The 144,179-nt window shown below is 39.2% G+C and overlaps 3 protein-coding genes across 6 annotated transcripts in view; 2 read left to right on the top strand and 1 right to left on the bottom strand.

Moving 5' to 3' along the window:
* Positions 1-5,560: 5,560 nt before the first annotated feature.
* On the bottom strand, positions 5,561-17,317 carry pitpnc1b (phosphatidylinositol transfer protein cytoplasmic 1b). The gene is made up of 10 exons (XM_058399297.1): positions 16,738-17,317; positions 14,832-14,980; positions 13,264-13,352; positions 12,382-12,389; positions 12,187-12,258; positions 10,756-10,848; positions 8,489-8,644; positions 8,326-8,389; positions 7,800-7,886; positions 5,561-7,000 (listed from the first exon to the last, which is right to left on the bottom strand). Exons 1-10 carry the CDS (start codon positions 16,783-16,785, stop codon positions 6,837-6,839), a joined length of 930 nt encoding a protein of 309 aa, XP_058255280.1. The 5' UTR covers positions 16,786-17,317; the 3' UTR covers positions 5,561-6,836.
* A 17,600-nt stretch (positions 17,318-34,917) lies between these two features.
* On the top strand, positions 34,918-102,845 carry LOC131355189 (glutamate receptor ionotropic, NMDA 2D). Of its 2 annotated transcripts, none has more exons than XM_058393595.1 (15): positions 34,918-34,983; positions 50,399-50,745; positions 51,145-51,351; positions 52,392-52,658; positions 56,523-56,851; positions 59,137-59,251; positions 69,801-70,006; positions 73,027-73,195; positions 83,187-83,340; positions 83,704-83,829; positions 84,333-84,562; positions 90,283-90,443; positions 93,773-93,960; positions 96,928-97,169; positions 97,522-102,845. In XM_058393595.1, the coding sequence occupies exons 2-15, from the start codon at positions 50,458-50,460 to the stop codon at positions 100,681-100,683; spliced, it is 5,844 nt and encodes a 1,947-aa protein (XP_058249578.1). In that variant the 5' UTR covers positions 34,918-34,983; positions 50,399-50,457; the 3' UTR covers positions 100,684-102,845. The 2 variants fall into 2 exon arrangements, with proteins under 2 accessions (XP_058249578.1, XP_058249490.1); XM_058393507.1 differs by lacking the exon at positions 34,918-34,983 and adding an exon at positions 35,139-35,370.
* An 18,204-nt stretch (positions 102,846-121,049) lies between these two features.
* The window catches only part of prkcg (protein kinase C, gamma), a 24,597-nt gene continuing 1,467 nt past the window's right edge, over positions 121,050-144,179 (top strand). Inside the window, exons 1-18 of one of the 3 annotated variants that reach the window (XM_058404033.1) lie at positions 121,216-121,320; positions 121,555-121,616; positions 122,139-122,574; positions 124,934-124,965; positions 125,091-125,173; positions 126,352-126,463; positions 127,924-128,052; positions 130,945-131,101; positions 131,305-131,506; positions 131,880-132,062; positions 134,054-134,227; positions 134,908-134,999; positions 135,084-135,146; positions 135,271-135,409; positions 139,085-139,165; positions 142,408-142,515; positions 142,892-143,032; positions 143,710-144,179. The exon at positions 143,710-144,179 is cut by the window's right edge and continues 1,467 nt beyond it. In XM_058404033.1, coding sequence (XP_058260016.1) covers positions 122,345-122,574; positions 124,934-124,965; positions 125,091-125,173; positions 126,352-126,463; positions 127,924-128,052; positions 130,945-131,101; positions 131,305-131,506; positions 131,880-132,062; positions 134,054-134,227; positions 134,908-134,999; positions 135,084-135,146; positions 135,271-135,409; positions 139,085-139,165; positions 142,408-142,515; positions 142,892-143,032; positions 143,710-143,871 — 2,088 coding nt within the window. In that variant the 5' untranslated portion in view covers positions 121,216-121,320; positions 121,555-121,616; positions 122,139-122,344 and the 3' untranslated portion in view covers positions 143,872-144,179. Of the gene's footprint in view, positions 121,321-121,554; positions 121,617-122,138; positions 122,575-124,933; positions 124,966-125,090; positions 125,174-126,351; positions 126,464-127,923; positions 128,053-130,944; positions 131,102-131,304; positions 131,507-131,879; positions 132,063-134,053; positions 134,228-134,907; positions 135,000-135,083; positions 135,147-135,270; positions 135,410-139,084; positions 139,166-142,407; positions 142,516-142,891; positions 143,033-143,709 lie in introns of all 3 variants that reach the window. The other 2 variants (XM_058404199.1, XM_058404116.1) reach the window with 2 other exon arrangements.

Below are 144,179 nucleotides of genomic sequence, written 5' to 3'. Positions count from 1 at the left end.
TTTCTCTTTCTCTCTCAGATTTTAATCAACTCTGCTATGGATCATACCACAAGGGCATTAACACAGAGTCAGAGGCTTGTTTACCCGTGGTCATTCTGTGCCTCAATGCTGAGAGCAGGCCCTCATTAATATGTATGATGTGGGAGTGCAACATGATGTGCATCTGTTAGTATGTGTGCATGCGCCACTCGCATAGGTTACGCATTTGGCTACTTTCCTGAAAGCATAATTCATTCTAATAATAGCGCAAGAGTTCAGCACTAGGTACGGCCTGTGGCAGATTAGGAAACTGATCTTCATCTAGCGCAACCAATTTGCGAATTCATCTAAACCGAGGGAGATATAACGAGAAAGGATGTGAGATGAAACCAGATCTGATGAAAAAGAATTCTCTCTGCACTTCAGAAGGCAAATACTGGAGCTGGGAGGTGTGAATCTGAATGCGAGAGCTAAGTGTAGGTGATGAAAGGGAAACTGTAAAGGAAATAAAATACAGGACAAAAAAGAAGTGAGAAAAAGATTCTGAAGCAGCTAGCTGATGTCGTTACAGAAGTGCAGGGAGAAAAAAAAACGGAGGGATGCATGATTGAGTCTTTACAGACAGAACAGTATGGCATGGGGAAGATTGCATGGGCTGGACGTTTCTTTTCTCTGGCACTCATTACTATTCCTCTCATGTGTGGGGAGGAGAGGCTTTTTGGCTGTTTGTCATAGGGTGAAGTCTCTGTAATGATGCATAATGACCCTCGTGTGGGATGCTGTATGTGTGTATCTGTGTGTGTGTGTGTTGTGCTTATTTTGTACGTGTGTACAGCAGCATGTGTGTTGCTTCTGTCGGTTGCACACCCATGACCCTACACGCCCATGTGGAGGCATTTAGGTTGTAATGTGCGTCTTTGCAGCATTGTTGCCTAGCTAGGAGAGACTGTAATTCCGGCTTTGTGGATCAATAAAATGTGTCCTATTAGGAAGCATTGGGATTCATTAGGGAGCATATGTTGCTCTGCAGTGCAGCACTAACTGTGGAATTAATGCCCTGGGTGGGCCAATTAAATTTGGATCCTTTATGGTTGCACTGATTGCCATATTTAGGATCTGAATTTCAATGAATGCCTTCCAAACATCCCGTCTCTCAGAGGAGTGTGTGAGCTAGTGCTGGTGTGTGTGTGTGTGTGTGGGGAGCTAGCTTTGCTTACATGTAGAAGTGTGTAAATATGTGGATTTATGCATGATTGAAGAGAGGAGTTCAGTAATCTAATGTTAGTTCATAATTGACCTTTGCAAATGAGCCCACCTGGACCTTTAGAAGAATAACAGCGATGTTTTTGAAAGACGTCTGGTCCTTAATCATCCCCTCTGCTTTTCACTATTTGAACTCGTAAGTAGCACAACTAGGGCTGTCACTATTGATTGTAGTTGTTAGTGAGTAAATTACGCTGTGCCAGTCAAAAGTTTTTGAGCACCTGGAACTATGGAATTTATTAACCGGTCACTCATAGATGCTAATGGGACTCTAAATAAAAAAAAAAGAAGCATAGATGTAGAAAAGATTGTGCTAATATTAACTGTAAAATATGTAGTCTTGCTATGGGTGCATATTTATAGTGATCTCTGTAAAGTAAATGTATTAATCCCTAATCCCTGAGGGGATCAGGGATTATCATAAATACATTTAAATATACGTTTAATATTAACCTTGAACTTTTTGCCTAATATTAATCTTGAACTTTTGTACTATATTTCTTATGGTCTCTACAGCTACATTGAGACAATGTCCATGGTTAAAAGCACTATACAAATAAAATTGAATTGGATAAATGTGCAAAATTGAAATGACTCACTTTGAGGAACCAATCAAAATAAAGTCTACACTTGAAAGCAGTCAGTAGCATCAATGTCTGAGACAGTGCAGACAGATTAGCATCCCCGGTGTAGTTTTAAATGCTTCAAATGAAACAGCATGATAGTGATCTGCAAATCCTGCTGGGATATCAACATTTCACATCTCAACATCCAAGCTGCAGAAACATGCACAGGTAAGCTGATAGCTATCTGAGTGAGCTAGACTAGCTAGCCTGATTGTTTGATAGTTTGCCGTAAGAAAACCTAAAATGTCACTTTAAATGCTCAATAGCAATTGCCTATTTTATTACATACGTATATAGATTAAGTGCTTTTGCTAGTCATCTAACTATGTGGCTAGATAACTGCATGAATTAACATGAGCTAGCTAGCAAACTAATGAACGTAGCAAGCTATTAAACCCTGACAGCATTTAGCTAGCTAGCTAAAGTTGATTTCGTATACACCTTTATTTGTATACAGTTATATATAATTAAAGTGCTGTTTACCTCAGCTTAGGTCATATGGTTATTTAGAACGGTAGAAAATAAAAAGTAGAAATTATTAATAATATTAATAAGCATCATTACTTTTGTCAATTGTCACAATATGAATAAATGAAAGTAAAGAAATGACTCTAGGTAGTTTTTCACTAAATGGTCAGATTTCCTCTAAATCGACTAATTCCCTTGACGACTACTTTTACCTTTGCTCAAATGAATTATTACTAGAGTAGCACTACATTTGCACAAGTCGGTAAGCTTTCTTCTCTTTCCAATACTGATATCTTAGAAAGCAGAGCAAATCCAACCCTGCTGCAGACTTCAAAATGCACTGAATTAGACCACCTGCTTGTTAGCAAACCTTATCCGCAAACCGCTGGTGATGCTGAACGTCTGAAGTGACAAATGATGCCATTTTATTCAGGAATAACATCAATTGAACTCATTAGGGTTGTTTGGTCATTTGGGGTTCTGGCAATATTGGCTTACGGGCATAGCAGAAGTATTTAATACCCTCCCAACAGCCTTTTTCACCTTAATTTAGTTTGCAGACAGGTGATCCAGCAATTGCCGTGAACGTGTGCTGGTAAGACGGCAAGTCAATGTGGCAGTGTTTACGCGAATCGCTTTAATTAATCTCATTTATAAACCTGCTGTGAAAGCCTTTTGCACTGGGGCATCCTTCCTTGGCGGAAGAAGGAAAATAACGGAAAGAAAAAAGAGAAGCAAGTAGCACAAACATAGGAATACATTTTTAAACATCAGAACACACTAATCAGCTAATAAAGTAGATAAAGTCCATGCTAAACCTTCCCTTCTAACCTAGTAAATCACACTTTCTGTCTGCATGTGGTATCATTTCTCAGGAATAGCGGCTTTTAGAGAGATTAGTCTCCTCTCAATGAATTTCATGTAGTGCTGGGTATATTTTGCTGTAAGGAAATAGAGGAAGCAGAGAAAGAATAGATGTCTAAAGTGAGATGAGATGATACAGATACAGAAGCTGGAAAAAAAAAACCCCACCCTGAGATAAAAGAGACAGCTGTAACTGAACTGCATAGACATGTCTCTATTTCAAGTCTGAGGTTTTAAATGACAGTGGTGAAACAAACTTACATCAGTTGTCCGTTTCCCTTCGATTTGACCTCAGGTTACAGTACACCCGTAACACATTATTGTACTAAATTAAAAAAGAGTACATCTTTGGTAAACATGCTATTCAGTAATATACACAGTCTAACATTTCTCCTCAAAGCCGGTAGGTTTTTGACGCTTTTTAACAGTACACTGTCGCTCCATATAATACATTTTCAATCAGTATAAACAAATGAATGATTTGATCTGCTGTTGCAAATCTGCTGTAAAATGAGTCAGGACTCTGTTGGCTTTCAGTGAGAGATGTTTTTATCTCTGTTGGATAATCTTCCACAGAATTTTAGAACCGTAAGGTCAAGAACTTGGGGCATCTCAAAGAACTGAAATGGAATTGAGATATAAAGATTTGTGTGAAACTTATCTATGAATATATTTTCCTTAGTAAGCTAGATAAAAACAGAAATACTTATGAAAAACTATATGTTTTATATGTAAACATATGTTTTTCTTTTTAAATTGGGGTAAAATATATGCCAGTTATTGTACGTCTTTAGTTAAGTAGGATTTTTATTTTTTTTACTTTATTATTATTATTATTATTATTATTATTATTGTTGTTGTTGTATACTCTTACATTATCAAATCAGCAAGAAAGCAATCATACTTTTTATTTAAAGCTTCAAAATACTCAGTCTCTTCTTCTCTCATCTTGCCAGTGACTGTGTGCTGTATATCAGTTGAACGGGATTCTGCGCATTGTATTTCCATTTCAGTTTAAAGCATCAATCAAGTTCATCAGTGTAGAAAAAACAATCAAGAATCTTGTCCATTTGTCGTCTGAGGAAACCTGCTCATGCTTACAATGTAGTTAGCGCTTTAGCTCTCCGTGTGTGAGAAGATGGATAAGTCACTGGACTGCTGTGTTCAAATTGTGGCTCTACCTCAGTAAAATATTTCAGAATGCTGGAATATTATAAGGAAAGGAAAACCTTTTATAAAATGCATCTTCTTTGCCTCTCTGGAAACCATAAACACCATCTAATTTGAAAAAGCATATTAAAGTAATTTCACTGATTTGCTGAAATTTGCTGACTATATTTAGCAGTGTTAGCTTGAGAATTTAATTTGCAAATGCCAGGCTTGACTAGCATGGATTAAAAAAAGCCGGTAACTTGCTAGGCAACAAGTCAAATATTAATTTATAGTATACACCGACCAACCATAACATGGCCACCTGCCTAATATTGTGTTGGTGCCCGTTTTGCTGCCAAAACAGCCCTGACCCATCATGCACTGTGTATTCTGTCACCTTTCTATCAGAACCAGCATTATCTTTTTCAGCAATTTGAGAAACAGTGGCTCGTCTGTTGGATCGGATCACACGGGCCAGCCGCACTCCCCACATCCATCAATGAGCCTTGGACGCCCATGACCTTGTTGCTGGTTCACCACTGTTCCTTCCTTGGACCACTTTTGATAGATACTGACCACTGCAGACCGGGAACACCCCACAAGAGCTGCAGTTTTGGAGATGCTCTGATCCAGTCGTCTAGCCATCACAATTTGCCCTTGTTAAATCCTTACACTTGCCCATTTTTCCTGCTTCTAACACATCAACTTTGAGGACAAAATGTTCACTTGCTGCCTAATATATCCCACCCACTAACAGGTGCCATGATGAGGAGGATATTTACAGGATGTTTGTTTTTACTTATGTATATGTCAAGCAAATACAAAGAATGAATTATGATTTTAGACTAAACAGTCTAACGGGTTTTTACGTGAAATTTCCACAGTTTTAATCATTTAGTTCATCATTTATGTGTCACTTTTTAATACTTATGGTCATATAAAAGCAACAATTTATTTTAAGTTCACTTGAGTAAATTTGTGGCTGGATATCCATTTATTCGTCTTCAGGTACCATGTCAGATAATGCAGGTCGCACTGGGCTCGAGGTGCGAGACTTTAATTTGAGTAAGATTTTAACACATTAGCTATATATTCACTTATAAATAAATTCTCATCACTCCTGTTTGAAAAAATCAGCTTGACATAAAGAGAAATAAAAAAAGACAAACACAAGTGTTATCCCTGAGTCTCATTTTGTTTTTTTATTCACATTACAATTCCTTTTTAGATACACATAGCCCTGCCTCATCTATATACACTAATCTTTCATATTTGTTTATTTTAGTATAAATCATTCACCGGGGCCATTAGGCAAGCAGATTGTCTAATGCAAGAGTCTCTGTGATGTTTGGCCATTTGACTAAAGTTTATATACATATTACAGTTTTTAAATCTCAGGACCAGAACGCAAGGCTCAACACTGTAATTCTTTCCAGGCAGGAACAGCTGGCCAGAGCGCACCTACATACACATTTGATCTATCACTGTAATAATGGAGCTCATACATATGTCAAAAACTAGGGTGTATTTTTAAAGAACGAATATATTAGCCTAGCATTTCCCACTCGACCTAAACAATCAATATATATATTTACAATAATGGTGCGATATTCCTACACAGCGATTCAGGGGAACAGACAGAACACATAAGGCAAAGTGCTTAATATGATTGTCACCTATCTGACTGACACATTATTGTGCATTCTTTGTGCAAGTTCAGGTATTATTATGCAGATTAGTTCAAGTAGAATAGACCTTGTGCATTTGTACAACAATTAAACAACAGCTAATCATAGGTACAGGGAGGAGGGGGGGTCCTCTCTTCAAAAGACTTGCACAGGTTAACTGAGCTTAAAGCAAAGTGTGTAGGAAGCTGACTGGTGTCACCTTCAAATCTGATCTAAAACAGACCTTGCTGGTGCATTGATGAGTCTGCAATTCTGTAAGATCAGCTAGGTGCACATACATGCAGAAGGTGTATGACACAAAGTGTCAATCTAGGTCAATAGAGAGTCACATGGGAAGGTGTGTAAACAGGATAGAGTGCTAGCAGGGTTTAGTGTTTAGAACATGTGTTTGTCTAAGGTTTTGTCTTACTGACAATGTCATAGTCATTCATAATTGGGAGTCTTAAAGAGACAGAATAGCTAATGTAGCTAGGAAGCCATTATATCCGTATGTCTAGTTTCATGTAGCAGCAGTTCATGTAAATGTTGTTGCTTCATGTGTGTTTGAGGAAGGTGGTTCACCCTCACCTTCTATGATAAAAAATAACCCTCTATGATAACTATCATACAATAGGAGAGAACTAGGAACTCGCTAGTAGGCATGCTTTGGCAACAATTAAAAAATAAAAAAGACGAAAAGGTCCCCTCACCCACATCTGTGCATAGTGTATATTTCCAAAACATACTGCTAATGAATAGCTTTGAAAAGTAACAGTATTTGGCTGGTTATTTCATTTTAACAGGCAGGAGTGTGCGGTTAGTCTGATGATGAATTCAATCTCATAGGGCTCATGAACGTGGAGGAACATGATGATGAAGGGTCTGTAATATCCACAGTGTTCACCCCCATCTTCTTCAGTGACGACGCATCCGTGACCGAGACAGAGCGGGAGAAGGGGGGACGCACGCGAGCGACTGAGCCTGCGAAGGAGGTGGAGGAGGGAGGAACAAGGGTGTGGAGAAAAAAATGACAAAAAAGAGAGGTTTTTTACAGAGATACTCAAACATTTGCTGACAAAATGAAGGCAAAATGTTCTCATTAACCCTTCTAATAACGTTCTGCTGCAGCAATTCTGCTTTTTTTAAGATGTGATGAAAAATGCAGGTGCTGCTGTTACACATGGTAGAATGTGTGAGCAAAAATGGAGTGAAGGGGATTTCTCAGTGGTATGGTTTGAAAAAGTTGTAATGGCCCTGCTTGACCTAAAGGGGCAGTAGAGGCACAGGCTGCCTTCAGTGCTGTGTGCTGGTGGATGAGAGCATGATGGTTTTTCATCATGAGCTCAAAGTCAGGGGATATCACCCACTGGACTGTAATTACTGTCAGGATTATCATTAGCACTGCACGCTGTTGCACTTTTGCCAACAGAAGGCAGTGGGAGGCTTTGAATGACCCTACACACACACACACACACACACACACTGTCATTAGTGTAGCATAGCATGAGTTAGATGATTTATGTAACTTGCATAAAGACAGGGTGAGTTCAGGAGCACACTCTTTAGGATCATCACTGCTAAACAAATCCCTCTCCATCATCACTAGTGCTCCGTCCTCCGGTGTCGGCCCTTCCCTCCATCTTGCACACATTCTCCTCTCTCCACCTATTTTCTCCGAATCTTCTCCCTTATCCTCAGGCACTCTCCTCATTTCTCTATCACTGTCACTCTTAATCACTCCCCCTCCCCAAATCCTTTTTCTCTTGCTTTGAGATGCTACCTGAGCCACTCATGTCGTTCTTCATCTTCTGGTTCGTCTCCTGCTGCAGCTGCTTCTCGAACTCCCTCACTTCCTCCAGGCTCATCCCTGCCACAATACAAACGTGGATCCATGTTAGCCAGACACACACCAATCCACACCAGCACTTTATATGCAGGCTACGCAGTGTATGTATAATGCCTGAATAAGCTGAACCGAAGTGATTTAGAATGCTCATATTAGAGAAAGCTTGTCTTGGTAATTGACCCATGGGTCAAAATGACCCATTAAATTTTTTTTACTTGAAGTACAGTAATAAAAAGCATTTTTTTTCTAAATCAAAATGAAAAACCATTTTGAAAGATAATATTTATATTACTGAGATACAGGTAATACTTAGGTCATTTTGACCTGTGAATAAGAAAGAGAAATGAAAGTGGAGATATTAGGTAATACATTTTATAAATCGAAAGAGACAGCCAGTGTGAATGGGATATCCTGAGCATAAGGGTTAATAACAGAAAGCATTATAAGGCTTTATCCTCACCGTGCCACTCATCTATCCATGCCACTGCCTGTCTGTGTCCTACTAGCAGGACGTCGCGTATATTCTATGGGGAACAAGGAAACATCGTTACACACTGTCTTCGCTTATGATATAACCGTACCATGTAGACGAATCATTAGAAGTATCTCAGGTTAGCTCCCACCCTGTGGATGAACTCCTCTGTCCGGCCCTGAAACCCATAGACCTCAAAGCTGCACTGAACTCTCTTGTAGGAACACATGATGGGCATGGTGTTCTGTCTCCAGCCATCCACCAGGGGGCCACGCCCTGTCCTGTCTGACACCCAGTTGCTCAGGTCCTGCATGGGTTAGTCAGTCACATTCATGTTACACACATACACACGTGCACAGGCTATTAGTGTGTCTTTGTCAGATTCCAGTACAAGGATACATTTCTTGTCTAATCTAATAAGAAGTTCTGCCCCATGGCCTCATGGTAATTATGCAGACCACCTATGATGCAGTGCCTCCCTTTTATAATTAGCTGAATGAGCACACCTAGTGTGGGGTTTCTTGCACTGTCCTAACTGACCCCTAACTGACAAATGATTTGCAAGTTAGATTTATGGCAGTTAAGCTCAACAATAAACCAGAAAGTCTGGTATCACAACACTGTTTGCTGATTTATTACTCCACAAGAGCTTGTCCTCGCAATCTGTACGGTGTGTATGTGTGTAAGTATGTATTTAGCACTTTACGGAGACCAAATGTCCCTGTAATAATAGGGTTACATGACAGATTTGACCTTGGCTAGACTTTTTCGCTGGTCAGCATAAAGAAAAATGCCTTCTTTTATAAATTAGGCTTAGGGGTAGGCATATATTTTTTTTAAGCTACAGTACTTCGAAAATCAATTAAAATAAATCACAAAGATAGTAATATAAAAGTGTGTGTGTGTGTGTGTGTGTGTGTGTGTAGGCAGGCTAATATTGACTTTAGTGTCTGGCTTTTAGATCTCTCTCACAGCTCAACAGATTGAAGCAGGTTGAACTGCTATGTTTTTGTTCGTGTGTGAGTTTGTGTAGGGGCAATCGGGGCTCAGACCTAATGTCTCCACAAGGATGGGAAAAACTCACTGTTTATTACAAACATTTGTACACCTACTCATTTGCAATTACATAAACAGCCAATCATGTATCAGCAGTGCAAGGCATAAAGTCATACGGATATGGATCAGCAGCTGCAGGTACTGTTCACATCAACCATCAGATTAAGAAAAATATGATCTCAGAGATTTTGACTGTGGCGTGATTGCTGGTGGCAGATACACTGGTTTGAGCAATTCTATAACTGATCATCTCATGGGATATTTCACATAACAGCCCATAGAGTTTAGAATGGTGCAATAAATATAAAAAACCCCTCCAGTGAGCAGTTCTGAGGACAGAAATGCCTTGTTGATGAGAGAGATTAATGGAGAAAGGCCAACTGGTTTGAGCTGACGGATAAACAACAGTATCTCAGATAATCACTGTGCAGTTGTGGTGAGCAGAAAAGCATCTCTTCACACATCATCACAACACTTAGAACCTTGATGCAGATGAGCTAAAAAGTAGAAGGTTACATCATGTTCCACTTTTTTTGCCAAGAACAGAAAGCTGGGGCTGCAGTGGACACAGACGCACCAAAAACTGGACAGCTGAATTCAGCACCAGAATTTGGCACCAACAGCATGATTCCATTGTGTCAACAGTCCAGGCTGGTGGAGGTGGGGTAATGGTGTGCGGAATGTTTTCTTGGCACACTTTGGGCTGTTAATACCAGTCAATCATTACTTGAATGCCACAGACTATTCGAGTATTGTTGCTGATTATACGCATCACTTCATGTTCACAATTTACCATCTTCTAATGGCTAATTCCAGCATCATAATGCACCATGTCACAAAGCAAAAGTCTCTCAAACTGGTTTCATAAACATGACAAGGAGTTCAGTGTTCATGGGATCTGAATCCTGTAGATCACCTCTGGGATGTTGAACGGATATTCACAGCATGAAAGTGCTCCTGAAAAATCTGTATTGACTGCATGATGCAATCATATCAACACGGACCAAACTCTCAAAGGATTGATTCCAACATCTGGACTCCATGTCACAAAGCACTAGAGGCTGTTTTTAGAGCAGAGGGAGCCCCTACTTAGTATTAGTACAGTGTTCCTAATAAACTGCACAATGAGTATATGCGACTGTTTTTACTGTGTGGGAAATTTTGGCTGGTCATAACGATGAAAACGCAGCTTTTATGTAAAAAACATAAAGGCATTTTTTAATAATGTTTCCATCTGGTTACTGAGGATAAGGTTTGAGTTAGACGTAGGTATAGGCATGATGCATTAATAATTTTGTTACTGGAAGGTCCCTATCAAGGATAGAAAGACAGATGTGTATGTGTTTGTGTGTGTGTGTATACCTCATCTTTTTTGTAGTATTTGTCAGGAATCGGGTCACTCAGTATATCCAAGAAGCAGACACTGTCTATAGGTGTGGGTTTGTCTTCAAACACCTGTACAGGTGACATTAGAAAACGTGGGCACATGGTCTTTGAAATGGCACAAGCGGCAGCACAGCATGACAGGGGTGAGAATGAAAGTCACACTCATTTAACATCCACACAAGGGGCTGGGAACTGAAACCCAGCAGCCAAATGTGCTGAAGCCTGGGAAGCATTTGTTTTTACTGGGTCATGCCAAATTGCAAAGCAAAATGCAAACATGGACAAATTGCGAGTTAGATGAAACAGAAGAATGATGTGACATGCAGAACCACACCAAAATAACTTGGAACGGAATGATTCGTAATCCATGCGTAACACCTAAGCCAAAATATCAACTGTAACACTGTTCTCTCACACACCCTTGGCATGACACTGTGTGAAAAACATACGATGACGAAAGGCAGCCTGCTGCAGTCAAAGCCGGTGATTTATGCAAACTACTGCAGGCGAAGGGATCTTTGCCCAAGTCTGCTCACCTCGCAATTGAGAGCGAGCCACAGAGGGAGCAGAGGCAGAGCGGCCTCGGCTCTGCGGCGCAGCAGGTGCCTTTTACAGCAGCCAGGATGAAAGCGAGGAGAGCTGGACAGGATAAAAACAAGCAGCGTGGGATTCTGTCATCAGTGACTACTGCAATATCAGTCCCTGTGTACAAGTCTCTGACCTCCTACTCCTCTTTTTATTTATTTTTTATTCAGCCTTCTGCCTAGATTCTCTCTCTCTCTCTCTCTCTCTGTCTCTGACTGTCTCACTGTGTGTGTCTCTCTCAAGCTGGAGTGTTGCTTCAGTGTTTGCTCTTGCTCTTGTCGGCTGTGTTGACACTTTTCATGTGTTTTGTTTCCCATTATCCCATCGCAAGCATTTGTGAACTTGTGTGTTTGACTGCTGGAACGGTTTTCATGAGCGGGCTGAGGGAAAGTCTGGGTGTGTCTATTTGTGGGAAGATCTGGAGCGATGGCATGGTAGCAGGCTGGGACTTGTACAGCCCTAATTTACATGGCTTAATAAGAGCGGGCACTTTGAGGCTGAGCCAACTTCTTGTCAGTCACTGACTGCATCCAGACAGACATCAACACTATCCAAACCTGCTTTACTCTCCTACCACACACATGGGCTGCCTTATAGTCTTAACAGCACCCCTGCTCTTTTAAGGGGAAATGGCTCTCCTACTGATACTTTCCAATTTCACTTGTTCTAGCTTCTTCATGATGAAGGGCAGAAGCAGAAATGCTCTTACAAGGACAGCGAGGGCACAGCGTGGGGTTGAATAGGTAGCTGTGCTTTAAAAAGATTAGTGACACACACACCCTCACACACACACATAATGTGTATTGTCACCACTGTACTTACATTATCATTGCTTCCATTGTTGTTCTCGAAGTGCGTCTCGATTTTGATGCTCAGCTTGGGAAGAAAGGAGCACTGGGCACAGATATAAAGAGAGAGAGAGAGAGAGACAGGGAGTGTTGGTTATAGTGTATGTTCAGATGGTCAGCGAGTGCATCAGGACCGCATCAGTGTTAAAGGCAGTATGAGGCTACTTACTGTGTACTCTGCAGTAAAACCGCCAACAGATGCCGGTGGAATAGAAACGAGTGAGGGGAAAAAAAGGGACAGAGCGTTATGGTCAAGGATTTCTCTGGTGCAGGATACACACTCTCTACACTCTGATTCACTGACTCATGCATTTCTTAGCAGCTTATATACAGTGTTTACAGATAAAAATACATATACTATACTATTATGAATTCCTTAGCCTTGTAAGACAGAGTCTCATCATAGACTTAAAACTATTAGACATATACACACACAGGAATCCATTCGTTAAAAGACAAACAGGCAACACCCTTCATAATTAATTTTTGGCAAGTATTTTATATCATGCTCTTTCCCTGTGCTTTCCCAAATAGTCAGCATGGTAAACAGAAAAGCTTTGTTTGCCATTAACTCATTAACTAAACCTTTCATTCAAACTACACACTTGTCTCTTCATCGACAGTTGAACATTTACTGGATATTAATTGCTGCTGTCTTATGGGCATGGGGAAGAGGGAATAAATAAATTAGCCCCAGTGCACACAAAGTTTACACACTATGTAAACACTTGACATGATTCTCAGTGAAAATTTACAGTATGAGCAAGGAAGAAGTCAGCCACAGCCTCGACTGCATACTACTGTGTAGATTTTTTCCACTCTTGGTTTTGTTGTTTTTACATAATCAATAAAATGATCCATGTTAAGCTGTTTGTTTAGTGCAAACATCATCATGTGTCTGCCAAACATGAGATAACAATTTCTGGCCATATATATATATATATATATATATATATATATATATATATATATATTTATATATGTATATATGTGTATCAAAGGCTATTTATATATGCACATGTATATATTGGTTTACTTTATTGTTACTAACCTGTAATAGTATATGGGTAGAAATTCCAGGCCTTTTCAGTGACATAGAAGATCATAGGGACAAACTTCTTCATCCAGGAGGGCAACTTACTAAAATTTTAGTGTTAAAAAGGTTACTTGAATATCATTATTGTCAGGCACTTTTATCAGTATTTTCATGTTCAATTGGTGTGGAGTACATTAAAGCTGTTAAATGCTGACAGACCTCTGACACATAAAACTTTGTAGGCTATAAAAAGGAACCTTTCACAAAGACAGAAACCAACCTGGAGAGAGAGAGAGAGAGAGAGAGAGAGAGCTATAGTCTAATAAATGACAGCAGGACAGATTTGTAACCGCAGGAACAGAGTGATAGATTTAGGGACAGATGTAGGGTAGGGTGCATAGCACAAAGAAGAGATATGAGGAAAAAGTTATACATGTGGACTGTCATATCCAAAGCGTTCTTCTCTCTCTTGCACCCTTTTCTTTGTCTCTCTCATTCTTAAGGGACACACCACCACAACATTTTATAAAGCCTGAACCGTTCATATATCCTAATTATTTCTGCATTACTACTGAAATAAACATAAGAACATTTGTTCGCTCATTAAGAACATAATGCTTCTGCCTTTTCTAGCACACTGATGGTTTGAAAAATGTATTCTACTTCTGCCAGTAAAATCATTTATGTTTTATACTCTCAGCCCCTCAGGATTATGTGCATGCAGGTTGTGTTTTGTGTGTGTGTGTGTAGCTGATGTGCAACAGTAGTAAGTTACACTCAGTGTAAGATTACTGTTATATCCGGTAGTCCGGATAAGGGTAGAGTAAAAAATTCTCAAACTAATCGAGCTAAAGTACTTTGCTACACAAATACGTGGCTCTGCAATTATTCACTCATTCTTCACTTACTCCTGATTCAGCATGCATAATCTAAATGCTAATGCCCCAGAAAATGCAACACTGATTCAATTAGATTTGAAGCCTGAAAAAAAAAAGCCCCATCATCATCATCATCATCATCATCATACGTACAACTTTAAAAACTGCCGGAATTCAGAGCGATGTTCATTACATGGAGCTGAACACAGTTTACAGTTGTATTTAAAATGGAATTTCATTCAACTGGTACTCAAGCATCCCTGATGAATGATGTTAGAAAAAGAAAAAAAAAATCAAATAAAGTACAAACACTACTGCAGCAGCTTCCTCCGGCTTTAAGCGCGAGAGGAAATGAGAGTACAAGCAAAGGTTCGGCTTTTAAGACAGCTGCAGATCGCATACCAATTAAATGTTTTAAAGCTGAATAATTAAGGTTGTGTGCATGGTAAGAACAGGAAAGACACTACCTTCAGCCTTTATGCTACCTGACAGACCTGATTAAGGCAAGGAAGGAAGGGATAGAAGAAAGAGCTTTAGCCAGGAAATTTTAAGTGCTGTTAGACCGACACCTCCTCATCTAAATCCTAGAGGCTTGTTTGTTCTTCTACACAGTGAATGACATTTTTTACTTGAGGATCGAGAAAAAAGATCAGACAGGAATGAGGTGATGGTTATAGTGTGACCGAACAAAGTGCGTCGTCTTACCTGCTGAGGTAAATACGCTTCTCAGTGACTTGACCAGATCCGTATTTAGGGTGTGTGTCAAGCTCGTTCCGGATGACCTCCACACCATCCCCTCCCTCGCTCTGCTCATGGCTGTGCTTATTGATCATGTACAGCTGACCAATTCTATACTGTATTACAGAGACACAATATATATCATTTCATTTAACACTAATATAGAATTTCATTTTTTCTTCTCTTTCCTCTTTTCCTTCTTTAGCATTTCTTCTTCGTGCTAGTTATTGTTAGTATTTTCTTTCCCACACAATACACACACTTTACACACGTCTTTTCAATACAAATTATACAGCTGACCAATTCTCCAGTCCTGTACTGTATTACGGAGAGAGAATATAATTTCTCCCCTACACCTTCTTCTTCTTCTTCTTCTTCTTCTTCTTCATGCTTGTTATGGTCGGTATTTTCTTTCTCACACAATACTCACACATTACATAAGAATAATACATGTGACAAATTCTATACTGTATTACAGAGAAAGAATATCCATTAATTTTTGTGTCATCTAACTTTCCTTTTTCTCCCCTATAGTGCCTTCTTCTTCTTCTTCTTCTTCCTGCTAGTTATCATTAGTATTGTCTTTCTCACAAAATACTTACACATTATATAACACGTCTTTGCAATAGAAATTATACAGCTGACCAATTTGATACTGTATTACAGAGAGAGAATATAATTATATTTTGTGTCATTTTCCGTTATCTGTCTCCCCTACTTCTTCTTCTTCTTCTTCTTCTTCATCTTTGTGCCACTTATCTTTAGTAGTTTCTTTCTAACACAGTACTCACACATTATATAACACAAGTCTTGGCAACTTAAATGTGCTGTTATTTGTTATGCTAATAAACTTGAATGGAGCTGAATTTAATTAAGAGACAGTGAGAAAGATTTAATACACCTCGTTGGTCTCAAACAAATAATATCAACTTTGATTGTTTACATGCTTTCATGTGATTAAAAAAGTGAGTTATTTTTGTGTCATGGTTACAGGAAATGTCCTGACGTTTCTGCATTCCATTAAGAGAAATTCTTTGCTAACATTGTGAAAACCAGTCAGTTTGGCATGATAACACTTTCTTTTTCTTTCACGTCTGCGTTTCTACATAGTTGGTGCATTACTGAAATACATGGTGCAGGTTTCACACTTCAATACTTTCAGTTTGATTTCAGCCTTTACACGTTCATCCCAAAGGAGGAGGGAATCCCCTCTGATTTATTACTTGACTATTTGTTCTGAATTCTTCTGTTAAAAAGCACTCATTTATCATCCTTCCTTCATCAGTCAGCCTCAGTGATGACTACAACAATGCATCAGTGAAGCTATCTTTCTATTTATCTGATCCGTTGGAACCAAAACCCACCAAACCATATCTAAAAGCTGCTCTGGATGCCACAGTTGTGTTTAAGTGTGAGCGTGAAGCTGGCAGACTTGTTCATCTGGGTAGATGTTCCTATAAAAAGCCTGATAGTATCACATAGTGTCTTTTGTGTTTTGTGGGATTCCAGCTTATAGCCTGTAGTGTTAAACATTTTAACCTGTCTAACTTGTTTAATGAAAGGGAAAACATCCAAACACACACACACACACACACACACACACACACACAGAAAGCAAAGTAAGTTGGGTCTGGTCTTATTTCAGATACAACCTGCCTGGTTTAAAGTTTTACATGTTTATGGTCAAAGGCTAAACTTGTTCACTCAGGTCATGTTACTAGCGCTGAGTTCATCCTGAGTGAGCAACGAGCACAAAAAACATCATGAACGTTTCTGTGAGTTCACCATGTAAACAAACAAAGAATTTCGAACAGCGGCACTCAGTCACACACATACGTTTACAGTCACGCTCACAACACACTCACACACTTACCTCCTCCACAGTAAGAGGCATGCATATCCTGTACTCTTTCATCAACATGGTGGCGTTACGTTACGTCTGCGCTCGCTGCTGTCTGTCTCTCTCTCGTACTGTTCTGTGCCTGTTTTACCTGCAAACTTTTGTTCGCAGTTACATCTCAAACAACCACGCTGTGTACTATAGCCTTCTGTTCAACTCAGTTCTCGCTTCTTCTGTTTCACTTTGTCACTTTATCCACTTTCTGACATTAATCCTCCCACTCCCTCAGTCAGCTAGCAGCTCTGTACTTCCTTCTTCTGTGCTTCTCATTCAGCAGACTCTGAATGAGAATTAAACGTCACAAGACTGTAACTTAACCCCTTTTCACCTTTTATCCTTATCTCCCCTGCTCTCCTTTTTTCACATGCGCCTTTTCAGTTTCTCTCTTCTACCTGCGGGATTGTGTTTTGATTTACAACCGTGCTCTGTTCTTTGCTCCACCCATTGCCTCCAAAGTGCTTTCAATGCCCTCTGAATTCCTTTCTTCTTTACTTACTCTACTTCTGAGCTTCCCCTTCTTAACTCTTCTACACCCCTCCCCATTCCTCCACCTCCTCATTTACCTTACTCTTTCACCTGAGGCACAGCATTTTCATATTAACCCTCTGACTCGTTCTAATCTCAGCCACACACACACACACACACACACACACACACACACACACACACACACACACACACACACACTCCTCAGCTTCTCTCGGGTATTTAATCTCTCTTTGTCAGCCTAGATTTTCTATTACTTCCTGAGATCACTCAAACAGTTTGTAAGATGTAACAATTAGTTCTGGTCTCTAAATCTACGTTTCTCTGCTGCACTTACCAAATGAATAGACATAATCGAGGTCTACTTCTTAACTGCACTTGTGTGAATGAACTTACCCAGCAGCAGAATGTTACTAGCTGGTGTAAAGTCCAGGGCACTAGGGAGATTAACAGTTCTGGTGCAAAAAAAAAAAAGGGTGGTGGTGGTGGTGGTAGTGGGGTGTGATGGTATCTGCTGCATAATGCAGAGTATCCTGCTTTTCCAGAGCAAACCCATGTGCATACGCTGACTCTGTTTTGCACTGACAATCAAATGGGGTTTAGGGAAATATTCAGTCCCCTGAGTCCATGCTAGTAACCCCCATATAAAACTGCAACCCCTTGTGTTATGCAATATATTAATATTGCTATTTGAATTCCATCTATGTCTGAGGTTTACACCAAGATGCTGCGGAGAGTTTTTTTTTTTTCTTTTCTGTTCTTTTTAATGTCACACGGACAAGTACGAGTTTGGGCAAAGCGCTTACAGACCTGCTGAGATGGTTATGTAAAATGCACTTTTTCATCAGTACTTCAGAGTGTTTAATGGCGCTGTGCTACAGTTTTAACCTTCAAAAAAAAAGGCAAAGCAATCTATGGACTATTTTAAAGACAAAAGAACAGAAAGAAAGGAAAAAAAAAACAACATAGCAACTGCAAGCAGAGGTGGAACTTACATGAAACTGCATGTAGTTTTATTCCAGCAATTCAGTACATGATTCACTTTAACAATAAGTATTTTAGTATAAGGAAATAATACTTCTTTTACTTTTATGTGAGTGAAACAGAATGATTACAGTCTGCCATTAAAAATTGCCAAAAGCGTTTCAAAGCTCGACATTTAACCTACAGAACGATGCACATGCAAGAAATTAGCTAGCTAATGACCCGGATTGATCTATTAATGATACTTCGATGTTTGGCAGCTATTGTCTGATGCGCTCAAGATATCTAAGTGCTGCTACAAACTATAGGTAATCCTTAGGATAATATGAAAGTGGGATCTTTGCTAGGCTGCTAATCATGTCCTTAGATGTACATATCCGAACGAACACGACCTAGTTAGCTGATGATCCTAGCTAGCTACTGAAACCCAGCCGTATTTGATTGTTCATTGCATTCCTCACAAATTAGTTGTAGTCTTGGAATGTAATTACTCAAGTAATTTTTCACCAGTCAGCTTATCTTATTTGTGGAATTTTCCTGGTGACTCTGTTTACTTTTACTTAAGTAAACTATTATCACACTAGCAGCGCTCACAGGAGTTTCTTTTGTTTGCTTTCCATCAGCATTTCCAGGTAATCTGAGTTTATATATATTCTCCACTACTGGTATTGATCGAATATCTAATTACACTGTGCGATAAAATTTAACACTGATAACCCTGTTAGGCCCACTCTATATACAGTAGCCTGGTTACCTAATTTCATTTCAATCGATTATAGCCTTTCTAAATGCTTAAGTAATTGTTAGCCCTGGAGCACAGGAAGAGGTTTTCCATTGCAGTTATACCTGAATTTTATTTACAAGATATGTCATAAAAACAATACGAGTGTGCCACACTTGCCAGCTTCACGCCTACTTCTATTCTGATATGCACTTGTTTTCATACTGTTTCAATAGAATCTTCCGGAGTAAGTAGAATGAATAGTGACAAAGAACGTCACATGGGACATTGCTTTGCTGCTTTGCCGTCAGTATTATAAACCTATTCTAAGAAACTTCCATCGGGGCCCAGCATGCTCTCCTCAAGGGTTCCAGTTTAGGGAGCCAAGTTACAGTACACGTATACACACACACACACACACACATATATATATGCACGCAAGGATGCACACACACTGTGTAGTCGCAATGCAGATGAAAAAAAATAGCATAAGCCACTGAGGGAAAGTGATTTGAGCAATGTATGATTTCATTGGAAATCTTGCCGCCAATATTCCGACTCCTCTGCAGTTGATATTCTACTTTGTTTCCACCTGTTCAAAGCTGTAGCTCTTAGTGGAGAGACAGCCAGAGGAGACTCGATTTCAGTTCGGACATTTGATCAAGCCTGAGAAAACGACTGATGAAACAACAAGTAAAATATATCGAAAACAGCAAATAATTTTGCAGCTGCATACGAGCATGCAGCTAGCTTCTAAAACAATTAAGGTCCTCATCAAATATTCATCTGACAGTGCAATCCTTGGCATGGCTTAATGAGTTGTTCATCCTTCACTGGAAATATGTTTACATTTACAGCATTTGGCAGATGGCTTCATCCAGAGCGGCTTACATACATTTCATGTTTTTTTATGTTATGGTTTTCTGCATCGATTTGCTTTGTTTTATATGGGTGGAGAAACAAGGAGACATTTGAAACTTGAAGGTGTTTTTGCTTAGAATGGCATTCAAATACATATTCAAATGGAAGCTATGCAGATCATGTTGTGTGGGTACACCTGTGCAGGAAGTCCACAGAGGCAAAAGAGGTAGCACTGTAGTACTGAAACAGCTTGTTGACTATGTTTTTTTCTCTATATTCCAAACTAACATGATGTACAAAACTAAAAGCAAGTAATTGTGATTTTTTTTTGTGTGTGTGTGTTATTTGAAGGCATAACACAGATAGGTGTTGTTAAGCTGTAACCACACACTCGGCAAATTTGACCTTAAAAAATAGATCAGAGAAGTATCCAAACTTGCTTTATCTAAATTGATGAATGCTTCATGAACTCCTTCAGTGCCAAGGTGCCATTAGCGATGGTAATTTTACACTAATGAGTTTCCTGTGTATTTGATCGTTAGCTGTCATCAAGACGAGTCAGCAATCAAGGCGCAATAGCTGAACAGAGTGAAGACTTGCAAAGTTTGAAGGGCACGACTCTGGTGCGTCCACTGGACTTCTTTAACTTTCGAACAAACAAGACAACGGTGCAGACATAGCAGCCCTTTAATATCCAATGACAAATCCCTTGAAAAAAGCTACCGAGTTCAGACGAAAGAAGATTGAAAGAAGATGCTTCCAACACGCATTTACAATATTCATAAATTCTAGCTGTATTTCATTCCATTTGCACAACACCCCCGGTTCCCATGATGATAATAGCTTTCTGTTTCTGTCGAGCATATTTCACACTGATCAAATCAATCCTCTTATCATTTTAAATACAGTTATGTTATTGACATAACAAGGCTCCAGCAAGCATTTATTGTATGATCCAAAGTTTAACACAGTCGAACAACCTTTAATGTAATTGTTAAAGTGGCAGCCAGTGGCAATGCTGCTGTATGTGGAATGTAATTTTGTGGCACCTCACAGCTGATCTGATTATTCCGTGTAATTTATCTCTCTGCAGTGCTCCATCCTCCCCTTGTCCCATTCTTGATTAAGGGCTACTTCTAGGCTCCATTTTTCCAACACAAGTCCTTCTACATCAGGCCACAGAATGAGGCACACTTCTCCTGTGACTAATATAAAGTATCTCACAGAGACAAGGAAATGTTCTTTGCAGCTAAATATTCTGTAGGTTACAGGCACCTAATGAAGTTTCTATGAGCTAACTGACTTTTAGTACATGACAACCACGGAGAGATTAATTACTCATTCCCTCACATTAGCCGTTGACCAAGACTTGCCTCGGCCATTACTCCTAGGATAGCTAATTTAACTTCGCAAGCACCAGATGTCCTAATATCCTACTTAATCCACAAAATGTGTTTAAACTTTAAAAAGCCACTCAAGTCACACGTGTGCTGTTAACAACTCTCAATCAGCCAGATGGCATACAATTTAGTTCTATCTACAATATGTTAAATCACTTAAAACAGGTTAGATAGCAAAAACTATGAACTGACTGAAGAAAAACAAATTAAACAACAAGGAATATGACATGCCTTCCCTTGCATAAAAGATTCCCAGTTCTGGATGCATACTGAGCCTTTAAAAAAAGGAAAACAGTACACTTGTATACTGCATACTGAAATTGCACCTATATAGAGTGGACAGTGCAGGTTGTTCCTCATAGCAGTATGTCAAAAGTAGGAAATAAAACATGACAGAGCCTGCTGTTGTAAGAATAATGAATATTGAATTGTTTGTGTTGGCAAATAAAACACTTCTGGAACTGCAGTTTGGGATGCAGCCTTGAATCATTTGTGCCTTATCATCTAGAGGATATCTATTTGATAATGTATAAAAGAGAAGGAGACACATAAATCATATTATGACATGAAAACACAAACGACCAATTTCTACAACCTACAGCTTTAAAACTGTCCCATTGGTGAACTGGTTAAGTGTGTCTACATTTAGAGTGTGATGTCAAATATCTGCAAACATAACACAGATTTGGTAACCTCATAAACATTTTTCACACTGTCATATGTGATTGCAATGGCAATGTTAGCTCAGTCTAACACGGTGCAGGTCAGTCTGATCAGCTGGGCCAATGGCTTACCAGGGCTGGTGGCTTAGTGGCTTAACTTTAAGCACCTGCCTCGGTAGCCTTGGTAATAGCCCCATCAGACTGTCTCGTTATAATTGTTTCTGACTCCATTGAATACATTTTCCAACAGAGCTCATCTCCAGACTGTGCCTGGCACATGATGGTTCAGTGCTGCCATTTGGCTCTCTTTCCTTTCTGTCTTCATTTTTTTTTTTTATCTCTATCTGATCCATTGATCTCAGGCTTCACTACACTGTTGACCCTCGTTGATGATGCTCTCACTCTGGTCTCTTGGGCATTTAGCATTTCATCTCTGGTCTTTGCTGACCCTGTCCCTCGTGTAATCACGAAAAAGGTGAGACCAGCTTTCCCAGGAAAAAGCTACAGACCCTACAGCTCACTTAATGATCTGAAGACTGCTACATTTTGGGCTCAAAGACTTATGACAGGTTCTTTATTCTTCTATCCACTGGTTGGTATACAGTAAGGGTAGTCCCCTCTTCTCCCGTCTCCAGTCTAGGTGTGTTGAACAGCCTTCTCTGTAATTGCTGCTAGCACATCTATACCCAATTTTCTTTGAGGTTTCCATGCAGGTTTCTTAATTGGCTTGTACTTCTGTCTGGTTCTTCAGGTTTTCTCCTATTGGTGGTTATACTGTACTGATCCATTATGTTCTGCATAAGTGTATTCACATAGTAGTGCTAGGTCTTTGTATTTGTTAAACAAGGGTTCTATAATGTTTTGTTGTTGTTGCTATTGCCTTAGGGTTACAAATTCTGCATATTTAATACCATGCTGCAAGTACCTAAAATTCTCTCTACATAAGCACCAGGATTATTCTACAGTTTGCTTCTTGCAACTTTGACTTATTTATTTTAAATGAAAACTTGATTAACAAATATGTTTATTTGTGGGCACTTGACCTTTACACCTATATGTGGCTCTTCTCCAAAATGCTGCCACAAAGTTCAGAGTAAAAAATTGTATAGAATTTCTTCTGAAATATTACAGTTTTCCTTCACTGGAACTAAGAGGTCCAAACCTGTTCCAGCATGACAAAAAGCAAGGTCCATGAAGTCATGGTTTGTCAAGGTTGAAGTGGAAGAACTCAAATGGCCTGCACAGAGCCCTGACCTCAACCCCACAGAACACCACTGGGATAAATAGGAATGCTGACTAGCTCCAGACCTCCTCGTCTGACATCAGTGCTCGACCTCACTTATGCTCTTCTGGCTGAATGCACAAATCCCCACAGGCACACTCCAATATCTAGTGGAAAACCTTCCCAGAAGAGTGGAAGTTATTATAACTGGGAAGTTATTATAAAAGAGAACTAAATCTGGACTGAGATGTTCAACAAGCATATATGGCTGTAATGGCCAAGTGCTCCTCCGGTTATTTATGTTTATAGCCACCAACAGTATTTTCTTATAAACTTATTCATTCAGCTTCATTGTGGTCAGGGTCGTGTTGGATCCAGACATGGCAAAGAGTGGGAATATATTCTGGATGGGACACCTACCCATTGCACACATGCATTCATCGTGTTTCAATTTACAGTAAACAATCCAAGTACTGGCATGTTTTAGTAGGTGGAAGGAAACCAGAGGTGATTCATTTAAACACAGGGAAAACATGCAAAACACAGATAGTAACCTGAGCTCAGGATCAAATCAGCAACCTTGGAGCTGTGAGGTGGAAATACTACCTGCTGTTGTGTCATGTTGGCCTTCAGTGACCCTGTTTACATCCTTATCCTAAATACAATCAAGTAAATAATCGAAATTGATTTACTCATCTTTTAAACAGAAGTGTCTAGATAGTTTTTTGTGCTGGATTCATGACTATGTTTCTGTAAATAGGAAATTGCATCATAACAATAACACTGTTATTTGATGATACAAGACCTTTAATGGTGTTATACTGAAAGTGATGATTCTGTTTTAATGTAAAAGTCAAGTGTTGTCAAACAATACGTTTTGTAAAATCATTTTGTATTTTAACAAAAACTAAACATTTTATAGTAATTGCTTTTATACAGAATTGAAAAAAAAACAACAACTTTTAACTGAACATATAAAACACTGCATTTTAAAACAACATGGTTCGTGATTATTGTAGGGCAAGCATATATGTAAATATTAAAGCAATGAAAATGGACAGATGGAAAAATGTACACATGACAGATGGCTTATATTTCAATCCAGAATATTCTTTATCAGATCCAAATGACATCTTTTCTTGTGAGTCATTCTGTTTGTTTTAAAGAGACAGAAACTCTTACAGTAACACACCTAAAATTAAATCCCAAGCTGAATGACTTAACAGTATGTTAGAAAATTTCAATTTATTGTTATATTTTAATCAGGAAACAAGTAAACGTTTATCTTGGGATAAATGTTATTTGATTTAAGCCCACTTTATCAAAGTTATAGTAAATAACAAATGCCTTCTGTTTAAGCCCACAACATAGCCTATAACATTCTGGCACTATAAATTTTTATATAGATTTTTTTTTTTTATTATATATTATATTATAATATAGATTATTTATTATTATTTATTTATTATTATTATTATTATTATTATATAAAATGATCTTTTTTTTAATATGTAAAATTGATGGCATAAATTACATGACAAGTTTTTTAGACTTACATTAAGCAACTAAAAGTAGACCTGAGCTAGAAAACACTAGAATGTGTATATTATTAAAGAAAATTAATTCAAATACATTTTAATAGTACAGTTTATTCTGTCAGCCTTACAATGCATGCATTTTACTGACTTTTCCTTTAGCTACTTATAGTAAGGATGGAAGCATTGTTGCATTTTCTTGACATTCAGAAGATGCAGCTGAATATAGTTGCTTGTTTTTCCTCGAATTTATTTTTCAAATGTTTGGAATTTTTAAGTCCTTCTGGGAATAATTTTTATGATGCTGACATAGCTTTACACACGTTACAGAAAGAATTTATTAGCATAGGATCTTTCAGCATACATATGAATCTTAATCATTGGATTTTATTCCAAATATCCCTGTCCTCATTGTCATAAACTACAGTACTATTTTTGTTTACCAGAATGCGGTCTAAACTTTATGTGATCCATAACAGCAGCAACAACAACAACAACAACAACAACAACAACAACAAAACATGGGTATGCATGTGCAGTACTATATATTCAGATGTTTACAGATGCCCTGTCTAATCAGTTTGGCATTTAAAGAACTCCCATTGTTGGTGTAGATACCAAGAGGGTGTGCAAAAAGTAAACATTAGCAGTATAGGAGCATCTGTTGGAGACTTTCGATATGGCATGAACATGGTATTGGCTTTCTGAAAAGTTTCTATCAAGTTTCTCTTTTGCCATAGCTCATCTGTAGTAATCTGCTACAGCACGGGACAGCATATTGCTCAAGTGCATAGTGTGTAAAAATAATCCGGCTTCAGGCTGGATTTATTGCTATCATGTTGCAGACTGCCTCTGGAGGCAATGCTAGCACAAGAATTTCATGGGTTTTCCAGAAGCAGCTGCACTTGTGCCCCATCCAAAATTCTAAACCATGGCTAGATTAGTGTAAAGCTCACCACCACTGGACTCTAACCCATTTTAGTGGACCAGGTTTGGTGGATGCCTGGACATTACTTCTCCACATGGGCAATCTAACACTTAAATGTCATGAATGAGGAATGGTTGAATGCACCAGTGCCCACTGCATCACATTGTAGACAATTCCACTTTCCTATTTTGTGGCAACTTTGGGGAAGACACAAGTTTTAGTTTTGCCCCGAAAAAGGATGTGTTCCCTTTTGAGACTGGTTTCTCTCAAGGTTTCTTCCTTCTGCTGTTTCAGGGAGTTTTTTTCTCGCCACTGTTGCCTCTGGCTTTCTCATTAGGGATCTGGATGCAGACCTGGATTGCTATACAATTAAAATTTAATGTAATTGAATGGAACTAGTTTGAGAACGGCATACTTTCCGTGAATGACGCAAAGTCTTTATACTTTAAATGCTTTGTTAATGGAGGCATGGAAGAACTTGAATAGCTTGTAGCCTAGTCTTCAATCCCAAGTAATGAATGCTTTGGGGTAAATTTGGGTTCCTTAGATAGACTGACATACCTACCATACTATGCAGTGTTTCCAGGATGGGAGGATCTGGAGTTACCACAATCCTGACCTGAATATAGCAGATCCTGAAGATAAATTAATTAATGAATGAAACTTGTTTGAGAACAACATAATTTCAGTGAATGATGCAAAGCCTTTATACTTTAATTGCTTTGTTAATGGAGGAGTGGAAGAACTTGAAAAGCTTGCAGCCTAACTCCATGTAATGCCTTGAGTAAACTTGTGCCTCTAAGACAGACTGACCACTATCATGACCTGCATGAAGCAGTTTTTGAATGAAAGAACAAAACAATGAATGAATGAATGAATGAATGAATGAATGACATGTTTTCAAGTCAGACTTAATTTCCCAACATCAGTGCATGAGCTCATGCATGCTCTTAAGGAACAGTCTCAAATTCAGTCAGCACTGAAATTTAATATTATTACATTAAACTGTATATTGTTTTTGAACTTTGCTTTATAGGACCACTTACAGAGGAATACTAAAACTATTATGTCAAGGGACAAAGCTGGACTCTCCCGAATCCTCTGTAAATCCACAAACTTTTCTTTTATTTCCTTCCCTTATATCATATCCAGTGAGACAGAATTCCCCCCTGTCTTTAAAAAGAATAATATATGCAAGTATCCTAGTTTCATGAATATGAATAATTATTAGTCTGATATATGCATTCATTATATTGTCTTACTTAAGAGATACATTATAAATGTAATTTTGCCATGGTGATGCACTTTTGTTGCTCGTTTGTGAATCATCAGGGATAATGCCAACTTCTTTATATGCCTGTGAAGGATCCAAATGAGGCTTGCTTTTAGCACTCCTTGTTCATTTAGTAGAAACACTGGGGTTGAAGAGAAGAGGTTCATCGTCAGCGCTCTAAGGGACATAAAGTTCATGATCCGGGGTGAGGGAAAAAGGGTTTGTAAAATTTAATTTATTCGAGACAGGAAATAAAGAAGTTATAGCTGAAACTATGAAGATATATGGGAAGGGCACCATAATAGATTAGCTACATTCTGAGCTGAGGCCTTCTTTATTTCTTTCTCTAACTGCAATGGAATAAATTTCATTGACACGGAGTCTACGTGTGAGACGGGAGCCTATGTGGTGGCAGCCTACTGAATAGGACTCACTCTCTCTCCGTCTTCCTGTTGTCTCTCCCTTACTTCCTTATTAGCCTCTCTCTGTGTTCGCCAAGATCCTGTCACTTTATCCGACACTAATGCCAGATGCTATATCCTGGTCCGCATAGCTAATCATCCAAAGGTCTGTACTTTTAAAACAATTCCACTGAGAGAATGTGTCCACTGAAAGAAAATCCAGTTTGGAATTTTCCCTGTTTGATTATAATGGCAAGGGATTGTGGGACAATGAAGTATCACATAATCCCTTTAACAGCCTGGGAGTGTATAACATACATCCAGAGTCTCCGACTGTAAAGTGTCACCGTTACAACAGGAAATATTTTTCCATTGGTTTCAACCAGGGAAATAGCATCAGCATGCACCTCTTTCAGATTGAGCATTACATATGTCACACTTGCAGCATCGGGGGAAAGATTTATCACTCAGGATGCACTTGCTCTTGGCAGAAAAAACATGGTAGCTCACTCTAAAGTATGGAAGTTACATCAGCTGTTGTACCCTGACTGGCTACTTTCATAGAGGTCTATACCCATGCTCATTAACTCAATTATCCAATCATCCAATGTAGTGGCAGCACTAGTCAAGAGCTTCAGTTAATGTTCACGTCACACATCAGAATGGGGAAAGGAAATGTCATTTCAGTCAACCTGTGGCATGGTTGTTGGTGCCAGACGGGCTGCTTCTCCTGGGATTTTCAAACCCACCATTCTCAAGAGTTTACAGAGAATGGTGAGAGGAAAAAATAAACACCATCCAGTGAGTGGCAGTTCTTCAAAGGGAAATGTCTTGTTGATGAGAGAGGCCAAGGCGGAATGGCAAGACTGGTTTGAGTTTACTAAAAGGCTATGGTCACTCAGATAACCTTTCCTTGCAACTGTAGTAAGCAGAAATAGAGGCTTTGCCCACCATTGTTCCTGCTAACATTGTGCTAATTTTCTATTCGGTTGTTTAGATAATACTGTATCATCTACACTATATTGCCAAAAGTATTCGCTCACCTGCCTTGACTCGCATATGAACTTAAGTGACATCCCATTCCTAATCCATAGGGTGCAATATGACGTTGGTCCACCCTTTGCAGCTATAACAGCTTCAACTCTTCTGGGAAGGCTGTCCACAAGGTTTAGGAGTGTGTTTATGGGAATTTTTGACCATTCTTCCAGAAGCGCATTTGTGAGGTCACACACTGATGTTGGACGAGAAGGCCTGGCTCTCAGTCTCCGCTCTAATTCATCCCAAAGGTGTTCTATCGGGTTGAGGTCAGGACTCTGTGCAGGCCAGTCAAGTTCATCCACACCAGACTCTGTCATCCATGTCTTTATGGACCTTGCTTTGTGCACTGGTACACAGTCATGTTGGAAGAGGAAGGGGCCAGCTCCAAACTGTTCCCACAAAGTTGGGAGCATGGAATTGTCCAAAATGTCTTGGTATGCTGAAGCATTCAGAGTTCCTTTCACTGGAACTAAGGGGCCAAGCCCAGCTCCTGAAAAACAACCCCACACCATAATCCCCCCTCCACCAAACTTTACACTTGGCACAATGCAGTCAGACAAGTACCGTTCTCCTGGCAACCGCCAAACCAGTCCATCAGATTGCCAGATGGAGAAGCGCGATTCGTCACTCCAGAGAACGTGTCTCCACTGCTCTAGAGTCCAGTGGCGGCGTGCTTTACACCACTGCATCCGACGCTTTGCATTGCACTTGGTGATGTATGGCTTGGATGCAGCTGCTCGGCCATGGAAACCCATTCCATGAAGCTCTCTGCGCACTGTTCTTGAGCTAATCTGAAGGCCACATGAAGTTTGGAGGTCTGTAGCGATTGACTCTGCAGAAAGTTGGCGACCTCTTCGCACTATGCGCCTCAGCATCCGCTGACCCCGCTCCGTCAGTTTACGTGGCCTACCACTTCGTGGCTGAGTTGCTGTCGTTCCCAAACACTTCCACGTTCTTATAATACAGCTGACAGTTGACTGTGGAATATTTAGGAGTGAGGAAATTTCACGACTGGATTTGTTGCACAGGTGGCATCCTATCACAGTTCCACGCTGGAATTCACTGAGCTCCTGAGAGCGACCCATTCTTTCACAAATGTTTGTAAAAACAGTCTGCATGCCTAGGTGCTTGATTTTATACACCTGTGGCCATGGGAGTGATTGGAACACCTGATTCTGATTATTTGGATGGGTGAGCGAATACTTTTGGCAATATAGTGTATGTGATGCATTTACAGAATATTTAGTAGCTGCCTGGTCAAGATTTGAATTAAAGTGTAAATTAGACTATTGGGAAATAGAATCAGCTTTAAAAGTCGTAGAAAATATTGTGACAATAATAGAATACACACACAGGATTAAGAAAAAACAGAATAAAACATAATTTCTAGCAGAGACAGGTTGACTAAGAAAATTTTCAGACCATACTGACTGTGATGGCATTTCATCCTCTTGAATTTTCTTTCTCAGTGGCATATTTGTAGGGTAGTATTTCTGGTTTCTGGTTAAAACACTTCTGCTTGAGACCACATCCACTTCAGGACTAATTTATACACAGCTACACATATGGATATTTGGAGCATGTAACACATACAGATAACATACAGGTACAGTTAACGATAGTTTAATTGCAATACATTAACAGGGCATTTATGAGATTTTTTGGCACAATGAGAATATTTTGAATTCATCATCTAATGACACAGAAAAAAAAACAACAACAGTTGCCAGGTCATAATAGCCGAATAATGCACATCTGCAGATGTCTCTTGTTACTCTCTGTGCTTAAATTTCAATATGCAATATTTCTGCATCCTTGCAAGTCCTAATCTTAACCAAAAACATATAGTCAAGGATATTTATAGCATGAATTCTAAGCAGAGCATTTAAAATGCAGGAAGCTGTGTTTACGAAGTTTCAGTGAGTACTTGCCTATGAAGTGAATTGATTTTTTTATTACATGATTTCATAATTGACAGGTTCGTTTGCATACACGCTGTAGGGGTGCGGAGATAGAGCTTCATACTGTGTGCAGTGTAACCTTAGGATGAATGTGAAAATGGCTATGCTCCAATAATCCCCAGTTGTGTCTCAGTTCAGCCATTCTGTATTAAATAGGGTACATTTAATTTCGTGAGATTAATTCAATCTTTCTTTGTTTCTTGCTCTCTTTTACTTCCTAGGCAGGCCTTGCTGTGTATCTGTATATGCTCCCAAAGCAAAATGGATCTTTTGCTATCAGTATTGACTCATCTGTTGTGCTTTGAGCACTTCCTCAAACAGCAGAACACACACACACACACACACTGGCACTGGTGCACTATTGAAATGCGTATTAACATGTGCTTTGCCTAATAAAAGCAGTGCATTATCAAAATCTGCACTGTGAATTTCTTTGTGGTCTGTAGAACATGGGATCAGTGTCCGTGAGATGTGAGCAGATGGGAGTGTCAGGGTGGGGTGGGTGTGGATGTTTGAGGTCCTTTGGATAATTGGGAGGGTTTAGTGTGATGAATTCATGAATGAAGAGCCTGTAAAAGAACAATCTGGTGAAAAACCATTGAGCGAAGAATTCTCTAACTGAATAACTAAATATCAGCTAAGCTTGTATGAGTATCACTATCTGCACTAATGATAATGGATCAGAAGTGTCTTCTCGTGTCATGCTGCCCACCTGTCAGAGGTAGACTGGGGACTGTGGGAAAGCAAATTTTGGGTGAAGGGAAGGTGAACACAACAATTAAACGGTACCGTGGCTGTTGATTGCTCATCCTTCTATTCTCTCTTTCTTCCTCTCTCTTTCTCACTCTATCTCTCTCTCCCCCACATACACTAGTGATGTCTAATGGATTTGTTCAGTGAAAGAGACAGGGAAAATGTAAAAGTCCATTATGCGACAGGCTTGGCCGAATTTCGTCAGCTGGGCTGCATCACAGAGCATGTGCAATAGCTCAGTAACAGAAGACCTTCTGAAAAACATTGATTGGCCATGTTGATAGGAATCTGTGATCTGGAATACAGTGTCAGGGGCTCCAGATTTGTTGTTCTTTAATTATTGATTTTTAGATCCCACATTGTGCCTATAAAAACCAAAAGAAAATGAAAATCCTATGTACTTTTAAAAAGGGAGGGATTTTTATGAGGTCCTATTAAATAAAACTGTGCTTTATTGACATGCATAGTGTTTTCAGTTGTAAACAAGCACTGCAGGAATTCATCAGCATATTCACGCTCAGTCTTCATTTATTTCTAGATTTCATTTGATTATTTTTTTGTGTAAAGGCTATAGCTTTTTTTTTTCACAACACAGAGCCTCACGCACAGAACAGCTACATCCTGGTCCTGTAACCCCCCCCCCCCCTTGAAGAAGCATAAAAGATACGGCACCACAGGCAATGTTTCCAGATTGGGTGGTTTGCTTTACAATAAGGACTATTTTATTAATTGTATTGTGCTTCTGATTGCATAGCCTGTTAAGCTTTGATTTCTGTAGTTTTACGGTTTATTATTAATTAGGCATCTAAAGTTTTAAACTAGGCTACAAAACAACACCACCCTTCCCCCATTAAAAAAAAAAATCATATAATATTTTTCTGGAAAAAGAATTATGGAAATGAAACGTAGTGAAGGACATTTCACCACTTTTATGAGACAAAATGCTCACTTGAGGTAGAAAACCTATTTTGTTAATAACAAGAACTGCATTTTGATGACTACATAAAGCATCTGTAATAAAAAAATGAATAGTTACTGCTATGGATGATTGGCCATATCTAGCCATACTATTTTTTTTTTATTTTCCAGCGAAATGGGAAAAATGAAAGTGCCCATTTTAACACCTTACACTCCCACACAGTATCACTTACATGTTTGACACTGGACTATTCATTAAGTCCAAAATTTTGTGTTTAGTGCATTTCTGAATATATTTCCAGTTGGTTCCTAGTACTGTTGTCTAGTGCACCAGTAGCTGGTCTTCCAATGCCTCCACTGTCCCAATCCCTAAGCAAAGTCTTGGGCTGGTCCTGATCCAATCAAACAGTAAAATCCAACATGCCTCTTTGTTCCTATTGTATGACATCAACTTTTTATCAGTAAAGTGCATTCTACTCATCCCAAGCTAGCCTTGGCCCATGCTTCTGCTCCTGACATGGCCTTACTTCTTATCTGCAGAGATAATGGTATTCAGTAGTATTTTTGGCCTTGCTGGTCCAGTGTTTCAACTTGCTCTTTTACCTACGTCTTCCCTTCTCCTGCTCCCTTTGGTTGCATGCTATGCCACGACAAGGGTTGCATAAAACTCAGTTTCATCACATTACTGGCACATAGCCTGACAGCTCACTTCTATATTACCTGCCTGTATGTTTAGTTCCATTTCTGAATGCTCTGTACTGTCTGTCCCAGAGTTCACCACCAGTTCACCACCTGGAGTCCTGGACTGATCTGTGGGGGTGCTGCTTACTGTGATCACAAGCCTACTCAACTGGCCTGTGGCACTTCAGTCTTCCAAGCCTCCACTGCTAGTATAATCTACTAGCCTTGCAGGAATTTTGCCCAAGGCCTAGCATAACTTTGTCATCTTCTGGCACCTCCAAGTTAGGGGGTTCATTTCCTACCTCTGCCCTATCTGTGTCCACAGACATTTGTTGTAGGCTGATTGGCATCTCCAAATTATCTGTGGCGTGTGAGAATGTGTTCATGGGGTTGACACCCTATCCAACATATCTCAAGTCTCCTGGGATAGGCTCTAGGCTCCCTACGGCCCTATGTAGGATAAGTGGCTAAGAAAATGGATGGATGGATCTACAGTAACCACTTTATCCTGGTCAAGTTGCCACAGTGGATAAGAGGCTGCAACACATAATGCACACACATTGCAACACTCATTCACACCTAATTTCAATTTAGAGTAACCAGTCCCCCTAGTGGCATGTTTTTTAGAGAGAGAGAGATGGGAGGAAACCAAAGAGCCCAGAGGAAATCCTCACAGATACTTGAAAGTCTGCTCATACATATTGTCCAGGAGAATATAAATTCGTCTTAGATGGGTCTGAGAGAAGTGCATCAACCTGCCAGGTAGCTAAGAAGTCTTTCTTGATTGGTTAAGTGCGTGTGTGTTCTGAGCTGCTGTGTGAGCAAACATCTGGAATGCCCACACTCTGAGAAATAAATCTACTAAACTTGATGTTGTGGTTCCATCAAGTGTACATTAATTGTATGCATCTTTTTACCTGGAAATGTGTAGGTAGTGTACCTTTAAAAATAATTCATGATTAGTAATTGCATCTTCAAGACCACTGATAAAACCTTTAAAATGTTTCTCTAAGAGCCAATTAAAGGCACACCCCATGCAGTTTCCCATGTAATAGATACATGCTGCAGGAACAAAACCTGTCCCCTTGATAGTATCAGATTTGTCACAAGGGAAAGTTCAGTCTGGTATCTATATTTTTGAAAGTGTAGAATTCCCCAATTACTGTTTGGATTTTATTAGATAACTTTAAATTAAAACACATAGGCAAATATTATAACATCATTATAGCCTAAATACGCTTTATGGTTTGTTCAGTCTGTAACCCTGGCACTTTTTTCAACAAAGTGGTATAATCACAGATATTTAAACTCAACAATCATCCACTTTAATAGGAACATCTGTTCACCTACTTATTTATGCAGGTATCCAATCAGCCAATCAAGTGGCAGCAGCACAGTATATAAGAGCTACAGTTAATATTCACATCAAACATTAGAATGGAGGAAAATATGATCTCTGTGACTTTAACCATGGCATGATAGTTGGTGCCAGATGGGCTGCTTTTAGTATTTAAGAAACTGTTGATCTCCTGGGATTTTCACACACAACAGTCTCTAGAGTCTTCACAGAATGTGTGAAAAGCAAACAAACAAACAAACAAAAAACATCCTGTGAGCAGAGCATCTGCACTCTGAAGCATCTTGCACAAATGTCTTGGTGAGCTTTTTCCCTTGACCACCTCAGATTCCTGACTCTGGAACCTGATGCAGTCTTCTTCAATGAAGCGTGATTACATGAGTTGTTATATCCTTCCTGGCATCTTGAACCGATTCCTTTGACCTCTCTAATCAACAAGGCATTTTCACCCATTGAACTGTCACTCACTCCATGTTTTTTGTTTTTCTCACCTTTCTGTGTAAACTCTAGAAACTGTTGTGTGTGTGTGTGTGTGTGTGTGTGTAAATCCCAGACGATCATTAGTTTAGGAAATAATCAAACCAGCACACCTGGCAGCAACAACCATGCCTGGATCAAAGTCACAGAGATCACACTTTTCCCTCATTATGTTGATTGATGTGACATTACCTGAAGCTCTTGACCTGTATCTGCATTTTTTTTTTTGCATTTTGCTACTGCTCCATGATTGGTTGACTCGATAACTGATTAATTAAGAAGGTGTACAGGTGGTCCTATGAAAATGGACGATAAGTGTATATGTACTTCCGAAACAATTAACGTCTAATTCGCAAAAATGGTCGGTCGATTCAATCTGGCAACCCTGCAGGAGAGTCTCTGCGCGGAGGGGACGAGACGGGTGGGGGGTGATGGGGGAAGGCTGAGCGTTTCTAGTAAATATTTATATTGGTTTATGATACACGAAGGCGAACGGTGATGGTGAAGCAGTGAGCGAGGGAGAAGGAGAGCAAGAAAGGGGGAAAGAAAGCGAGCCAACCGGTTAGTATTATTACTGCACGCCGCTAAGTTTAGCATTCAACACGTGTCGCTTGTGATGGAGAGAGAGAGAGAGAGAGAGAGAGGTTGACGGTTGCTAGGTGACCGGGTGCATATACTGAATTTTAACAAAAGAGCTGGGAAAGAGAGAGAGAGAGAGAGAGAGAGAGGGGAAGGGGAGAGAGGAAAGGATAGGGGGAGCGAAAGAGAGGGAGAGAGTAAGTGAGCTCGCGAAAATTGAATCCATGTAGAATCTCTATGTAGGTGCATTTGCCGGGGGAGAACACGCCAAAAGGGATATAGCCCGAGGAAGATGATGTGAAGAGAGCGGAGGGCCGAGAGGAGAGAGAGAGAGAGAGAGAGAGGGGGGACAGGCGCGTGAAAACCGCAGTAAGTAGCCTACATCTGTAACAAACATAACGTCGCGTTGCGGGCTGAGGTGTTTTTTTAAGCTTCTTTGCGCGGGCTGGAAACGGGCGCACGGAGCGTCTTTGACGGAACACTGTTGCGGTATTTGATGGGGATGCGCGTGCGGGTGCGGGAACACGTATGTCTGAAAGAGACGTGAGAGATTGACTGGTGCGGGATGGAGTGGTGGAAGAGAGCCGGCGCGCGTGGGGCTTTGACCCTTCTGTCATTGCCGTGCGCTCGCTCATAGGCCATAAGAACTATGACTTTTCTTACACGTACTATAGATCTCTCGTAACGCACACATGGGCATGCACATGCACACGCGCGCGCATGTTTGCAGCATGTTTGCAGGAGACAGCAGAGGCGCTCAGTCTGTGAGCTGAGTTAATGAATTCATAAAAGAAAACAGCATCTGTGTATCAATGGCCATGGAATATTGAAGTGTGTTTAAAATTCCGCCTCTCTGGCCGCTTGAACATTAGCAGCAAGAGCAAGAGCAACAGCAGCAAGCAGTCTTTGGTCGTAGTGCGCTGTCAGCCCGCTTCTCTCCAGTCGCGTAAACTGCGGCTTTATCAATTTCACGGAGCGCAGCTGTCGATAAAGCTCTCACTGTGCACTGCACACAGCAGGCTCTCTAACACCATCAAGAAGAATTTTATATACTTACACCTGACCATAAATAATACAAATCCGGGCTGTTCAAGTGCATAAAAATGTGATCATGTCCAGTGTCCATGGCTGCATGATTTGGATTTGTACAGCAGAACACTGAGCCAGGTTCATTAGGCGATATGTCGATGCTGATTAGTTGATAGGCCAACGCGCTTTCTTCTTGTCACGTGATTTGAGAAGACCGCAGCAAGTGGATTAACTAAAATCATTGGAGTAAGGCCTTCATCGTTCTATCATCCCCAGTAACTTTGCATCTCTCCACTCCGAGCTTGGGTCTTACAAGATGAAAATATTGATTTTGTTAAGGGCATTTTTAATCAAAAGAAAACGAATGCCCAGTCACTCTCTGCAGGCTTGACATACAACAGGTCTGTACTGTACTCACTCACTTGTACTGTGGAGCCCTTGCAGTGGCTTCCTTTAGGAGATCAGTGTTACTGCAGAGTTCAATCATACCATAATCCTAACCACTTGATCAACCGGATCAGATGTTAGATCTAGTTTGGACTCCACAGGTAGGTAGACATCCAGGAGGAGATTTGGTTTTCATCAGCATATTTCATGTCTATACAAAGATTTAAAATTTGTATGCTGGTTATAATGTCTCAAAGCATGGCAATATAATTAGCTTATATGGCATTTGTTTAGATTAAATCATCTGAAATCTCATTTGTCGAAGGGAATCTATGTACTATTCTGCAAGCAAACAAATCACTATTTTTTGTTAGATCTCCCTCAAATACACCAGAAATAAATCTGTATTTATTGTTTGAAAACAAATCTTTTAAATAAAAGTAAGCAATACGCACACACAGGCACTGCTGCATCACTATAATGCAGATATTGCCGCTCATGTGTTGCCATCCGTGTCAATACAGCTTCTCGCCATCAGTCTCTCAGCTGTTTTTCCAGGAGCAAGAGCAGAGTCAGAGAGAAAAAGGAGATGATGAGTGTGGTGTAGTGATGGTCTAGAATAGAAAAATGTAAAAATTGAATACACATATAATGAGGGAGATGTGGCAGTAGTGTAGTGAGGTTTGGATGGAGTGTTATGGCTGGGGGAAGGGGAGAAGAGTGGGATGGAGTAAATGGCAGGAGGGAGAACAGTGTGAAAGAAATCAACAGTGGAGAAACAGAAAGAATGGGGAGAGGAGTAAGCGAGAGGAAGATGAGGGAAAATGGGAAGTGGGGGGAAGAGGGGACAGCTGGAATTGAGTGTCTGAGGCCAAACATGGTTGGAGGGCTCAGATTGTGAGATGAGAGAAACTGGATTCACTGTTTCTGTTTGTCTTTGCCTTCCTATCTTCTTCTTCTTTTTTTTTTAAATATTGTCTGGCTTTTTTCCTTACTAATGCTTATCCTGAAGTCATCCTCTGTTATATCTATCTCCTTTATCCCCTCTTCTGCTGTTCTTACAGCACCTCACTGCCTGTGTCTTTCAATTCCTAACATCTATTTATCGATCATTCTATCTATCTATCTATCTATCTATCTATCTATCTATCTATCTATCTATCTATCTATCTATCTATCTATCTATCTATCTATCTATCTATCTATCTATCTGTCTGTCTGTCTGTCTGTCTGTCTGTCTGTCTGTCTGTCTGCTCATGTCTGTGCACACTTTGATCGAATAACACAGCTAATATTTCCAGCCCACCCCAAACTGCCTTGGCTTTCTTGTTTCCCTCCTTCTGTATCCCCTGTTCACTTAAATGTGACTAATTAAGGTAAAGCTCGTTAACACTGTACATCAATTAGTCTTTAACGAGATCAGAGACCAGTGTTCGAAGGAGATTACAGTGCTCCCTTCTCTGCCGGGTCCTGTGTGGTTTTGGTCAGGGCCGCAATGATAAACACGGTGTTAATTCACATTAGCCCACGGACACAGCTCAAACACACGCACACACAAAAGCACCTAAGCACATTTTGCACACTGACACTGTTTTTGGCAGTGCATAGTATTCTTAGAGAGAAAGGCAGTGAGAAGAAAGGAGGAAATTGTGAGAGGAAATGTATAGTGTCTCTTGATGATGAATAGGTTCTGAAAACGGAAACATAAAGTGTTAATTTAAAAATGAGCCACAAATGTTTGCTTTGGGAGAGAGTGACACTTGACGGCATCCTGCTCTCCTCAGCCACGAGTTTCTACAGGAAGCCGTCTCTCACCCATCTCCACGGTTACCGTAACCACGGATATTTCTGTCCACTTACAACTACGGTCATGTACAGTTACCAGGGAAAACCCTTTTAGAGTCCCATTGCTTCTAAAAACACTATGTGATTGAATCGGAGGGGATTTGATTAAAAATGAGCCCACCATTTCCTTACATTCGACCGAAGCCTACAGCTGCAGGCTCTTTACACACGCCAATAACCACAGTGTGATTTAAATTGTATGAGTACACCTCTGTCTAATTAGATTAGATGTCATGAGTGCATATATTTGTTTTTATGCAGATACATGATGTATGTTTGATGAACAATTCACTGCTGCCTAAAGGGGTGTTTTTAATTTCGTATTTATGGGTTTCATTCCGCTGACAGTTTTAATGGCTAGAAGTGAACATGACAGGCCCTGTGTTATGAGGTGTATCAGAAAAAAATGTTAACCAGTATGACATAGTAAGGACTAACATGAAAAATGAAAATGTTTTAACTGCATGCATTTTCTCCATAAAGTAATACATTTGAACAACAAGGTCATATATATATATATATATATACATATATATATATATATATATATATATATATATATATATATATATATATATATATATACATATATATACATATATATATATATATACATATATATATATTACAGAATACTATTTAGGCTGCTATATCTTTAGGCATATATCTAATCTAACCAAATTTGAACAAAAATCTTTCAGAATGAATGTATATTGTGCGCTAAACAAATACATATACAGATGTGAATAGGAGACACACAGTTATTCAGAAAGGTTAACAGGGCAGATGGTTGACATCATCAGTACATAGATCCTGCAGGATACAAAAAAAGGAGCAACTCAATTGACATTCATTACTATAAATGTACTGCTATCTTTCGTTATGCCTTAGGAACTGCCTGGTCAGAGTTATGGTGGTTTAAATTACTAGTTTGCTACTACTGTAGTTTGTTCTTGATATGGGAAATGAAACCAATTAAAGTATATAGAGAATACTGCAGGCAAGTGCAAACACAAATACTGATTGCACAAGCATTATTAAAAACATTTGTTCACAAGTCAATATCTGAGACTAATTATGTATGTGATTCAGACAGCTGGAGTCGAGGAATGGTCAGACACAGAATTCACAAACCATGCTGATAGTTTCTATTTCTATCAGCCATTTCTATTCTTTTTCCTATATTTTCTCTCCACTTTGGTTTTGCCTGTCCCGCGCTTGAGAATATTCCCTTATCACATTGACAACTACCAGGGATGGGGAGGGTGGGGCAATGCACTTTATTAGGAATATCTGTACATGTTGAGTAACGTTTACATCAACCAAATCAAAATGCAGAAGAAGAACTGAGGGCATAAAGCCTTTATTATTGCCATACATTCATTACAGCAGAATTCTTTTCTTCACATATCCTAGCTAAGGAAATTGGGGTCAGAGTGCATGGGCAGCTATGATACAGCACCCCTGGACCAGGGAGGATTAAGGGCCTTTCTCAATTGCCCAACAGTGGGGCCTGGTGGTGCTTGAACCCCAATCCTCTGATCAAAAACCCAGAGCCTCAACAATTTGAGGCACCACTTCCCCCAGAATGAGGAAAAACAGTTATCTCAGGGATGTAATTGTTACTGCCAGGCTGGTTTGAGTATTTCTATAAATGCTAATTTCCTTGTTTTTTCATACACAACAGTATCTAGAGTGTACTCAGAATGGCACTATAAAGAAAAAAACATCCAGAGAGTAGAAGTACTACATATGGAAACGCCATATTGATAGAAATAAGCAGAGATTAGTCAGACAACTCCAAGCTGACAGAATGGGTACAGTAACTTGGACATTTGTGGTGAGCAGAAAGGCATCTCAGAATGCATGACACTTCGAACCTTGAGGCAGATGAGCTACAAAAACAGAAGACCACGTCATGTTCCACTAATGTCAGCCAGGAACAGGAAGCTGAGGCTGCAGTGGACATAGACTCACCAAAGCTGGACAGTTTAAGACTGAAAAAACTTAGCCTGGTCTGATGAATCTGAATTTCTGCTGAGACACACTGATGGTAAGGTCAGAATTTGGCATGAACAGCATGAATCCACATACCAAACTGCTTTGTGTCAACATTGCAGGCTGCTGGAGGTGGTGTAATGGTGTGGGGAATGTTTTCTTGGCACACTTTAGGCTGTTACTACCAGTCAATCATCACTTGAATGCCATAGACTATCTGAGTATTGTTGCTGATCATGTGCATCACTTCATGGCCACAATTTACCATCTTCTAATGGCTACCAGCATGATAATGCACCATGTCACAAAGCAAGAGTCTCTCGAAATGGTTTCATGAACATGACAATGAGTTCAGTGATCTTCAGTCACCTTTCCAGTAGAATCCAAAAGAACACCTTTGCGGTAGAACGGGAGATTCACAGCATAAAAAATATGCAGGTGATGCAATCATGTCAACATGGACCAGAATCTCAAAGGAATGTTTCCAGCATCTTGTGGAATTCATGTCACGAAGAGTAGAGGCTAGGATAAGAAGCCCTATAGACGCCTGCAAATGGCTAGCGTTGCTCTGATTGACAGTGAAGACAGTGTATACCTGCAAAGTATTTATAAGCAGTATTTATACTCTTTATAAACATCTGTACACCTGCTCAGTACTTCAATCATCCATGCAATTTATCAATTATGTGATAGCAATGCAATGCATAAAATCATCCAGATACAGCTCAAGAGATTCAGTTGCCTCAGTGCTTTTGACCACAGCTTGGATGTTGGTTCCAGATGGGCTGGTTTAAGTATTTTAGAAGCTGCTGATCTTCTGGGATTTTCACACACAACAGTCTCCAGAGTTTACACAGATCGGTGCAGGGAAAAAAAAAGAATCCAGAGAGCGGCAGTTCTGTGGGCGGAAACGCCTTGTTGAAAAGAAACATCAGAAGAGAATGGCAAGACCTGTTGAGCTGACAGGATGTCTACAGTAACTCAAATAAACACTCTTTACAACCACGTTGAACAGAAAAGCGCCTCAGAAGGCACAAGTCAAAACCTTGATGCAGATGGTCTACAAGAGCAGAAAACCACATCCTCTCTGACCCCACTGAAGCAGCAGTGGGCACTGGTTCACTTTAACTGGACATTTGAAGAGTGAAAAAAAAATCTCCTAGGGTTATTGGATTAAGAAAAGCCTTCATTGTTGAATATGTGGATAAACTATAGGCTTGTGAGCATTGATCGGGTCATAAGGTTGTCTGCTTTTCTGAAGAGCACATGCTGGAAATACCGTCTTGTCCTCAGTGAGAAGCTGTAGCATGGGAATAGGGTTTGCACAAAACGTTTTTTTTTAAATTACATTTCTGATATTGCTATTGACTTCCAATGATTACATTCTAACTATATATTTCTAACTACTTGCATCCAGCAAATAGTGTGGGATTTCATTCTATTGTTTGCATGAAATACAAATAGAAACTTATTTAACTTATAGCTTAAGCAGTTATACATGTCATGGGTGTTACTTACTGATTAATTATTCTTGCGCTAAAAGTTTGCGCATAAGAATTACCTCATTTTGTGGGTTATATGATTTAGTGACTGTGTAACTTAATAATAATGATATTACTATTAATAATGGATGTTTAGGCTTTGTAACTTACCGCATAAATGGACCCGAGCGAAAATATTTCTTACTGGAAAACTGAACCTCTAATATGTTTCATGTATCTTCGTTATTCCTTTCTGGTTTCGCCCAGCGATATTAATAGCGAGTCTCCTTTACGTGCATACGCAGGACTTGTCGCTTTCTTACATTCCCTTTGATCTGGCAGTTATGGCATGCCTTTAACAATGTCACTCTTTTTTCGAATATGCAGATCAATTGTGCACGTTTGTGAGCCTGTGAGCCAGATTGCTCGCAAGAATGAATAACATAGTGAGGTTGGAGTGCAGGGTATTCAGTCTCCTGTGTGTCAGAATGTTAATCGCGGTTGTCAGAAACGCGCGTGTCGGATCAAAGGTTCCTGTGACGGTTTCCTTGTTATGATAATGACACCACTGTGCGGCCATTGACCTTTAATAATGACCGTGTCCAACAAAGTGTTGGATTTCTTTGGAGCACCACCCTAACACGAACTAGGCTTTATGTCATAAGCCCAGTGCGAGTGTGTGTGTGACTCTTCCAGCATGTGTCTGTATCACACTGTATTGGAGTTCCTATATGAGTTCCTCTGCTGAGTAGAGTTTATGCTACCATCTTGTGTGTAGTGTTCCAGACATGTATAAATATTTATCTATGTGTGTGTAGATATGTATCGGTTTGTATAGATGGACATATATTAAATGCTGATGGGAGCCTCCATCTGTTTTTCTGTGCAGGTGTATAAGTATTTGTGGGTGCAGGCCATGCAAGGTACAGGGTAAACTGACAGCTGTGTGTATGAGTGTGTGTGGTAGTGCCCATGAAGTGTGTGTTGATGTGCACAATGTGAATCCGGTCTCTTTCTTGGCACCTGGTGTGTGTAAGGATACAGCAGATGTTGTGTGAAAGCATGAGTGTGTGTGGATGCATGACTGAATTTTGAGTAGTCGCATTATACCAGTGGTCACCACTGATAATGTTCAAAGAGGATCCGCAAATGGATCCGGTTTACTTGAGGGATTTCCCCCACACATCCTGCTTCTTTGTGAAGTGTGTTTGTGGGTGTGCAGAATACAAAAATATGCAGAAGGTTTGTGTGCTTTGTGTGTTTTGACCGAAGGTGAAAGTCTGTGTGAGTGTGTTTACCGTGTACTCACGATCCTTCTCCACAGTTAATCCTAACATTCTTCTAAAGCTGTGGTGTGCAAATTTGTTCAAAATCAGATAAATGCTTTAAAGGTATTTAATGAAATATAGATTTCTATGCTATTATCAACGTCTTAAATTCCTAACTCTAGAAAGTAATCGTTTCGAAATGGCCTGGTATAATAGAAAAGCTTCATTTAATAGGACATTAAACATAAAACATTTTCACTTGACTAGACCGTTGTCAGTGCGTGATAAACATTTAAATATAGCCTGATTTCTGACTTCTCATTGAACCATAGCATGGTTTTCTCATTTTCTTTGGATGGGAAAGTTTACAAAGCATTGCGACTCTTGCAAAGCTGAAGCTTCTTTCATGATTGTTAAATAAGTATCTCTTAACTAAAAAACATCGCTGCTTTTTACTTTACTACACACCTTCTGACTAGATCATTCAGTTGTGCTGTGGAAGAACAGTAAGTAACCAATTTTAATGATTTTTAATACATAATACAAGCTTGCCAATGCTGTAGGAAGTTATTTTGACGGTATATAGAACCTAGATGTTCTGTAAATAACCGACAAGGAAAGGTTTCCAAATAAAGGAATGTTCTTCAAACTCATATGAGTCTCTAAACCCTTACACAGAAGTAACCAGACTAATGCAATCTAATATTTTAATGCAATATCACTATTTTATCACAAATTATAGATAAGATTTAATCAGAGCCAGAGATAAACACTACTCCAGAATTGTGAGGATGTTAGTGCAAACCTGTTTCCTTATTTTCTGTGCTCTCTATTCCCTCAAGGTTTGAATACCACTGAGTCAAACGACTGCAAATTCATTTCTAGCTACAGATGACCTGGAGCATGTTGTTTAAATTCCTATTCAGTCTCTTTCTGGATAGAATCCACATTTAAGCACTTTTCTTAATTATATATATATTTAAAGCAATGATTTTAAATTGAATCAAGAGAAATTAAGGAGTACTCATAGATGGTTTAAGCACAGGGTAGTTTAAGCTTAGGGGGTATTTTATTTGGGATCAGTTTGAACCCCAGTTTGTCCTCAAAGGCACAAAATCCCTTACATTCAGTCACTATGTAACATTATCAGTCTGGATATTTAGATCTTTAACTGTTTAGGGTATATTTTTATATATGTATAACAGCAGGTGTCAATGTGTTTTATTCCTCTTATACTACAGCATTTTGCCAAGTACATTGTACCATTTCTAATTCATTTATAATTCCTCTTAATATTATAGGACATCTGCAAGATTTCTTTTCACCTATGTGAAAGAGCTAGTAATATGTGTTTCTTCATCAACTTCTGTATATTTCTCTTGATGTTTTTAAGACAAAAAAAGGTATAGCTAAAGTACAGTTAGAATCAGTGACCAGAAATGCTTACCAGTGAACGCAAATTTCACCATATAAACAATTACACACATTCTTTCTGTCAGTTCATGTTGATAGCCCATTATCCAAGTTTCCCAAGTTGTTAAAATAAACCTGTTGTTTGCTTTGCAGCTGGAACTACAGTCTGTGACAGATAATGATTTAACATCTTCCGAGTCAGGAATTCAACAGTGCTGTGCTATATTATTCAGTTATTCATCATAAACCACATTATTCAGTCATTGTTATAAATTATTCTGTAACTAATAGGAAAGGTGTGTAGCTTTAAGAGTGAGAGATGTAAGTCTGGACAGACCGATCGATCCCAAGAGTTAAATGGGTTAAAATGTGTTTAAACTCCAGACCACACGCTCCTGCAGCATGCAACACAGACCTGTGAACTTGCAAGCTGGACCAGCTGCGTTCATTTTTGCCCACAAGCTCAGCACATAGTCTAGCACCCAGCACCTACTGCCAAATAGCTGCGTAGTGCAGATCCACCCCACCGAAGCTTCTACACAGCCAACTACCTGCTAATAGAGGTGTTCGGGAAGCCATTCATCATCGCAGTGCTTCTGAAAAGCAGCCAGCTTTGTAAGAATGGAGTAGAAAATGGGACGCAGCCATGGATGTTTGTGAATGGGGCTAAGCAGAGGTGGATATGCAGCTGGCATTAGTGAAATGTGCTACAGTGAAATTTGTGCTATAATTGGAGGTCAAATGAAAAGACTCTATACCTTTAAATGGAATAGAATAGTGTTTAAATCCGAACCAAATAGAAAAGTGTTGGTTAAATTAAATAGAGTTAATGGATGGGTTAGTAGAGTAAAGGGAGGAGACTGTTTTTTGCCAGTGTTTTTAATGTGAGTGTATTAAGGGCAAACTCATAAACGCTAAAAAAAACGCTAATATGTTTTTTGTGAATGGGTCAAAGCAACCAGTTGGATTAGATGGACTCTGTGAGACAGAGAGAGAGAGAAAGAGAGGAACAGCATGTTAAGATTCTAGGCTTTACAGAGATGCGCCGTTTGTTCACTCAAGCAGCTTTCAGAGCTAGTGCTAAAGAGACAGACGAGAAAAGAAAAACAGAGCAAAAAGACTCTTTATAAATGGGTTGAGCATGAAGTGTCCTCAGCTCTGCTAGTGAATATAAACTGAAGGAGATGATGAAATGAGAGTGATGAAATTTTTATCAGACCCTAAAACAAAGCAGCTATGATTCTTCGTATAGTCCACCAATGTTAGTTTCCAAAAAGTTGCAAAAAAAAAGGAAATGTTTTTCCCAAATACATAAAGGTATTTTTTTTATAATTAATAAATAAATAAATAAATAAATAAATAAATAAATAAGGTCTGCAGGTTGGTTTAATCGAGTAACATACAGTATTTTGCTCTGCAGTACTTTAAATTCATGTATTCTCCAAAAAAAATTAATCACAACGAGAAGCTCTGATAAATCTTTGTCATTCGCACTGATCCCACCGGACAGCACATGATTAATTTGACTTTGATCTAGAACCATTTAATGGCATGGTGCAGTATAAAAACATCTTAGAATTTATATTGAAGAGATGTCGCATAATTCCATCCTGTACTTCGCTTTCAAGTCACCTCACATATGCTTTAAAACGGCAGATTATTCGACAACAGCCCGGAACCTAGTTTTCAAAGAAACAAACAAATATCAGCCTAATAACTATGGCGGAATAAGGTCAGAGCGAAGGAAAGGATTTCTGATGTCATTTTACTTCCTCATATCAAATTCTGTCACATCTGTTAATTTCATACTTATTCAGCGCGTTCAATCTAAATCCCTTGGAAGAATCTTTTAAGTGTCACGATAATAGGTTACAGCTCCATAATTGTACCGAAATGTACTGATGTCAAATGTATGAATTTCATTACTTTAACCAATGGCTGTTGAGTGATTCAGTAATCTTTCCGAGCTCGGAGAGGAACAGAGCAGTACTAATATGAGAGGCATTTATTAGTTAGGCTCCAGTACCATTTCACTGTGCTAGCGAGTGAAGGAAGTGTCTGGGTAAGAGCACTACAGATGAAGGAGAGAGACAGTATATTCAGCCATGTTACACCACTGCAATTATGTAATTCACTGGAGGTGATAAGATTACAACCGAGAGCTGTGTATACAGTATACGTGCCGGCTTGCCGAACCGTATTTGCTTTAATATTTAAATGTCTCATGTTACTTCTATTGGCTGTTGTGTGAAGGCTTCCTCTTAATGATCGTTACTAAAATGCACTCGGAAGCACATCTGCACTAAGCTGGTCAGTGCTTCTTACTGAATAATGTATGAATGAATGATTTTCAAGTGTCTTACATAGGCTCGGTCTCTGCTAAAACCACACATCACAAGCAGTCTTTCAGATACTATGATGACAGACATCAGTGGCAAGGTGATTTTATATTGTGAAAAGAACTTTAAAAAAAAGGAGGCAATAAAATAGCTTTGGCTTTGCTGCTAAGATTACATTTAATACAGCTCTTGCTTTGTGCGCTGTGCTGTAATTGAAGTTCACTGCAGCTCTGCATCGTGCTAGTCCCTTTTGAAGAGCAAGAACATGTTTCTGCTAATAGATTGAACAGTGTTCCAGTGTATAAATAGTGCATTCAACTTTCTTGTACAGTGTGGTAGAACAATGTTTTTTTTTTTGCTGTCTGAGCACATAATTGATGGCATGGTCGTTTGTCAGATGAAGTAGTTGAGATGGGGCGGTCATCAGGGTGTGGGCACGATGCTTTATGACAGGTGTTTACACCCGCACAGTAGAGAGAGACACAAGTGCTGGTGCACCCTGGCAGTCGTGTGCTGCTGGAGATCCGGTCGTGCTGCCAGCCATAACGAGCAGCAGGCGAATCAAGATCCAGACGGCCTGAGTGTGTTTGATTGTGTGTGTGCGCTTTCAGGTGTTTTACATTTGCATAATGCACATCAGCTTGAGCCTGTACAGTATGCATGAGATTATGAGTGCGTATGTGTGTGTGTGTGTGTGTGTGTGTGTGTGTGTGTGTGAGCATGAGTGCCTGTGCGTCTGTGTAAGCTCATGCATGCATAATGTGTTTGTACAAGTGTATCTGTGTGTGTGTCTGTGTGTGTATGTGTGCATGTGTGTGTGTGCCATACTTCTGCACTGGACTGTGATACACACACACACACACACACCACTTCAAAAATCAGTGTGATCCATCCAGGCTATGCGCATCTCACTGAATACTGAATATGATCAAAGTAAGAACCAATTAGCTCCAAACTAGCCATGGAAAGTGAATCAGAAATCGGGGTGTGATATTGCAGTTCTTGGCTGGCTGTGGGTGGCTTCAAGCCTCATGCAGCAATATGAAAGCATGCATTATTGATTATCGATGTACAAATAATGATGTGGACTTTATAACCTTTATTGCTGGGAGTGTCATGCATATGCAGTGGGTTAGATTTCTGTGTAGTTTCACCATTTAACAACAAAAGAAAAATTTGTCCAGGTATTAAGGCCTTAATCTTTGTTAGGGATCTGACTATAATAGGATGCAGCTTGGAAACTGTTAGATAATTGTATCATAAATGCCATGAATGGGTTCTGAATGACAATGATGTAGAATGACATTGGAAGTGTCACAAGCCACATTACATGATTAGAATTGATATTATGTGGAAATGACACAGGACAAATGAACACAAGCTATTTAACCTCCTATATGGCCTGTTGTCCTGAAATATAGAGCGGTCTGCTAATTACAAGAACATAATGAACTAATGCAAATTGTGATCAGAGGTCTAATATAGCTTACGATGTGCAGTCGTTTCACCTAAATATTTATTCATTACCAGCGATAAGTCTGTATATGTTACTGATCAAATACTCTACATACAAAGCCTGAAGTACATCTGATACCATCTGTACACTTCTTTACACTGGTCACAAGCCCCAGAATCTTGTAGGTGGCATTTCATATGTCTTTTCATACTTATATTCTGAGTGGACTTTAAATAAGATATAGTCACTTGATTAAAAATGGTGTCCTGACATTAAAAAACCTGTTCATTATTCGACAAGTTGCTGGATAAGTGAGACATCCTTTCATATTTGCCAACTGTTTTATTATTTCTGTATAAGGTTGATTGAGGTTTGCATTTCCTTTTAGTTCAATCAGTTTAACTTGTTGTTATTTGTTAAATGTACAGATGTACAGTATACCTAGCTCAGGGGAACATTGAAATTTCACACATAAACACTCACTTTAATATTTCAACACTTACTTGAATTTACTTAAATATTTACTATTTAAGTCACTTTAATAGTACCATATTGCTCATTCATGCAGTTATTTATATTAAACATCAAAATGGAGAAAAATGAATAGAGATCTTATGGTTGTCGGTGCCAGTTGGGCTGCTTAGAGGATTTCAGAACCTGCTAATGTCTTGGGATTTCAATGATTTTCAACAGAGTTTAAACAGATTGGTGCAAAAACAAATAGTGAGCAGCAGTTTTGCAGACTTTGACTTTGTTGATGAGAAAGATCCAGAGAATAGCCAGATTGGTTTGAGCTGAGAGGAAGGTGATGGTCAATAGTCAATTAATCATTCTTCTCAACCATGGTGAGCAGAAAAGCATCTCGGCATGCACAAAACACCGAAACTTCAGGTGGACAGGCTGCAACAGCAGAAGACCACATCATCATCATCATCATCATAGTCCATTCCTGTCAGACAAGAACCGTGGGCACAGACTCACTGAAACTGCACAGGTGTAGACTGGAAAAAGACCAGGTTTCAGTCTTTACTTGTCCAGTTTCAGTGAGTCTGTACCCATGATAGCCTCAGATTCCTATTCTGGGCTGACAGGACAAAAACTATAGGACTGCTAGGTTGTGTAAGCCACACACGTTCACACATCCTGGTAATCAGCTTTTCCCTCGTTCCTCCCTTCTTCTTCACTCTCTCTCTCTCTCTCTCTCTCTCTCTCAAGATTTAATTCTTCCGCTCTCCACTTTTTCTTATCATCTTAATCATTGGTACTATACTTAACTCTTACCAACAAACAGCTATTTAATTTCTCTTTTGCTCTCTCTCTCTCTCTCTCTCTCTCTCTCTCTCTCTCTGTCTGTCTCTCTCTCTTTCTCTCTCTCTCCCTAAAGACATTTCCTCAAAGAACTCAGTAGGTTTAAGCTTATGGATGGAGGAAAAAAACCCAACATAAGTTAAAAAGAGGGCAAGCAAAGCAAGCAGTGTTATAGAGAATACAGATAATTTCTGGGAATGTTATTTTGCCAAGCTCAGTGACCCTGAATGATTGCATTTATACCAAAAGTCATGAGAAACAGAGAGGAAGAGTGTGAAGAGGAGGATAAAAGTGAGAAGGGGTGGTTGGTGGTTTCAAATTCAGGCACAGTATGTAAATTCAAAACTGATTTGTTAGAGACTGTGTATATTTGTGCATTTTAGTGTATGTGTGTGAGAATGTGAGTCTATAATATTAACTCCATTTCTCTCTAGAAATCAGGTTTTGTGGTGTGTTAGTGTGCCACTGAATGTGTGTGTGTGTGTGTACACGTATAAGGCATAGGATTTTAATTAATATTATTTATTTGCCATAATAACAACAGGTATAATCATCATCTATCTGCTGCTTGTACGAACTTGCACACAAGCACACAAACACACACATCCATTTCCTCCCAGCACGGCTATATCTGTCTATCAATTTTTGGTCTCTTTCTCCGTTTCTATTTTTTCCTCAGTATTGCTCTATTTCGTCCAGTGGCCTATATAAAGTTTATTTCATTTTTTTTTTCTTTTCTGGATTATCTTGTACACACTTACTTCACCTCTCTTTTTGTTTCTTTTCATACCCAGTCTTTCTAGCTCTTGACCAACTAGTTTTAATTCTAATCATTGTTTTTTCTCTCCATTTTGCTCTCTTTCTCTTTCTTAGGCACTCTCTATTTGCGCCCCCTGCTGCTCCGCTTCTCCTGCCCTCTTTTTTCTGTTGCCATGGTCACAGTACCTGCCCTGCCTCTCCTGTTGGCCCTGGTGGAATGGGTGGGGCCGACTGTTGCCTCCCCTCACCTCTTGCTCCGCCCCCGGGAGCGTGAGCGAGACCAGGTGGCACCGATGCACTTTAACATTGCGGTGATCCACGCAGGCTCCGTGGCTCAGGACGAGGCGGGGGTGACAGCGGCCGGAGGCAGGGTCTTGTATCCAGGCTTCGGTCGAGTGCACAGCAGCTTCGGAGAGAGTGTTGTCACCAAGTGGGGCTATGTTAATGTCATCTGGCTTCAGGTGGGCTAGAACTTTTTCTTTAATGTAGTGAAATTGAAAACAACCTGAAGCTGAGAGTGACAATGCCATTTTAAGTACATATAAGTACAGTATCACTTACTGTAATATACTGATATCAGACAATGTCTCTGAATATCCTTGTACTGTATGCACATTACCTTCCATAATATGCTAATAATTTATAGTATTGAATATGTGCAATATCTCCCACTTTGCCACTTTATGACTGCACACACTGTTTACATCTTTTTTTTGCACTGTGGTTGGATAGGAGTGTACTAATATGGGAGAGGAATTTCATTATATATAGCTGTATAAGCACTCCTTAAACACATGACACTTGAAACCTACAAGGTGAATTAAACTCTAAACACTGATTTGAACTTGTTCTGTTTGCAGGTGAATGACAGTAGTCCCAGGAGCCTGCTCTCCCAACTGTGTGACCTACTGGCATCCAGACCTGTGCAGGGACTGGTGTATGAGGATGAGAGACCTCTCCCACTGGCTTCGGGCCCACTGGCCCCCATGTTGGAATTCGTCTCGGCCCAGACTGGCCTCCCTATTGTGGCTGTCGGAGGGGGAGCAGGACTGGGCAGAGTGCCACAGGTATGACGAGGGTTATTACTCTAATGGCTAAGAATGTGCTCACAGCAGAATGAAATGATGGGACCCACTCACTTGAGGCTATTTAGATTTTGAAATGAAAATCAACTTCACATAACCCATTGGCTTCAATAAAGTCTTTGTAAATTGAAGTCATCTGGCAAATTGACTACAACCTCCAATAGGTTGACTGACTAGCTGAACCTTTGCTGTAACATTTAAAATATCTGATGTGGGTCTACATGGCATCGCGAACGTTGTTGAATATGAAATCAGTCCCCAAAAAAAAAGTAATAAAAAATTGAAAAGGATCTCTCAGTGCAGGCATTGCAAGAGTGTCACCATTGCTCGAAAGCTTACAGCTGATGATATTTGATGGCTGTTATCTTTTCCATGTGCTAGACAAGGGGGGAAAAAAATGAATGTTAGATTTGGGTGTGAAGACACATGTGTTGCTACAATTGTCTATTAGGCTATTTGTCTATAGAGCCATGGAAAACACAAGGTGTGACATGTATTCTCTCATCTTAACTATGTCTAAAGGCAATTAATACGACATGGTTCAACTTATATTGGCGAAAACAAAGTTTTTCTCTTACAAAATACATATTTTAAAATGATTTACTCTGGAGAGATAACATGTTGTAAGGTTTTCCTAACACAGGCCCTGCATGTCTCCAGAAATAATATTTATATCTGTGGGTGATTTGCGCCAGCAGCCATTTGAAACCCATTCACAGTTACATTCCCCTTGTTGCTGCCTCTTCTTGCTGCAGTGGACTCCTATTTCTGAAACACTTGATGAGAAATTCAATTTCCATGATGATGCAAACTGAAAATGAAGAGACCGTAGTCATGGGAAATGTAGTTTTCCCCCCTTAATTACTCTGCCAGAGGCTCTATCACCCTGGAGTTAATTGTAGTTAGTGTTATGTAAGAAACACTGGATAAGAAATTCAGTCCCTGTGATGCCTTATAGAGGGAATGAATAGAGTGGAGACATGGAAAAAGAGTAGTTATTTTCTCCTTTTATCAATGTGCAGGAGAGCGGCTCTATCTTCCTGCAGTTTAGCACCTCCACTGCTCTCCAATTGGAAGTGATCTTTGAGGTGCTCGAGGAGTACGATTGGACAGCCTTTTCTGTGGTTTCCACGCGTCACCATGGCTACCAGGACTTCCTGTCTATGGTCGAGGGTTTGACAGATGGCTCCTTTATTGGCTGGGAGAAGAAGAGCGTGGTGATGCTGAATTTAACCGATGACCCAGGTGGAGCTCGCACGCGCAGGCTGCTGAAGGAGAACGAGGCGCAGGTAAGGATGAGTGAGAGACATGTTTCCTTCCATTACTTTCTTACTCACTCACACGGCAGCTAATTCGCCCCCTCTTTATAATATTTTTCTGTCATTCTGTGACAGTCTATCTATCTGTCTGTCTATTCCTCTGTCTCTTTTTCTATACTGGGTCGTTTCTTTTCTTCTGTGCCTGTCTCTGTCTATTTCTCTTCTACATAGCCTTATTGTGTCTCCTTTTGACCTGGTATCTCTGCTGCCCTTCTCCCATTCTCTGAATCCCAGTCTCTCTAATTCCTTTCTTCTTCATCCTTCATCATTATTTGTTTCCATCAGCCATGCTTCCTGGTTTTGCCCTTTTCCTCTCTGACCTCTCTCTGTCCTTCCTGAGTGCACTCTCTCTCATTTCCTTTTTTTCCCCCCAATTGTGACCATGGGTTGTTATTGTCTGTGTGTGTGTGTAGAGGAGGTATGTTCACAGGGTTGTTATTGTACTATGTGGGTCCTGGTACACTGGTGTCAGTGTTAATATAGCTCTGAGCTAGTGGCTCTGCAGCCCAGTGCCTTGTGCATTAGCCTCAGCCAGACCTGCCGATTTCTTTGGCAGACAGGAGCAGCCAGTGGTCCTGCTCAATTACAGCCATGTGTGTCCTGAACTCACAGTTGCACACACACACACACACACACATACACACACAGTATGCACAGTATATCCAGTATGCACCTGTACAGACATAGACAAACAAACTAGAGTGTTAAGGATTATACTAGATTCACAATTTCCACAGTTTCAAATGCACACCAGCTGCATAACAAGTCTGTATTATACATGAAAAGAATGTATATAAAAGTAGACTTTCTTCCCTTTCATTGTGATTACGTGGGTCTGTCTCTGGCTACTTCACTTAGTCCTTATAACTCCAAAACCAATAAAAGATTAACAGTTCAGAATCTTAGCTCCTCTCTCAATCTCTCCTCCTGTCTCCTCTCTTCTCTCCACAGTCTTTCTGTTGTTCCACTCCTAATCTCTCTCCATGGCATTAACTTACTGCCAGAAATCGAGCTCGCCAGAGCTTAATATATTATCAGATTTCCTTCTGCTTTCACACAGACTTCCTTTGCGTGCATGTCCACACCACAGTCTATTCCCGGCGCAAACACTTTGTACACATCCAGTATTGCACACACTCCAACTCATTATGTTCTCACGTGAGTGTGTCCTGCTGGCATTTGGGGCGAGAGCATGCATGTTAAAATTCGTTCTGGTTGTTTGCGAGGTTTTTAAAAAATTTTGTTAAAAGAAAGTCTTTCTTTACAGTTATAAATTTTTAGTTTAACTGCACAGAAAAAAGTTGTTACTCCTTTACACTTCCATTGCAGAAGACACCTGAGAGTATAAACCTGAGTGTAATTTATAGTACTTTTAAACAGAACCTGTTAACTGGTAGTTTGGACATGGAAAGAAGAGCACACTGTTCAGGTGGGTAAAATCAGGAGATCACTGCTGTTTGTTACTGGGAAATGCTGATATACAGGATACGCTAATAAAAGTTGGACTTCTGAAGTATGTATATCAGGAGAGTAGACCAGTTTTATGGAATCTTCTTGTAAAGCTTAATTGCGCAGGGCTCAATTAAGCCCACTCATTTCCTGGGGATGATGAATACATGAATCTCTTCATTAACATGAAGTGGTCTCTCTTGTCTTTGTATTCTGTGTCCGTGGGTGCCTGAGACATACCGGGAACTTCATTTTGCTAAAGTTCAACCTGTCGTCTAGTGATCACTCTTTCAGCTCTAGGCCTTCTCCTCTCCTTTTTCCTCATTTTTGTACTTCATCTTACTTTGTGTGTACTTTTCAGTGAATAAAACTTCATTTTGTATTATCATTGTTAAATTTGTCTTAGTTCCTAGTTCCTTGTATTAGTTTTCATCTTGGTGCTGTACTGTAAAACTCATAAACCTTCTAATAATGTGTAACTAGTCATGCTTGCTGAGAGCATGATCTGGAGTTATAGCATGTAAGACAACAAAAATTGTAACAAATATGTGATACTGTGGTCATTATATGTGCAAACTGAAGTCACTTACCATACAAATATTAATACAACAGGTGAAATCCTTACTATTAATCCCTCAATGTATTTTAATAGTATCCTATAATATGGTTTGAATAATTATTCACTACTTTCAAGTCAGAATACTGTACTAAATCTGCCAGATCTATTAGTTAGTTTGCTAGCAAGCATCCACAACATTGTATTGACCTTTAAATTATTTCAAGGATTAGTGAAACACATTATTTACATTTGTATAAGACTGAGAATTAGTAATGTTAAAGTTACGTCTGTAATCAGATCTCTGTAGGGAATGCCCTAATCAACACCTGGATGTCGCTGTGCTATCTAGACGCTGTCTCATATAGAGTTGTAGATTCATTAGTGTAACAAAGCTGTAATTATAAGAAAGAAAAGAATATTTCACACTTACATTTAGTTCATACCTTAGTAGTGTCGGCAAAACAACACCAGAAATTAAAAAAAAAAAAAAACCTGTAAACCCTCTTGACATGCCAATCAACCTGATATAGGTTTGGCCTTGTGTAATCAATATGGTAGTCATGTGTCATTTGCGAACGTGTCCGCTCTTTAATGAATCTCTTTTATGTAAAGAGCCAGCTGCGTATATACGAGCCAGCAGTGGCAATGTAATTCAATCAAACTGCTTCCATGGAAACGTCTTTTCAACATCAATCCCATTGCGTGTATAAGGGCAGCATGACAGGAGGAGGAGGAGGAGGAGCCGCTGCGCTGCTGTTTGTGGAAGATGTACAGTACTTCACACGGAAATTTGTATTACAGGAGGATTTCACTCATCAGGATAAATGGAACTGAATCGTCTTAATGAAGCACAAACAGAGCAGGCAGGATAACATTAATGCTGGGATACAAACTGTATTTTTCAGGGCATATTTATAGTTTGAATTAATTGCTTTCCGACTTAAGCAATTATTTAAATCATTTTTTTTATAAAATGCAACACAAAGTATTGTTATTTTATTAATTAGAAGGCAGAGTAAGATTTCATTGACTGTTTTCAGCCATAATTAAGCAAAGAAGAGCATTTTTTAGAGCATGATTAAAAATGGCAATGAGGCATTAGGGGAGCTGAAAGAGTTGGATGTTATTGGTGAGCTGAGCTGAGTGACTGAAAGAGCTGGAATCCCCATCACTACAGTATGGTCTGAGTGGGAGGAGCTTGTTTCTTTATTTTGTCAACCAGTGAGAATGCTGGGGAGTGATCTCTATTTCATTTTTGAAACTCATAACCCATGAGAGTAATATCATATCGAGTATGCGTATAAAATTTAGCGTTGGGACCAAGTACTTCTGTGTGAAACCAGGATATGTTTGAAGGCACTGGTATTTTTGTTTTATATGAATGCTCTGTAGGTAACTGGTAACTGTGACACTAGAGAATCTTTCATCTGGATTAAACTGTTATGCTTTGGAAATATGGCAGTAAAGTAATGACATATTCCCTTTATTCCCCACTGGGCCTATTTTGATTCTCACTGTCTTTCTCCCCAGGCACATGCCACCCCCTTTTATGAGCATAATTATTCGTCTCCTCCAGAGCTGTGAGACATGTATGCAAATATCTTCACCCAGCGATGCTCTTCTTCTCTCATGTTCTGTCTGCTTTTTGGGTCTTTTCTAATTTCCCAAATATCTGACCTATTTCTCATCTTCTGTCCTTCCACCACAAATGATCTCTTGCTCACTTCACTTTGTGTCTGTATTCACTCTGTGTCTCTCTATATCGACCTCTATGCTCTAACTCTTTCTCAATCGCTTATGCTCTCTCTCTTTTCCTCTTCCCCCAGGTCCGTCTGCTGTACTGCTCCCAGGAGGAGGCTGAGCAGGTGTTTCACGCAGCGTGGGCTGCTGGGCAGGCTGGAGCATCTCATATGTGGTTTGCAGTGGGCCCGGCGCTGTCTGAGTTGGGTGTGAATGGTTTACCCAGCCGCCTTTTTGCTGTGAGGCCTCAGGGCTGGAGAGATGAACCACGCAAACGGATTGCCCGGGGCGTTTCTGTCCTTATTCATGGAGCCATGGCGCTGCGCCAGGACTACGGCACTACCACTGGGCCGCACTTTGTCACAAACTGCCAGACAGATGGCAACAGGACCCAGAGGATTCGCGGAAGAATGAAGTAAGGAAGAGTTCTGGAAATCACTGATAATTTGAACTTAAGAATAAGTCTCAAGCAGTCAGTAATAAGATTCAGCCAAAAGACTCCAATGGCTAACAGTGCATGCTATTTACGCTGATTTCTGGAATTTGTGCCATACATTGCTGGCTTGGTTACTATTTTTTTGACTGGATTATTAGTGTAATCCAAACCAATCTGGTCACATCTCTCTCTCTAACTACAGATTGTCTGTAAAATTTTACATTATCAAAGCTTTCCTTGAGTAGGCAAATTACTTCCTTTGCCTATAATATCTCTAGGCACTGCTTTTAAATATCATCTTGTTTAGCTCAAGGTTCTGTTTTAGTATTCAGTTTTACATGGTTTGTTGCAGTTATAAAAAGAGCTTGTATGGCACATCTAGTAATTAGAGTCTACATAGGATATCCCTGGGCCGCATTACGTCCTCTCTTCTTTCTTTATAAGAGAGACCAGGGGCAAGAAAGCAGTCTGTTCTGACTTTCAACCAGGTCACAGAAACAGAAGATGAGAAACTGTGAGAAATTGCTCATAGAAGTGAAAACAACATGGGACAGGTGTTAAAGTGCAGCTCATGATTAAAGTACATGGCAAATCCACTATATCTTAAATACACTATAGAGCCAAAGGTTTGTGGACACTTGACCATCACACGCATACCTTATTTCAGCTCACTGCACATTGCATATGGCTGTGATTACAGTTATGGTCTATTTGACTTTACTTGACTTGATACGTGGAACTTACCTAAACTATTGTCGCATAGTTTGTAGCAAACACTAGAATAGAAAGTCTTTGTATGCTAGAGCATAGCAGTTCTTATCACTGGAACTAAGAGGCCCAAACATTTTCCAGCATGACAATGCCCCAGTGCACAAAGCAAGCTCCATGAAGACATGATTTGCCAATGTTGGAGTGAAAGACCTCATGTGACCTGCACCAGAGTCCTGACCTCAACCCCACTGAACACCTTTGAGATGAACTGGATCACTAACTGCACACCAGGCCTCCTTACTCGACATTACCTCACTAATGCTTTTGTGGTTGAATGAGCTCAAATCGCCACAGAAACACTCCAATAACTAGTGGCAAGCCTTCCTAGAAAATTTGAGCTTATTATTATATTAGCAAAGGTGCGACTGAATCTACAGTGGGATGTTCAGAAAGCACATGTGGGTCTGATGGGCAGGTGTCCACATACTTGTGGCCATATAGTACAACTTAAAATTTAAAGTTTGACTTTTTGCTCTGTTAAATCATTTACTTTAAAGGTAATAAGGACACAGTTTTTGAAAATCACCCCTTTTATTAAAACTGCAAGGCATAAAATCCAGGTTAAGTCCTTACTTTATTATTCACTGTAAAAAACATACTGTAGAATTTATAGCAATTTATTGCAGCAGAGTTGCCAGTAAATTACTGTAAAATTACAGTATATATACGGTATAATATACAGTAACAATTCTTGTGTTTTTTTTTAGTAATATTCTATACCATTTCTGTATCAGCAATTTACTCAAAAATATAATTACATTGTAAACTAAAACATAGAGCCCTACATTTAATTTTGGCTAAAACTTCTATCTAAATCAAGTGACAAATGAATAGTTAAAGGGTAAGCGTCTTGCTCAAGGAGCAAACCAACAATACCTTCTACCATCAAATTAGCTCACGCTGAAATATGAATTTCATATAAACACAGAAGCAGCCATGTGTTTATCTAAATTCATCAGAAAAGGAAAAATAAATCCACTGATTTACAGATTGTATTTCTTTTCTAATTCTTGCTTAGAAGATTAGCTATCCCACTATGCATTGTGTTTTCTTGCATTTTAATTATCGTATTTTATTTTATTTTATTTTAATTGTACACACGCATCTCTAAATGTCCAATTTACAGTACAATTCTGTAAAATAATAAAACACCACAAATGCTGTAAATTTGCAGAAATTTCTTTGTACAGTGCAATGCGATGACTCATGACAAGATGGAATTGGACTTGCTATTGCACATAATACAGATACATAAAGCGCAGTAATGTACAATAGTGTTTCAGGAAAAGATTTATGCTGAAAGATAGACTCTGAAAAATGTTGGATTTGTATGAAAAAGATTAATTTGAGGCAATTATAGAAAATATCACCTTTTATATATCAACCTCCATGAATCCCATTTTAGTGCTGAAGACAGTGTGAATGCAGATTTCCACTACCTCTCCGTTTCTCATTTCCTTCTCTTTTCGCACTGTTTTTTTTTTTATTTGCAGATATTTCAGTAACATCACCATGAGTGGGAAGGATTACTCTTTCAATAACGAGGGCTATCTGGCCAACCCCTTTCTGGATGTCATCTCCTACACACCCGGGAGTGGCTGGGAAGACGTAAGAAATAACATGGGTTTTGTTTTTATACAAGCAGCTCAGGTTCTGTGGTAGTACACTGTAGTTTTGGGTGGTTTTGTGCTGTGGCTAATTGGTCATGCAGTGATGCAGTGAATACAATGAATAGATTTTTGCAACTCAGAAGCTTATTTGTGTTTTGAATAAAAAAAAAAAGAAATCTACATATGATGGCATAAAGAGATGTTCTCTAACTATAATACTTGCCAACAGTGTATCATTAGACCCCTTCTTGGTTCACAAACTGAAGAGCTGTTATTGGATCAGTGGGTTAGCTAATGATTCTGTGCTGTCAAGGCAAAAAGGTCCTAATGATTTTAAGGAAATTGCCACTAAGGAATGCTATACCAAATACCTGATAACACCTCTTTGAAAAATATTGATCTATTTTATGCAACAAACATCAGGTTGGAATCCCGATGATGAGCCAGCCATCTGTGGCCAGAAGTCAAGAGACCAAAATTAGCTGTGCTCTCATGGAATTCTCCTTCTCTCCCTCTGTCACTCACAACAACACTAATCAATTTGCAAGCATTTGTGAGCTAATGTGTGCAGAATAGGGAAGATTGTGCTTTCCTCCAAACCTGTGATGCTGCACGATGAGCAGTCCAAAAAGATGGCAAGGTTGACTTTACATGTCTCAAGTCTCCTCCAAAAGTAGAGCATCAAAGCCTATTTGTTTGTTTTTGCTGAGATCAAAACATGAATATAATACCAGCTTTTTATTGTACCATATTTAATCTATATTTTTAGATCAGACCACCCAATTTTCAGGCAAGCAAAAAATATTGGGACATGTGACTGTCTGGGTGTTACTTGGTACTCAAGTGTGTCCTTTTAGATTGATTTTTTAAACAATAAAAAGCTCTGAACAGCTACAGATCTCTTGGTTTAAGCGTTCGGTTTTTCCTGTCAAAGACTGAATTTATTTAAAAAAAAAATATGGAACATGAAGATCTGTCTATAGTAATAGTCATTTTGAAGCTGTGAAAAGAGGGAAAATCAATTAGAGTGCTCAATCTGGGCATTTGGAATGTTGTGAAAAAGAAGGAAACCACTGATGTACTGAGCAACAGACAGCAAACAGGTCAGCCAAGGAAAACAACAGCACTTAATAACAGTAACACTGTGAGAGCTGTGAAAAACAACAGCCAGTGACATCACCAACCTCCACAGGTCAGGGGTGAAGTTATCACAACCCTCTGTTTAAGAAGACATTGAGAGTAGAAATGTAGAGGCCATACCACAAGATGTAAACCCTCATCAATGGTCAGAAGGCAGGATTGGAAAAAAGCTCATAGATTTCTCTCTGTACCCAAGTACAGAGAGTACTAGTAAAGTGATGGAAAGGTCAAAATGTGGAGAAAGTAAGGATCCCAGACATCTGTGAAACATAGTGGTGGTAGTGTCTCCACATTAGTAACTCCTGATGGTAGCAGAATGAATTCAGAAGTCTACAGAAACATTCAGTCTGACAATTTACAAAGAAATACATCCAAGTTAATTGGGTGGAACATTATCATGCAGCAAGACAATAAACCAAAGAACTTAATCATAGGGGAAAAGTTTTAGACTGGTCAGGACAATCATCAGACCATTTCACCCCCTGAAGAGAAGACTGAAGGGAGAAATCTCCTGAAACAAACAACAAATGAGAGAGAATGCTGTTAAAGCCTGAAAAAACACCAAAAATAAGAAACTAACAATTAGATGATGTTAATGAGTTGTAGACGTAGGCAGTTATTGCAAGCAAGGGATATGCAACCAAATATTGTGCTGTTGTAAGTGTTATTTACTTTAATTCACTTTATAGCGCAAACAAATGAATTGGCCTTATCGTTTTCTATAGTCTCAGAGGGGACTGTGTGTAGTGTAGCATTTGTTATGTTGGAGTATATGCAAGCATATTGTATATAAGAGAGTAGTGTATATTTAAATAGTGTATATGATTTACTCTGTCCTAGTTTGAAGAAAAATCATTATTTTGCAGGAAGTGAAACCATTGTGAAATGATGTTTTAGACAATGCAGTCATTTAGAAGAAGAAGGGGGAAAAAACGTTTCCCAGGGCTCTCAGGCACTCATCAACAGAGAAACCCATTACAATTAACTGAGAACAATGCATCATGAATGCTTTGAGCACAAGTGCTGACTATGTACAGTTGGAATGGAGGTGTAACGATATATCGATCTGTATCAGTGTGTTCTCCATTAGTGTGTATCAATATGTGGCATTACTGCAGCCACTTTAAATAACTAAAAAAGAAACAAGAAGATCTTTAAAAAAACATGCAACGTTAATAAATTAAAAGGCCTGGTCTTGAGTGGCTGTACTCATGAATGTGATTATTATGTATAATTGATGCCATTTTGTTATTACAGAGGATCATCAAAAAGGAAAACAACATTTACAGTGGGGTCCAAAGGTTTTAGAGCACAATGGAAATTGGAAATAAGTAGAATTTTCTTTTTTTTTTTAATCATTTTTATATATTTAAAACCATGAATGTAAATGTTTAATATATAATATTCAAGATTCTGCCGTTTCTAAGTATCTATTTAAATGTAAGCAAATTTATGATTAAGATTGACGTTGATAACTGCTATGTACAAAAGGTTAGATTTCCCTCATGTCTAATCTTTTTTTACTGGATTCAATCTAAAATGGCTCAAATGGTTTTGCTCCAGTTCAAGCTCAAGTTCACACTGTCATAAAAGCAAAAAATGGGATGAACCGAATATTAAGAAACTCTGAGATTTATGTAAATATTTCAAAGATTCTACTTTTCCCTCAAATTGTTGTCAATAATCAATAATTCAAATTTAGAATGCAAAAGAGGTCTTAGACGTTTGGACCCTACTGTATATATGCCACTCAGTTACTTAGAGAGATTCTCACAGTTGGATGACAGAATGTTGCTTAAATCTTGCATGATCATGTCATAAATGTAGCATAGCAGATGTCACACACTGTCAGGATGTGTAATGGCACTTTATGTCCAGCTGTCGAGCTGTGTCATTGCAATGATAGGTGACATAATATTCATTGTCATGACAGCTTACACCACATCATCATTTTTTTCTAATAAGTTTACATTATTTGGCACAAGGCCATATCTAGGGTTACTTATATATGTCTTATTTATACAGCTGAACAGTTGAGGGTTAAGGGGCTCGTTCCTGAAGGGTTGGCAGGTTGCTGGGGGGTGGGGGGTGTAACCCTGTGGGGGTATTTGACACATGACCTGTAGTCCAACGTCTTAATCACTGAGCTTCCACTCCCTCACTTGAAATAATTGACCTTTGGTCATTTGTATAAATAGAATCTTGGGTTAGGTTAGGGTTTTTGACACTGCGTTAACCCCGGGTTATCATCATGCTAAACCCTGATAGAGGAACTTTCCATGCTTGTGATTTAGAAGTGGGGTTAGCACGGCTTTTGTGGGTTTAACCCTGCACTGCTGTGCCAAACGTACAGTGTGAAACGACATGGTGGTCGAGTGTTACAACTAGATGTTTAGCAACAGACACCCAAACAGATATTGAACAGTTGTGCCTCATATCATGGGAAAACCAGGATATAGCAACACTTAACAAAAATGGCTGAGTGGCATGCAGCAAAACAGTGAACATCACAGAATTGTGCATTTTAGGAAGGAGGAAATAACTTATACTGAACAATGAAAGAAAGATGGATATCAGAGAATGTCTGGTCAACTACGCAACAAACTAAAAAAGGCCAAAAAAGATTGTGAAAGATAACAATACCTGCTCGGAGACAGAAAGGCAGATCTGTTCTTTTTTCCCTCACTGAAGCGAAAGAAGGAGACAGGCCTTTATTTAAACTGGTCGTACACTGTGTTTATTCAATCATGGTTGTTGACACCTTAAATATGCAAATTAGACCATTAACCCAGCGTTTAGGGATGTTCAGCAATGAAACATCAGATTAGGAATAGCCAGAGTTTATTGTGAACAATTGTCGTGATCCTCTGAAATGCCAGCATGCTGAAGTGTTTAACAAAAACAGCTAAAAATAGAGAAAAAATAGATAAAATAAAGAAAGTACAGAGAAAGTACACAACTCTTTTTGAAAGTCATTCAAATAATCCTTCAGGTTTGAAAGACAAGTTAAATGATGAATAAAAGGTGAAGGAAAAACCTACATTCACAATGACTAAATGTGGTTCAATTATTTAATGCTTGATGAAAACTTATGGCATTTTGGCCTTAAGCCTCAGTGAGCTGAATATAGCAGTCGTGTGTAATATGTCAGGTGCTACCTGCAGAGCACTTCTCATGGGAGGCAAAGGCAGTAATAACAAATATAGCTGGAAAAATGTCACAAACATTGCAATGTCACTCAGTACAACAAGATAAAACAGAATGATAAAGTTATAGAACGGCTGCCATGCAGACAAACAGAGACAAGAAAATGCGCATGAAAATCTGGCGAAAGCTTTACCATTCAGTAATGTGGTAAACAATGCTGAAGTCGATTTCCACACCCAAAAAACACAACTAGAAATAATCTAGAAAAAATGCAGAAAACGAAAACAAAAAAACATAATTTATTCATGCATATTGAATATCTCCTGGTGGCAACAGAAATTTACATTTGATTATGAGACATAAATTCATTTAGATCTTTTTATAAGATCAGAGACAGAAAGTTTGTCTCTTGCTGATAGAAAAGCTATCTAATTTGCACTCAGCCCATGCTTACAGATATGAAATGTTGCATTTGCAGAGAGGTGGAACAAACAGAGCACAAGAGTAGTTGTTTAAATGAAGCAGGTGTTAGATGGTGCAGTTCTTAATCCCAGGTACAGATGAGAGTGAAGCCTTGCTTCCTTAAGAGAAGCAAGGCTTCTAAGTACAAGCTTTGTTTTTGTAACTTTAATATTTCCCTTTGCCACCTGTTCCAGCATAGCAATGCCTGTGTGCACAAGGCAAGGTTCATAAGGACATAGTTTACTGAGGTTGGCCTGCACAGAGCCTCAACCCTACTGTACACCTTTGGGAGGTGTACACCTCTGGATCACTGAGGGTGCACCATTCTCACATGACATCTCAGACATGTCTCACAGACATGGTGCCTGAACTCACTAAAATGATGTTATGATGTGATGTAATGTGTTTATTCGTCACAGCAGAGTTAAATACTTTTCTTCAGATTTCCTAACTTAACATAATTGGAGTCAGAGCACAGGGTCACCCAGGAAGCTGGAATAGAGCTGGGGCTGCTATTCCAGCAGGGGCAGCTTGGCAGTGCTGGGGCTTGTACCCCTGACCTTCCAAACAACAACCCAGAGTCTGAAGCATTTGAGCCACCACTACCACTGCACTAATGTGTCTTAAAGGACAGAAATTCCTACAGCCACATTTCAAAGTGTACTGGAAAGCCTTTTAAAGAGAGTGGAGGTGGTTATTGCTGGGAGGAGGGTATAATAATCAGGTATCCAGAGACTTTTATCCATGTAGTGTATATCTTATCTGTATTGACATGATGGTAGAAATTTTATTACATCTCGCTATTCTCATCAACAGCAATTTCTGTTCTCAGAACTGCCACTTTCTGGATGTTTTTTGTTTTGCTATTCTGTATAAACTCTAGACTCTGCTGTGCCGTAAAATCCCACGAGATCAGCAGTTTCTGAAATACTCCTCAGCCCATCTGTTACTAACCACCATGCCACTACCAGTCACTGAGATCACATTTTCCCCTTTCTGATATTTGAAGTGAACACTACTGTAAAGCTCTTGACCTGTATCTGAATGGGTTTATTCATTGTTCTGCTGACACATGATTGGCAGACTGCATGAATGAAAGTGGTGTACAGTTTCCAATGTAGTAGCTGCTGAGTGTATGTCCAGAAATTGAATCCTAGTGAATAGTACTTAAATCACGCATATCTTTGTGCCTGGACACTTCCTTTTACCTTACGTGTGGATTTCTACTACAGAGTGAATGAAAGACGCACATATATGTTCTGTTTGTTAACTGAGGTGGTTTTCACACTGGGCATGTTTGCTGAGGTTTGAATTCGAATGCAATTGTTTCCACTGCCCCAACAGTGTTTTAGACTTATCTGATTCTACTGAAACCCCAGTGCATTTGCTTTTATCTTACATCATCACATGGAGAACATAACACGACTTACCGTATTTTTACTTTATTTTTTACATTTTTGTGCTATTATGCACAATAAAGCACCTCATCTCTTCTGTGTCCCACAACATCCCCCTGCCATTCATACTACACATGTACACACCATTGTCTAAATCGCATGTGGAACAAGCGTAGATCCGAACAAGTGTTCATGTTCATGGGAATCGCAGAACAGTTCCAGTGGAATTGAACTCACACCATCTCCTACAGGTAGTCTCAGGTTCGGGACCGAGCTGCACTTACAGATCCTCATGACAGCTTTCACATTACCATTTTTTTCATGCAAACCATGCTCTGTTTTGATTAAACTGGTGTGAAAGCTCCCTTAGAAATGCATGTCTAGTCCTTCAGTATTGCAGAACACTCTGGGTGACTGGAGGACGGTGATAAGCACTGGGTGGGCTCCAGTGGCAAGCCCTAAAGCTAAAGAGCGAAGGAACGTGGTGGCTCCTACTGGCCTCGGGCATGCCAAGAGGTCACATATTGATCTCTCACTGATGCTCATGTACTCCTGTCAGCTTAGTTTAGATTCCCATGTCTCCAGCTGGTGAACTCAGCATTGATATCAGCCATTAGCCTTTGGCCTATTACAATCCACCCAGAAAATCTCTCTTCCCTGCTCCTTTTCTCTTCCACCATCCAAAATCATGCCCTGCTCTGATTTGAGTACTTTGTTCCGAAAAGCTGGACAAAAGAACAAACTGGCCCTTCAGCTTCTAGGGCTTTGCAGTCTTGAGCCAAAGACAAACTGAATATATCAAGACGTTAACAAACTGATGCAACAGTTGGGCGAGGGTTACATGCCGTGTCTGTACAGAGAGTTGTGTTTTATGCCTGAGATTTATTTTAAGATAAGATCTGCAGAGCTCAAGAGCTTCAGATTAGACACCTTAGTGGGAACTCTGGCTCTGAGGTTTTCTAGCTCCAACGATCAGTCTTTCTATTTCTAATTCTCATCAAATATTTAGGGAAGTGCTGTAATGTCGGTTTACAAGGCTGTGCTGAGTATAGATGTTTTTCCCTTTCCAATTGTTTTCAGTGCTCTGGTAAAAGTCAAAAGGCCTGCAAATGTTCCTTAATGAATTCCGTAAAACCTAGTGTTGATCCTTTACATAGCCAGTGGTAGCCCTGACACAAATAGCACATTTGTATGCCCTTAACATAGAGCATTAATTCTTTTCTTGTTAGAGCTATTCACGAAAGTAGTGTTCAGCCTACTTAGGCAATTATTCTGTCACATAGAGTGTATTCTTAAAACAAAACCGTTCATCAAATTAAAGGATAAAATGTGTAGCTATAAATGGATTTGTCCTTCTCTAACTCCAAAGCACATTATGGTAGATCAAATCTGCTGTGGTTGTATTTAGCTTGTTTAAATGCTGTTGGTTTGATTTGTAAGGACCGTTGTGGCTTAAGCATGTCCTGTTTTATCCTCACCATTCCTGGCTCTATGAGGTGTTGTTCAGAGGGTGTGTGTGTGTGTGTGTGTGTGTGTGTTTCGCCCTGTGAAAGCATTAGCTGTTCCCCAGAGAGACAGTGTTTGATCAGAGCCTGTCTTTTACAGCGCTCCCTCCACCTCGGCATAGAGTGAGATTTCTGCAGAGCCACCACTTTGCTGAAATGTGACAGAAAAGTTACGACATCTCATTTCTTCTGTTCCAGATTGTATTAGAACTGAACGCTAGAAAGAACGGGAGAAAGAGGAAGAAGCAGAACCCAGTAGAAATTATTGAAGAGGTCCACCAAGACATGACACTTATCATCACACATATCCACCTCTTGCAGCAGTTTCTGAAATATAAAATGCCTTGTACATACACCTCTGCTTTTTCTTACTCCGTGGAACACTCAGCTGAGTGTTAACTGATTGGACATGAGTCTTGATCTCTTCCTACGCAAGATTTTTATAATATCTCTCCTTGTCACATTTGCAGACAAAGTGAGCATCCTACAGTGTTCTGCTGTTCCAGATTTGCCTTTTTTTTTGCAGGGTAAACAGAGTTGGAGTAAAACAATTGAATGAATAGGAGAAGACAAGCTGGAATGGATGGTCAGACTGACCTACAGAGACAGGTTGATGACAGAAGGCAGCAGTGGAGGCGTGAAGGTGACAAGCAGGCTGTCAGGAAAACAGTCAGAAAAGCTGTTGCTGGGAAACGTGGTCTTTCTGTACTGTACCATGCAAATGTTTATGTCTGAGGCATGTTTAAATATGAGGTCGCATGCCAGCACAAAGGCTACAGAATGGCTATAAGTGAGCGGGCCAGTGACGCCCACGCCTACATGCTGGGTTGCTATACTGTTTCCCTTTCAATTAACTGTCTCGGCTCTAAGCCCACGCCGCCTTGTACTGAATCCCAAGCAGGAACTGGCCGCCAGGTTCTCGTCTACAAATTACACACAACCTGCAGTGTTGTGTGCACACCGTCTTAGCTGTGATAGATATATAATAGAGCAGAAGTGCAATTTCAGTGTCAGGGGCAGGTGAATAGCTCTATGGGGATTAAGTGGGGAGCTGCAGAATTACTGATAGCTGTCACTGTGTGTGGAAGTGTCAAGGATAAACCCAGAGGCCAGAGTCGGCTTTCCGGTCTGCATATATTGCATCCACAAACAAAAATGCAAAAAATGTGCTAATTACTAGACGCTGTGAGTGTGCAACAAGGAGAGTGTAATGAGACAGCTGCGTGCTCGTTCAGACTACATGGAACCAAAGCGGAGTTGTTAGAAGTCTTTACTGTTCAGTCTGACTTGCTGTCGACAGCATATTTGACCCATCTTTTTCTGCGAGTGTGATTTACTGAAGGATTGCACTCACTGATGCAAGGTGATGTGCCCCTTCTGCACGTCACTGTCACTGATAAGACCCAGCAGTGCGGTGTCATCGGCAGATCTGAGCAATATGACGGCTGCGCTGGTGGAGGTGCAGAGGCTGGAGCGTGAGGCCTGAAGTAATGAGGAAAGCGTGGAGCGTGCAGCATTCACAGCCTGACAGTTTGAAGAGCCTGCATGCCCACACAGTTCCTTCTGGCGCTATAGCATTGTGTTAGCCCACTCATTACCTTTGTAATGATTTTTGTGTGTAATTGGCCGAGTTGACATTTTACGGCAACCTTCTTGTGAGACTTTCATTTCATAAAATGTTTATTTCGCTGCCTAATGATGTTTCATTATTACACATTTTCTGCATTCATTTGCGTTGGACGGTGTTTACAGGAAATTGTTTGTTTAAGGCTTTTTACTGTCTAGAATACATACGCACTTATGTGTATTAAAATTTGGATTTGGTTTTATGCAAATGTGCTTTTAGACTGGGTTTTCAATGAGATGGCTAACTTTCTAGGGGCAACCATTCAAAGTCTTTTATAAAGCTAATTAGTTCTGCTGGGAGATCTGTAGGCCAATCACACTGTATAGAGAAGTGACATTTGTTTGCTATGCAAATACAAAAGGCTAATTATTATCTAATTAAAACCAACTGCACAGAATGGTTAAAATATATCTGAGCCTAAATAGAGATGTCCCATGGGATAGGCAGACCAATCCATACAGACTCCTAGTTGGCTTGTGTCTGTTTTCCATCCCCGGAGCTGTGTGTGTGTGTGTGTGGTTTGCATTGACCATTAAGCTGTTCATAATGGGAATTAATAAAGCAAACTTAATATAGAGGGGTTCATTAGTTTGTAGAAATGAGAGTACTCTTACCAATGCTGTTATCTTTAGTAATTGTTACCAGATTGCAATCACATGGAAGACAAATCGAAAGTGCTACACCACTTTATTTTGTCTCCACAAGCAAATGAGACGGCCTTAATGGCACACTTAGTAAATAAAGCCCTCAAGTGTCTCCCTGACCTTTTCCTCTGTTGGCCAGCTCTTAGATAAAGGCTCCATCTTGGTTCTCAGAGAAAAGCCTCATGCTGCTTCAGCGCTAAAAGTCCAAGCCTCTCAATGAGAGAAGTATGGAGAAGGCAGGGAGTCATTTTTCACTGCCTCCACACGCTCTGCAGGCTTCCCAACACAGAGCAGAGTCATTCTCCTCCATCAACCTGCCTCAATGACACGCCAAAACGAGGCAGTTTAAAGTGAGGTGTAATGGGCTGGGTTGACCTCTGACGTTCATTTGAAGGAAATTCAAAGTGAATAAAGAGAGTGTTCTAGTCCAGAGCAGGCATTTTTGACTTCATTCAGAGACAAAAAATAGGCACTTTGTTCACAGACGATGAGAAATCTACAGTTTTGCTCCCCGTTAGCAGTTTGTACTTGAACCATGGGTCAAGGCACTAAGCAAAGACCCTCTTTTTTATTCATTATCACCTGGTCCTTGACCTTACCTTGTGTTCCGTGTGTGTGGTCTCAGGTAGGATGGTGGGAGAACGGTGTGCTACGTTTACGATACCCGGCCTGGTCTCGGTACGGCCCCTTCCTACAGCCTCCCGATGATGCACAGCACCTGAGGGTGGTGACCCTGGAGGAGCGGCCATTCGTCATTGTGGAGCTGGCCGACCCCGCTTCAGGAACCTGCATCAGGGATTCTGTGCCCTGCCGACGACCTCTCAATGCCACGTCAGTATGATAACCAGTATAACACCCCATTACACCACTACTCCCTGCCTAAAAAGCAAGCTTCAAAAATTCTTGGTTCCACCAAGAACTGTTTCATCATTTCACCATTGATCAATTTATATTTAAAATTATGCAACAAATCCTTGCGTTGTTGAAAGGTGTAATATCCATGAATTATGCATACATTTTTTAATGGTTAAGATATTTTTATTGTATAATTAGCACACGATTAACACTTGAAGTTCTATAAAAATAAACTCAGATTCAGTCAATAATTAAAATAAGATGTACAAATATTTTTGTGTTTCGCATATAAAAAAAATGCTCCAGTAATTTGTAGTGTAAAAACATGCCTGCCTATCATTTATTTGTTTGTGTTTATTTGTGGATTTCTGCATCACATGGCCCAAGAACCTTCTGGATGCATTTTTTTGATTCACTGACTCGTACAAATCAGTCTATGAATGTGTGTTTATTCTCAACGGCTCTGAATCAGCCAATCCGTTCAATCATAGCCAAAAATATGCTCAATCTTCCTTTCTTCCAAGCCTTCTTTTTTTGTTTTGTGGTGAGATAGAGATGCTTGGTGTACTTTAAATGAATTCTATTAATATTCTGCTAGTGTAAGTTTACAGGTAAAACAGTACAGTATAACAATAAAAATGAAGTTAGATGAGTACAAGATGAGTTTCCGATGGATAGGAATCGTGAATAATAATACGGATGCATTCAGGAGCCCACAAGCCCATTAAGAAGCCTTTAAAGCACTGCTTAGAGTGAGGGCTCAGGAGAGTCAGGGCTCTTAGTGAGGCAGATATTTACAGGTGCAACAAAAGAACCACAGCAAAACAGATTTTTCCTGCTCATCCGGTCAAAAACAGGTCTTATTTACTGGAATCCATAGCCAGAGTAATGAATATTGACAGACTATTGATAGTTGGAATATTGCTGAATAGTATTGAAATGGAGATTTGATTTTTATTTTTGACGTATTTCCTTTTCGAAACAGTGATAGCGAATAACTCTGGTAGAATAACTGGCAAGAAGCTCAGCAGTCTAGCAAACTGGCTCACAGTTGTCTGATGCAGAGCAAGTGAAAAATAAGACATTTGGGAATTGATTTGAATGAGTCTGTCAGAAATGTGGTAAAAAAAAAGAAAAGCACTATATCATATACAGATGTGATCTTATTGATCGTATTATTATGCAGCTGAAATTATGCAGCAAATTTGCCCCATCTGTGCATATCTGAAGCTAAAACACAGTGTTCTTGCAACTCCTAATATTCATACTATTAATACTCTGTCACTGTTCATTACTCTGACGAGTGTTTCCAGTAAATAAGAACTATTTTTGATTAGTTGTGGAGGAAAAAAGCTATTTTGCTGTGGTTGTTGTACCTGTAAATATCTGCCTCACTAAGAGCCCTGAGTATCTCAGCTCACTCTAAGCGGTGCTTTAAAGGCTTCTTAATGGGCTTCTGGGCTCCTGAATGCATCCGCATTATTATTCACTATTCCTATCCATCTGAAACTCATCTTGTAGCTGGAGATTAGGGTTGGTTTTAGCCATGGACAAAACATGAGCAACGGCAAAGGAACATGGGGTCTGTGCTTTAAAATAATTGAGTGGGATTGTACGACTTATATGACAGCCTCCTGAATAGGCTTATGGATTTGTAAATACATTTGAAGGCAGACGTGACAGGATTTTCTTGAGAATTTCATGTGTCATGCTTGCTACAGGAATACGTCAGATCAATCTTCAAAAACAGATAAAAGAAAATAGCTGAGAACGGTAGCAGAGTGCTTAAGTTTCTGTGCTGAAAACCGGATGATTCAAATCCTGTCACTACCGCCGAGCCGTGACTGCTATATTCTCAATGCATTCACCCTTATTTGTAATTTGCTTCAGATATAAATGAATAGACGTAAATAGAAACCAGCTAGCTGTAATTGTGCAACAAATAAAAATCCCTGATAAAAGTAATCATGAAATGAAATCTTTATTTTGTTATGATCACACTGCTGTCTGCAACATCTTCATTTTGATGAAAAGCTGATCTTCAATGCTTAGAGGTCAGTTTCATCCACTGCTTAATTGAGTTAATGGTTCATTTTAATAACTCCTTTAACAGGAGCATAACACCAGCAAGCTTTCCTGTAGGGACAAAAACCTCAAAACTGGATAATAGTGGCATTTTTTTCTTTTTAGACCTTCCACTTCTCCACTATCACAGTTAGAATACGATTTCCTTGTTATGCCATTTGTCACCTTTTCTTTCATTTGTCTCTCATTCTATGTTTCTCGCTGTCTTTGGTAGGTAAGACCCAGGCGGGGCTGCACAAGTACAGAGGCTACATTCACTGCTACTGTTTTTCCATCGATCTGTCGCTCTTGTTCCTTCCCTCGTTTTTTTGTATGTTTGCCTTATGGCTGTCCCTACACACCCTCGCTCATCATGTAGCCTGTCAATCTGCTTGAGTGCTTGAGGTATTAATGTGCCTCATGTGGATATTGCCTTATTGCAGGCACACTGACCTGGGGTGCGTGCTCGTGTGTGTGTGTCCTTGTGAGTGAGTGAACCAGCTTTGCTTATGCATGCTTTCTGCTACTCACTGCCTAATGCCTTTTCATCTTATTATCCTCACCTTCTACTCACCTCTCACTCCATCAGACTTAAACTCTCTCTCTCTCTCTCTCTCTCTCTCTCTCCCTCTCTCTCTCTCTCTCTCTCTCTCTCTCTCCCTCACTCTCTCTAGCTCCCTTCCCCCCCCCCCTTCCCCCGACCCCCTCATTCTCTTTCTTGCTCCCTCTCTCTCTCAGTCCCTTTTTCTTACATCTTCTTTCTTTCTGTTTCATCCTTCATTTTCTCTTTCCGCTTCTTGGTACTTGGCACAGAAATAATTATTACTGATACGTTTGTGGCTCCTGCAGTACAGTTAAATAATACACCCTACTTCCTCCCTTCTTTGCTCACATTCCATCTTTCTCTTTCTTCTTTTTTTCTGTGGTTACAGGGCTCATCAGGAAGGGGTGGCTCCTGTGAAACAGTGCTGCAAGGGCTTCTGCATTGACATCCTCAAGCGTTTGGCCAAGATTGTGGGCTTCACTTATGACCTCTACCTGGTCACCAATGGAAAGCATGGGAAGAAGATTGACGGTGTGTGGAACGGCATGGTTGGAGAGGTAAGTTGCCAGATGGCCCTTCAGTATTTGTTTTTTTTACTTTGCGAAACATTGCGTTTGTAATATTCACCATGACTGATGTTCTTTTTCACTCAGCTGATGAGTAGTAACACTGCAGTAGTGTAGTGATGGTATATGGTGAGGAGGAAATCTAAAATAACTACAGTAACTGCACTACCTATCACTATACTTGCAATGTAGCAATGACACAAAAATGTCATGCCCTGGTGCCTCTCTTGAAATTGGCTGTGAATATTTTAAAACATGATAGCCTACTTAAAAAAAAAAAAAAGCAAACAAAAAGTAGGAGAAAACTCTAACACAAAATCTAACTTTCATGTCATGTCTTAGCTTATACCATAATATCATGAACTTTTCATGGCGATATACGTGAAAAAAGATACCAGACAGAAGATTTCCTTCGGTATTAGCAGATACACTGATCAGGCATAACATTATGGATACCTGCCTAATAGTGTATTGGTCCCCTTTTTGCTGCCAAAACAGCCCTGACCCATCATGCACAGTGTATTCTGATACCTTTCTATCAGAACCAGCATTAACTTCTTCAGCAATTTGAGAAACAGTAGCTTGTCTGTATAGGACGAAACGGGCCAGCCTTCGCTCCCCATGTGCATCAATGAGCCTTGGCCGCCCATGACCCTGTCGCCCGGTTCACCACTGTTCCTTCCTTGGACCTCTTTTGATAGATACTGACCACTGCAGACCGGGAACACCCCACAAGAGCTGCAGTTTTGGAGATACTCAATTTGGCCCTTGTCAAACTCGCTCAATCCTTACGCTTGTCCATTTTTCCTGCTTCTACCATCAACTTTGAGGACAAAATGTTCACTTGCTGCCTAATATATCCCACCCACTAACAGGTGCCATGATGAGGAGATAATCAGTGTTATTCACTTCACCTGTCAGTGCTCATAATGTTACGCCTGATCGGTGTATAATCCTAAATTTATTGTAGAGAATTTACTGTTCCTTGGATGGCTGAATGGCATAAACTATAAGTTCTTAAAAAAAAAGGTGAAATTAAATGATATTATATTTGCATCAGATGTCACTCATATTTAAAAGTCTACCCCAGAGTTTCCTAAAAAAAAAAAGAAAATTCTAAATAGGAACCTCTACAAGGTTATTAAGAGTCATTAACCAATCATTGACCACTTACACTTTGTAGTATTTTAATTGGTAGTAGTTAAGGAAGTTATAGCAACAACAGGGTGGTGTAATGCGGTCCAACATGAACACCCCCCCCCCCCCACGTTGATTATTTATTGATAACTGCACACACTGAAGTGTTTATTCTGACAGAGACTTCCAGCAATTACAATCGATTTATTAATGAACAGCACATTTTGCGTTTTATCTATTTATAGTTATGTTTAATGTTGTGGAACATCTGAAAAACAAGTTCATTCCTGTTATTATTTATAACAGCTATAAACGTCTCTCTCTCTCTCTCTCTCTCTCTCTCTCATAACTTAATATAACAAAAATGAAAAAAAAAAAAACACAGCTTGTCATGTCTAATATGCTTCAGAATTTATAACTTCAGAAATTGTAACTGAATGTTAGGCTTTAGGGGGTTATAACTAAAAAAAAAAAAGTAGTAAGGTACTGTGACTTTTGTAAAAAGACAAAATTTCTGCTTTTTAAAAAAAATAATTTGTGTTAGTGATGCTGCATTAGAAATGAATGCAATAAAGATAGTTCAACAGGCAGTTATATGTTTATCTTAGGAGTCACAGTGAGATACATTTTCTGCATCTCATTTAAAAATGATGCAAAGGTTGCAGTGCAATTACACTAGAATATATTAAACTGATACCCTTTAATGATTATATGCAACTACAAATTTTTTTATTATATTTCATTTATTTGTTTTATATGCTATATACAAAGCCAAGTGTTGTGTCTCTGTTGTTTCTGTGGATAGTAAGCGCAAGGCCCTGAGAATGAAACCCTCGCACTGTCTGATCAAGTTGATGTGTGCATTTGCGGGTGTGGGTGGGTGATGCTCTGACTTGTTGTGTGTAACGTAGGGAGCTGTGAAGTGTTTAATGCCTGGATTCTCAGCCTGTCACTCCGAAACTGCCACTGAAACACTGTGTCCCCCTTTTAACACACCATGCAGAAGTGTGAACGATGGCTAACACACACATTCACACACACACATCTCATTTTTGAACAATTTCGGGACTCTATCTTGACTATGCCTACACTTGTTGCGTGCGTGTGAGGAAGATGTAGACGGCTGTTGTTTTGAGAGAGAAGCCCTGCTGCGGTGCTCACACCCCCAAGGGAGGCCTGTTCAAGATGGTTGCTAAGGAATCAGAGCCTTATTTTCCATTTCCTCTGTCACTTTATCTATACTTCTATTTTTTTTTTCGCTCTCTCTCCCTCTCGGCCTGTCTTCCTTTCTCACATTCTTCTCACACCTTTGTTTTTGTATCCAATTTGACTGCTGTTTATCTTTTCCTTCTCTTCCCTAATTTCCCTCTGGCACTTAATAACAGTCACACCACTGATTCATCATTCTTTCTGGGTCTGTTTAGTCTTATTTGTATTTGAGCAAGACACCAGCTCTTCTTTGCTTACAAAGGTTAAAGGTTATTCTCACTACCCAGCACATATGTGTGTGTGTGTGTGTGTACATGCTTCAATGACCTGGAAAGCTCTTCCCCTGGGCCTGAAGACTGATCTTTTCCTTTTTGTATATGCGTATCTGCAAGCATGTCAAGTCTTCATACATGTCCATCTTTGCACATAATCTGAGAGTGTACTGTACACTAAGGTGAAGTATCACATAAACCAAACTAGAATTTTACATAAAAAGCATAAAACAAAAACAGGATATTCTTTGGGATAAACCACATGTTTTGTGTTATGTCTTTACTGGGGGAAGATTAGAAGGAAAAAAGAAAGTAACGAGTGCGATCATACAGGCTGATTAACTTGGCCATTATAATGACATTTGGTTGGTTTGGAGCCTCATACTTTATATTCGTCTATGCCACAATATCATGACTGTAGTTTTGTTTAAATAAATGGCAGGGGAAGAACTGATCTATATGCTCCTGCTGTTAATTTATAGCTCTATGATGCAGGGGTTTTTATCACAGAGATGATATGCTTCTTAAAGATGTTAGCCTAAAAAAACTAATAGAGTGTGTGGAAAGCGAGCTATAATAAGATTTTAACTTGGGGAATATGTCCTCAGCATATAGAAGAAGATATAAAGTGCTGGATGCGATAAGGGAATATGTTGTTGTTTAAACTGGGCTTTTTTTTTTTGGAAAATGTATTGTTTACACGCAAGATCTATTTCGAACAGTATTTTTCTGAAAATACCCAGAGACGAAAGATCAAAACATGTTATGTCATGTTTCCAGGCACATAACTGAGCATACTGTTACTTACTGCTAACCAATCAGTGTTTCCCTGAAGGCAGGTTGACACACCGCACATTAGATATGCACAACACACTGTTATCTTCTTGGTGGACAGCACATGAGTTTGTCTCTTTGTCTCTGTGCACCATGCTTACCCCCCCCCAAAAAAACATCTTTGCATCACAGATATAAAAATGTATTTTAATTCTGAAGTATAAACCAGCCCTGAGACCACAGACATAATCACACTCAGGGCTTAAAAAGTGCCACATAATTGCCATAATTTATCTTACAAAAATGCCACCCTCGTTTTTCCATGGTTTTCATATTTTAAAATAAATCTGAAATCCAAAACTGACCTTTATTATTTTGTTAGTGCATGTCCTTTGGCATATTGTATAATTCTCTAGTATTAATCACAAAGATTTTGTCAAACTTTCATTAACTCCTTAAAATCCAGGCTTATTATCTAGATATTTACTATAAAACATATAATTAAGGATCGACCATGAATTTTTTAGTAACTACTGTGAATCTAATAAGAATGGTGTGTAGGAATAATAATAATAATAATAATAATAATAATAATAATAATAATAATAATAATAATAATAATAATAGGAAAATCTGTTAACCAATGATGTCATTACATTTTACACCACCTCATCCCCTGTTATGGAAGGTGCATTATGATTTCCATATCATTTTCACTTCAACATCATTTTGTTATTAGCAGTATTATCAGAATTAGTATTTTTATTCAGTGTTTGTGATTTACATCATGATTAAGTTGCATGATGGTGCAGCAGGCTGCATTTCATGCATTTCCGGATACTGATGATAAATGGTTCTCGTGCAAAATGAACCTGTCATGCTTGAGTTACACACGTTCGTTGGTAATGTCCTTGAGTGAACAGTGTCTGAGTTTAAGAAAGATATAATGAACGCTTTTGGCTGATTTGGGTTTTTCTTTGTGAAGTCCATTTCACCAATTTGGCACTGCATTTTTATAGCTATTACTGCTCACATCCTGCCAGTTTTCACAGTCATGCAAGTACATTTGTAATGCTTTCTGCTAGTAATTCCACTTACTACATAATGCATACATACTCCCAACTAATGCATCCTCAATCTTCCTGTCACATAGTTTATTGCTTTTTTTGTTGTTGTAATGAATAAAGTAATTACAAAGCATTCTGACCTTCTTTTGCATAACTAGCTCATATTGTGGAGCACGGTAACTAAAACTTATTATAATATGCACACAGTAGCAGGGGTAAAAAATAACAAAGTACACATACTCCTATAACAGTTCCTTAGTTCATGATTCACTTTTTAAAGTAAGATTCAATCACCACAAAATATATTTCTTTTAATACTTTTTAATTTTTTTTTTAACAAAATAACAATCTGATAAAATCTGTCAGTGCTACAGTGCTGCCAAAAATGCATGGACTCCACAAGACCTCTGAAGGTGTGCTGTAGTATCTATGACTTTATCAGCAGATTTGTCCAGCACAGCTGCTCAATCGGATTGGGATCTGGGGAATTTGGAGGCCACATCAACACCTTGAACTCTTGGTTATGTTCCATTCAATACAATCAGAACATTCTTTTGCAATGTGGCAGGGTGCAGCATCCAGTTGAAAGAGGACACTGCTACTACTGTTGCCATGATGGGGTGTACTTGGTCTGCAACAGTGTTTAGGTGGTACATGTCAATATAACTTCCACATGAATGCCAGGACCCAAGGTTTTCCCACAGAAGAGTAACAGTAACAGCAGCAAGAGTCATCCCCAGTTCAGGATCTTCTGATCTCCCTAGACAACTTTCTGATCTCCCCTTTAGCCGACTTGCAGCCTTTGTTGTAGCTATGGATAATCAACTGTCCTTTTCCTCACACATTGCTAATGTGATATACTCTTTTAGGTATCACCTTTACAACATCTCTCCTTTACAAGGACTCGGCCATTTTTTTTTTGGTGCTTATTCAGTTTTTTGTCCTTTTGAGTCTGAACTACTGCAACTTGCTGCTAGCAGGTTTATTTCAGACCTTTGCAAATGATCCAAAATGCAGCTGCACGACATGGTTTCAACTTTCCAAAGTTCTCCCACACCACCCCATTATTGCACTTCCTCCTCTGGCTTCCTGTAGCTGCATGCATCAGATTTAAAACATTGATGTTTGCCCACAAAGCCAAAAATGGACCAGCACCCACTTACCTTAAAGCACTTTATCACACCCACTGCACCACACTCCTTCAGATCCCCCAGCACTGCTCGACTGGTCCCACCATCTTTCAGGGTGCTAGGTAGGTAGGCATGAAGACACTTCTCTGTTCTGGCATCTAGGTGTGTGGAAGGAACTTCCCATCACTGTCAGAATAGCTGTCACTGGCTGTCTTCAAATGACTGGTGAAGCTACTGTTTCTTGAAATACTTAAACTAGTACTTATTTTTTCAGTTCATATATTAAACATTGTGTGTTACATTACCTCCCAACAAAGTTTTAGACTCATGGTATCCTTAGTCTGTGACCTAGTTACCAATAACAGTGTATTCAGTGATAGAGACTTCAAAGCACTTTTGTATGTCGCTCTGTATAAAGGCGTCTGCCAAGTGCCATAAATGTAAATGTAAGAGTAAGCAGACTCTTTTGGTAAAAAACAAATGACTGTTTTTACAAAGTCTATAAGTAAAACTAACCTGAAAAGTTCCTTAACTGAGGAATGCATTTTGAAAATTATGTTAACAAATTATACAAACAAATTATACTAAATAGAACATAACTGGTTAGCAGAAGTATATAAAGCATAAGATGGCTTCTAGCTACATATTTAGCTATATAGTAATATTATTATAGTGGTGTAAAATAGTATTGTTGCCCCTTACACATTATTCTGAGCTGTAACATGTGGATATCTCTACAGGTTTTGGCTCACATTCAGAGTCTGTATGTATATTTTATATGTCCCATCCAGAAATGTTGCTGGAACTACCATTGTAGGTAGGCTATAAAGAGCAGAGATTGGTCAAAAAGAATATGCTGAGAATTGTGATAGACAAGACAGAGGGTTTCTCACATTCCTGGAAGGCTTTTTCATGCATTTTCCATGCATCAGAGCCATGTTTTGAAATATGCAGAAAATGCAGCAGTTGTTTGTAGACACTCAAGGGTCAGCATCTAATGAGTACTGCCATATGTTTTAGATTAAGACTAGAACAAACCCCTACTGAGCAGTGAATGCTCAGAAAATAGGTATCTGAGCACACAAATGCACAAAGACACCAGGTTTGTTTGTTGGCAGATATATTAAAGTAAATTTAAAAATACTCAGTTGTATATATATGAATAAGATTTATTTTAGTGGGTTGCAGTCACTCATTCTATCTCTCTTGGTTGTGAACATGAGAAATTTATATCCTCCTTCTCAGTACCCTCATCAATGCTAGTCTGCCATATAGAATTATTTCACCCCATCTGCTGGCCAGCCCCTTCAGTGTGGGCCAAACTAGGGTGTTTCTCAATAGACCACTTAATGAATGTAGATATCCTCTATAAAGTGCCACACTTTTGTTCAGCTGTAATGTGTTTTAGAGAACAGATATTATTGGGTATTCCTCACCTTAAGAGTACTGCCCCATCAGGTTCCTGATGATCTGTAGGACCCCAGACCAGTTTTGTCCCCTTGCAATGATGGGCTGCTGTGCTACATGGTTAAAAAAAAACATTTCACACAATCTCTGAGATGGAGCTCAACGGACATAACCATTTCAGCACAGATATTGTGGACCACAGAAAAGCACATGGCTATGGGGTGGAGTGCAGGAATGAAGCACGGCTGGTGCTTTCTGATCACTGCAGCTGCTCACCCTCTCTGAGTCAGCTCACAAGGATAAAAGGATGGTGCATGCAGAGAGTGGTGTGTAGTTACTGCTGTCACACTAATGCTGCTGCTTTCCTGTGTTTCTCATGCAGAATCATAAAACCAGAATGGTTTCCATCCTGTTTCCTGCTGAGATGCGAGCCATGTGCTCCAATTCTAGTACCTAATTTTCCCACACTGTGCAGCCACTTCCAGGGATGACCTCAACCACTGCCTCTGACCAAAGGCTGTCACCCTCCTACTTTTCTTCCTATTGCCCTCTTCTTGCACTTTAAAAATATAAGGGAGGGATTCTTAAACTGTGCTCTGCCTCCACATGTCTCTGTTCTGCCTGCTGCTGTTACTGCTGATGCTACACCCTCAACTACCAGAACATTTCTTCAGGAATTCTTGAATTGTTCATCCTCCTGTTCTCTAAGGAAACTATCCTCCTGTTACTCTACCTGGTGAAACAAGGGAAAAAGGATTTTTATTGGGGTTCTAACCTTCAGCCCTAGTGACAGTACTGTTATTCTCTCCGACCACCACCAGTAGTCATTAACTGGTCTTTTGGGTATGGGAGTTCCTGCCCATGTTCTGCATGTGCCTCTGTCCTGAGAGGAGTGATTTGGTTGAATCCAGGCAGGAAAGTCTTTTCAAACAGGCAAGGGCACAAGAGCTAATGGGTCTATCCAGGTTAGTAGGCCAAGTTTTATTCAGCAGCAGCAACAGTTGTGACCAGTCTGACCCTTGCAAAGATCCACCCTTTAATTTGTCATAGCTATTGGTGTTCTCTGCAGTGAGAAAGAAGCAGGCTAAATGGGCTTCCCCTGTTAGGAAGGAGCAACATCATCATTTGTCCTTATTTTTGGTAAGGTGATGCCGTTTGTTTTGCCGTGTTGGGTAGAGTCTTTGTTGCAGCCACACATTTCCTAGAAGATACCAGGTCCTCCATTGACCTCCCACAGGCTTCTTACCAGCACCTGGATTACTCCTTATTGTTGGAGAATGCTATGGAGGAGGATGTCCATTCCTGTGGAGAATGCCCCAAAAAGCAGAGAAAACATAGAGGATAGGAGGGGTAAGAAAAAATGGAAGAAAAAAGAACTCAACGTCTGGGACTTTAGCAGTAAAGGTGAATGTTAGGGTCCACTAAGGCAGCAGCAGAGATCCTTTTTGGTTTGCCTGGTGGTGCCTCAGTCATGTTAAAATTTGTGCATTCATCAATAAATTTAAGAAGAGAAAGAGACCAAGAAGTGCCCTCCCCTGTTTGAGAATGGGAATGGAAGGACATTTTCGCTTATCTGAGCATCCTCATCAGTGAAAGCTTTTGATGTATAATTATCTGGCCCTGCACTCTGTCCAGCCCTGTCACTGTGGTCCAAATCAGGCATGCTGGATCTGAATTTCCACTTGTGTTTCAGAACCCTGGATAGCACCTTTTAATGCTTGTGCAGCATGACTGTGTTGCCAAGAATATGGCCACAGCTCTAATTATGCTCATACAGAGATTGGATCATACAATATAGTGACCCAGAAAGCCCATACTCCTGTGGTACCTCCCAAAAACAAATATCTAGGCAAACAACACTAAGTCTTCTCCAAATCCATAAAACTCAGGTTGACTGGATTAGGTTACACACATGACCATTACAATACTGTGTAAGAGTAAATTGTCAGATTGTCAAACAGGTAATGAAAGGATTCTTTCATTACCTATTCTGGGAGCCTGAGGTGTGGGTTTCCAAGATATTTGGAACATGCACATTAAAGAAGTGTGTTGGCCATCTGACACAAATCTTGTCCAGTGCCTTTAACAGAGTCATAGCCATAGTATTTGCAGAGATCCACTCTAAAACGCCACTGAGTCTGTCTTTAAAGGGAGGGCAATCCCAAAGGGTTAAGGGGTTCCTCAAAATTCTCCTTCTTTCATTTAACAATATCCCCAGTAGAAGTCAGCACTTCTCCATGCTTGCTTAACAGAACTTGTGTATGGTCTTGTCTCATCCACCTGAGGCATTGATCTGTTTGTCAGTATATCTCTGGGGCTAACTAGAAGTCTTTTCCATGTTGTCTCCATTCTCAAGCTTGTTTCAGGAACTGCTTTTGCCACATCCCTACTGGCTCTCCTTTACCTTTCAATTGAATCAGGAGAGCCCTCTGTGAGCATTACTTTGAAGGCATCCTTCTTCAACTTGAAAGCTTTCCCCACTGCTGGTGTTTGCCAGTGTGCCCTATGGTTACGACCAAGAAAGACACTAGGCTCTTTCAACTGCCTTAAATAAAAAGCACAGTCTTAACGACTCATGTGTACATGCTGTGTTACGGAACTTAGTCCAGCATAATTAATTGCTCACTTATTTCAGGTTGAACTTATTAGAAAAAGACTGCTATATCCAGCCTTACTCATTTACCTTAAATTAAGCCTTGGCAACACCACTTGCAGTCAGATATAGGTCTGTGTGTGTTCTGAGATAGAAAATAATGCAGGAGCATAGCTGAGCTGGGATTCCTTGTGAATGAGAGGTTGGTTGTGTAAATTCACACATGAATAATGTATTTTCTTCTCACAATTTTCTTGACTGTCATAGGTGTGTGGGTAGTGCTAAGTAATATTAAAAAATAGTTCTGCAGCTGAACAAATAGAGTGGCAGCTGCCACCCTATGGGTCCACTCAGTTAGTCTGTAGGTGTACAGTTATTCCTCCTGTGCTCTAGGTGGTGGATAAACGTGCGGACATGGCTATCGGCTCCCTCACCATCAATGAGGAGAGGTCAGAGGTCATCGACTTTTCAGTGCCCTTTGTGGAGACAGGAATCAGTGTCATGGTCTCCCGTAGTAATGGCACAGTCTCACCCTCTGCCTTCCTTGGTGAGTACATGTCTCATGATGAAAAACAGTTTTATCACTCCAAGCTTAAACCATTTTTAACACTGTGATGAATGAGTGTACGGATGGCGCATATTGTACAAATCAATCAGACTTAATGTTCCCTATCCTAACAAACTATTTATTTTACTTTAGAGAAATGCAGTAGATAAACATTCCCTTACCAAATGCTACAATTTGTTTTGTTATTAATGGATCTAGGTCTGCTTTTACATTATAAGATGCTCTTTATAACCTAATGATCAATACAAATACAATTGTAAAGATGGAATACAATGTTGTTCGGATCTGTGTCTTTCTCTGTTTCTGTGTCTCTGTCTTGCTTATCTTTCTCTTTCCTCTCAGAGCCATACAGCCCTGCAGTTTGGGTGATGATGTTTGTTATGTGCCTGACCGTGGTAGCAGTGACTGTCTTTATCTTTGAATTCTTTAGTCCGGTTGGATATAACCGCAGTCTGCAGAACGGCAAGAGTGAGTCAAATCCCTGGCTTGCTGGCAGCCATGTTGTTTTCTAGCTCACTGTGCCAGCTCTTAGACATCTCTATTGCTTTTTAATAATGGCCATATTTTACATGACTAGCATGCTGACTATAGAGATTAATGAATACATGTGTTCTGTGCAGCAGGGAATACCGAGAAAGACTAATAAGTAAACTCACCTAGCCTTAGCTCTTTTTTTGATCTGTGTTTGATTGCTCTGCAGTAGCCGCTGCTGACTTTTCACTCTTCCTCAACCCTCATGTATAATAGAGGAGTTACAGAAGCTCTGTATACATCATACTGCTCCTCTACTCACTTACTTATTTTCCTTTTGGCAATGTGCAGCTCTTGTTTTATCATCCATTCTAGTATCCTGCATCCAGTTTATTGCAGTTAAATTAAGTATAGAGTAGAAAAAAAGAAGAAAGGCAGAGAATTCCAAAGACATTTTAAATCTAAGACTTTCTCTCTTATACACTCTTTTTGACTCCTAGAAGCAGGAGGTTCTAAGTTCACCATAGGAAAGTCCATCTGGCTGCTGTGGGCTTTAGTCTTCAATAATTCTGTGCCTGTGGAGAACCCCAAAGGAACCACCAGTAAGATCATGGTGCTCGTCTGGGCTTTCTTTGCTGTAATCTTTCTAGCCAGCTATACAGCCAACCTGGCGGCCTTCATGATCCAAGAAGAATACATTGACACTGTGTCTGGCCTCAGTGACAAGAAGGTACGTTTGAGTACATGTGTGTGTATGTGTGTAAGTAAAAGAAAAAGACTTTCAAGGGAGAGTATGTGTGTGTGTGCGTGCTTGAGTTCATGCTGTTTTCATTATTCAGGGCAGCGCATGGATGTGGAGTGTAGAATCGATTTGGTTCATGCCTATAGAGAGTTTAGCAGAAAGAGAAAGAGTGCACTCAGTCAGGATAGAAGATTGATAATACCTTTGGGATTGTGTGGATCAAGCCACCTATTGGCACTCAGATAAAAAGGATGCATTTCATCTTCAGCAAAGCAAGATATAGTTAAGCTATTAAATAAGCTATAGTTTAAGCTATTAAAGTGGTTTTTACTGCTGCTGCTTGATGACATCAATTAGCAAATTGTGCCAAAGTGAAGTGAAAGGGTTCAAGGTTAAGGTATTCCTGATGTCCATCTTATTTGACCAAAGTGTTAGGTCATAGGGTCATGACAGTTGGCTTAATACTATAAGTCTTACAACATAGATGGTTAACAGTGCTGTTTGTGTTTACTTGGGTGTAATACTGTTTGGGCTCTGAACAGTACATACTGTAAGTACACAAGACATTTGTTTGATGGTAAGACATGCAACTATAACAATATTTTAATTGGTGGTGTAGTGACAGAATGATCCTGGACCCATCTCAATAGTGAACTATTTTTTTCTGACCAGTTGCTTTTTTTGTAGCAGGATCCCATTCATTTCAGAAAGTACAAAAAAAGGAAATCTAAAGGCACCCTAAAGCATGTCTGAACCAATCTGTAACTAACAGCGCTATTGGAAGTCAAATCTGTATTTGTGATTGGCACACTAAGACCACTTTACCTCTACTCCAAGAAATACAAAAACAAAATTGCATTTATTGGGTTTCCACTGTAAGCCCTATTTATTTTCCTAAGAATGGCCACTTCAAAAGCTGTTATTTAAGAATGTTTTGCTTTTCGTCCAAGAGCAGCTTTGTTCTAGGAAAATCATGTTATATTTATTTATCATCTTTCCATTTCAATTTCAAGTTTTTCCTTCGCTTCTCTTTTGTCTTCTTTTTGACCAGTTTGAAATTTTTTTTTGTTAAAATTGGAACAATTTCATGACCATTTCATGGAAAAGTTTAGAAATTTCATGGTCCATATCCTGCGTAAACAAAACATTGCCTCTTAATCACAGAAGTTGCAAACAGACACAGATTTGAGTGCATTGAATGACATTCAGAGAAATATTATTGTATCTCATGAAACATCATATGACATCAAAACGAGCGGTAATCTGATCACAACTGATAAATCTAGTCCCTTAATTGCATCATTACCCATACAGCATACTCAACTGTACCTTTATATACATCAAATTTGCATGAAGCACACTCTAATTCTCGCAAACACTTCCATAATGAGCCAATACAAGGAAATTATTCAGCAGGCAGCTATCCAAAATAAGAGACAGAAAAGGAACGAAGGAATTAAACCCAAGAGAGGAAAAATTATTTCAGTGATGCTAAATGTACTTTTTTTGGGATCTCAAAGGGAAAAGTGCACACAAAATAAAAAACTTAAAATAATGTCAGCTGGAAAGGGTGGTCTTAGAGGTTTATTTTTTGCAGTACTTTTTAATAAAATCAGTATATAGACAATTATCAAATTAGCAGTGCTTGCCCAAAGCTGTTTAAGGACAAAATGTGGTATTGAATTTAACTCTATTCCAACTTCACATGAAAATGCGTTTTTTGTCTATTTTACAACTGTAATTCAATCCAAAACAAAACTCAAAAAGAAATCAGTCAAACACAGGCTATATCAAAGTGAACAGATTTACTTTGTGTGTTTTTATTATTGTTATGAAACCTAGGTGTAGTAACCTCTAACTGTGTAAATTATATATAAAACATACCATGACATCCATCTGCCTATTACTCAACTGAAACATTACACATCAACACATTCTAAGAATGTGTGAAGCTCAGAGTTATCGCCTAGACAGTATTGTCCAATATGCTGCTTGTTGAATAAAGGTCTGACGTTTCACTGGTCAAATAAGGGTAAATTACTATACAATATATTTTGTTAGGAACACTATATTAATACTGGGTAGGGCCTCTTTTTATTCTCAAAACAACCTTTTCTTCTTGGTATGGATTTGACAAGATGTTGGAAACATTCTTTTGAGATTTTGGAGCATGATGTGCTCCACGGCATCTAGCTGTTGCTGTGCATTAACATGCTGGAAGTAGCCATTAGAAGATGGTTAATTATGGAAGGGATGCACATGATCAACAACAATACTCAAATAGACTATATATCAACAGCCCAAAGTGTGCCAAGAAAACATTCCCCACACCATTACACCACCTCCACCAGCATTAACTGCTGTCTCAAGGCAGGCCATGGATTCATGCAGTTGATGCCAAATTCTGACTCCACTATCAGTGTGCCTCAGCAGAAATCCAGATTCATGAGACCAGGCTACATTTTTTTCCAGTGTGCATGTATCCACTGCAGCCTCACCTTTCTGTTCTTGGCTGACAACTCTTGAAGTGAAGCTCATGCACCTCAAGGTTCTACATGTTGTGCTCACCACAGTTTGTATAAAATGGTTATATTACAGTAGTTCCTGTAGCCTTTCTGCCATCTCGACTGGTCTGACCTCACTCATCAACAAGGTGTTTCTGTCGGCAGAACCGCTGCTCACTCAATGATTTTTCCTTATTACACCATTCTGAATAAACTCTAGAGACTGTTGTGTGTGAAAATCCCAGGAGATCAGCAATTTATGAAAAACTCAAACCAGCCCATATTTATTCCCCATTTCGAGAGTTGATATGAACATTCCCCAAAGCTGCTGGCCTGTACCTGCATGATTTTATTCATCACACTACTGCCACATGATTGACTGATTAGAGTTTATTCTATCCCTCTTAAATCTATCAAATTTTTTCCAAGTATAAAATTTTAAAATGTAAGACAGTATCCTGCATCAAACATCATTCTGAAATTGCACACAGCTTGTTCATAGTAATAACGTCTTTTATTAAACACTATACTATACATTTCGTTCACATTGCTGATGATCTACAGCAGGTTAAACAAAATGTCTTTTTAATCAATGCAATTAAATTAAACTTATGCCCTTACGTTCGCCAGATGATTAAACAGAGCTGATCTGGTCATGTCATGCTTATTGTTAAGGTTCAACAATAATAACAATTTTTAATTTAATAATTCTGTATAAATAGAAACGGAAATGTTGACAGTCCTGTTTCTTCAGGGATAATTTCAGAACAGAGGGAGCTTATCGTCTGGTCTTTCTCGATAAAGACAAGCGTCTTTCATATGTCAATTTCCCTCTCATTTTGTGTTAACAACCTGAGAAACTGCTCTAAATAGTCTTTTATTGTCAACATTTATTGAAGCTGTAACTGTGGCACTTGCTACATTGCTAGTTTAATCAATGCTTTTAAACCAGTTGCGTGTGTAAACCTGCATCTCTGCAGTCACATGCACTTACATACCCATTGTGGACATGTATAAAAGTATTGTGAAAATATATAAAAGTATAGCTATCTTCCTTCATTTGTATTAAAAGAAAAAAGAACAATCTTAACTGTTAAATAAATTCTTGTTACACTTGTTACACTAACCGCATATTACACAAAATACATATCACAGTATTTTTTCCCTTTTCTTAAAAATAAATAAATAAATAAATAGTAAGGGTTTTTTTCACTGAATTCTACTGATGTAACTTTTGTTTGATGCTTGTATTTTCCAAAACACTGCTTTAGACTATTGGGATATTTTGGGTGAAAAAAATTGTAAATTTGTTACTGAAAGATATTTGGTGTTTGCAGATATGGAAAAAACCAATGTTTTTAAAAACAACACACAAAAAAAAACAACAACTTGCTTTTGCACTCTTTAATCTCACCTTCCATCAGAAGACTCCCTAAGCATGCTAGTGTGTCTCTTTCCATTAGTCACCCTAACCAGAGAGTGACTCCTATAGTTTATAGTAAACTCTTATAATTTTCAGAATTGAGTCAACAGCTCAAAGGCCTGTGTATGAGCACACCTTCACAATCCTCCTTATCTTTTTCTCTTTAACATTCCGTTTGTTTTGTTTTTTATAACCTCTAGTGTGAGAAATTGCAAACTATTTTCTGTCTTGTACGTTTCCTACATAGACATAATGTGAATCACAGAGTGTGGGTCTTATCCTTTTTACCCTCTGCAGTGTGAGGAATTGTGTTATTTTCTGTTTTCTATTTTCAAACACTATACCCCTCACAGTGGTACACAGAGGAGGAAGGACAAATAGATAAATATTTCTGCATAAGGGTATTTCTGGGTTCCTTCCAAAAAGGAAAAAAAACCCAGCTGTATGAGCAAATATGAGTGATTTTTGGAGCTAATTCTGCAGGACATAGACTCAGATAATGATTTAGGGGAGGAAGTGTCTCAACAAGAGAGCCATTTAATTCAATTCTCATCATGAATGGATTTTAAGATGAGCACTCTGAGCCCCAGCCAGTCACAGCAGCCTTTCAGTTCGAAGCAAGGGGGTTACAACCAAGAATTGCCATTATGAATGCTTCTTGACCACTGTGGGGTGCCAACAATTTCAGATATCAAAATAATTATGATCCTGGACCACATGCTATACCACCATGTCTCCAGATATTTTTGGCTTGATGTACACAATTATTCTAGAAACCACCAGCCATGAGGAGAATATTATTGTTAGAGAGAAGTACAAAGATGATAAATGGAAAAATAAATTTTTGTACACTTCTTTTATATCTGAAGTCACCTCCAGAAATTATTACCACATTTAATCGGTAAAAGGATTCTGGAAAAATCTCACAGTGAGAATATGACAGAAATCTAACCTATAACTGCAGCAAATATGTATTAAGAAAAAAAACTTCCTCAAAGTAAAAAACAATTTTGGTAGAATGTTTTAGTCCTTCATGTATTACATAATATATGAAGGTCCCAAGATGACACCCCTATCACAGGTCCTCTACCATACTCAACAATATGGATTATGTTCTTCATTCTAAAAACTATTTTCTTCTGAGATGCTTTTCTGCTCACTACACTTGTAAACGATGTTTATTTGAGACTTCCTGTCAGCTCAGACAAATCTGATAATTCCTCTGATCTTCCTTATCAACAAGCTGTTTCAGACTGCAGACCCTCCACTCACATTATGTTTTTTGTTTTTCGCGCCATTCTGTGGAAACTCTGTGGAAACTGTTGTGTGTGAAGATCAGCAGTTACTCAAACAAGCCTATTTAGTACCCACATCCATAGCAGAATCAAGTCAAAGAGATCATATTTTTTTTCATTATGATGTTTGATGTGAATAATATTGTCTCAAGGAAGTGTTTCCTTGTCACCATCACCTCTGGCTAAATGTACCCATGTATTGAATTTATTAAATGTATCAAGTAAATGTCAATTGAATTGAATTAAATCGAAAGATTTGATGTGACCTGGTGAATGGTGTGTCCATTTCAAATAAGTAGATGGTAGGTTTATGTGATTGGTTGGCACACTTATATAACTTTGTAGTTCACTTTTGTGTGCAGTTCTGTTGATGCGTCCAGTCATCTCTAGTGTATCTTTTATCTAATACATAACTTAATTACTGCTTGTCAGTTTAATCAGTTTTGGTGCTCCCTCATGTCCTATTTTCCTCTGTTCCTCCCTCAGTTTCAGCACCCTACTGAACAATACCCGCCCCTGAAGTTTGGAACGGTCCCGAATGGCAGCACAGAGAAGAACATTCGCAGTAATTACCCCGACATGCACCACTACATGATCAAATACAACCAGAAAGGAGTGGAAGAGGCCATCACCAACCTGAAGACAGGGTTTGTGCTGCATGTGTCTTGCTGACTCGTGTCATATTTTTTTTTGTTTCATTTCATCTCTTCTTTTTCTACGCCTCAGCCAACCATCCGAGTCCATTTCACCTCTCGACCTGGAGTCCTCTGCAGTTAAGGATATCCATTTTTTGATGTGCTTGCACTTTTTCATACTTATTGGCATTTTCTCTATCTCTCTTTCCACATATATATATATATGATCTATACATTTTTTTCTGTTTGCCTCCTGAGTGTGCTCTCTCTCTCTCTCTCTCTCTCTCACTCTCTCATTCAACCATAATAAAAAAAACTCTCTACTCACTCTCTGTATTGTTTCGAATTAATGACTGATACTCTGTAAATGGCCACCAGTGGGCAACTGATCATGTGACTTTTCACTTTCATCTCCTCAGTTTGTAACAAAAGAATTTTAAGTCATTGTTAAAATGGCAGGGAAGCTAATTTTGTTAGCCAGTTACAAGTGAGACTGCTTTGATACACTCCAGCACAAAGAGTAACATCTTTACAAGCACTCATTGTTCGCATTCTGAAATGACTAATGGGAGTTTCTTAATTTATATTTGGAGTAGCACCAAGAAACAAATATAAGAATGGCAGTGTTACGTCTACATGTTCAGAACCAATAAAAATGTTAATATTTCAAGTCATCATTTATTACATTTGAAATTGTAGTCGGGTAGGAACATAGTTTGGAGTTGCTTTCTCCAAAAACAAAGAAAAAAAGATCCAGATTTGCACCTAAATGCACCTTATTCAGAGTTTTCCTGTAAATATATATTGCTTTACAGCTTCTCTTGATGATATTATCTATTTAGATATGATTGCTGCTATTTCATTATCTTTGTTCCTGGCATTAAATAAGAAGGTACAAATTTATACGATAAGCTATATCTAATGATATACTTTTGGTTGTAATTAGTTTGTTTTCCACCGACCAGGCATAACATTATGACCCCCTGCCTAATATTGTTTTGGTCCTACTTTTGCTGCCAAAACAGCCCTGACCCGTCATGCACTGTGTATTCTGTATACTGTGTATTCTGACACCTTTCTATCAGAACCAGCATTAACTTCTTCAGCAATTTGAGCAACAGTGGCTCGTCTATTGGATCTGATCACACGGGCCAGCCTTCACTCCCCACGTGCATCAATGAGCCTTGGCCGTCCATGACCCTGTCACCGGTTCACCACTGTTCCTTCCTTGGACCACTTTTAAAAGATACTGACCACTGCAGACCGGGAACACCCCACAAGAGCTGCAGTTTTGGAGATGCTCTGATCCAGTCGTCTATCCATCACAATTTGGCCCTTGTCAAACTCGCTCAAATCCTTACACTTGTCCATTTTTCCTGCTTCTAACACATCAACTTTGAGGAGAAAATGTTCACTTGCTGCCTAATATATCCCACCCACTAACAGGTGCCATGATGAGGAGATAATTAGTGTTATTCACTTCACTTCTCACTGCTCATAATGTTATGCCTGATCAGTGTACATCACAAGGCTGTTGCTTATGACATCTAAATGTAATGTTATTTCCACTAAGTAATTTGATTATGTAAATGTAGCCATCACTTTTTTTGGTAGAAGTAAAAACGGTACAGTACAACAACAAAAGTTAAGTATTTAAAATAAAGCAAGAGCAGAGAGTATACAAACTTTAGAAGATCAGTGCAGTGGTTGCATCCACCGTGCCCTTTCTGTGATTAAGTTACATTGGTATTACATTGGTACATAGCTATTGGCGTTGCCATGCCAGTTATTAATACACTGCCCTCTTGATTGCTTTTAGTTGCACTGAGCTGCTGTGTCAATAGCTTTATTCCTTTATTTAATGTTGCCTAGGAATGCTTGTTGTTGTAGATACTTGTTGAAGTGGTTTGCAAACAATACCGCCAGCCGTTCTGAAATTCCACCCATGATTTAATTTAGCTGTTATCGAGGGTGCATTCAGTGTGTGTGTGTGTGTGTGTGTGTATTTCTGTGTGCCAGGCAGGCCTAATTCTAGAAACTAAAACCTCTACTGATCAATACATGTACTCTCATTCAGACAAGGCTACACTGGTTAAATAGTGATATTGATTGTAGGAGGATATTACACCACAACAAGCCTGGTTCACAGTCATGTATATTGTACACAAGCTTGGTATGTGGGTTAAGGGTGACTTGGCATTCCACCCTGCAAGATACAAGGTTAAAGCAGCACAAATCATATGGCTTTAGTTAACTCATTTACATATATGTTAATTTAACCTCATATTCATTCACCTTTAACCACTCAATCCTGGGGGCCAGGGCTGTGGTGGGTCCACAGGGTCCATAACTTCATACAGACAGTAACCTGAACTAAGGAGCAAACGAGGTTCCCCGGAACTGTGATGCTGCAATGAATTACCTGTTGCATAATTGTTCACAACTCACCATGTGATGTCAATCTGTAAATATGAGAAAAGTGAGCTAAAAACCCGACCCATGTTTTTACATACTATTATTAAAACCTGTTTTTTAAAAATAGATCTCTAAAAAGACATATCAAAGGAGAAAGAGGTACTGGGTTGACATGCTTTCACAATATTGAAGATAAATCACTGTCATCTAAGTCTATAGTTGTGTTATATTGGACATTTGACTTTTACTCTTGGATTTATCATGAACAAAAAGCCCATAAATGATGAAACTTATATTTTCTCTCTCTATAAGAAAAGAGAGAACAAACCACAAGCAAGCACATTATGAAATATACTCCATTAATCATAATGACTAAGGTGACCAGTACTAAATAATTAAGGAACCTTCGAAACCACTTAGGTGCATGAAGTGGATGCCTTTGTGTGATTCAGTGCCCAAGAATTTGGCTAAAAGAATCCTGAGAGCAAAGTCAGGAATAGTACGTCTGCCAATGGCCTAGATGCAAAAAGTCAGTCAAATACTATGTTGGTGTGTATTGTGGTAAACTCTCCAAAATCATTTTTTCTAAATAATGGTTTAAGAATAAGTTTATCTTTTGAAAACTTTCGAATGTTATTCCAAAGGTGTGTAAGTGTTCATTTTCGCTTTCCATTTTTGCAATCACGACTCATTCATGTTTTTAAGGTTTATTTTCCAGACCCTGTGCTACACATTTTGTCATAGTTTAATATAAACCATTTAAATATTGTGAATTGTTAATCATGCAGTGTGGTCTTCCGATGTCAGACATTTATTTACACTTTTCGTATTTGCTAATAAATCTGAGAAGCATTTTCACCCTGCCTTCTCAGCATTTCCTGTTCTCTCTCTGTCTATCTCTCCCTCTCTCTCCCTTCCCCCTGCAGTAAGCTAGATGCATTTATCTATGATGCCGCAGTGCTGAACTACATGGCTCGTAAGGACGAGGGCTGTAAAGTGATGACTATAGGCTCTGGTAAAGTGTTCGCCACCACGGGCTATGGCATTGCTCTCATTAAAAACTCCCGCTGGAAGCGACCACTGGACCTGGCACTGCTGCAGCTGGTGGGCGATGGTAAGAGCCTGACTTTGTGGTTTCACCCAAGTTGAGATGGTTAAAAGTGCTGAATATATGTTGGATTGCGTGAAGGTACTGGTTTGGATTTTGCATAGGAATGCAGGGAAATGAATTATTATTTAATGCAATCTATGTAGTTTTTGAGTATGTGTGCAAGTAAATGAAGGACTTCAAATTGGTGTATTGTTGTAGATGTTTTAGTTGAAGAGATCCTCACAGAACAACACAAAACACTGCATATGAAAAAGCAACAAAAACAATAAAAACTAACACATAAAAACTAAATGAAAGAAGCTTGAACATTTCTACTGCACCCCACTATCCAGTACAGCCTTGATACGATATGCATCTATGAACACACACTTGTCCTAGCAATAAGTCTTCATCATTCTTATGACTACTTATACTCACGGGTTGATGGTTTGCTCACAGTTTGTAATCCTCACTGGTATTCAGTGTACACATGTGTGAGTGTGTGTGTTTGTGTGTGTGTGTGTGTTTGCCAAGTCCCTGCTGTGAGAGCATCTCACTGATGCCAGGTCCCATCAGCTAATGCCACAATTAAACAGCTAACTGTGGCATGACAGTTCTATATGCGAAACGAATTGTGCTGTTTGTATTTTTCTTGGCATATGTGTATGTGTGTTTTCTGTGGTTTTATTTTCTGTAAATCTGCACCCACTTCACTTTTGAAACGTTAAAAAGCATGATAGGTTTAGTGGTTGTTGACACTAATGACTTGCTTTGTAGGCTGATTAGTTTGTTTTTTTGCTGCATTTTAAGAGCATTTCACAGGTGGTGATTCTGTGTATCTGTCTTCTGTTCTTTCTACCCTCTCCAACCTGCTGACTATAATCCTTCTCTTCTCGACATTTGTCTCTAATCTTTCACTCCTTCCTTCTACCTCTCTGACAGTAATGTCTTACTTCTTACCTCCTGTTAGAGCTTCATCACAGAGGGCTTACAGCTATCAATACTGGACTTCTTCATTTGTGGTTTTTATTGGTTTTTCCTGGTTTCTTTGATAGCAAAACACGTGTTTGAATAGTTTCTTTCAATATTTGTTATGTTATTATAGCAAATTTTTGCTACACACACACACACACACACACATGCACACACATTTAACCATATGAGCCTAACAAAATTCATACTGGTTATACGTAAAGTGTACTTACCTTGTTGGCTAAAGATAACAAAAATACTGTTTACTGGAGTACACAATCAATTCTGGATTATAATTTCCACACCATCATATTAGAAGGTTCCACTTTCTACACACAACCTCATAAATGATATTGTATATATTATGTTTTAGTAGTACATTTCATCTAATGCCACTATATTAAATATTGCCAGGGTTACATATTATGAAATGCCAAGGTTATGTTCTCACAATAACAATTCGAATACAGCCTACTCCTGTTAAAATAAAAGAAAATGGTCGGTTTTGTTATTGTAGTAATAAATAATAAAACTGGTGGATATCTTTGTCTTAGGTCTGACCCAGGTTTGTGGTAGTTTAGAGTGGGACTGGGACTGTAGGTCACACAGATGGTGTGTCATAACTGGCCATTATCTCAGTTTAAAGAAGGGTGTTTATATATATATATATATATATATATATATATATATATATATATATATATATATGATTTATAATTTGAATTATAATATTATATTATATTATATTTGTATTATAATATAATATTATTAATAAGATGAGAATAATTAAGTAACTATTATTTTTGAGCCCCCAGCCAGGGATTGCATTTTTATATTGTTGCTGAAGACCTTCTGATCTTTATGTGCTATGCATTATCATCCATCCATCCATTCATTGTCTTCCGCCTATGTTTTTCCAATCATAAATGTGTGCAGGTTTTCTATCTCAATGATGCCACCATTTGCTTCTCTTAACAGTTTGAAATGTCTCTAAAGCAGTGCTAAAATTTTGTAGAAGTACATTTCCTGAGTCCTAAAACTTTTTTTGGAACTTAAGACCAAAATTTGTCAATGAGTGGCTTTATATCGGATCTGTAATCGTCTTTCTACAGACAGAAGCTGAATGTCCAACATTCTGGAAAAAGTTTTTCTAGTGTTTCTAGTCCTCTCCTACAATCAGACTGACCAAAATCTACCACAATTAAATGATTATGATCTCACCCTTCTATCCATCTTCTCTATCTATTTGTCATTGATTTTCTGACTCATTTCATTCCAGTAGATTTTTGCTCTTTCACACTGTGAAACACATATACTTGTATAATGTGCCTGTTGTTTTCACACACTCCCTCTCTTGCTGTATCCTCATCACTCTTTTTTATGTACTCCTCTCGGAACTGAAAATGTGCTCCTGCTGTTTGTCATTATGTCACAATCCTATCTACTTCTTTCTCTCTTTTTCCATTTTGTCCTTTCTTCTTCTGCCTGTTTCCCCTGACACAATGGAGAATCCAAACAAACAAAGACAAACAAATTTTCCCTTGCTCCATACTTTCTTCTCCAACTTGATAGAAAAAGACACACAAGGGATTATGGTATAGACCTCTCTCTCGCTCTCTCTCTCTCTCTCTCTCTCTCTCTCTCTCTGTCGTCTCTCTTTGTCTGCCTCTCTCTCTCTCTCTCTCTGTCGTCTCTCTTTGTCTGCCTCTCTCTCTCTCTCTCTCTGTCGTCTCTCTTTGTCTGCCTCTCTCTCTCTCTGTCTCTCTCTCTCTCTCTCTCTCCCCCTTTAATAATCACTGACCTCTGATCTGTGATAACCTTAACCTGAGAGACTACTCACTCTCAGGAATATGCTCAGATGATTGAGTAGCACTCCTGCTCAGATATTGAGATAGTATGCATGAGTGTATGCATAATTTGATTTTAGTGTGCAATTTAGGAAGTGAAGAACTGAATTGTATTTGTCTTATGTATATATAATAGCAGTATTGTAGGGTAACTCTTCTCTTTTCTTCTCAGATGAAATTGAGATGCTGGAACGTCTCTGGCTTTCGGGGATATGCCACAATGATAAAATTGAAGTGATGAGCTCCAAGCTGGACATTGACAATATGGCTGGAGTCTTTTACATGTTGCTGGTGGCAATGGGCTTAAGTCTACTGGTGTTTGCCTGGGAGCACCTTGTCTATTGGAGGCTTCGACACTGCATGAGTGGAATGGGCCAAGCTGGAAAACTGGACTTTCTACTTGCCTTCAGCAGGGTAAGAAGGGCAGACAAATGCAGGCAGACAGATAAGGCAGAATGGAGGAGATTATAGTAGACAAAAGATGAGAGAAAAGTGGATGAGGATGAGTCATTATGACACATATAGTGTTTTTTTGCTATAGACAAGATATTGCATGGTAGAATGGGAGTGATGCTGAAACCTATAAGGGTGGTGTGTAAAACTTCAAGCTTAGTCTCTTTCCTAAATCAAATCCCCATATACGCCAGAATAGCTGAGCTTGCTGGAAAATCATATCAGAACAACAATCTTATTTCTTTGACGACTAACAAAATAACATTTCTATTGCCAAAATCTTTTTTTATTTTGCTCTCCATTTTTCTCTCAGGGAATGTATAGCTGTTGCAGTTTTGAGGATGAAACTGCCCAAGGTGGACCCAAAGTCACCATTCCCACCCACCATCATCCCTCTGTGGTGTCAGCCCCTCCCTCATCCCATGTTGTCACTGCAGGTGTTACCAATCAAGCAATTGCCATGGTGCCACAGCAACAGCAGCAGCAACAACAACACCCACCTCAGCCTCCGCAATCCTACAAAACCCCTCTTCCTGGGTCTCCTCCTTCAGTGGTACATTCTGGGGGATCTTTGGGGCCCTCTACCACACCACTTCTGGGTGCCCCTCTCCCATGCTCCACATTTCTGCCCCGACCTGACCGCAGACTGGCTGTAGTGGACCGCTGGAGACTGCCCAAATCTACCAGTGCGACCACGCCTATGAATCTCAGAGGGGGCTTATCTGACATAGGGACCTTCCCCCAAAAGTTAGTTCCTACATGGGCAGGGAGTGGACCTGCTGGAAGCACTTTGGATGGATATAAGCGCTACTATGGTCCCATTGACCCTGAAGGCTTGGGGCCATGTATGGACCAACAGGCAGGTACCCAGACTCCAAAATCAGCTCCCAGGAACCATCAGCAACCCCCACCAGCTAGCTTGGCTTTCTACCAGGAGAAGGGCATGGACCATGGGGTGGGGAAGAAGGTGGGAGTGTGTACTGGTGGAGGGGGTCAGGGGAAGGGGGTGAAGTCTTTGGGCACTCCTAGGCTACCACCCAAAAGTCAGACTCCAGCCCCACTGCCACCTAACCCCCCACTGCAGCACCCCTCTCCTCCTCTTCCCTCATCCCTTTGGAGGAAGCGGAGGCCCAAAAAGACAAAAGAGTCTAGTGGCCCTCTGTATGAAAACATTCTGCCCCTAGGCCGGAGAGGAGGTGGAAGGGATATGGGTCGAAGGCCCAGACCTTCTCCCCCTCTTCCAATTCCATTACCAGTAACACTTTCCCCATCTTACACACCACCATCGCCCTCACTCTCTCTTCCTTACACCTCCACCTCTTCCTCTACCTCTAGCACTAGTTCCTCCACCACATCCTCTGCCTCTTCTTCTCGATCCACCTCTCCCTCAACCACCTCCAGCACTACCTCACGCAGCACCAGAGATAGAGAGGAAGAGGAAGAAGAAGACTTAGATGAGCTGACAGAGGAGTCCAGTCTTCTGCAGGGACACAACCGACATAACAACAGGGAGCGCTCCATACTGTCCCCCAGATCTCTTACACATGGTCCACCACCACCCCCTGTACCCCCACGCAAGCCCCGTGGTTCATTTGGAGAGCGTGAGCGAGAGAGAGAGGGCAGTAGATTGAGGGAGAGAGGTGGCAGCCAGCTTGCTCAGCTTCAGGAGTGGTGGGCAGGATGGGGAGAGAGAGAGAGAGAGAGAAACGGTGGAGGTTCTGGCGACACTGAACGGAAAAGGGAGAAAAGACACAGGAAAGAGAGGGAGAAGGAGAAAAAGAAAAAGAAAAAAAACAAGAAGAGGAAAAAGAGAGAAGAACGTGAAAGGGAAAGGGAGCGTAAGCGGCGGAAGGTGAAGAAGAAAAAGAAAAAGGTGATGAAGGCAAAGAAGAAGAAGAAGGCAACCACTGGCAAGCATTCAGAGCCAGATGAAGGTGATGTAGAGGTAGAGAGAGAGGGAGAGGGTGACGGAGAAAGAGAGGGAGAGTATGCCTCCTTTTCCAACCAGTACCGGAGCACATTTGGGGAAAAGGGAAGTCTCTTAGGTTGGGAAGGAGAGAGAGAGCGAGAGAACAGAGATGGAGGGGAGGATGTAGGAGATGAACAAGATGAGGAGAGTGGCGGAGGCCGGAGTAGAGAAAGACGGCCAAAGAGTAGCCATTCACGCCACAGACCGTCCAGCAAGAGATACCCAAATCTCAACAAACTTCCTGCTTCTGTCAAATTTTGGGTCAGTGGAGGGGGTACAGAAGCATCTGGAGGCTCACCTCCCTCCTCATTACATACCATTCTTCCATCAACCAAGCGAAGGAGGAGCAGTGGAGCAGAGCGAGATGTGACAGGAAGGGGAGGTGAACGTCGACCATTACTCCTACACTATGAGAGGGGCCGGGCACACACCCGAGAGGGGCTGTCCTTCCATGAATGGGACTCTGAGGATGAAGAGGAAGATGATGAAGTAGAGGAGGAACAGGAAAGAGAGCAAGAGAGGGTAAGAGTGGAGGGAAGAGTGAGAAGGGCAGGAGGCAGAGGGGCTGTGTCTGAGTCTGAGAGGGATCGCATGAGAGCAGATGAGAGTTATTCTGATGATGGCTCCTCAGGGGAGTTTGGCCAGTTTGAAAGGTACTGGGAGGGCAATGGGGCAGAAGGGGCAAGTGGAATTGGAGGTGGAGGTTGGTTTTTTGGCACTTACCCTGCCAGAGAGAAAGGGGGAAGCATCAACAGCAGAGATGATTCAGTATTAGGTCGAACTGAAGGTTGGAGTGGAGATTTTTGGGGTTCAGGCTCAGGGGTTGGGTGGGGCTCTGGAGGTGGAAGTGGGGGTCTTGGCTCACAATGGCCACCTCCTCCAGCATCACTACCACCTCCTCGACGGTACTGGTCAGTTGATAAGCTGCCAATGAAAAGTGCGAAACGTGGTCACAATAGGTCAAAGAGCAAAGGAAAGAGGGCTCGAGAGAGGGAGCAGGATATGGGATCGTGCTCGTACACACAGATTAGCCACAGCAGAGTGCCCTGTCGCTCTAAACGGGGCAGTGCCACCTCCCACAGTCAGGAGGAGCTGCTGCCCCACTGCCACAGTCTAAATGCAGGCTCCCGACCCAAACTTCCCCCCAAACCCGATGGTGCCAAATCTGGCAGCCAGTCCAACCTCAGCACCCAGCAAGCCCAACATCCAGAGCCAGCATCCTCCCCTACCCAATCCCTACTACCTGCTCTCCCTGCAAGTTCTGCACCTTCCTCTCTCCCTGTGCCCATCCCACAAGCCCCTTCTTCTGCATCCATGTCTCCCCCACCGGTATTATCACCTGGTACGACAAAAGGGGCTAGTGCTAGTGCTAAACTTCAGTACCAGAGACTGCGCTCTGTGCCCCAGCCCCGACGCTTCTACTCTCCCCACCTGCCCCTTAAAGCAAAAAGTCTGTGCTCACGACGTGGCTCTGCTCACTTTTCCAGCCTTGAAAGTGAAGTATGACACGGGGCTTCGTTGCTGCACGTGTGTGTGAGCTCTATGGTGAGATGCAGATGGACTGTGACGCACATACACGCGCTGCACCAGGATCAAGGCAGTGACTACAACTGCCATGATGGCGCCAGAGTCTGGGACAGTGGTGGTGATATCACAACAGGAGATGAGTTGACAGAGGCTGTCTCCCCAACCACGGAAACCCCAGCTGTGCTCCACTTCCGCTCGGAACTGAGCATCACAATGTCGTCCGTAGTCCTGTCCTCCAATGAGAACAGTGGATCTAGAATCTGTGAATAATGATGTCATGTTTACACACACACTGTCATTCAAGAAAGACTTTTTTTGCTTCAATGGGAATTTTATGGACTATGGAAACCATTAAGACTAAGGTTGCTTTTTTGATTTTTAGTTTGCTTTTTTCGGCACGCTGGCTGTGGCCAAAATCACTTCACTGGCTGACAAATGGCCTTGCATACTTTTTGCTGGGTTTTGCCACAGTGATGCAGTGACATTTTTTCTTTTTGTGTCCAACCCTCAAGACCACATTGGACAGTGATGTCTGAACTTTGACCTAATTCGTTACGAGTCAAGATTCTATAGTACTTACGTTTCCTTTGTTGTAATGCAAAAGCATCAGCCAATCAGATCCCATTAGCAGAAATTCATTGGCACTTGTCAGAACTGATGCTGTGGTGTCAAACAGGGATGTTACTATAGTCTGCGATGTATTTTAACAGAAAAACAACTAAGGACAAAAACAGAATACATGTAGCAGTTTTTCTGTATGGATTTCTTTTCTTACTCCAGATTCCCACTAATCCTTTTTTATTCTATCTATTGCGCTCACTGTGTTAGTAAAAGTAGAGTAGCTGTGTCTGAAGTTAAATAGTAGAACTTTAGTCTTGGATGCCAAATAACACAGAGAATTCAGATTATTAGAGTGGACCCATGATATTTGATCTCTCTTGTTGGCTTAGAGTATTTAACACAAGCAATACGTAACTGTCTTAACCAAAATGAGGGTTGCAATATCTATAATTGGCACTAGATGGCTACATAATATTAAAATTAGTTAATATTACTGAATACTGAATCATGTCTTTTAAACTTAATTGTAATTTCATTATTTGTTCAATAGTTAAGTAATTTTGCAGATATAAGGTATTGAGTGTGTTCCTAGCTCTCTCCACCATCTTTTGATAATTATTTGGCAGACACTATTACCAGTGCAAAGAGAAATAATTTTAGAAAGCACAAAAGCTTTGGCTCATGCCAGTAAATGCATCATTTAATACATCAAGGGCAAATCAATAAGACCATCATTATTCATAAGAATGAACACAGGTGCCAACACACACAAACTGAGCACATATCAGGGCTTTAGGTCTTCTAGATTAGCTTACATCATGAAATGTTACTGAAATTTATTTGACATCAGGCACAACTCTTTTGCCCTTGTTGTAGTTGAATGTAGCTTTAACATAATGTAGCAAAATATAGAAATACCTTTAGACTTGTAGCATTTTGGATGCAGATCTCATGAAAAAACACACTCATCAGGATGTGAAGTACTTGCACATGTTCTAGATTAAAACACCCTTTACCCGAGATTTCGCTTTTTAATAGGATCTGTGATGTCTTTCTGTACAACGTATTGCTTTAATGAGGACGTTTTTTTTAAACAAATTTGCTAATATTTGCAATATGATTGATTACTTTGCCCATTTATGAAAGGGTGCACATAATCGCATAAGTTTGGGGATGAATATGCTCAGGTAATCAAGTGCGATTTGTGTAACTGAATTGTTTAAAACAGCTGCTCAGCCCATCTTGGTCAGCTTTCTGATGATGCTTGGGCAAGTCTGGCATGTTCGTGGAAAGTTTGGCTACACTGGGGAGTGGGGCAAGGGCTGAGGGACAGTTGAATGGGTCCAGTGGGGTGTGTGTTCACTTGATCTTTCACTGACCCTTGAAAGGCACTAACACAGTACTCTTTGACTGCATGTACAGAACTGAATTTTTCCATGTAGCTTAATTTTGCTGAGAAAAATATATCACTATATATACTGGGTTTTGTTTGTTTGTTTATTTGTTTATTTTTACTTTTTTTCCTCAGAATGTATCATGTAATGCTGTGAATGAACTTTTCTCATTGGAGGTCTCATTTGAATCCTATCATTTATGTACTATATATATATATATATATATATATATATATATATATATATATATATATATATATATATATCTACAAATATATATATACATAAATATACGGACAGATATATATATATATATATCTATATATATATATATATATATATATATACATACATAAAAAGTTATATTTGGTATTCTTGGAGGAAGTGTTAGAGAATAGTTTTAAATGTTTTAGCTTTGTAGCAATTCTAGATACTGGAAACATTTTTGAATTTTATTCCTCCTATATGACTGTGAAAACATTAGTGCCTGTGAATTAAGAAAAGACAAAAACCAAGTCTAATATCCTCATCTTTCTATACCGTCATACATATTCTATACATATTCATCCATCCATCCAACCAACCATATCTTACACTGATCCCTTGGTATTTGTGAGTATTTTTTTTATTATTTAATACTGCTTTAATATGCTTTAGTAATACTGCCTGAAATAACTATTTCTATTATTTTCTTTTCAGTTTTCTTTCATGACAAACATTCATCCATCCATCTGTGGGTATTTGAAATCATATTTGTTACTCCATGTGATTCTTCTTATGCTTCACACTAAATTAATGTTTGGTAATAATGTTTTACACTTATATTTCAAATTTTATTTTAGTTCTAATACATTTACCACATTTACATGTATTTGCTTCACATTTTGAATTCATGGTTTATCACACTGCTTATACCTGTCAGTTCTCTCACTTAGCAAAAAACAGAGACCAGTAGCTACTGTGTTCTTGCTTCTGTTGACTGATTATTAAAGATGATGATCAATTTGATTCTAATCAAAATGTAATGCATTAATGAATTGACAGTATGATTGAAGGGGTGCATGTGATGACCATGAAGCAAGAGTCTGGGCTGTACTGTACTCAGTGTACTGTTACTGTACTGAACAGTTGCATGATAGTAATGTATGTAACTAAGTAAAATGAACAAGCAGTAATTAATCCTATTACTTACAATGGTAAATGACCTTCCCTAGTGCCCTATAGGATTTAGGATATGTTTCTGAGGCCCCACTGCAATGCACAGTTTTAAAGGTATTTTTCTGCCCCTAATTATCCTGATCTAATTTAGGAAATGCTTAAAGGTTAGCATATGAGTTGGACCAAGGGGGTTTTAGGAGTGGAAAAAACTTGAAACATTTAAGGGCAGTGGTTTTCTAGGACTGGAGTTGAGAACCACTAGGTCATGAGATGCATTTAAAACATTGCTGTGAGATTTATGTATGTGTGGATTACGGCCATGATTTGCTATGATCCGAAATAACAAGTGCTAATTTGTGTGTGCATGGGGATAAATCGTACACACAAATAGTGGCCATGCTGCGGGTGATTTACAAAGAATAATTGAGTGAATTACATCCATGCAAAGAAATGGGAGGAAGCAATATATAAAATAGATTTTTTTGTGTGCGCTAAATGTTCCCAGTAACCACAGCTAGTTTGGATCTCAGAGTAAAGTGATACTTGAAACTTTAGTAAGATGCTGACAAAAACTGTTCAAAATACAATATGAATAAATAAATAAAAGTGTATAGACAAGAGTGTGAATTATGTTGACAAGGTATATATGAATGAAAACTTTTTCAAAGGCTGTGTCTGTGTCAGAGTGGCAAATGTGCACAAATATCTCATATACAACCAACATTATTGTAATAATAACAACACATTATTATTGAAAAGCTCCTAATTGTTTTGAGACAATCTAAGGCATAATTTAGATCAACTTTCCCATCATTCAGACTAAATGGTATATAGTGTATGGTGTAATTTTGTCTTCAAACAACAAGCTTCTACAAATTTAATAAGTGGTCTCTGGACATAATAATTTGTGCTACTGAGTGACTTTCAGGCTTAGTAAATCACAAGTACAAAATGAACTGACTTGCATTGCCAAAACCCTGTATTTTGCACATTTATGTAGAAATACCTCAAAATGCACATTCAGTAAGCAGAACATGCAAAATGAACAACTCGTGCTATTTTGCTCATGTGAAAGACAGGGGTGGTGTGAATCACTTGTGATTCGTGTGCACATATGCTGAGACCTTCCAAAACAGTCGTGGAGTGATGTATGGCACCGTACTCACAATAAATACTGCTGTCATACAGTCATCTTTCCCTTTCTTCTTCTCACCTTGTACACATCTCAGACCGTATATACACCATATGGAGTCCTCTACATAACTACTTAACTATGGTCGGAGCTACAGGTATCCTATTTCTGAAGTCGACAATAGACTCCTGTCATCTCCTTTCATCTCTTCTCCCATGGTGAGTACATTTTTTCTTACATTATAGCTCCCTTTGTGGAGAATCCTGAAAACCTCAGTGCACCAATTTGGTTCATCACATTAGCATTGCTAGCCATGTTAAGTTCATGTTGTGTGTAAATTAATTAGCCACTACTACTCTGTGTTTTTGCTCAGTTGTGCCTTCAGTGTCTTGGCACCAGTTCCTCCAAGCATCCACATCACCCGCCATTCACCAACCAAATGGGCTTCTGCATATGTGCCACTTGCAGGTTTAGAGGGTCTCCCCTGCTATACTGTGTATGTTCCCTGACACTATGTATTTGACTTACTGCGGCTGGAATTGGATTCTTGGATTCTCCATTCTTCTGTCATCTATTTGCCAAGTGAATCCAGATTGTGACTGTATAGTGGCCATAGCACTGACTGTAATTTTGTTACATGACATCAGTTGTCATGGGATTCAGCAACAGTCAAGGCTTTCATTGAGAGCTTTTATGTTCTTAAGTATTAAGATGACTGAACAAGAGCAGGTCAGCCTTGGCCACGTGCTTACCATTAATTACAATTCCATTATTGGTGGTCTTACCAGATAAAGTTATATTTTCAGATGTGCTATGCCTGAGCACAGAATTCAGATGCAAGTTCTGGTGAGAAAAAAAAATCGCTTTTGGTTGTGGGACATTTAATGCAGGACAAGGCCCAGCTATCTACTAACCTGGTTTACATACAGTTCACTTTTGCCAGGCATGCTTAAATCTGCCCTGTGTGCCAGGGAGGCTTTTTGCCCTCTCTCTTCTAGGCCACTGAAAGGCGCAGGTTTTAGAATTACAAAACCAGCGTGGCTAAACCAATCAGCCTCGTAGCACCTTTAGGTAATAACAATACGTTTCGTGTGCCAGTGGCAACAAAAACCATATCAGCATCACACTGGCAATAAATATGGATAGTCATGCCCTCAGGCTCCTAGCCAGCTTACAAGTACACCCTCATTCACACCATGGGATGGGCCCTAGGCAGCGCCCATCCACCACAAAATAGCTTAGCAGAGCCCAAGAAAAGCTATTGGTAACTGCTGTGACCTAAAGATATTTGCTCCCTTCTGGGCAGAGGCACTATCAAAAAGTAGAACCCATGTTTGTTTTCCGTCCAAATGAGAGGGCTAACCCTTTACCTTCTACATGTTAAAGTTGTCAGATACTTGCCATGTTACCCCAACATGCGGGGTACATTAATTCACTTGCCATTGCATTAAGATTGTTGACAGTCACTGATGCAGTAATTCTCTAGATTGAGATTATCTAGGTTTCACAGAACTAGAGTTACACGGGAAATTAGTGTTTTACCGTAGTAGATCAGCATGTTGTTATCAAGTTTGCACATTTTTACACTCACAAATTTTTAGTAAATCAGGACCTTGGATCAATATTTAGAAATATGGTGGTCAATATTTGCCTGGGTTCATCATGTGAATGTTGTCAGGTCGAGTATGGCTTTGTTTATGTGGCTCTGTGTACACTGATGAAACCAGCAAACACTGTATTATTTGTAGTACAGACTGTTTATGGGCATATCACAGGATACCACATGGGTGTGCAAATTTGTGTGTGTGTGTGTGTGTGTGTACATCTCTGCTATGCCTTTACTATCATTCACCTCATGCTGAGCTCAGTGATCAGCGCTGAGATGTCTTGTGTGCAGCATGCTGAGACTCAGCCTCAGTCAGAATGAAGCACTTGCACAGTTTTTACTTATTTTCAGCTATGACCTTGAGCAAGTTTTGGTGACTTGAATTATTTTCTGTGTAGATTTAGTGCGTGCACACGTGTGTCTGTGTGTGTGTGTGTGTGTGTGCATATGTGCATGAATTTTCATGAGTGAGTTGTCAGTATGCCTCTGGCAGTGCCGGTATGCCTGTTGCCGGGAGCAAATTTTTCTTCTACGATCTACTTCCTGACACACACACACACACATATACATAAGTGTATATATATTTTACACATTGACACCAGCACCAGCTCCCTCTCTTCACTCTTTCTTGTTTTGATGTGTACTTCACACATATTACCACATACAAATAGATGTCACTGGACTGTTACAAACATTCCAGCACTAAAGCAAGAACTTGTGCACATACACAAAAACACAAAGGTATTCTCTCTCTCTCTCTCTCTCTCTCTATCTATCTACAGCTTAAGACACAGCCTAGCTTCAGGCACTCTGAAAGGTCTCACTTGAAGGACAGCATCACTGACATGGTTGTCTCCCTCAGCGCTGAGCTGATCAGATGGCAGCCTTTATGCAGGAAAGCAGGTCAGCCCCTGTCGCAGGCTTTACTTAGCCTACCTTTTCTGCACAGCATGTCGCCTAAGCAGTCCCTTACAGTTACTGAGGTTGTCGTGGATTAGTGTTGTAGTCATAGCTGATGCATCATCCCCTGTGAATGAAAACTCAAGTGAGTGGGACACACTTTATTCACCGGATCTGTCTTTCGAATACTACTGATAAATAAGTGATATGCAGCACATGGCTAATCCTGCACAATTGGCTTAGTCTGCCCTCAGAACAAGTTTGTCTTCCTACCACTTTCTGCAGCGCTACTGTTTGCTGTTTCAGCAGAATCTCTTATTGATCTGATTGTGTGCTTGTTACTTTGTTAACAGTGATCTTCTTTCCAAAAATATATATCCTTCTTACTAAACCTTTCTCTGCATGGCATTAACCTCTGACTGGGAAAATCAAAGAGATTCTAGTCTAACCTGGTTATAAAGTACAGGGACTTCAGAGACATCCCCTGGAAATAAAAGTAAGCTAAAAAATGCCACGGAATCATACTTAAAATGTCATATAATTTTAAGAAATTTGTACTAATCATAAGCAATGTTGAGCAGGTGTAGCAATTAGCAATTGGCATGTCAACTTCAGCATGTTGTATTGTTTTTTTGTTGTTGTTGTTGGTGTTGTTTAATGCAATGTTCTTAAAACAGCAGTTGGGTTTATATAGTTTTCTCACTATTTTGTGTGATACAGTGTTAAAACGTACATGCGATTCATATCCTTTGTACTGTACAGTCCAGGCTTAAGGGGTCATTCATAGTGTGATTAGTTAATAATCGTCATGCCTTGTGCAGGGGTTTGAATGGGTCAAACTGGTTTATAAAGATGTTATATTGCAAAAGCACTTTGACTACTGTTGTGCTTCTTTATCTGACAAATTACAAATGTTCACAATGTTGTGATCCTTCATTTAGCCTTTAATTGCTTCGAGAACAAAATTAGCAACTGCTCTGAAAGGCAAAATGGGCTCACATTCAGAGACTTCAAGGATTTATGTTCTGTATTGATCAGTATTAACACCTCAGTGCTAATGTACAGTGCTTCAGGTTGAATGTTTTCACTTCTCATGAAAGAACCAGTAGGAAGCCATAATATACTATAAATATACTATATAAGCTGAAATTTCTCAGCTGAAATTGTCAATAATGGTATTAATTAGATACTGATCAGTTATGCATTTTTCTTTGTTTGTGAATTGATTCAGAAATTGGTACAGTGAAAGGTACAGTTAAACTTATCCTGATCTCTCCTGGTCATGACTGTGGTGAGTCTATCCAAGTAGCACTAGAGAATTCACCCAGGATAGGACACCAGCCCAGCAGGCACATTGCACAAAAACATTCACACCTGGGGTAATTCAGCATAGCCAATCTGTCTATGATAGCCTAGGCATAGCCTATCTGTTTCTGATAGTGGGTAGAAACTGGAGAACCCACAGGAAGCCAAACTGAAAATCACACCAGAGCTCTAAGGAGGCAATATGACCCACTGTGCCACTATGCTGTCCGTGGTTGCAATATTTTGGTGTAAAACCTTTTTCATACTCCACGTTTAGTGGCATGTACGTAAATAAATGATTAAAATGAATAATTCTCTAAAAAGGTCAGATACAGGTTCTCGCAAGTACATAATTGAGACCTCATTGCTAAAGCAATAATAAACTGCCAAAAGAACATCAGGTAGCGCTAACAGAAATTCACATAGAGAGAGAGCTTAAGTAGTGAAGAAGTAGCTTCTGACAGTTAGTACACAAAAACTTAGTATACAAGGAATTTGGACGTTGAAATGCAGAAATTAGAAAATTTCAGAAATTGAAAATCAAGCTATACAAAAAAGAAAGATGAATGTTTATTATTTAAAGATAGAGCATTTACAGATTAAAAATGAATATATAATGTGTGTTCTGAAAGCGTGAACAATTTCCCAGACACAACACAACTCAGTGAAGTGAGTTCTTTCTATTAGCGAGGTCTATTGTCAGTGGGCATTTCCCATTCAAAATCCCAAGTCCCACTGAAAGTAGGTTATCAGGAGAGTTGACAAAGCATTTCTTGCTCGCTAAGAAATCATCTGTTCTTTAGATACATCTTTATACTTCAATAGAAATAATGTAAAAGAAGTAACAGAGTGAAAATTGATATTCAGATTGATGTTTATTTATTTACCAGTGATTATTTAATTACTTGCTAGATTCTATAATTATTCAGCATCAAAATGAGAGCAGTTTTTTTTAAAGATAGCACTCGAGAAGAAGCTGAAATTAGTTGTTATCCAACAGGAAGCAAAAGCTGTGTGTGTGTGTGTGTGTGTGTGTGTGTGTGTGTGTGTGTGTGTGTGTGTTGGTTAACATCTCACTGCAGAGAAAGATAAATTGCTTACAACCTGATGTCTTGGTGAGTCATATCGTAAATCTCATTCTTATTATCTCTTTCTTTTTTTTCAGGCCTAATGCCATAAACCACAATAATTTTCCACAAATATATAAATATGAACACATTTGATATTCGTGTTTCTTGTAGTGCTGAAAATGTCCATTGATATAGTGCATTTTTATGTTTTAAAGCCCTTTTCTCTGCAGATGGCCCGGAAAGCACAGCAGCTCTCAGCATCAAGCATGAACAGCTGAATAACCTTCTCCAATGTCCTAACACTACCCACTGCATTCATCCATCTCTGTCAAGTAAATCATTATGAATTAGTAGTATACAGAATGAGCTGTAATACATTTTGTATCTTTGTTTTAGTCACAAATAGGATTAAGGCCAGTTGTGATCCAAACTGCAATATGGACATCATTGTATCTGGTTTGGTGAAAAGCAGAACATCTTTAAATACAGTCAGTCACTGTCTTCCAAAAAGCAGACAGGCATGTCGAACTGGTGCGTATTACTCACAATCACACTTTTTTTCTGGAATTCATGGTCAGTGAGTCCTGTGAGACATTTTCTACTCTCTTCTGCACAAGTCAAAACAAGCCAAACCCTCACTCTGCTCCTGAATCCAAGGGCACTTTCACACCTGCTAGTCTGAATTCGAGCAAATTCAGAATTGATCCTTTTTTTTCATTTGGTTTGGTTTGGTTTCGCACTGAAAGTAAATGATCCAAAAAGCAAAAACACTTTGGCTGAAGGGTGTGTAGGACTGAAAAAGAAAAACTATTCACTGGACACAGAAAACATAGATTAGATTAGATTAGATTAGATTAGATTAGATTAGATTAGATTAGATTAGATTAGATTAGATTAGATTAGATTAGATTAGATTAGATTAGATTAGATTCAACTTTATTGTCACTGCACATGTGGGTACAAGGCAATGAAATACAGTTAGCATCCAACCAGATGTGCATTTTCGCAGTGCAAATGATTACCATATATAATCAGTATATAAACAGTATACAGAGGGAGGTAAATACAAGGAGTGCAAATGAGCAAATGATTATAGGTGGTTCAATAAAGAAGGTATTGTATACCATGAAAATAATTAAATATGTAAACAGTATTCAGAGAAGGAATTACAGCAGGCAATAAACAAATGATTAGATAATTATAATGTAATAACAAATGTCCAAATATACAGTTGTCATCTTATGTTACCTGTACAAGCAGAGGGAAAAATATATAGAAAATATAACGTGAATATGGATTAGCAGCAGAACTTTATGACTATTCCTTCATTGTCTCCATTGTTTTGATCTGTGTGTTTGTGTCCTGATCGCAGAAATGTTGTAGGCTGCAATTCAGGAGTTTATATAAAAAAAAATACAAAATTTGGAACAATTCAAATGAATAGGAACAAAACAAATAGGAACAAAAGAGAAACTAGACTAGGCGAACAATCCAATAGACATTAGGCAAAAAACAGGGTCAAAACAAGCACAGGTTAATCAGATTATGAACAGGATCCAATTGGGCAAAATTGTAGTCTAGAACAGAGAAAATCCAAAAGCAAGAGCAACAAGCAGACTTGTTCACGTGAACGTATAATTTGCAAAGTGCAAACTGGTGGTTTCTGGGAGTGAGAGTCTGTGGTGGTCATGTTTGTAGGCCGTGGTGAAAAACTTGTGACGGGTTGCGATGTGACAGCTTTCTGTGTTCTCACTTATGAACTGCTACAAAAAAGAAAATGCACCAGAGTTCAAGTTAAGTGAACTAAACACTCGTGTGTGAAAGCTACCTGTTTACTGTAATAGCAATACATCAAAATGTGCAACATCAAAATATGAAACACATCAAAACTGACAAAAAACAGAAAGGGTAAATCGTTCTGAACATTACATGCTCAACACAGTGTGAACCAGTCTGAGAGATCACAGAAAACCTATAGCTGGAGGATGTTTACCGTAAAAGAAAATATGAGTTGTTATGAATCATGGTTGTTTTTATCAAGGGCATTCATGTGATGATATTTTAGATATGCTGTCAACTTCACATGGCATTAATATGAAAAATGGAAAGCTGAAAACGCTGTCTAATCACAGTGTGGTTATTCATTAGAAAGACTTTCTCCTCACTTTAATAACGTAAGCAACTTCACATGAAATTATTCTTAACTAGGCTGACAGGATAACAGACTGAAAAGCAATGAAGTGTTATTCCTTTTTCTTGCGTCTGCTCAATCAGCAAGATGCGTATCACATACTGTGACCTTTGAATTTGTTGTTTTTTGTTATGTTAATGTGTTTTAATTTGCAAGTGAACATGGTAAGCGTCCTAAAACCCTCATAAAATATCATTTTCTATATTAGGATAATTCCATGCCACTTATTACTTCTAGAAAAAAGTGAAGAAGCTACTCAGTGAAATACAGTGATATTCGGCTTAGTGCTAAATTAGACGGCTTTTATGATAATACACACAGCTCTTTGCAGTCTCAGGTGCATAGTGTTGCAGGGTTGTTGTTTTTTTATGGATAGGTTCCAGTTAGGAAGTGCTGACACAGCAGTCTTTACTGTTACTTTATTCTTTGCTTTTCATGAAAAGCATAAAGGCCTGTTTCTTTCTCCGTGCATCACGTTCTTGGGAACATACAGTATGAACTGTTGCAGAGAATTGTTCAGTTACTTGCGTTAGTATAATATGATCTCTTTTGAAAAAGCCAGATCCATAATGCCATAATATGTAACGTTGCTGTTGTTACAGCTATTGACCTGTTGAGTCCCAATTCATACCAGATGTGCTTCTGGAAACATGATTAATGTCAGTGTATTAGACAGTCCACAGTATTTATCTGAGACCAAATTTTCAGGTTTCTGCTAATTTGCATGTCTAATCTGATAAACAGTGCAAACAGTTAATGGGCATGTTGAAGGAATAATTGGGTAAATGACATCACATGCAGAATAATGAGAGGAAACCTTACTGTAACTCTTTTCACCAGCGGACAAAAACAGAATTTCCTCCTGTTTTGTTGTGTCCATGTTTAGCATTAGCTTTCTTCGTCATGTCACACTCCACAGTGGTAATTAATTGCACATATACTGTATTTAAGGAAACACTCAGAGCTTTAAGAATTTGTAGTTTTTTCAAAGTATTTCTGTTTTTTACTAGCCTACTAGGGGCAATATTGTCATAGTAAAACGTTCCCCCCAGAAATTTGCAGCTTTTTTTCCACACAAATATTTATTTCTTCAAAGTAAATTGTGATATCAAAACCATTTCTGTTCTCTGAGATGCCCCAAGCACTGCAAAATCTCAAGGAGTTCTCTTCATCCACTAAAATTCTGTGTATGTTTATCCCAACAGAGCTAAAAACATCTCACACTGGAAGCCAACAGTGTCCTGACTCATTTTATATCAGACACGCAACGATAAAATAATTCATTTGTGTATACTGATTGAAAATGTCTGACATGGAAAGCCAGTGTACTGGTCAAACAAAGGGTTAAATCAGGAACTTGCATGTGCTACTGGATTCTTAAAGCTGTGATGAGTTTCAAGCTGAAGCTGTAACTATAAATGCAAAAACAATATAAATGGAAAATAAAAAGGACTGTAGGCATGTGTATGTAAAACGTGTAGGTAATTTTTAATGCTATTATTTTGCAGACATCTGGCACTGGTATTGGCATTGTGCAGCAAATGTACAGTATACAGTAATATGAGACCAATTTTACTGCACTAATAAGTCAAAAAAAAGTTCAATACAATTTCCCATTGTTTTAGTATACACTGACAAAACTGTGAGAAATATTATTTAAACAGTTGTTTCATTTTGTCTTCAAATGGTGTATTAATTTGCACATGTAATTATTGTTCTCGGAATCAATTTCACAATGTGGCTGCAAAATGAATCTATTTGCATAAACACCACAGTGGATTTAGGTACAAACACCCCCAGATTGCATATTCATTAAGAATAACATTTAGAAAGAACAACACATCCCTGTATTAGACACGGTCCTCTGTAGAAGCATTTCATTTTGCAAATTTCTGCATGTGCAACCTATCAATGTAGATCAACACAGGGACAGGAAGATGGGCTTCTGTACTGTGGATCATATACTGTGATGTCAGGCAAATGAGGGAAATGTAAAATGGATGTTATGTCAGTGGTTAAGACTGTGTTATCAGTGGTGCTAGGGAGATATTTTAAGCCTCATCGCAGGAGTGTTAGTCTGGGCCACGGTTGATCCCTCCCTTGGGTGTGGAGCTTTTTCACATTGATCAGCACTGAGCCATGTTTATGTCACTGTCCTGCTGCATGGGAGCAGAGTGAGAGAAATAGAACGGAAACAGAAGGATATGCAGAGAGAGAGAGAGAGAGAGAGAGAGATGTTACTGCATCACAGCAGATGCTGAGCTTCTACTTATCTTCTCACTGAAGACTCAAAGCCTAGATTAACACTGTATGTGTGCGAGGAGGGTGAGGGCAGAGAGAGAAAGAGATACGATGAGCATGAAGTATTGGACTTACGGACGGACACACACACACACACAGCATATGCTAAAAGCCTTACTGTTCTCACTTTCATCATGGGCACAGAGTGCTGCAGGCACATAGACTAAATCTCCAAAGGGAAAAAAAAGAACCACAGAAGAGCAAGAGACACAGGAAGCACCATGATGGCTTTTTTCATCTTTTCATTCTCTCAAAATTCTATCAGCTCCTCTCTTTCCCCCTTTTTTCCCTTTTTTTTACCCATCAGTGCAGTGCAATGGGGTCCAGTAACAAACTGCCTAGAATGCACAGTGACATCCTTTCTGTGATCATTTTTAACACTGGCATTTATTTTAATCAGTCTCACCGGATTTTCTTTCTCCCCCTTAAATCAATGAAAATGCGTAGAAGGGGGGAAAAAAAAAGATTTTACAAATGATTGGAGGAGCAGACGTTCGCCTGACATTTTGCACAGGATCAAAAGCATTTTGTGTCCCTGCTACGGTTATTCATTCATGCATTCATCATCAGAAACCGCTGTATCCTGGTCAGGGTCATGGTGAATCCGGAGTCTGTTCCCGGGAACACTGAGTGCGAGACAGGAATACACCCTGAACAGAACAGCAGTCCATCACAGCCTGCTGCAGTGTTCATTTAAATCTCTTTTGGAACTGCAGCTGGAAATCAGTCTCAGTGGCTGAAACACAAGGAGCCCATTGTGATTCAAGTGGACTGAAACACTAATGGGTGAAAGTGATATTTAATTGAGGTATAATTGAGGTGTATGATTGAGGTTGTTTCTAAAATGAAATTGTTCTGTAGAGTCATTTAAGAATGCTACAAATCTGATGTGTTGTTATGTGCATTCGGTCTTGAAAAGGAAACGGAACAGAGGGGAAGATAAATGATATCATCTGAAAAGGGGAAGAGTTTGTCCCTGTTCACAGAACTGATAGATGAATAAATCAAGGTTATTGGGGCAGATAAAGATGCTCCACACATGTTGCCTACTTAGTACTTTTACACTCTCTCTTCCTTTTAAATCTTCAGACTTGCAGTTATCACAAATTACACATGACAGTTTGCTGCCTCGATTTTGCGATCCAGGCAAATTTCCTTTCGTCTGCTGCTGTATAGAGAACAATTTCCTGATGTAAGAATTTACAGCTGTCTGATTTTTCTTTTTATAACTTCAATCTTTAGTTTGAGTGAAGGTAGTTGGGTTTTGCTGACTAAACATTTGAGGCTTTGTGAAAGAATATTATGGGCCTTGTGTATTAAAAATATTTTGATTGAAGAATAGCAGTGAAGTGAAGCTGAAACATATTTATTCTAAGTATATATATACATACACTCTTTGTGTGTGTGTGTGTGTGTGTGCCTTTCTTACTGATCTTAAGCTGCACAGAAAAAGAAAGTATATACTGATATCAATGATATCAGTTCAGAATCTTAGGACAAGGATGAATGTGTTGACTAATGAAAATTAAAATGGACTTGATTGTTCATATTACATATACAAAGGTAAGGTTTAGGTTAAAGGTAAGGAATGGGATCCATACAAATGCATGTAACTGAAATGTAAATGTAACAGTGCTTTAAATATTCTATATTAGATAAATGCATTAAAAAGTAATCAGAGTGTACAAAGGGTATGGAAATGTTCATGGACATGAAATTTATTTTGTCATTTATTTTTTAGCGAAACTCGTAAATGTCATTTTCCTACTACTTACCTGATGAGGGAGAGGAAAAGGGCTACTGTTTATAGCTTTCTTTATTGCTTCACTTGTATGAAATCAAGTGAAATACTCTCTCTCTCTCTCTCTCTCATTAGAATTCTTAATTCTAACAAACTCTAAAAATTATAATGTATTAAATGTCATTTATTCTTACAATATGCATAATACATCATAACATCATTCATGATTCAGAGTATAATCACAAATGATTTCATGCAGAACAAACTTCAATCCTGTCTCAAAACTAGGTACATAATCAGCTTAAGAGCTTCAGCACTTCTTTCTCCTTGTGCTTCTTTTGAACCTCATTTATCTGGATATCTTGAGAGCTGCTTTGTGCTAGAGCTCATTTTACCTGATTGGATAATTGGCCAGTTTTCCTAATTAGGGTGATTAGTTAGCCAGACAGTGGACTCAGCTGGGGTGGCAGAATTTCATCAGGCGAGTTGAGCAGAGAAGTGCTTATAAAGATCATCCATGCGGAAATGATATGCTATGTGTATGAATGGTGTACGGTTGACAAAGGGACCCATGACCCCCTTTAGTGGGCTGATAATTCTGTCCTGTTATATGGGAGACAAACTGCATTTCACATCAAAAGCAATTATTTGGAAAAGCAGTGATACAAACCCTATATAAATCAAGTCCAGTTATAACTACTATATAAGTCAAGTCAAGTAGGCTTTATTGTCATTCTGGTGATCACAAACTGATGTAAGGTTAGGAAGAAAATATAATTTGACATTGCTAAACTTCTCATGAAACAATGACAGGCTGGAGGATAGCAACACAGTGACAGACCGAGTAAAATCTACAAAAACAATAAATACAGATGACACACTATACAATATGGATATAAATGGTAATAATTGCATTGTGGAGCTTTTTAGCTCAATACTAGCAATGCATGTCATACATTCCTGAAAAAAAGGATTGCCAGGATTTCTGACCAATGCCAACAGTGAAATATAGAGAAGTAATTCAGCTCCTTTTCTAAAATCTACTCTATTCAAGTCATCTAGCAACTTCTGTAATTTGCTTCTGTAATTATCATCTTCTGCTCTCCGTGAAACTCATATCAACATCGACAGAGAAATTTCACTTAGGGCCTTTTTCTTCCCGTTTTAAAATTTAATTATCTATCATGCACCGTAAGTGTGAAATTAGCAAGAAATGACTGAAGAAATGGTGTGAGGAAAGAGCACAGCTTGGCTTAGACTAGGGTGATGCCAGGAGCACTGAGGTCCTCCTAATCAAGACTCACTGCATTTAGGCATAGAGTCTTTTTATTTTTTTATTTTTTTCTGACTAAACTGAGAGGGAGAAACGAGTAAGGAGGCTCTCAGATAAGAAGTCTTTGACAATGAGATTGGTCCAGTCAGCAGAATGAGAAAAAAAGCTCAGACAAATGAAAGAAAGAGGTTTTCCCCATGATTATTCAGCTGTATGGATTCCAAATACAGCTTTTTATAATCCGCATATGGCATTGTACGATATAGCTGGCGACGTACATTTGGAAATGATTTTGCACTCTTTGCCTTCTTCTTTTATCTCCCCGTTTTCTTGCTGCATGTTAAATGCAGTACTAATGCTTTGTTTGCTTTTATTTCATCTCATCATGGCCCCTTTTCTTTTAGCAGCCTATCAACAAATCATTCTTCCACTTTCTCTAGCCTTTCCATGAAGTGTGTCTATAAATGTTCGTGTTTTGAGGGTGGCCCAGTGCTTTATAGCAGTAATGTATTTCAGTGGGGATATAGCTCATGTTTATGAGCTGAAGAAGTGCATCGCAGCTCAGCCAGAAACACATCCATGAAAAACACCTGCCTAAATTCTCAGCATGACAGAGTCCCCCACATTAAGATGGCCACAAAAATGACAAATGGGAAACATCTTAAGTCTATTTTAATGGGAGCTTTTTTCTATGAGATGATAGCCTATATTTTTTTTCCTGTGAGAGTCGTTATGTTTAGTTATACAGCTTTCTGGCTCTTCATCAATTCTGGCTGTTATGAATAGTTTTCACTCCCAAAAATGACAGACATCAGAGCCTTTAAGCATAACGTATGTTGCTGATTTGCATTGTGAAAATAGGTTTGTCCTCCTTTCCCCTTTTCACTCCTCCATCATCCTCTCATTCTGTTGGCATGGAGCATTCGTTTTCTTCGATGCAACACTAATCTTTTTTTATATATATATATATATATATATATATATATATATAGGCAAACCTCATTCATCTTCATCTTATACCCTGTACCATTCATTTCTCTATTACATATCTCCATGCTGTTCAGAACTATGTACACGAATACACATTAGGATAGTGCTCATGACTGGGGATTAATGCATGTGCATGCTATAAGCAGAATGACTGATCTAGAATCTGCTTTATGGTGTGAATAGAAAGTAGGGTAATGCTTTTTTTTTATAGTTAGATGCCCTGTCATGACTCATCTGATTCTCACCATGTCAGCAGTCATTGCTAATCTATAGATCTATCAGATTAAAATACTGCTTTTACATTATGTAAAGCACAAGCACTTGTCCCTAGTATGATCAAAATGTGTATCTTGTTCATTGAAAGAAACATAAACATCTTTATGCTTCATGACTAAATTCATGCTTCATCTAAAGCAATATTTCTTGTAGCCAAGGAAACACCAGATTAAATTCCAAAGACGGCTCAATACAGATTTTTAATTAACATAATCCAACTTTTCCAAAAATATTAAAATGTATTGAGTGCCGGGTGTTTGTACATTGTTTACGTGAGGAAGATGAGATGGCACCAGGATGCACTGTGGGAAGAAGTCAAGCCAGAAGAAGGCAGTGTGATGCCCTGAGAAATGGACCTTCAGTCCAATTCATGTGTATGTTACTTTGGCACGTACCACCCACATTGCAAACCATGCACTTCACTTTGTGGCAAGAGTATTCCCTAATGGCAGTGGCCTCTTTCAGCAGGATGATGCTATATTGCAAAAATTATTCAGGAACAGTTTGAGGAACATGACAAAGACTTCAAGGTGTTGATTTGGCCAACAAATTCCTCCAGTTGGGCATCTGTGAGACATACTGGACCAACAAGTCCAATCCATGGAGGCAACATCTCCTTCAACTTACAAGAACTTAAAGGATCTGTTGCTGACGTCTTTGGCACCAGATACCACAGCACACCTTCAGAGGTGTTATGGAGTCCATGCCTCAACAAGTCAGAGCTGTTTGGAGGCACAAGGGAAACCTACACAACATTAACAGCAGCAGGTGTGGTGTTCGGTTCTCTGCTTATAAAGAAAATGTTCATACAATGATCATGGTGCTGAGTGATTCTCACCTCAATGGGTCACCGCTAGAGCTTGTTGCAATTCCCTTTATGATCATCGGATGCAGTAATAACTGTGGAGCTGAAATGGGGCAGTGTGCATGATGCTGCATAATTCCACAATATCTAGAAAGGTGAGCAAATCAGTGGTCACTCAAAAGAGGTCATTAGTGTTTGTATGAAGTAATGAAGGCTTGTTGGACTGGTCGCCCCACATGCCCCCATGAATCAAACACAAATTCTTAAGGTCTGCTTGTTTCTGAGTTACTGTTCAGGTCAAGTCTGGTCAAACACTGTAAATTCATCCTGTATAACTTACATAAAAGTATGTTGTGATTTCCACCACTGTAACTAAATTTAAAGACCCCTTGACTCTGCTTCAGAACCCCCGAGGGTTCCTTGGCCCCACTTTCAGAGCCACTTCACTAAAGTTAAATTTCAAATAAAGTAGACTGGAGTTCTGCCTTTGATCTAATACATGAGGACAGACAAATTATGCTTGATCTGGAATTCTCCTGTTCCATGTGCTGCTATGTGGAATTAAGGCATAAAACGTACTGACCTCCACACGCTCTCAATGACAATGACTCACACACAAGCTCCCCCACACAGGTACACACGCCTGCCCCTGTACACATCTTTGCCCAATGACACCATTTTGCTCTCTAACAATCTTGCTAATTATAATTGTTAATTAATTTTCTCACAGTGTCCTCATCAGGAGACTAATAACCTACATTTTACATAATTAGACCTTCAACCTTTTACTCTCTCTATCTCTCGCTGCACGCTCATACCATCCCTCCCTTTCCCTTTGCGTGCTCTCTTTCTCTCACTATCTATGTTCCACACACACACACACACACCATGTTGCTGACGGGTGTGAGGGTGTTTTTGTTCAGCCCAGACTTGTCGCTTCCCCACTGTCAAAGAGAGCAGCACATTGTCCTGATTTTTCACTGCACTTTTTCCCTTAAACCCGTTCATCCTCCCTGCACAGCAGCCATCTTGCTATATTTTCTGAATCCTCCCACAGTGACCTGGATTGAGTCAGCCACCTGTGTGAGGGAGTTAGCTATCAGGCTGTACCATGCCTGGGTTTTTTCTAATTCCAAATATATGACATTATATGACATGCTCCTTTTTTGGTGTCATCATGCTTGTCAGCCATATTGTTCGTTCCCAACCCACCCGATGAGCTCATTTTAAGGTAAGAACATGATACGCACACAGAGGCTGACATATCAGGTTGCATATGATTCTGTCTAAAGATCTGTGCTCTGGTCATCAGTTCTGACACACTTTTGACAAGCCGAGATGCTAGCTGACCAAGCTGTCCAATGTGTCTCCCTCTCTGTCCTCTTTCTATCTCCCTCCATCCGTCTCTCTTTCATTCTCTGGAGAGACATAACCCAGATTTTAAAAATGAACTGCTGCCTATCTCTCCTCATCTACTCCCAGCTTCTCTCTCTCTCTCTCCCCCTCTCTTTCTCTGTCACTTTCTCTCTTTTTACCTCGCACACTCTTCCTGTTGGTAAAAACAGAATCAATCTTGGAAAGTGAAAATCGTCTCAGTGTCTCTGCCCCTCTTCATTCTCTATTGGATAAAGGAATACAGAGCCCTCTACTCCTCCTCCATCTTCTTGCGTTCCTGGAAAGCTTCACTCAACCATCAACTTTCTTTCTCTCTTCTTTTTCCTTTTTTTCCCTTCGGGGGCTGTTCAGAGGGTTTTCCCTATTTTTGGTTTTGGTTTCCTGCATGATCTCAGTTCTTCTACTTTTCATGAGTCAGGTGTGAAGAAGTTGTGTACCTGTCATCATCCACCAAGAGGAAGACGGAGAACAGCGAATGACCATTTAACCAAATTGGTCAGCAAAGCAACCACAAGCAGGTAATTTCTTCACTTTTGTTTGTTCTTTCTGTTTTGCCCTGACCATTGTTAACTTCTCTTAATGTACTCTTTTAACTCTAAAAATACTTTCCCATTGATTTTTTGTTGCAGGTGATTTATTTTCTTCACATTGTCAAGCTTTCCTCATTTTCTCCTCTCTTCTTTTCCTACTCAATTTATCTGTCTCTTGTCTGAGGTGCTCTTCTGTTGGCCCCTCTCATCTCCTGTTGCTAGATTTGATCCTGCATGTGGCTCATCATTCACTAGCTGCACTGTATTGGCCCTGCTAAATAAATGTGAGTGAGATCGATCCTTTGTTTGTTGCACAAGAGTCTGACCCTGAATTGGCTTGAATCAGTACAGATGTCAGATTTAAGATGTGGTATTCAGAAGAGCACTAACTGAGGAAAACTTCATGATATCATATCATTTTATCAAATGCTCCTTATGAATATAATGAGTGCTATGGTGAGAAAAGGAGGGGGGAAAGGAGTGTAAAGCAGAGAGGGAAAGAAGGAGATGGGAAAGTGGAGAAGCAGGTGGTGGGCATGGTTGACATGGTGATATGGAGTGTTTGTGTGTGTGTTTGAGAGTGTTTGAGAGTGTGTGTGTGTGTGTTTGTGTGTGTGTGTTTGTTGTGGAGAAGGAAAGGAGAAACACTAATCACTATGTGCTTTGGCGTCCCACTGGAAGTGTGTGTGTGTGTTAACCTCCCTTCCATTTTGTTCACTCACAAGCTGTCTCTCTCTCTCTCTCTCTCTCTCTCTCTCTGTCTGTCTTTCTTTCTCCTGTGAATTTCCTTCTCTTGACTTCATCAGAATCACAGACTGCCATCTGTACACACACAAACCTTATCAACATCTCCTCCCCCCCCCCCTTTCCAACCATTTTCTTTTCCTACTTCCACCCTTCACCCTTCATCATTTCTTCTATTTCTCCACCTGTACATCTTCACCTTGCCATACTCTTCACCTTTCTTTTAACCTTCTGTCTCTCCCCCTGCCCCCCTCCTTCCTTCAGCAGCATGTCTACACCAGTCTCTCCATCTCCCTCTCTTTCCCCGCTGTCCCTGTCCTCTCCTTCTCCCTCCTCTTCTCCTTTGCCCTCTCCCCTCTCTCCTCCCCCCAGGCTTCCAGTCTTCCAGAGGAAAGGAGCACTCAAGCACAAGAGGATTGTAGAAGTGAAAGACCATCAGTTCACGGCCCGCTTCTTCAAACAGCCCACCTTCTGCAGCCACTGCACAGACTTTATCTGGTACTTAAAATTCACATTTCACCATCCATACTTGCTCAAATATCTGCCTGCTTGGAGAACTCCAAACCTTAACCATTTTAAATAATCCATGCTCAAGGTAGCTGCATGCATTTTACCTGACAAATCATGAAACACTGCTATATTTGGCTCTTGAATTGCAACAGCTATGAAATGACTACTGATGCATCCTAACACCATTCATTTTAAACTATGTATATTTTACTTCTAAGTATCAATTGCAATCAACATGGTATGTTGGTATATGGTATATTTCTCTCATTTCACTAGTTACATCACTCAGTAATACCCACACACTAGCTAGTTGTTAAGGTCTTTTTGGAGTTCAAATCAGTTGATTTTTACCATATTCAAGCTTTCTAGCTTTTGCCACTTTGTACATTAACTACAGACTATTAAGCTGAAGATTGACAGGGGAATGAGAAAAGCTATCCCTTCCACCTGGAGCAGTAACACTTTCTTGAACTCATTATTAAACAGCACTGTGACGAGTCAAACTCCAAATCTCTAGACAATAGGGTGAAACATTAGAATGTTGTGCTACCTGAAAGACCAATCAACTTCCTTCCTGCAGAGCCATCTGGATCCAGTATCATTTCACTGTGGAATTGAATTAAGTGGATGTGATTGCTGCCGATCATCACAAATCGTTGGATTCAAAATCTATTCATAGATGTAAAACTATCCTCACCAGGCCTCTGTGGATAATTGATTCAGTAAAATAAATGGCTGACTTGCGTTTAAGACACCTTTTCCAGTCTCGCTGTGTCATATTGAAGTGACTAACAATGTGAGAGAGACCTCTACTCTTGAAACAGCCCCATATTTCAGCTAGTCTGCTATCTTTCTGTTCTTGCCAACTTGGGTGTTGGCCAAAGTCGTTTGTCCATCATTGCAATAGAACCAAGTGCCAAGATTTGCAGGCTTCCTGTTGTGCTCTTTGAATTAGCCTTACCTATCACAATAACGCTTCTGAACATAACAAACCTGACATCTTTACCTTTATATACTTAACCTTAATACTATGTCAATTTAGATTCTTTAAATTTAGATTTTTTTTTTACCACATACGAAACACATAAACAAAAAGCTGGACACATACAATATCCGGCCCTGTATTTTTCTCAACACTTGACATTTTATTTAAGGTTATAAACATTTGTTAGTCTCTGTTTTACTGGGGTCAGTTTTAGTCGTTAAGAATGGACCGAGACTATGTTACATACATACTGCATATCTACTGTATAGCCTGCTTATAGGCACATCATCCCCTGTGGGGGGTAAAGCTCAAGTCTGCAGGGATGAATTCAATTATGCAGATCTTTCTCTGAGCGAATGCTGAGGTCCAGCAAGTGCAGAGCTACAGGGAGCCATATGTCCCTTCAATCATGTTCTGCTCTCTGCTCTGCTCTGCTCTCTCTCTCTCTCTCTATCATGCTTATTTTTAGAATAAAATATTATTTCATTAATAATTTGGCATTTTAAAAGTATTGCATTAAAATCTGTTTATCTAATCCTATTTTGCAGAACACTGGTGTTTAATTTCATTCAAAGGGACTATTGTGTATCTGTCTTCTTCAATTAATTAAACATAATGGACTGTGATATTGGCTCACTGGATAATGTTCGAGGAATCATTTTTTACTGATTCTTGGGAAATAAATCCTAAAAGTTTCAAGCCTGGTTTAACTATGTGAACAAATCAGCGTATGCTCTGACAGTTTTTCAGTGTGAGAATGCTGTACCAGCTTTTTGGAAGGTGCAAAAGCACAAAAATGGGGATGGTACTACCTAATTATGTATGTTACACAGTTATGGCTGAAAATCGGATTTTCCTTGGTGCAAAATAATTGGCCACATAACGGTAATTAATGTATTGACTTTACAATCGCAGGTTACAGGTCTAACTACCTACAACAATAACCATTTAAATCTATATGTGCTAGGTATGATTTATTAAGTCTGCATGAATAGAATAATAAAACTAAATAGAGCTAAATAGAGATCAGGGTAGTGAGGATTAGTGAACTGTAGATTAGTGAGTAGTGAACTGTAGTTAAAGGTGGTTTGATTTGGTTACCAAGGCAAAAGTAATAAAATAATATAAATGTAATTAATTTTTTAATATATAATTATTCAATTAAATAATCGTTACTCTCATTTTAGCCATTATTGTGCAGCTCTACTATGACAAAATTCAGCCCAAGTAATCTCTCAGAAAATGCACAAGCCTCCATATTTTCTTTAGTGATCTAGACATGACTGTTTGTCAGATGGATATACTGTGAAAGAGCAATTGTGGAAAGTCATTAACTTTTCTATCCATTTTGTCTTTTTAAAGGGGTATAGGAAAGCAAGGGTTCCAATGCCAAGGTAACTCATGAGGACACATTTGTTTTTCTTTATTTTTTGTTATTATGGTTGTTCGTTTGTGGCTTTGATGAGCGGCTACAATAAGCAACACTACTAGTTTAACATCTAATGTATATGTGCTTTAGTTTGCAGTTTTGTGGTGCACAAACGCTGTCATGAGTTTGTCACTTTTACATGTCCTGGAAGCATCACTGCACCCAAAGCAGAGGTAGGAATAAATGTGTTGGTCGTCTCCCTCAATCCTCCTCCATGTCTGTATATGTTTGTTTTCCTCTTCCTGTTTTCCTGTCTCTTTCTTTTTCTCTCTCATGATAGTTCCATTAATGTAGATCCCTTATCTATGCTGTTAGTTCTGAAGAGCTGAAGATGAATAAAGTACATCAAAAGACATCAGGGAGGCACAAGTGGAATACCCCCCCCCACACACACACACACACACAGACACACACTAAATACACTAACATTTCTTATCCTTTGAAAATATGACAGATGTGATGGTGGTGTATTGAACCTAACAACAGAAAGACTGACAGTGGTAAAAAAAAAATATATGGAGAGGAAATTAATGAGAGGAATACAGACCCTTTTTTTCAGTCCTGTGCATTGTCTGTTTTCTGTATCAAGCATTTTTCTTTTATTTTAAATACAATAGATAAACTAATGATGAGTGTTTGTGCGAGTGTGTTGGTGACAGAGGGAAAGTGTGACAGGATGGTCTGCTTATAGAGAGATATGAGACTGGCTGACACAGTAGAGGGAGGAGAGAAGAGCAACTGGCATATGATGAAAAAAAGGGGCGGGAACTATGCAGGGAGTGACAGAGAAGAGGAAGTACTGGACAGATAGATGAAACGAGCTGAGTGTGGGAAATAAGAACAGAGAGAGTTGGGGAAACAAGAAAGAGAGTGGGGGGGTAGGAGTTGATGAGGAGAGAGAGAGATTGCAAGAGAGAATGTATGTGTGTGTGTGTGTGTGTGTGTGTGTGTGAGAGAGAGAGAGAGACAGACAGACAGACAAACAGAGAGAGAGAGAGAGAGAGACAGACAGACAGACAGACAGACAGACAGAAAGAGGCATTTTGGGAAGATTCAGGTTCTGCAGCTGGGCTGAACTGATTTATTCAGTCACCATTCAGCTGCCTCAAAATAGAGTGAACTAATTGGCTCACAGTCACTTCAAAATGGAGCCCTTCCTGTGTGTGTGTGTCTGTGTGTCTGTGTGTGTGTGTGTCTGTGTGTGTGTCTGTGTCTGTGTTTACAGGTGTGTAGAGATGAAATCATTGTATCTCTTCTATTTTTAGAGAAAAGGGCAGTATCAGTGGGATCAGAGTCCTAATTTAAACCCCTCTCCAATCATCTCTCTCTCTCTCTCTCTCTCTCTCTCTAGGATCTGAAGAGTAAACACAAGTTTAAGATTCACACCTACTCCAGTCCAACCTTCTGTGATCACTGTGGTTCGCTGCTCTATGGCCTCATTCACCAGGGCATGAGATGCACCAGTGAGTGTGTATTTGTGTGTGTGTGTGTGTGTGTGTGTATGAGAGAGAGAGAGAGAGAGAGAGAGAGAGAGAGAGAGAGAGAGATACTGTAATTTAACACATTTGCAATCAATCTAAAGTCAGCTAGGGCCATGTAATGAAGGCAAAAGTCTTTAGTTGTTATGATCAGTGTCCTGCAATAGTTTACTATTATTCCAATGTTTTATTACAGGAGCAGATGGCAGGGAAACAAGTGCTGCCAAACTATTTTGTTTCAGGAAACGATCAACTTAATATCCATTATTTAAGGAGCGTTCTGTTAAAACGAGGCTCTGGATCAATGTTATCATCAGAAGTTGTATCTGTGCATCAATCAAGCACTGTGCATCAATCATGATGACTGATGCACAGTGACATGGTGGAAAGACAGAGACAGGATTTTAACACACATTATGTTTAATAATATGACATCTTAACAAGCCTGAAATCAATTTAATTAACATCTCTCATCAGCTATGTTGCCAGTGTGAATTGCATGACATGTCATCGTCAGGGATGTAATCATAGAGATATGAGTCTGAATGAGCATTTGTCTGCTTTCATATCTTATATTAATTGAACTGGTTAATAACGAAGGTGATACTGTACCTGAGTTTTGACCTGTGAATTACCTCAATATTTAATATTACCAGAACCAAAGAGATCTGATTTGCAGAGTTATTCTGTTTTCACAGTGTAGCATCGGAATTAAACCTTCATTTAATTCTTTTTGCCCATTAAACACTGTGATTAATTTGCACAGACTGGGCTGGGTCAATAAAAATGACAAGATGAAGAATCTATTTTCTTTCTGACTGTAACAAACTAATGATAGATGATTGACACCAAATCTGCTCTCATATTCTGTTCTCATATTCTGGAACTGTGTTTGTTTTGCTGCAGAAACTTTGTCTGGCATTGACATTTTCACTTGCATTCAATTCTGTATGGTGTGTCTTCTAAATGTCCCTTGCAGTGGCCATTTAATATGCTTTGGCTTAGTCTCAGTTCCAGACACAAATATGCAAAGACATCTGGAAGCAGCAAGCAAAAATGGAATGAAGTATCCTCTGATTAGTTTTGGGAAGAACGCCCGGCAGGAAGATATTTGAATGATAGCACTAGGCCTTATGTCCGCCAAATGATTTGGAATTATGTCAGCGTAATATTTTTTTGGATTAGCTTCTATAATAAGAGCGCTCTTGCCACAAAGAGGTGTGGCTTATTTATTGATACTGTAATTCAGGATATAGTCAATTAATGTACTGTCCAACAGGTGTATAGAATTCATATGAGACAGCACAAATAGGTGTGTTTCCACTTCTTACAAGTTTGCTGCATGGTAATTCATGTGTCTTGCAAAAAGTAGTTTTGAATTGAGCACAAAATCAAGGCTAAGATTGACTAAAGTAATCTTTTTTCTGTCTGTATGTTTGTGTGAGGCTGTGAGATGAACGTTCATAAGCGATGTGAGAACAGTGTACCCAGTCTATGTGGGCATGACCACACGGAGAAAAGAGGACGGATCCACTTGAGTGTGCGTGGAGAGAAGGAGGACATCTATGTCACAGGTGAGAGAAAAGAAGGAAATTCCTTATATGTGTATAGATTCCAACATGATACATTCTAACCATCTTAGATGATGTCCATTGTATATATAGGAAATCTAAGGGAGTGAAGGGAATAGTGGAGCAGTATGTGTGGTTATTCTCTGACCTGCTTGGGGTCTCACCTTTGTACAGATTCCTCCTCATTTGAATGAGTAATGACAGAAGTCATGAGTAGGGTCCTTACTGTAAGATTTGTTTATTTCCTAAGTGACTTGTTTGGTTGGTGTGTCAGAGTAATTGTGCATTTCAGCCTTCTTTGCCTTGGGCATTGGCATATTTACTATCATTTTGATTTGCACAGCTGTTCATGCTGATGAAGTTGTAGCACTTAGTACTGGTTGATCTTTTTAGATGTGGCCTAGTTCATCAGCCCACATCCCATTGACCCCAATAGTAAGTGTAAATAGGAGAAGTGTCTAAATATCTGTGGTAATACTGCAACTGTCATTTAATGACAAGCACCTTCTAATAAAATGCTATAGTTTGTAGCTCCTAAAAATAATGGGATGCTGGGATAGATAGATCCCAGATTTATCTACCTGCAGCAAGGTATTTATCAACACTAGTTTGAATGTAAGGACCTCCTGCTGCTGTTCATCTTACCTTTTTGGGCTGGCCTTTTTTGTCCTATCTGAAAGGAGGCAGGATACAAAGGGGAATTAAGTCATAAATCAACAGTAATAGCCTCAAGGAAGGCATGTACTTGATTTGGTTTTTCGTGCATGGCAGTGGAAAGTTTTCCACTGTTTCAAACTACTACTCCTGGGGTTTGAGGGTGCTCCTGCAAAGGAGAACAAGTTAGACTTCTGCATATCAGTGACAATATTCATAAGGTGTTCAAAGGTTGAAGGTGCCCTTTTGGAGGATGCTATATATATCTTAAGGCATCTAGGGGTAGTGAATACATGGTGGGGGGGGTGGCGGCTGGCTATAAGGCTACATGTCAATAGCTCTTTGTTAGATCTAGGTGTATCATGACCTTGCCTGTTACTCTATGAGTTGTCTAATCAGGAATTACAGAATTGAAGGCTCAGACACCCAGTAGACCCAGGGAAAAGCAAATACTCTTGGTGGTGTTTTCATTTGGTATTGGATTATGTGAGTGTGACTGGGTGAGGTGTTCAACTCATCTGCTGGTTTTTAATGCACTTTGTTGACATTCCTGCCTTTGGTAGATAAGCTTCGAGCTCCTGGCCTGAGTTGACATGCTCCCAGGGAGAGTGAAATAAATGAGGGTAGAAAGCAGGCTCAAGCCATTTGTTTAGTATGTTTATATGATCCCCCTATGTTTTCCCAGTTGGCTGACCATTATGCACCATTTTTAGACATATTCAATAAGGTCTATGAAACAAATGCTCAAGTAGTGAGAAGCCAGTGGATGCCTCCTGGAAAGCAAACATTTTATCAGGTAGCAGCAGGTTCCACAATTCCACAATCTTGTGGAAGCCTCCAAGTATGTGCTTCACTGGTTTATTATTTGAGTGGTAAACTGAGGTGTCTTACCTGGAGAAGGCTAGATTTTCGTGTGTGCCAGGTACATCACTGATGATCACTGATGGTTTTTTAATGGTGCACAACCAAGAAATCAGTCAGCTTTCTTTGCCGTGATGTGTGGTAATATAGGAAGTTGCTTTGGATGAGAAGAATGTGTTGGCAAAGCTCTGAGAGATGAGGGTATCCCTTCATTTACTGCCACCATTGTTCAAGACTTCTTTAGCTGGCCATCAGGTTTCTGCTCCTGGGTGAATCCAGCTTCAGCTTGGACCAACTTAGGCTTTATAAACACAGGAATGGGTAAATGAAAGGGCTAAATTGAAAGTTAGACTGAATAAAGGTCACAACAGAAAATAGCTGGGGTCCCAGTTAAAGGTAAGATTGAAGGTCAAGGATTAATGTACACAAGTTTAAAAACTGAGAGGTGTTACAGTTACTGGTGAGAGCAAAAGGAGATGTTGTAGGTACAGGTGAGATTAGAGAATTACAGACATTGTCATGAATTAGGTGAATTATCTATTTGTTACAAGGGTTAATATATAGGATGAGAAAAATGAGAATAGCAATTGTCTGTCACAGTTCAGCTGTTCACCAGCAGAGAGCAGTGTTAGCATTTACAATAGGGGGAGAAAAAAACATTATGCCTAACAGAGTTTAATAAATAATTTAAAGTTATGTTTTTTAAACGTAGTTCTTTATGAGTGTGTTGTTTAATTTAACTACGATTTCTTAGAAATGTATTGAGATTTCAATGTGTTTCGTTTTTGTGTTACTTTTCACACTGCATTTAATGAAACTGTCAAATAAGATTTTTTCATTTCCTCTCCCACAGCAATATTGTGCATGTATCCATTCTTTCCATTATTATCGGTCAGCACCTAATCTCCATTCCAGCTGTCAGGCATAGATTAAATAAAGCAGAATATAACTGGTGTTGTAGAAGATTGCTGTAAGCTAAAAGTGTGTGATTGACAGTACAAAAGTCTCACAAAGTCAAACATACACCTCCTTCAAATTCTAATCATATTTCATAATTCAGAGCCTTTACAGTGTTGATGAAGATGGAATGTTTCTTTTTGTTAACCAATTGAATGGAAACAAATTCCCATCCACCTCAAAAAGACAGTGTTTAGTTCAGCACTTCACTGAAGCCAAGAAACGGTTTCATTTATTTTGAAACTAAACTGTACTAATCCACATACATATGCTTCCAGTTTTTGTTTAAAAATGAAATTTTCATACTCCCATAATAAGTAAGCATTTAGTATAAGTAGGTAGTCTGAAATACACTGGTCAGAAAAAATACTGCTGTAATTTGTGTTCCCTTGTGACTTGTTTTGATGTCTCCTATGTTTGTAGTACATGAAGCAAGGAACCTGATTCCCATGGACCCCAACGGCTTGTCTGACCCCTATGTAAAGCTCAAACTTATTCCAGACCCCAAGAGCCACAGCAAACAGAAAACCAAGACGATTCGTTCCACTCTAAACCCTGTTTGGAATGAAAGTTTTGTCTTGTGAGTGTGAGCGTCTATGTGCGTCTATGTTTGTCTAAAAAAAAAATGCATTCAAAGCTTCTCCTGATTTGTATTGTACAGTATAAATATCTTTGGTTACATTTGTAATTCTGAGTTTTCTCTTTCTACACTGCAAGTTGCTGACTTTTATTTCTACTCTTCTGTTTTCCTTTCTCTGTCTATTGATTTATCTGTCTCTATAGTTCAGTGAGAGGCAGGCAGTGGGACAGGCGCTTGTCAATAGAGATATGGGACTGGGATCGCACATCTCGGAATGACTTCATGGGAGCTCTGTCCTTTGGAGTGAGTGAGATATTTCGTCGTCCTGTTAGCGGATGGTTTAAACTACTCAACCAGGACGAGGGAGAGTACTACAATATCCCAGTACCTGATCCAGACTTACAGGTACCTCATGCACACCTGCAGTCTCTTTCAGCACTTCAGTGAGGTGCTTCCCAGTCCAGCCCTCAAATCCCCAGATTATAGGGTCTATATTTAGAGCTCTTCCCCAGCTCCCAAAACACATGAACTAAGGAATTATATATAGCGAATTACTAGTGATACATGTCCTGAATGTTGGACAGGAAAAAATTTATAAAGAGTTCCCTGAGGCCCATGGAAACAAGAACATGCACCATTGACGATTTTCTTTATGAAACATACCACATGGGGGCAGTAGAGTTCCACTCATGAGTGATTGATGTCCTTGGTTGTTAATTCATACGTAACTCTACATAAATGTCCCTTTCATTTACTATGTTTGTCTGTTTCTCAACAGGAGCCAGACTCTGCTGTCTCTCCCTCTCTTCCTCCTGCTCCTGTTACTGTTCCCACACCTGTGCCTGCTGTCACCCCACCTGTTGTGAGTCCTGCACCCTCCAGCTTACCAGTGGGGAAGGGCCGAGTTGGACTCCATGACTTCAACTTCCTTATGGTGCTAGGGAAGGGCAGCTTTGGCAAGGTACCACACTCACAAACACCACAATGCACTCAGTCAAAGGCAAAAGACACAAGCCTATGCATATATATATATGATTAAATTGCCAGCCATGGGAAGGATCTGAATATAAAAAGTACATAATAGAAATATTTATTTGTTGTTGTTATTTTTAGTGCTCTCTGCTGTGTTTTTTGCGAGTACAATGAAAACACTGCTCTGTTCAAACTGGGGATGGAGCTCAGTCCTAAAAAACTGTAGACATGACAGAAATAAAGAAACTAGGAAGCCGCATTGCATTGGATACTGGAATCCTAGTTTTTAAAGTATATCAGAAATGAAAGAATAATTACTAAATTAACACTTTTAAGCGTTCTAAATCACACTGCTGAACATTCACGTTCTTTCACAATTATATATATATAAACAGTCAAAAATGTTCACAAAAGCTGAATCCCCAAAGGTCAGACATCATCCAGATGCAGAGTTGTCTGCGTCACTACTTTGGATGCAAGATTTTGCCTCCGGAGAGAAGAAAACAAGACAAATTAACCAAGACAACATACATAACATCAAAAGGCATCATATAACAAAACTCCTCCGATTAAAATATGCTTTACATTTACATGCATCAATTTGCCAAACACTTTTTATCCAGGGATGAATAACAAAGAATCCAGCACTCATTTATCATAACAGTTATGGGTTTAGTAAGAGGGGCCGAGATCTTATTTTATAGCAAATAATTAGAAACATATTGAATAAACTTTTGCAAAGAAATGTAAAAATAAAAGTGTAAGCAAACACTGTATCTATGATCTATAATGTACATACGCATTTTTTTGTTGTATCTTGCAAAGAAATTGGGATTATGGAGTGGGTAATGTATGTACTTTGTATCCCCAAGTAAAGGCTGAGAAAAATGATTTTTTTGGGGCTACTTCTTTTGTGTGGATTTTGGGATGTAGAAATTTTGTGATAGTTGGCAATAATGTACAATGATATTAGAGAGAGAGAGAGAGAGAGAGAGAGAGAGAGAGACACTGTGACGTTGTATATTGAAAAAAAAAGCTGCAAACTGACTGTATGCTAGAGGACAGTGTATTTCCTATTATAGTGTTACTCTGAAACTCCACATCAAGCTTGATAGCCTCTCGACATAATTTAGTTTGAGGCTCTGTCTTTATTAATGTCGTCCTTCCACACCAAAATCTATGGCCACAATATGCCGCTGGGTTTAATACTTTGATTAGGATCTGTCCTAGAATTATTCTAATCATTAGCATACAGTAAGTCATTTAAACGCTACCCTCTGCCCATAAAGATAAGAAATATGGCTGCTGCTATGATATTTGTAAATCACTACTTCTAAAAATGTGAATGTGCGAGTGCCTGAATGTTCTCATTCGAACGTGTGTGCACAACACTAGTGCTTATATAAGAGCTCAGGGTTACGCCCTGGTAGAGAGACAGGAGAGACATGGGATGCAGAGACCGAGCAGGTGAAGGAGGGAAAGACATAAATGTTAAATTAAAACAGTGTTGGTTTGTGTTCAGCTCAGCTAATGTACAGAAAGACTGCAGTATTTTTTTTCAGCACCAGATTTTGCTTGGCTCGGGATGAGAGAAATTATATGGAAATGAGAATGAGGGGAAAATCAGAGAGGAGACGAGAGGCCATGCAATTAAATATTAGATTCTGCAGGATTGAATTCTGATTGCTTCACTCAAATTGCTTTCCTCTCATGTGTTAAGGGTTATACGATTATATAATGAGGGTTGTATGAAATTGTCAGCATTGTTATTCAAAGTTAAAAATTTATTAACACATGAATAATAATGAATGATAAATACTAATACAGAGTTTTAATCATTTATTCATTGATATTCCGTAACCGCTTTATTCCAGTCAGGGACACGGTGATGGCTTAATCAATTTTCAGTTAGAGAGAATGTGAGAGAATCCACTATGAAAATGAATGTACTACGCAGGAATGTGCCTGTGTTTTCTGCAGGTGATGCTAGCCGAGGAACGAGGTAGTGACCGCTTGTTTGCCGTGAAGGTGCTGAAGAAAGATGTGCTGTTTCAGGACGAGGACACGGAGAGCGCCATGGTGGAGCGGAGAGTTCTGGGACTGAGTGCCCGTCCTCACTTCCTCACGTCTCTCTTTTGTGCTTTCCAGACTGAGGTGTGTGTGTGCGTGTGTGTGTGCACTAAGGGAATGTATGTGCACACATTTAAGATGTGCCCCATGTACCAGAATTCTTTTTTCAGTGTCCCTTCTTGCCTGCCGGAACAGCTGCAGTGTTTTTGCCCCAGGTCATCCTCCCTCACATAACTGCCCTTATCTTGACCCTAGTGCCCCCGCATCATATCACTGCAGGCGTATTATTGGTCGCCTTATACAGAGCCATGTCAGCATAGCACTTCTACTCTGATTTTGTTTTATAGTCTCATAGTACAAAATGTTCAGATCATTAACAAGGAAGAATGTGCTGGCCTAAATCTGAGGCTCAATTATTAAATTAATTAATTAGCCCTCATGCTCTTTAGCAAGGACATTAATAGTTTGATGGGAGGGGTTACTTAATGAGAACAGCTTGCTTTTTTAAATTTTGTCTAAGGGGGATTACATAATGTGCTAGGGTGTGGGGGAGATGTCTGTGTCTAAGGGATTTAAAATTGACAGGGCATAATTATGTAACACACTGTAAGCTTTCTTGATGTTATTACATTTTAGCACTCCTTAATTACTGGTTTGTTTGCATATTTATCCCAAAATATTTGATCATCATTTATCAATAATTTAATTTCTGAAGATTTTTACAATAGACTTCTCTGTATAGTATAATTGTTTCCCTTCTGCAGGACCGTCTGTACTATGTAATGGAATATGTGAATGGTGGAGATCTCATGTTTCATATACAGATTGTTGGAAAATTTAAAGAGCCCCATGCTGCGTAAGTATCGGACCTTTTACACTGTATTTCCATTCTTTTACTAGCCGAACATGTTGACATGATTGAACAATACTCCTTTGGCAGATTCTATGCGGCAGAGATAGCTGTGGGCCTCTTCTTCCTGCACAGCAAAGGCATTATCTATAGGTACTGCTGACAGGACAGGAAAACCTATTAACTCTTCATATACTGTGCAGCTAAGTATGACAGGCCTTTACAAGGAAGCTTTTGCATGATCCATCTCTTTCTCTTTCTCTCTGTCTGTTGTTAGAGATCTCAAACTGGATAATGTGCTGTTAGACAGCGAGGGCCATATAAAGATTGCTGATTTTGGGATGTGCAGGGAAGGCATGATGGAGGGAGACACCACACGGACATTCTGTGGCACTCCGGATTACATTGCTCCTGAGGTTCATTGATTCCACCAACCACAGCACACATATACAGGACACACAGTCACTTTACAGATTATTACAAAATCAGTATCTGTAATTATATTAATCAAGAGAGGCTTTAATTATAGTGTTCATATTTGGGACATCTGGCGCAATGGCTCAGTAAAATCCACCATGTCTAATTATAACACTATCAAAGCAAATGAAGCCTTTTAAACCATAGAGATTGTCCCTTAATAGACATGCATGCACTTTGCTGATATCATACAGTCCTGCCTCATGTTGTCTGTGTTTAGTTTTATACCTTGTCAAATCATTTCAAAATGTCAGAATATAAACACAAAGGGATATTTTTGGCCACATCATGCAGTCTTACCTTCTCCAGTCACCTGTCTCCTTGTTCAAGATGCAGTATGTGTTCTGCTATGTTCTCTTTCTCTTCCCTGTGCCTCTGTGTTGGAATCACTTAACACAATGATTCAAAATGTATGTTCAGCATCACTAACCGTGTATGTGTGTGTGTGTATGTGTGCATGTACATTTGTGTCTGTGAATGTAAATGTGACTTTACTTTCACTGTTTGCAATGAAGATGATGTGTGTTCATTGTATGTATTTCATGGAAAGTGATTGTGTATAGGTGCATACACAGACACACACACACACAAACACACACACACACACTCAACGAGAGTCCTGCATGCATCAGCATGTTATTATTAGCGGGGAATCCAGACCCTAATTTAATATATTTGATGCATGATGAAAATGAGAAAAATCAGGCAGAATGGATTCTGCCTGAATTATTATTTTCAGGCAGAATCCATTTCACACATGCATTCCCAAAACGCATTGCAAATATGCCATTATAAGACCACACACACACATAGATTAATATCCGCAGTTATTTATACAGTTTTTTTAATGGAAAAATTGAGGAAGAAACAACATGCTTTGGTTAGTTTGGGCAGATTTGTTTTTAATGTTTAAGTCATTCATATGTCATTATGCTCCAACCTTATTTTGAAGTTCTGCTTCAGAATAGACAGCTAATGTTTGCTAACTGCCTAAAACACAGGCCAAGAAACACAAATCAGATTGAGTAACAAAATATGTCATCATATAACATGCACAATAGAACAGTAATCAAGTAGTAAATCCAGACATGTCTTCTTCACACTACTGTACTTAGCTAATGATAGCCATTTAGCTCATGATAGTGGTCTTAGAGCCACACACTTTACTGTAAGCAGTAAGTAAACACATCACTCTGGGCAAACAGCATGCTGATAGCTTGTACTACTTCCTCTACAGCAAGGCCTTGGGATTAGCTAGTTAGTTAGAGTTAAAAAAGGAAGCTTGCTACCATTGACTTTGATTTTAGGAAGTGAGAGGACACACAGATACAGGAAGAGCATGCAGAACTGCTCACAGATAATTCCTCTAGCTCAGGATTTAATAGTAATGCCTAATAGTAATGTAATGTAAACAAAATACCATTTCTAAAGAAAATAATCATTACATGCTGAACAATATATGATTTCACAAAAAGCCCTATCTATACTAGATAGCCGGACATGATCAGGTGCCATCTAATACACCTAGCCATGAGGCGAATTAGATTCACACCCACTTTGGCTGTAAATCTGAATACAGATACAGATATTTGGAGCACTTAACAGATTCAGATACAGATAGTGCCTTTTGTTACACACATACTCTAGATGCTGTCTGACACACACACACACATATACCCTGTAATATAGTCCAATCACAATGATACTTTGCATGGACCTAAAACATTTCTTGTGGAATTCCCCTTTAACTGAGCAGTTAACTGTAACCGACCTAATTGTGTAAAAATTGATCTTTTTGTCCCTGTCATTTTGTATAGAGACTCTGTATAGAGTTTCTGTCCCTCTATTTGTATAGAGAATCTGTCCCTGCTAGTGAGAAAAATAATCTCTTACTATTGCTCTTGCCTAAACACACACACACACACACAAAACCAAAAAAACAAACAAAAAAAAAACAAACGTTGTGCATATACTGGCCTCTAAATTTAGGCTCACCTCCTCATTAGCTAAGCTCATTCAATTTCTTTATGATCATTATTTCTCAAGACAGCAGAGTATCTATTCTGATGGAGTCACCCTGGAATAATTCCTTGTGTTCTTTGATACTTATTAACAAAGATAATATATTCTTTGTTGAAAACATTTAAAAACATCAAGGCATGTCAACTTTATTTTTGTCTACTGACAGTTTTTTTCTTATTATTTCTTTTAAAGGAAAAGTCCACGCTGAATGATGGTATTAGTATATCAGTATTTATAATCAATATGTGATGTTCAGTTGTGCAAAAGTTTACATTTTGATATCTCTACTATTTCTAGTTTGGATTTATTACTGAAATCTGTATGACGTAAAAGGTGCACCAAGTAAGGTCCAAACATGGATGAAAAGAAAAGGAGGTGCAGCACACAGATATAGGCTGGTGAGATGGAGGAGAACTCAAGGCAGGAAGCATATCATAGTACTGGGAATCTCCCCACACCTACTTTGTCCTAAAACCACTTGCTGTTAGGGAAGGAATCTAAAAGAGTGGTCCAGATCTAAGGGGGATCTGGATTCAATCCTTAAGGCAACACTTGCAGGAATGGCAGAAAAAAAGGGGGTCCTGGAGGTCTACACGCTGGTGAGGACCAAAAGCAATAAACCACTAGAGTAACAGACAAGAACCACCTTCTCATTGGGGTGGGGGTGTTAGGGTATCAACATCCTAACCAGAGACAAGAGGTGAAGTGATCTGGACACACAAGGGGTGTTGCTTGCCATATCCCAGTCCACACCAAAACATATTCACCTGCTACTTCAAACGCATTCAATTCTGTACCATTAATTTGGAAAAAAAAAAAAAAAAAAAAAAAACATAGTGTCAGTCCTTGCAAAAAGGTATCATAAGAGGATGTAAAATTTCCCCAACCAGGAAGCAAGGGATTAATGGATGGCATTACCACTCCAACTCATGTTCAGTCAATATGGGTTCTGAAGCAAGTGGACCAAATGACCTGGATGTAAAACCCAGGAAACCCATGAATCTGAAACTGCACAATCAAGTGTGGAGTCTGCTGACTAGGATTGTTTTCAAAGGTTGGTACCAAAAATTAGCAGCCTGGAGGTTGGGACAACAGCTGTAAAAAAAAAAAAGAGCCTCCTTTTGGCTTTGACCCAGAAGGGAAGAGATGAAGTGGAAGCCAGAAGAGGAGAGGCGGTGATTTGTTCACCACTGTTGACCCACCAGCTGGAGAAAATCATGTTTAAGGGTAAAACAACTATTTATGGCCATGGCTACAGCCAGACTAGATGGCTGTAAGAAGGGCATCCTTGGGATGGAAATTCTTTGAATAGGAGGTGACTTAAAATTTTGAGTGAGAAAAGAAGCTGTTGCTCATTAACTGTACTAGCTGGACAGTCCTCAGACAATCACGGGAAATGAGTTGCGTCTTACAGGAATAAATTAAATATAGCATCAATCTACCAATTACCAACAGAATGGCGAAACACATCATATATCCTACAATACAAACAAATGTAATGTCATTTAGGGTGGACTTGTCCTTTAAGTTGCATGATACAGTTCTACTTTATGAGTATTGTTTAATCATTAGTTTATCTGTTTATTTATCAGATTGTAGCATATCAGCCATACAGTAAAGCAGTAGACTGGTGGTCATATGGGGTTCTCCTTTATGAGATGCTGGCTGGCCAGGTATGTGAACATATACCCTGTTCCATAATTTAGCGTTCTTAAGATGTTTGAATTCCTGAAAGAAAGTTTTCCAAAATAGACAGTCTTAAAACTAATCTCAGATGATTTATAGACGATTCACACAGACCTGCAATGTGATAATGTTTCTGTGTTCCATCACCTGAAACCATTGTGAGCAAATTTGGACTGCTTTGCGCTCACTGTTTTTAGAAGAGCAACCCAAAATAATCAGTGTCCCTGTCAAAATATCTGGTGTTATTTTTTTTTCTCGAAAGCTTAAACCACTTAAAAAAGTTTCATTGTACATCTTCATGCAAACTCTATTACAGTAGCAGGAAAAACAAAGACATTCTCATTGTCTACATATGAAGCACATTTGTCAAGGGAATCATTCAGGGAATAATTCAGTGCTTCCTTTGAAATTGTTTGCTGTTAACATAAGTTTCAGTAACAGCAGAATCTTTTAGTAGTGTTCTCTACCCAGATTTGAATATGTGTAACGCAGGCTGTCATACAGGTTAAAGTTCTGCTGTGTTTATCTAACAACTGTAAATACATTTGTGTTAGTGCTGTTTAAATGATTGACAGAAATTATGAAGTAGAATTATTCTCAATGTTATATAATAGTATTATATCTTTAGAGCCCAGCCTTATAAGCTATCTGCATCTACTCATTCATCCGCAATTTACGTAACTTATACATAACTATGATTAACTCTCATAAGGGCGAATCTGTGTCAGCTATTAGCGACTGGATACAGAAAATGGGATTAGATGACTAATTACATTCTGTGTAAACAGTAACAAAGAGGGGTCTTACCCATGCGTATGCAGTTGGAGATTATTATGTGAGTAAACCAGTAGATTGACAATTTGAGAAAACATGTAATGGACACTCCAATGATGAGCTTATAACTGCAATTAATACATCATGTAATCAGTATGAATGAATCAATAATTATCCGGAATTTGACAATTTAACAAGCATTTCTATACGATAGTTCATATCACTGTTTACTGAATGTAAATGAGCAAAAATCTGCTAACAAAAAAATAATAAATGAGCTAATGATCACATGTGATATGACAAATTAACCTTTTGAAAATGACAGAAATGCAACAAGAGGTGGCAGCCTATCAGATTAACCACTGGTAGTTTCCAGTTAACCTAAATGTTCAGTAGTAGTAGTTGATAGTAAGTAGTCTCAGGAAACACTTTAAATGTTCATATCGTTCATAAAAGCATCAATAATTACTAGTTATACAGACCCATGTGTTGGCTAAATAATGAACGTAAGGCTGTGTTTTGTTTTTGGTCTGCTCTTTTCTTCAGTACCATCCAAGTTCAGTCACAACAAGCATAAGTGTAGCTTATTCATATTGCATAATTCGGTATTACAAATAAATTATGTTCCAGTTTTAATTGATTAAAAGATAGCATGAGGGTGAATAACATCACTCTTGTAGAGCACATTTTGTTTGGAATATTATGTAATAGGCATTTTGAATATGCCATTTAATATGTACAAGAACTTGAGATGTACACTACCAGTCAAAAGTTTGGACACACCTTTTAATTCAATGTTTTTTGTTTAGGGATTTATTTTCTACATTCTAGAACAATACTGGAGATTTCAAAACTATGAAATAACACACATGGACTTAAGTAATCCATATGTAACGACAACAAAAAACAGTCAGTTGTTATTTTAAGACATGAAGGTCAGGTATTCTGGAATAGGTCTTGCAAGAACAGTATTGTCAAGTGCATTTGCAAAACCCATCAAGCACCATGATGAAACTGGCTCACATGAAGACCATCCCAGGAAACCAAGACCAAAACTTACCTCTGCTGCAGAGGAGAAGTTCATTTAGAGTTACCAGCCTCAGAAATCACCAATTAACAGCACCTCAGATTAGAGCCGTTATGAAGGCTTTATAGAGCATCAGTAGCAGACATATCTCAATATCAACTGTTCAAAGGACATTATTGTGTATTTCAGCCGCCTTCAGCATTGTTTTACAATGTAGAAAGAAATAAACATCAGGAAAGACCATGGAATTAGAAGATTTTCTAAACTTTTGACTGGTAGTGTATATTTGCTAATAGATTACATATAAAATGCTTTCACTAGGTTTTACACACTGCAAAAACATCTACAGTATAAATATTGAATTCATGCCTACACATGTTAAATTCTTACCAAGATGTTTATCTCCATATGCTGTATATAGCTATAGTTTACGGAATTACATCAAATACACATTGGATGAATGAGAAACTGAGGTCTGTATTAGAACAGTACACTTCCCACTGCTTCTTTGTATCCGAAACATTTACTAATGTTGTACTCATTTAGTAATAAAAGAATAAATCTGAAAGGTACAAGAAAAACATGTACACTGTGATCCATGTAATACATTTGTTGATGTTTGTTAAATGTGTTATAAACATGTGTTGATTGTCAAATAGTTTGCCCAATAGCTTGTTCATACCTATTAATGGTTTATTAATGAAAAAAATTATGAAGTGTTATTTAAATACCACTTTAAATTATTTCTGTAAGTGTTTACTGTTGCTGTTTTGGTTAATTATAAATGACAACTGGTTAATCTGATAAGTTGCACTTCTGTCTTTTCCAAGGTTAATTTCCACTATCAGATGCTACTTTTAGCTTTTACTTGTATTTCACTTACATATAATAGCAAATCATTCAGTTCCAGCCATTTGAAAAGTCTGAATGGGTAAATGGGAAACTGTGCAATTTAAACAGCTATGAAAATTACTGTTTTTTTAAGATATAGATATTTAGATATTAGAGAAAGTTCAAAAACTAATCTCTCAGAAAATTCCTAGTTAGTTTATCTAGCATGCATCGTATTTATATAAGCAAAAGTTCAACAAATGTAACAAGCACTAACCAGAATTTTAACCTAATATAAAACCTTTAAGCCTAGACAATAAATAAAAATGAATTACTACTGTATAGCTATAAGATTCCTTATTGCTGTGTATTAGATATGGCCCATTATTCATTACTTATGGATTAATTTAACTCACTTTAACTCACTGGCACAACCGTAAATTTCAGGATTGCTGAAGTATCATGGGAAAAAGTGGGAACTGTAATTAACAAACAAACTAAATTATATTAAAGAATGTCGATAAAGAAGAAGGAAGACTGAAACAAAAATAAGTAACAATAATTCTCTCTCTCTCTCTTTCTCTCTCTCTCTCTCAGCCTCCATTTGATGGGATCGATGAAGAGGAATTGTTTCAGTCCATCATGGAGCAAAGTGTATCGTATCCCAAGACTCTGTCTCGTGAGGCTGTTGCCATTTGCAAAGGGGTAATCCACTTCTGCTTTTATTAAATGTATATTAAACCATGCATCTAAAATGAACTTAAATCCAGTCAACTGACTGTGTGGGCTATGAATACGCAATCGTTTGAGTGAGGAAGGAAATCTAATTTAACTTCACTGGGCTTTTAAAAGCAAAATCAAAAAGAATAATAATAATACTTGCACAGTTACTCAAGCACATGAAAAAAAATGTAATCTCCACAAACCAATTTAAATGCAAAGTCTACAGTGTGTGCTGCACCAAATCTTCCAATTTTGAGCTAGGGTTTAGAGAACCAGCTGAGTCTAAAATTATTATGTTTAATGTAATGGGGCATTCTGACCAATAAATCTCTCTCTCTCTCTCTCTCTCTCTCTCTAGCTTTTGACCAAGAATCCAGCGAAGCGTCTTGGTGGGGGAGAGGATGCAGAGAGAGAAATACGTGAGCATCCTTTCTTCCGTTGGATAGACTGGGACAGACTGGAGAGACTTGAGATTCAGCCACCGTTCAAGCCCAGGCCTGTCAGTTCCCCTCAATAATATAACTCTCAGTGTGTGTGTGTGTGTGTGTGTGAGAGAGAGAGAGTTTTATATTTTGGTGATATCCACAAAGATAGGAATATACTTTGATTATGTAGGGACATTAGGTTGGTGCATATGAGGATTTTTGTTTGGTGAGCAAAATCTCTTGTTTTATTTAAATAACCTAAAAGAGCCAAACTGTTTCTTTTCTGACTTGCATGTAATAAATCATGCATTGAGCCTGCATGTTTCAGGTAACAGGGTCACAGCTTACAGAACTTTAAATTTCACCCCTGCCTCCATAACTCTTTGCAGAGTTTCAAAACCCGCAAGTTGCAATCGTGAGCTTTGTCAGCATAACTGATGACACACAAACAAAATATAAAAGCTGCAAAAGCATAAATTGTGATTTGTTATGGTATCCCGATCATCGTAAAGATGTAAGTTAAGATTCGTAGCTGTTATATGAGGAATCATGAAGCTCCAGCTCACAAAGAAAAGACTGACAAATCTGATTACAGCATTGTGATTCATAAATTATGATCTCATCCTCACGTTTAGAGGTGACTGGTTTTGACAGTAAAATAACTCTTCTGTCTATGTGTATACTGTGTGTGTGTGTGTGTGTGTGAATCTGTGCTTCACATAACAGCTGCATATTCCCTCTTTTCTTATAGGGAGGGAAAAAAGGAGAAAATTTTGACAAGTTTTTCACAGCTGCCTCTGCAGCACTGACTCCGTCTGATCCAGATGTACTTGCAGCCATCAATCAGGAAGATTTCCAGGGCTTTACCTACATAAACTCTGATTTCCCAAGCACCCCTCTCACTGCTGTCTGAGATCACACAGCACAAACAAACAATGCGCCAATTCAAACTAACAGCTATTTATGGTTTTCCTACATCCCCAAAAATCTCTCTTCTACAAAAGTTATGAATTGTGCAGTGTTTTCCAGTGAGTATTATTATTCAAAACAGATATTTTACCAACACGCTAGCATACAGTAAAGTGGCCAGTGTTACATCATCTGGACCTGTACAGATTCCCTCTTTAGAAAACTAGATCTAAACATCACATATAAGCATATCTCAGGTTCTCTCAGTGAGAACTCAACAAAAAGAAAGGAAATTCATGTGTCTGATGAACT

Source organism: Hemibagrus wyckioides, linkage group LG01, assembly GCF_019097595.1.
Source record: "Hemibagrus wyckioides isolate EC202008001 linkage group LG01, SWU_Hwy_1.0, whole genome shotgun sequence".
Lineage (NCBI taxonomy): Eukaryota > Metazoa > Chordata > Actinopteri > Siluriformes > Bagridae > Hemibagrus > Hemibagrus wyckioides.
Note: the sequence above shows the minus strand (reverse complement) of the source record. Positions and strands in the feature narration are given on the sequence as shown.

Excerpts from the sequence above, each read along its gene's own strand:
- LOC131355189 (XM_058393595.1), top strand. The coding sequence starts at position 50,458 with ATGGTCACAGTACCTGCCCTGCCTCTCCTGTTGGCCCTGGTGGAATGG. Across the intron at positions 59,252-69,800 it reads CCGGGAGTGGCTGGGAAGAC|GTAGGATGGTGGGAGAACGG; the intron begins GTAAGAAATAAC and ends GTGTGGTCTCAG. Across the intron at positions 90,444-93,772 it reads ATCACCAACCTGAAGACAGG|TAAGCTAGATGCATTTATCT; the intron begins GTTTGTGCTGCA and ends TTCCCCCTGCAG.
- pitpnc1b (XM_058399297.1), bottom strand. The coding sequence starts at position 16,785 with ATGTTGATGAAAGAGTACAGGATATGCATGCCTCTTACTGTGGAGGAG. Across the intron at positions 8,390-8,488 it reads CAGAGGAGTTCATCCACAGG|AATATACGCGACGTCCTGCT; the intron begins GTGGGAGCTAAC and ends TGTTCCCCATAG. Across the intron at positions 7,887-8,325 it reads ATGGATAGATGAGTGGCACG|GGATGAGCCTGGAGGAAGTG; the intron begins GTGAGGATAAAG and ends GTATTGTGGCAG.